The sequence below is a fragment of the Scardinius erythrophthalmus genome (genome assembly GCF_964197995.2).
Source record: "Scardinius erythrophthalmus genome assembly, chromosome: 23".
NCBI classification, from domain to species: Eukaryota; Metazoa; Chordata; class Actinopteri; order Cypriniformes; family Leuciscidae; genus Scardinius; species Scardinius erythrophthalmus.
In genome coordinates this window covers 15,022,968-15,147,603 of record NC_138243.1, presented here as the reverse complement: position 1 = coordinate 15,147,603, position 124,636 = coordinate 15,022,968, and the positions used below count along the sequence as shown (strand labels likewise).

The 124,636-nt window shown below is 37.6% G+C and overlaps 14 protein-coding genes across 19 annotated transcripts; 9 read left to right on the top strand and 5 right to left on the bottom strand.

Moving 5' to 3' along the window:
- Nucleotides 1-4,885: 4,885 nt before the first annotated feature.
- LOC308683414 (uncharacterized protein) lies at nucleotides 4,886-6,922 on the bottom strand (the record flags this gene model as incomplete). The annotated part of the gene is made up of 1 exon (XM_081353885.1): nucleotides 4,886-6,922. The coding sequence occupies one exon, from the start codon at nucleotides 6,920-6,922 to the stop codon at nucleotides 5,165-5,167; it is 1,758 nt and encodes a 585-aa protein (XP_081210011.1). The 3' UTR covers nucleotides 4,886-5,164.
- A 26,625-nt stretch (nucleotides 6,923-33,547) lies between these two features.
- On the top strand, nucleotides 33,548-40,778 carry LOC308683624 (uncharacterized protein). 2 transcript variants are annotated; one of them, XM_081354159.1, is made up of 9 exons: nucleotides 33,607-34,021; nucleotides 34,226-34,448; nucleotides 35,254-35,392; nucleotides 36,434-36,573; nucleotides 36,877-36,929; nucleotides 37,079-37,203; nucleotides 38,392-38,709; nucleotides 38,802-39,023; nucleotides 39,822-40,778. In XM_081354159.1, exons 2-9 carry the CDS (start codon nucleotides 34,234-34,236, stop codon nucleotides 39,834-39,836), a joined length of 1,227 nt encoding a protein of 408 aa, XP_081210285.1. In that variant the 5' UTR covers nucleotides 33,607-34,021; nucleotides 34,226-34,233; the 3' UTR covers nucleotides 39,837-40,778. The 2 variants fall into 2 exon arrangements, with proteins under 2 accessions (XP_081210284.1, XP_081210285.1); XM_081354158.1 differs by lacking the exon at nucleotides 39,822-40,778 and having other exon boundaries at nucleotides 33,548-34,021; nucleotides 38,802-39,261.
- A 151-nt stretch (nucleotides 40,779-40,929) lies between these two features.
- Nucleotides 40,930-45,718, top strand: LOC308684015 (schwannomin-interacting protein 1). The gene is made up of 7 exons (XM_081354996.1): nucleotides 40,930-41,376; nucleotides 42,724-42,956; nucleotides 43,097-43,227; nucleotides 43,313-43,400; nucleotides 43,508-43,621; nucleotides 44,869-44,989; nucleotides 45,124-45,718. Exons 2-7 carry the CDS (start codon nucleotides 42,759-42,761, stop codon nucleotides 45,222-45,224), a joined length of 753 nt encoding a protein of 250 aa, XP_081211122.1. The 5' UTR covers nucleotides 40,930-41,376; nucleotides 42,724-42,758; the 3' UTR covers nucleotides 45,225-45,718.
- Nucleotides 45,719-48,010: 2,292 nt separating this feature from the next.
- Nucleotides 48,011-49,285, top strand: LOC308683520 (P2Y purinoceptor 3; the record flags this gene model as incomplete). The annotated part of the gene is made up of 1 exon (XM_081353984.1): nucleotides 48,011-49,285. One exon carries the CDS (start codon nucleotides 48,011-48,013, stop codon nucleotides 49,283-49,285), a length of 1,275 nt encoding a protein of 424 aa, XP_081210110.1.
- Nucleotides 49,286-50,670: 1,385 nt separating this feature from the next.
- On the top strand, nucleotides 50,671-56,733 carry LOC308683612 (P2R1A-PPP2R2A-interacting phosphatase regulator 1). The gene is made up of 10 exons (XM_081354131.1): nucleotides 50,671-50,917; nucleotides 51,359-51,602; nucleotides 51,952-52,036; nucleotides 52,123-52,179; nucleotides 52,809-52,855; nucleotides 52,931-52,988; nucleotides 53,073-53,140; nucleotides 53,272-53,327; nucleotides 53,956-54,040; nucleotides 54,138-56,733. Exons 2-10 carry the CDS (start codon nucleotides 51,517-51,519, stop codon nucleotides 54,253-54,255), a joined length of 660 nt encoding a protein of 219 aa, XP_081210257.1. The 5' UTR covers nucleotides 50,671-50,917; nucleotides 51,359-51,516; the 3' UTR covers nucleotides 54,256-56,733.
- On the bottom strand, nucleotides 56,708-61,003 carry bacc1 (BPTF associated chromatin complex component 1). The gene is made up of 6 exons (XM_081354132.1): nucleotides 60,727-61,003; nucleotides 60,550-60,644; nucleotides 60,338-60,439; nucleotides 58,792-59,021; nucleotides 58,591-58,692; nucleotides 56,708-57,424 (listed from the first exon to the last, which is right to left on the bottom strand). Exons 1-6 carry the CDS (start codon nucleotides 60,745-60,747, stop codon nucleotides 57,360-57,362), a joined length of 615 nt encoding a protein of 204 aa, XP_081210258.1. The 5' UTR covers nucleotides 60,748-61,003; the 3' UTR covers nucleotides 56,708-57,359.
- Nucleotides 61,004-61,070: 67 nt separating this feature from the next.
- rnasekb (ribonuclease, RNase K b) lies at nucleotides 61,071-63,996 on the top strand. Its single transcript, XM_081354357.1, has 3 exons — nucleotides 61,071-61,313; nucleotides 61,705-61,787; nucleotides 63,256-63,996. Exons 1-3 carry the CDS (start codon nucleotides 61,236-61,238, stop codon nucleotides 63,398-63,400), a joined length of 306 nt encoding a protein of 101 aa, XP_081210483.1. The 5' UTR covers nucleotides 61,071-61,235; the 3' UTR covers nucleotides 63,401-63,996.
- Nucleotides 63,846-65,738, bottom strand: med11 (mediator complex subunit 11). 2 transcript variants are annotated; one of them, XM_081354356.1, is made up of 4 exons: nucleotides 65,214-65,264; nucleotides 65,063-65,146; nucleotides 64,622-64,752; nucleotides 63,846-64,389 (listed from the first exon to the last, which is right to left on the bottom strand). In XM_081354356.1, the coding sequence occupies exons 2-4, from the start codon at nucleotides 65,130-65,132 to the stop codon at nucleotides 64,246-64,248; spliced, it is 345 nt and encodes a 114-aa protein (XP_081210482.1). In that variant the 5' UTR covers nucleotides 65,133-65,146; nucleotides 65,214-65,264; the 3' UTR covers nucleotides 63,846-64,245. The 2 variants fall into 2 exon arrangements, with proteins under 2 accessions (XP_081210482.1, XP_081210481.1); XM_081354355.1 differs by lacking the exon at nucleotides 65,214-65,264 and adding an exon at nucleotides 65,345-65,738 and having other exon boundaries at nucleotides 63,885-64,389.
- On the top strand, nucleotides 65,446-69,483 carry LOC308683706 (autophagy-related protein 16-1). Its single transcript, XM_081354354.1, has 6 exons — nucleotides 65,446-65,771; nucleotides 65,864-65,915; nucleotides 66,062-66,158; nucleotides 67,630-67,703; nucleotides 67,797-68,048; nucleotides 68,132-69,483. Exons 1-6 carry the CDS (start codon nucleotides 65,684-65,686, stop codon nucleotides 68,250-68,252), a joined length of 684 nt encoding a protein of 227 aa, XP_081210480.1. The 5' UTR covers nucleotides 65,446-65,683; the 3' UTR covers nucleotides 68,253-69,483.
- On the bottom strand, nucleotides 68,820-77,547 carry arrb2a (arrestin, beta 2a). Of its 3 annotated transcripts, XM_081354351.1 has the most exons (16): nucleotides 77,364-77,547; nucleotides 76,761-76,791; nucleotides 76,623-76,683; nucleotides 76,487-76,531; nucleotides 75,749-75,945; nucleotides 75,253-75,312; nucleotides 75,043-75,110; nucleotides 74,367-74,502; nucleotides 74,207-74,291; nucleotides 74,011-74,083; nucleotides 73,670-73,807; nucleotides 72,696-72,779; nucleotides 72,285-72,308; nucleotides 69,826-69,902; nucleotides 69,656-69,710; nucleotides 68,820-69,562 (listed from the first exon to the last, which is right to left on the bottom strand). In XM_081354351.1, exons 1-16 carry the CDS (start codon nucleotides 77,384-77,386, stop codon nucleotides 69,475-69,477), a joined length of 1,245 nt encoding a protein of 414 aa, XP_081210477.1. In that variant the 5' UTR covers nucleotides 77,387-77,547; the 3' UTR covers nucleotides 68,820-69,474. The 3 variants fall into 3 exon arrangements, with proteins under 3 accessions (XP_081210477.1, XP_081210478.1, XP_081210479.1); XM_081354352.1 differs by lacking the exon at nucleotides 72,285-72,308 and having other exon boundaries at nucleotides 77,364-77,536; XM_081354353.1 differs by lacking the exons at nucleotides 72,285-72,308; nucleotides 72,696-72,779 and having other exon boundaries at nucleotides 69,429-69,562; nucleotides 77,364-77,488.
- A 2,586-nt stretch (nucleotides 77,548-80,133) lies between these two features.
- Nucleotides 80,134-85,492, bottom strand: ap4m1 (adaptor related protein complex 4 subunit mu 1). Of its 2 annotated transcripts, none has more exons than XM_081353510.1 (15): nucleotides 85,254-85,492; nucleotides 84,713-84,798; nucleotides 84,503-84,609; nucleotides 84,298-84,394; nucleotides 84,086-84,196; nucleotides 83,225-83,305; nucleotides 83,075-83,137; nucleotides 82,916-82,982; nucleotides 82,780-82,833; nucleotides 81,918-82,024; nucleotides 81,739-81,830; nucleotides 81,418-81,462; nucleotides 81,227-81,277; nucleotides 81,024-81,141; nucleotides 80,134-80,948 (listed from the first exon to the last, which is right to left on the bottom strand). In XM_081353510.1, the coding sequence occupies exons 1-15, from the start codon at nucleotides 85,309-85,311 to the stop codon at nucleotides 80,757-80,759; spliced, it is 1,329 nt and encodes a 442-aa protein (XP_081209636.1). In that variant the 5' UTR covers nucleotides 85,312-85,492; the 3' UTR covers nucleotides 80,134-80,756. The 2 variants fall into 2 exon arrangements, with proteins under 2 accessions (XP_081209636.1, XP_081209637.1); XM_081353511.1 differs by having other exon boundaries at nucleotides 80,389-80,948; nucleotides 84,301-84,394; nucleotides 85,254-85,465.
- A 1,604-nt stretch (nucleotides 85,493-87,096) lies between these two features.
- and3 (actinodin3) lies at nucleotides 87,097-89,444 on the top strand. Its single transcript, XM_081353726.1, has 5 exons — nucleotides 87,097-87,122; nucleotides 87,421-87,475; nucleotides 87,551-87,592; nucleotides 87,721-87,887; nucleotides 88,622-89,444. Exons 1-5 carry the CDS (start codon nucleotides 87,111-87,113, stop codon nucleotides 89,252-89,254), a joined length of 909 nt encoding a protein of 302 aa, XP_081209852.1. The 5' UTR covers nucleotides 87,097-87,110; the 3' UTR covers nucleotides 89,255-89,444.
- Nucleotides 89,445-92,500: 3,056 nt separating this feature from the next.
- vamp2 (vesicle-associated membrane protein 2) lies at nucleotides 92,501-98,823 on the top strand. Its single transcript, XM_081353973.1, has 5 exons — nucleotides 92,501-92,750; nucleotides 95,391-95,490; nucleotides 96,227-96,385; nucleotides 96,657-96,708; nucleotides 97,853-98,823. Coding segments are annotated over exons 1-5 (330 nt in total). The 5' UTR covers nucleotides 92,501-92,748; the 3' UTR covers nucleotides 97,870-98,823.
- A 5,566-nt stretch (nucleotides 98,824-104,389) lies between these two features.
- per1a (period circadian clock 1a) lies at nucleotides 104,390-119,565 on the top strand. Its single transcript, XM_081354734.1, has 20 exons — nucleotides 104,390-104,549; nucleotides 106,392-106,850; nucleotides 107,572-107,825; nucleotides 107,907-108,028; nucleotides 108,121-108,322; nucleotides 111,240-111,434; nucleotides 112,179-112,257; nucleotides 112,347-112,453; nucleotides 112,546-112,699; nucleotides 112,897-113,140; nucleotides 113,838-113,946; nucleotides 114,033-114,174; nucleotides 114,343-114,461; nucleotides 114,647-114,814; nucleotides 114,935-115,252; nucleotides 115,338-116,290; nucleotides 116,364-116,553; nucleotides 116,746-116,929; nucleotides 117,488-117,638; nucleotides 117,963-119,565. Exons 2-20 carry the CDS (start codon nucleotides 106,546-106,548, stop codon nucleotides 118,164-118,166), a joined length of 4,200 nt encoding a protein of 1,399 aa, XP_081210860.1. The 5' UTR covers nucleotides 104,390-104,549; nucleotides 106,392-106,545; the 3' UTR covers nucleotides 118,167-119,565.
- The last annotated feature ends 5,071 nt before the right edge of the window (nucleotides 119,566-124,636 follow it).

Below are 124,636 nucleotides of genomic sequence, written 5' to 3'. Positions count from 1 at the left end.
GAATTCACTCAATATTCTCTCAATTTGGGATTAGATAAATATAATGCTTAAGTTTTATTTAACTACAATGGGTAGATTTTATTCCAAACATTTTTATTTGAAATTTAATTAAATATTTGCCTCAAAATCAAAAACACAATTATATTGAATACATTTTAACCAAAAGCATTAATTCAAATCTACATGACCACAGAATCATTTCTTACAGTGCACATCAAGGATGTTAAGAGGCTAAAAGCAGGTTTAAAACTTGCCCCATTGAAGTCAACAGGGTGCAAATTTTAAAAAGAGGATAACACGGTGTAGGCAACACCGATTTTTGTCGTTGTTCTCTGTATTGACAGCACTCCAAATTTACAAAAAAAATGAGCTTAATGTTAAAATTGACCGGAGTTCTCCTTTAAGTTTCATTGTGTTTTGGTTTGGTTCTGTTCTGTTCCTCTTGCCTTGTTTGTCCTGATAAACTGCCCAATGTTCTTTAGAAAAATCCTTCAGGTCCTGCAAATTCTTCAGTTTTCCAGCATCTTTTGCATATTTGAACCCTTTCCAGCAGTGACTGTTTGATTTTGAGATTTGTATCACGCTGAGAACAAATGAGGGACTCAAACACAACTAAAAAATGTTCAAACATTCATAGATGCTCCAGAAGGAAACACGATGCATTAAAAGCCAGGGTGTGACAATTTTTTAACCGGATGAAGATGTCCAAATTTTTCTTATTTTGCTTGAATGTCTCTTTTTTTTTTTTTTTTCATCAAATTAGGTACAATTTACCTTTCATTTCATCCCCTGGCTCTTAATGCATCGAGTTTCCCTGAATGTTTTCCTTCCCTCATTTAAAAATATATAAAATATTTTACTCATACTTTGATGGTTTAATCAAACTAGTAGGGTCATTAAAAACGATTTTTTATATATATATATATATATATATATATATATATATATATATATATGTATATGTATAAATGATGGAGTTTTGTATTTTAAGGGTCAATTAAACACTTTTAAATCTCCTTTTTTTGTGTGTGACAAAAAAGAAAACATTGAAATCTATTACTTTTTAACCCCTGGGACATGGGTTGAAGAAACACCCCTATATATGAGAGCGTTCAGTGCTAGAGGAGGCAGGCAATGAGCTTGTTACTCTGAAGGTGGTCCACCACTTTACAGAGCTGCTGGATAAGTACTTATAGAGGGTGAGTCACTCAGACCTACACCTTTATTCTCTCGGTTTCACTCGCTCCCTCCATTCTCTCTGACTCTATCAGCTCCTCAACCCTCTTCACCTCCCCCATTTCTTTTTTAAATGCGGCAGGCACCAACCCAACCGGCGGATGAATGAAATGTTGTTGTTTTTCCACTCACAGTTAACCTTCTGCAGGTGTTCCTGCAGAGCCGATCGTGATCAACACTTTTCAGCAGAATCAGGGTACCATTAGCTTGCGTGGAGCAGACATTATAGTCATAATACACAGTTTCTATACTTCTATTTACATCAATAGACTTCGGAAAAGATAACCAGCAACATTAATCAGACATCACTTGATAGTTATGGCATTCCTCTTGTTTTACTGTCAGAGAATTCAAAGCTCTTTAATGGAAACATGACTGCTGGTGCATGCTGGGAGCCGGAGCTCGACGCCTGTGCGCCCCTGCCAGTGCTGTCAAAGAGCATTCTCCCCCCGGCGGCTGAAATGGAACATTTTGAATTGATTCCGAAAGAAAATAATTTTACACGGTCTTTAATATGAAACCTCTAGTAAGTGACATATTAAAGCTGTATGCCCACATATCCGCCGCCATACATTACAACATGACAGAACAGCAACATTGGAAATCGACAAATGCCGTTTGATGCCAGAAACTGGCGTAAATGCAAAAACATCCCAAGAGACACAACGGCAGACACTGGCAATCAGCTCTTAACGGACACACTGACAGCTCTTACGGCGAGAGCAGAGGGTATAATTGAATGGTAATTACATGGTAATTATCATCATGCATAAAGGTTTGGCATACAGAAAAGGATCGGGGGGAAGAGGAATTTTTTATTTCATCTTTTTTTTTTTTTTACAACCGCTCTGAGATTTTAAATGATTCTGTTCAATTATGGCTAATCACTGAAATCCAGGAAGGGCATAAATGGGGGTTGTCTATCTACAAAGGCAGCAGAGAGCTTCAAGGCACTTTGAAGCACCTTAAAGCGCGTGTGTCACGGAGAAAGTTTCATCCGAGAGTGTTTTTTTCCCGTGCTGTGTTGTTCGGTTTGGCTTGGCAGAATGCATCATTAGAGCTGCTGTCTGAGTCACAGTCATTATCAGGCACTTTTTACCTCTGAAGCACTGGCGCCACTGTCATCAGGGCTGTGTTTATGCCTGATTTCTGCATGCGTGCGATCACGAGCAACAGATGGAGAACATGGGGCCGCGGTGTACATTAATGACTCGGAACGTTTCGTGTGTGTGAAGGTTTTGAACAGTCAGGCTTCCATTTATTGTAATTACCGGCTAACTCAACAGACTCTTTGCATATTTCAATGAAACTGTTTCAAAATGGAGGTTGAGGCAGAACGTAAGTGGCCATGACTCACCAGCCTCCGACAGCAGCGCCGTGAGACTTCTCCGCACTTATGCTCATTCACGGCCCTCTGCGTTTTTTCCGACACAAAAGCTGAAGGAAAGAAATGAGAGAAACACATCAGAGGCTCATAAACGACTGTCCCCCATAGCCAATGCACTCTGGTCACTAATGGAAAATTTTCAAGCGGTCGTCTGCCGTCGCAATGGTTAATTTGCAGTGGGATTGACCACTAAAGGCAGCTGGAGCGAAAGCCACAGACGTTTAGAGTGCACCAGTACGATAATGAACGTCTGTTTGGGGTTAAATCCCACTATTATTGCCCGGCGTAAGGTCTAAATGGCATCTTAACCAAATGCAAGTGTAGTTTGAATTAGAGAGCAAGGTGTGTTTGCATGTTGCCTAATGCAGGTGTTTTTTGAGCATAATTGAGTTCTGCATTGTGTCCAAAGTCAGGGTGTGGGGGGAGTGGGCTGGTGTTTGTGCCTGTGCCTGTGTGTGTGTGTAAGAGAGGGAGAGGGTATAAGTGCTCGAGGTTCTGCAGTGGTGCATGGCAGTAGATGACTCACCCGTCAATCATGTGACTCATTAATCACTGCAGCTTTCTCTCTCCCCACCCCCCTCTTTCATTTGGTCTCAGTGTGTCTCCATGTCTATTCCCTTCACATTACTCTCCTTTTATTATTCTAAGTTCTTTTTATTAGCGAATGACTTTCATCTAGCAGCGTCTCATTGAGCAGCATCATTCTCAGGAGGTTGAAAAGACGGATTTGCTTTTTGCTAGTTAAAGGCGCATGCATTCAGATCTTCTTTCACATAATTCTGTACATGTTTTGGTCTTATGTTTGGTAATTATATTCTATATATTTTATCGTAATAATCAGAACTTGTTCAAGTGAACATGTTTGTTGCGGAACATGAGTAATGCAGTCGTGACTTGTAAGGGTTTTTAAGAATCATTAGAGATCAGGCACATGTGAGTAATTGGAGAATAAAATGTGTCTCTATAGTCAATCGGTTTGTGCTTTCAGTGTTCTGTTATAATACAGCATGAGAAAATGCTTGTGGAAAATACAGATAAAATTCAAAGAAGTACTGGGCATGCTGGTTCAAACTCTCTGTGACGTCAAATGCAATTTCTGCTACAGGTGAGATAAGAAACGGCATATGTTGTCCTAGCGAGAACTCTCTGTGGTACAGAAATGTATTAATTTCTGCTCAGGATCTGATCAAAGACGTTCCAATAAGACATTTGTTAAAAAAAACTGACTTTAATAAAATAATTGCTTTTATTTTCGTTATATAGCAAAACTAGTAATCAACATGCTGTTATTTACACATTGCACACACATTTGTTTATTTGACACTGTACAACTTACAATCTGAAAGTTGACAACAACAAATTCCTTTCACAAGACAGTTCACTGATGAAAACACTTGCTATAGTAATTAGAGTTGTCTTTCTTTGTTTTCTTTTTTTTATTAATAATTTTTAAAATAATCACAGTTTGATCAAGGAAACTTTCCCCAAATTTGGCAGATTTTTTTTTTTTTTTTTTAAAGATGCAAATACAGATAGACGTGCAAACTGTTCACCCTCAGAGTATTCCTCACAAACTTCAGACGTTTTAAAACTCATTTTTAGGAACAAACATTATACTATACAGCGTTCTGTTGGCTCCCAAGACAAAGATCCTGTACTCAGTGGCTGAACATTGGAGGTAACCCACAGTAACAGGGGCTTTTTTAAAATGTCTTCCAAATTTTGTCAAGATGTGAAGTTGACATTAAATCACATGTGTACAGGTATTCCACCAAGTAGATTGACAGGGCACTGACCTAGCAAAGATTTTGCATTTCTGTGAATAAAATGGAAGATTTCCTTTCAAGCATTGTTTACAGCCTGCATGACAGAATTCTTTTTTTTTTTAGTGGTGCAAGACCTGCATGCACATGGATGAGCTAAAACAGTGATCAGTATTAAGGCAATAGGAACATTGATCAAAACAATCCAACAGACCTTCAGGAAAAGCCTGTAATAATTGGACAGTAACTTGTTTGTGTAATTAGTGCCATAGCAATTATTACTGCGCCCTGCAGTGTCAAGATCTCAACCAAAAGCTTTGCTTTTCAATTAATCAAGTGTTTCCTAAAGAAAATAAATCTTTGTATAAACATGGGTCTCTTGCATTTGGCACCGAAAATGTTTTCATTTGACCATTTTGTCTGCTTGTTTTTGTTTTCTTTTTGTTTTCTCTTTTGTGTGTGTGTGGTTGGTTTTTTTTTTGTCCTTTTTTTTACATGCAAGAGAATCAAAAACATACCTGAATGAAACCTTACAAATTCACCTGTGTATTCTCTCACCAAATTAAAATGTAAACTGCGAGAGAAACCAAATGAGTGCACGCAGAGAGGTTCTGATATAGCAGCACCGTCTCTTCCGTTCCTGATTTGGAATGTATCAAAACACAAGAGTGGAGAAGAAACACCTAACTGTCTTTTCACAGCCCTGTCACTCAAATTCCCTGTCAGCTTTTTCTCCTCACTCTTTCATCGCTTAAGAATATCCTGAACTCACGACTGACTAAAATAACCTACGGTTGTAATAAATCTTCTCAATGAAGTTCTCCAGTTCTTCATCACTTTCCTGCGGGGACTCCGGCTCATCGTACACATAGTCTGGTGGGTAGATGTAAGAAGGTGCTCTCCCACTTGGAGGAGAACGTGGTTTGGGCATGGGGAGAGCCTGGTAAGTTCGGGGATGGGGCAGAATGTAATTAGATATGACAGTGCCCGGTTGTGGGTATTGGCTCTGCGAGCGTTGAGGGGCTTGCGCCCATTTCCAGTCCCTCGCCTTTGGCCTGTCTCTATACCTACGGTTTGGAGGCTTCACGCCGTATCCCATGGAGCCCCCAAAGTTGTAGTCAAATGACAGAGCGGGATTTGTATAGAACCGCGGCTTTGGGGGCGGGAAGAAGACCGGGTAATAGGCTCGATATGGCTTCTGATAATAGGGGAACGAGGGATAGGCCAGAAACTGCTTCTGCGGCTTAAACCAGTAGTCCTGCTTGCTGAGCTTGCCTTTGTTTTTCTCCTTGTACCATTTCTTATATGGATCAACTTTATAAGAGGATTTCTTAGGTGACTTAGGATATTGATTCGCCTGAGGCCTTGGCTTGGCTTTGAGAGGAACTAGAGGGCGGAAACGAGGGGTGTTACTCGGGGGTAAATCCTTCCTCTTTTTCTTCTTCTCCTGAACATCACTGATTATTTCAACCACATCGTCAGCAGGCAAGTGCAGCTTGCTGGAGATCTCGATCAGCTTGTCGATGGTCTGGGGATCCATTTCATCGTCATCGTCGCTGTCCTCCACCTCGTTCGAGCGCTTGTCCTCGGCTACATTGTTTAGAAGAGCCGCCGCCTTCATGTCTCTCATGTAGGACGATGTTTTCTGCTTCCTGCCCATGTACTCCAGCAGCATATCAGAGGCAATGTCCGCCAATCTCTGCTCCTCCTCACGTGCCTCCTGCGCCTCCGCCTCCTGCCGACTCACCTCCTCCTGCTCTGCACGAGCCTGTGCCTCCTCTTCCTTGCCGGTCAGAATCTCCTCCTCCTCTTCTTCCACAAAATCGAAACCATCCATGAAGTTTCTGTCGAGCTGGGATGGGTTTCTCGTTCGCTCCTCCTGCCACTTAAGCTTCTTGGTCGCCTGGGCCAACTGCTGGTTATAGGCTTTGTAGCCTTTTAGAGGTGGGAGGATCTCATTGTCTTGCAGCCCGAGGTCAATGTTTTGGAAATAGCCCCTGGCTTTGCGCTGGAGTGTGGCCACATTAGACTGACTCTGCAGTTGCCAGTCTTTAGCCGCATTCACCTCGTCCTCCTCCTCAATCTCACTTTCATCCTTTGGCTTTTCTTGCCTCCAGTTTTCCTCGCCTGGCTGTATTGCCTCTAATGATTTCTCTGTGTCCTGCTCAAGGTCTCCCTGATTCCTTGTTGCATCCATTGCGAGTCCTTCTTCAGAATCCCCCTGGGTCATCTTCTCTCTAACTGGGTGGTCGAGAGCCTCAAGCAGAACTGAAGCTAGAGCACTGGCAGAGTCCATATTTGAGATATGTTCCTGACCCAAGGGTTTCTGGAGCAGGCTGTCCACTTTCCTATGTGTCCAAGCAGCTCCTTCTGCTGCCCCCGGGTCCTCTTTTGCCAAGTGGAGAGCCTCATCGATGCTACTGCTGACTGAAGATCTCTGCGGAAGTGCAGGGGCAGCCAGGGCCAGCAGGGGGGTGAGGCTGAGGAGGACTAACAGGAGAGCTGAGGTGCTGGAGGGGTAGCAACAGCAGAACATGACCATGCAGAGAGGACAGGATGGGGGAGAGGGGAGCACCTTACAAAGATAAAAAGAAAAAAATGTGATTAATCTTTGTGGTTTTTCTTTTTCTGAGTATTAACAAGACTACCGTTTATGGCGCTTATATTTTAACATTTAGAGCAGCACAACGTGCGTGCGCGGAAATCTGCTTAACTTAATTAGTACGATCAGATATTAAATCGTGCAGGTGTTTTACAGCACTACGTGGCCAGCAAAATACATTATCACTTTTCAAATCAAATTAATTTTGACGCTTTAATTAAATTGAGTCCAAACAGAAACCACGTATAAAGGAAAGATCGAGACGATTCTCTGGATGCCTCTTCACCGATCACTTTTTGAGTCGGATTAGCGAAGAACCACAACAAGCCTGCATTTGGTAAATAATATAAAACTACACTGTCAGTTGAAATTGTGTTTCTTGAACAAATTCTAGACTCGAACGTATATATTCATCGTATATCCTACGTATATAAATTCATCTGTGCTCTCACCAATTCAAAATGTAAGCAGCAAAAGAAAAAAATCTACCATGTCAGTCAATCCAAGCAATAATTATTTTCTTTTTATTCATTCATATAAACACAGTATGATTTTGGATAAAATGAATACTAGCCTAACGTTTTCTTATCTCGATTTTCAAAGAATTACCTCTGAGCGAACTAGCCTTAAGATTTATTTCAAATCTACGCACAAAATCATAGAGTATTTTGTATTGTTTAACAAAGAAAATCATAGACATCACATATCAAGTTTATATTGTCAGAAAGATACAGATACGGATCTTGAATTCTTGCAACAAAAAAAAGGCGTTTAGAAATTTATGAATGAAACGCTTGTTGATAGGTTGAGCTGTAACGTTAGGCTATATCTTTGAATGACTGAGATTCAACAGCATGCAATCTCAAAAGTAAATATCAGCGGAAAACTTATTTCAAACCCTTTATAGCCTCTCTTTTTTTTACAGGGAACTATCAACAATTTATTGGGTGAATGTAAGAAAGTCAGTGCACTTACTCACCTGATTTCACGAACAAAATAGCTGGAAGTCAAAACCTTGTGCTTCTTGGATGAGGTTCGGAAACAACCGCAATCCTTAAATTCATTTATAACTTGAGTTAAAGTAAGTTATCTTCCCAAAACAATTATTCGAAACACACTTCGGTCTGTCTTGCACTGTTGAGAGATGAATGCGAAGCGTGTATTTTTTTCAGGACCACGGACAGCGCAACTCCCATTTGTATAGACGCGTCTGGACACGTGATCGACGAGTCATAACTCCGCTGCTGACGTCAGACTCTCCATTGATAAGAATTTCGTGTCTCGTTTGAACTCGGAGGGTACGCTACGGTGCTCTGATGAATGAACAGAGATTGCATGAATGAAACAGTCTCTCCATTAAAAACAGAGCCCTGTGGTACACAGTGAAAACACTGCTAAATTTCCTCAGACAGAAACTAATCTAGGAGTTGATTGAACAGACGATTTACTGTTTTTAACATTATAGATCTAAGTTTTAAAATCAGTTTATTTACAAAACATATGACATATTTATAGGGTCTACTATGTATCCAGCAGCCTATAAATTGACACTGTCAGTTACTTAGCAGACCCTTTTGGCCTGTTGATAGTTTGTGAGGTGTCCTTAATCAGAGCTGGAGAGACACCGAACGGTTGCACCCACCGTGACGCAGGCGGTTCAGCTTCACTGCTCTACTTCCGCTCAATTTCCCGAGCTCGTTCAATTTTCCGCTCTTTGTCTACTGCCGCCCCTGACTTTCATCCATCTGTCTCTTACGTCATTCTCATGTTTTCACATTAACATGTCTTTTTTTAATTATGTGAATGTACAGGTAAGCCTCAGTTACTCCCTTGACCAACCAACAATCCAGAAACAGTCAAGACGTTTCCAAGAGCAACCTATACTTTGGCGTTCTCTCTTCTCATGCAATTATGCGAGATAAGAATTCCGTATGGGGTGGTTTAGAACCTTCACATGAATACTGAAGGTTTTAGGAATAGGCCTAATTGAAAAATGCTCGCGTGGCATTGGAGCCAACAGCAATCCCGCCAATCACAGTTTATGATTCGTGTAATTGGATTAGTTGCAGTGCGGATATTGAAGTCCCACGAGCCACACTCGAAATGGCAGCATCAAAGCTGTCTCATTATAGAGTGGGAACCTTATTTCAATATTTTCAAAGGTTGCACCCAATAGACTCGTGTTCTTGAATTGCCGTGAAACGTTAAGACCCTTCCTAACCCTTTTATTGTGTATGTTTGCTTTTGATTTAATTTTATTGCTGTTATTTCCAAGTAGCCAACTTAATCAGGTTGATGAAAAAAGGTTCAAATTAGAAGCAAAAGGGTTTGCAACCTGGTGTCACTGCAACCTTTTTAAAATTTTAAGTAGCCTGCCTTTTTACCATGCATGTGGTGCGTTAAAGAAACTAATACACTGATCTAAAGAATCTATGATGAAACATAAAAAAATAACACTTTACATTTCCAAAGAACCATATAACCAGACCAAAAACCATTTACAGCCAAATTTGCGAAAACTAAAATGATGAACTGCAGAACCATAATTTTAAGGGTGGCACTTAAAAATAAAACAAATGGTGCGTTTGACGCTCCAGAGAGGTGGGCTAGGCTATACGAGCACGCCCTGATGGTATAAATATTTTTCAACAGCTATACAGTGCCGAGAAATAACTTTTGTTATTTAAGTTGACAGGGAAAATGACCTTTTATTCTTTAAAGAAAAATGCGGCATCCAACAAAAGGTTTCAAAGGAAAGCGCGAATGGCTATGAGTGTGAATGCGTGTCCTTTCTACCTTGGTGGCGAATAATTTAAGAGCTCCAAGGGCCAAGGGTCAGATTTTGATACGGCTTGGCATTATCGACTGCCACTCAGCATTAGCGCAGTAGCGACCCTTAACCAGCGCTCTCCATCCCCCGCGCTGACTCACCTCCTCCTAACTGCCCATGCACTTCATACAGGACCCAAAATGCCCACTCAAGAAGAGAATGAATACTTTATCTGTTAAAACTTAGGTCGAACAAAGAGAAATGGCCAAAATAGTGGATTAAAGCGCTTTTGAAGCTTTTCTTGGGTCTATGGGATGATAGGAATTATTGTTCACACCTGCACAAGGAAAAGATTCGTCAAGACTTTGAGGGTTCTGTAGACACGTTGGCTGCAATTAGGAAAATGTATGTTCAGATGCACTCAAAAAATGTCCACAGCCTAATGGAAGTGACATAACACGCTCATGAATAAAATAATTCATACTCCCACGAGACTGAAAAAAAGCATCGTCCTGGGATCGATTAATTCTCCCATTTCACATTTTACTCGGCTGCGGCTCGAGCGTAATGGTGTGTAGCCCAAGCCTCGCGCCCACACACGAGCATCGCATCTTGTTTGATGGCAAATTCTCGTAAGCGACTGCTCTCTTGAGGCTATAGGCTCGGATTTGTCGAAAATGTCTGACTGAAAGGTGCCTCAGTCCGTGAGCCCCGTGGCACATTTAATCACTTGAGGCTGACGAGTCAAACTCAACAATGTGGGCTAAAATTGCACGTAAATATTGACAATGAAGAAACGTCCCCATCGAGACAGTTCATTGTGTCAGCACGCGCTCTTTGACCATTGTCACTGTACACTAACTTGCGGGCAGCAATGATCTGTTCGCTTTATTTATTCTTTGCAGTGTGCCATTTCAAAAATGTCGACCCAGAGGAGTGTTAGACTGGAATATCTCAATATTTACAGTTTGAACAGTTCGAAACATCCGCGCGCTTCACGTTAACCAAAAGTGTTTACCGGTATTGTCGCGATGTTAATTGAAGCCTTTTGTCATTTTAAATATTTAATGGATAAATGGTCATGATACCACCAACATGTTCATTATTTTCTATGGTAGAAAACGACATTTTGCGTTGTAATAAATATCCAGTCGATATGTTGCCCGCTTAGCAGTTGTGCTTTTAAAAAGGCAGTTATATTATAGTAATATAGCCTAGGCTATTCATTCTAAACTTAATTTCGTCGTTTCCTTATAGGCTGTATTTACGTTCAGCATCTCATGCGTTGTTGTTTTTCGCCGAATTGTGCGATGAAACCCTTTGGTCAGTCAGTGACATATTACGTCGGAGGTTGGCTTCGTATTTGGAGTTAATGAGCCGATTGATATCAGCGAGAGTCACGGTTCCCTGCCATCAATCTCTCTTTCTTTCACGGGGAGAGAGGATGGATCGGCTCGCCCATAACATTTGGACTTGGTGCAAGCGATGTTCAAATAAAAGCATTTACATTTGTTCAGTTAGTTTAAAAAATAGTGATGTCTCGACATTTTAAGGGACAAGTCAACACATTTAAATCATATTACGTATTTTGTGTGGTCCCTTCTTACAAAATATTAAATACATTTCTCTGTTAACTGGTCTTCACTCTATATTACCAATAATATATATGTTTTGAATAGCCTATTAGCACAGACTTAAATGTCGACAGAAATAACAGAAAAATCCATTAGCCTGCATATTAAGGGAAAATCACCAATGAGCTCGCAAAATGTATAAAGAACAGCCTTTAAATAAATGCGAAAATAAAAAGGAAATTATTTCAAAACACAGGCTATATTAGCAAAAATCTCAAAATATGTGTGTTATAAATAATATTTATAAACAGAGGGAGAGAAACAGTGACATGGAGTCGGCAAGACAAGTGACTCATATAGAAATATAGAACTCTTATGTTTTGCCAAATTTAGGGTAAAATACGAGTTCATACATATTTGTAGATTCGTCATATGGGCCTACAGCCCATTTTTTTATTTTTTATTTTCTTTGTTTCTCATTTTTGCAAGACAAAGGACACCACACGGAATGCTGATATTTTTATGTCAGGGAATTTACGTATTGAATTATATAGCTAGATCTAATTCAAAATTTTACTTTTATTTCCATGAAGACCGCTTTTAAGCCTACATTAGGGACTTTAATAAATAGTCAATTTAGTGTAGCCTATAGTCAAGAGTGCTTATTAAACTGCTTTGTCTGAGTATACATCTCCTGGAAATAAATCCAGTAGAGGGCGCTAACATTACGTGGTACCAAGCGTTATGGCTCCTCTGTGATGCTGCTGCCCATTTCACATTTAAAGTTGGCATAAAGGCAAATATTAGGAGAGAGAGAGAGAGAGAGAGAGAGAGAGAGAGAGAGAGAGAGAGAGAGAGAGAGAGAGAGACTATCAAACTGTTTTCATCGTTGCAAAGATTTTAAAAAGATAAGGTAGGCTATGCGTCTTTTGAAAAAGCCTTTTGAAGATTAAAGTCGATGGAATACTCAAACGAGCGAGTTAAGTATCATACAAATAAAGATAAGACAAAAGATAACAGCGGTCTAAAACGCCAACAAGAAAATGTTATGGCCATTCAACAGTTAGGCAGCCTTGTAAAAACGCATGATTCAAAATAGCATTTCCCCCCCCGCACAAATTAAGTCACCTTCAATTAATTTAGACCCGACAGTGTCAATGAGTGGAGTAATCCGTTTATAAACCTGAAGGTCAGGGAAACGTCTTCGTCACTGTTTTCTGCCACATGTTCCATGACTTTCGGTGTTTACGGAGCACGCGACGCGCGCATGCGCAGCTCAACACCACACGCATGCACCGCGCCATAAACACGCGCGCCCGATGACACGAGCTCACTAGTGTCCTCCAAATCTCCTTGTAGAAACTAAAACTGTTATCGGTTATCAGCACGGTACCGAACTGGAAGGGAAGTAATTTGAAAGATACTTTAAACTGGGTAAATTGCTGATATGACTCATCCAAGACACCCACAAGCCTCTGATCAAGCGAATGGGAGGGAGGGGAACGAATTTGTGTGTGTGTGTGTGTGTGTGTGTGTTTGTGTGTGTGTAAGAGAGAGAGAGAGAGAGAGGGAGCGAGGCAGATAGAAAACGCAAAAAGATGAATGGAAGCACACCATCAGTATGCGATACATTCCCTGAGCCAAAAAAGAAACATTAAAACTGAGCAAAATGTAGAGTCACGTTTTCTTAAAATTCACTGATGAGCTCTAGACAGCTGTTCTCTACACCCCAAATGTCTGATAATCCAGATGTTTAAAGAATGTTATTACATGTGAACATGACCACAGACATCAATGAAATATGTCATGCATTTCTGTTGGCTAAGTGAGCCAACTAAGGAATTTGATAGTCGTATTGCAGCATGTTGTATTTTACACTTAGTCACAATGTGTTTTATTGATCAAATTGCTCCAAAAAGTGTACTTGCCCAAAAGCAATATGTGTACTTTCATATTGATTTGTAAAGGAAGCAGGGGCGATTTGAAAAGTGAGGGGATGCAATAAAAGCGTGGACAATTGATTATCTCCCAAAAACTGTGTGTGAGGGGAAACAACATGGATATTTCTTAATGCCCCCCAGTTACAATGGTTATATGTCTCAGACTCTCAGTGGAGAAGAGTGTGAGGGAAATGTTTGTTGCCTTTAGACTTTGCGAAATGGCACATACAGAGTTGACTTGATCAGATAATGAGGACGGCACCACATTAACATCACCATTATCTGTTTTTGTTTCATTTGACATTGGTGTGGCATACGTACGTACGAATGTACGTGAGTGAGCCTCCGCACCAAACGCTGATTGCGTGTCTGTCTACAGGCGAGGAGAGCGATAACATCTGTGTAATTTCAACATGATGACGGGCCCCACGGGAGCCAGCGCAGGAGATGATCTGAGTTGAGCTAAGTACTATTAATCGTTTAATTACCACTGGCTGATTCAGTCCATCAAAGCCCTCTCTGCATCGCCTCATACAAATTCATCCATTATGAGGTCATTCATGCCCTCGTCAATCAAATCGCACTACCCCCAACCAGCCATCGTACCAGATTGTGTTTTTACAGTGTGCTACGACTAGGTGACATGAAAGAAACAGTAGCTCTTGTCCTACTCAGTGCTCCACTCAGTGAGCCAGATGGCTGTGTTGGTTTACAGCAATATGTTTAATAATGAGGCCTATTATAACCGGAGATTAGCGCATAAGCCTCGGCACAAGGATGGAAGATTCATTGAGGATATTTGGATGAAACAGACGGTGGCCGGCGTCTGCGAGGATGAAAGAATGTAGTTGTTGTTGCCTTTGTGTCTCATCTGTTGACTGAATATCACCCATCAACTGTGCAAGAGCCGCATTACAAAACATGATATTCCATCTGCATTCATTGCGGTAATATTGCCTCTCAGTTTATAATGGCTTTCCTCTCCACAATCCAAAGATATTATAGTCTCTTTTATTACTTTATGTGAATAGGAGAGTGTTCAGTCTTAGGATTTGTAAACATATGTCCAGAATAATCCTCTTTATGTTTAGCTTAGGCTACTTGCTTCTCCACAAGTGATGTTCAGTCTTCAGATCACATTACTTCTCGCTCACTGGATATGATTTATTTTATTATGAAAATTCCATAGAAAGTAGGACCTATAGGGAAGCAAATAAAAAGAAATAGCATATCTGCTCATATAATCCATTTTAACAGGTACATATCAATCAACCATACTGTGGAAGTTATATTTGATGCAAACATAAAGCTGTGAGAGAGAGATGTTCAGTGGGTTTGAACCTTATTCAGTATGGACGCATTCAATTCAAAAGTTTTATAATGTTACAAATGATTTCTATTTCAAATAAATGCTGTTCTTTTAAACATTCTTTTAAATCAAATAATCATATTAAGCAGCACAACATTTCAACATTGATAATCGATGGGGAAAGTTACTTTTCAAAGTAATACATTACAATATTGCTTAATAAAGACGTAACTGAGTTACTTGATTACATGTAATGGAAAGTAATGCGTTACATTACTTTTGTTTTACTTTTTCTCACCTGGGCTGGGCGTGCTTGTCATCTATTTTTGGCAAACAAAGGCCGTTTGACACAAAAAGTGAAATGAATAAGCCTCCTCAGGCTGAAAGAAATGCTAATTCACGTCTCTACAGTAAAGGTGCAGCTCAAACAAACCTCAACTCTTCTACTTCAGCAATAAAAACGAAACACAAATGTGATGTTTTTTTGCTTATTTGTATAGTTAAATTGGATCATCGAAGGTCAGCAGTAAAGACATTGGTTAATAAGGTGAGAATAAATTCATCAAGTATTTGTATTAACATATTTAATTAAGTTAGCATTTTACTGTTTTTATTCATATTGAGGAATCCTGAATCTGTCATTGTGAAAGGAATAAATGTATGCTCATATTTAGTCTAGAACTACTACACAACGCCTCTGCACCTTTACTCTGAAGAGCTGTCAGTCAATAAATTGGAAAACATAGAAACAGAAAAACTTGCGTTACTCATTTGAAAGAGTAACTTAGATATTATGTTGTTAATTTAAAAGTAATGCACTACTTTACTAGTTACTTGAAAAAGTAATCTGACTACATAACTCCCTTTACTTGTAATGTGTTACCTCCAACACCGTTGATAAGAAACGTTTCTTGAGCACCAAATCAGCATATTAGAATGATTTCTGAAGGATCATGTGAATCCTTAAAATATATTCAAAATGGAAAAGTTGTTTAATTTTGTAATAATATATCACGATATTACTGTTTTTACGGAAATTTTGATAAAATAAATGCAGCCTTGGTGAGCATAAGAGACTACTTTCAAACTTTTAAACGGTAGTGTATGCATACACACACATAGATAATGACACAAAATACATTTGTGTTCTCTTACAGTCTGAATCAACTAGGCTGCCTGTCGGATTATTTCTGTAAGCTGCATCTTGGTGGGTGGTTTTTAAACAGTGTTTAAGTACAGAAAGGTGTCCTCTGGCGAGCAACGACCTTGCTGTCCCAGATAATGTTTTGATAAGGACATACCTGCTCCCCTACATCACATCGCCTCCGCTAACTCGCCCACACTGCCTCTCCAATCTGAACCTCTCTTGAAGATGAGGAGACCAGATTTCAAAACCACGCAATATTTAAATGAACAGATGTAGGCAATATATCACAAACTCACAATGTACTCACTATGATTTAAGTCTCATTTGGCATATGTGAGGCATTTTTCATGTATCAAAATGTTTAAGTAATCACTTTTTATGACAATATTTTTGGTTTATGTAAATTAAAATAATATTATTCATTGCGTTTACTTAGAGAAACAGTGCAAATTAGATTCTTATTATATACTAGCAATGAACATCTTGAATATACTTAGCAACGATTAAAGAAAAATGAACATCTTAGCGCAAAAACAAAACATACTAAGCATCACTTATATAATGTAATTTACAACCAGCCCTATTCTTTATTATATCACAAGGGTAACCAAAATATAATATCCTACAGTTGATGTACGCACTTGTTCATGTTTAAAACAAATTCATATGCATTATTGTGAGTAGAGACAATTTGGGAAGTCAAACGTTTTTAGTGTGACTCTTTAGGGTATGGCACATCTGCAATGGCTGAGCAAACTGAATGAGTCACAGAATTTGAAAAGTTAAATTTCCGATTCCTCTTTATTTACATTGGTAGCCAGCTCACTCAGCCATTATTCTACAGCCACTTTAATTTTAATAAAAGAATAGATTTCATTTGATTGTTTCAGCAGAATCTTTGAGAGCGTTTAAATGGCTACATCAGTATGTTGCTCCCCTTGCATATCCGCGTTTTAGATGAAGCTAATTGGATAACCACGGCAAGTTAGGTGCTAAATTGCTTCTTTTTTTTTTTCAGGCAATGAACTTCTTTTTTTAGGGCATGCTCACAATTACATGACTCATGGATCATGATCGGCCTTCTTCCCACTTCTTTCAAAAATTCTTAAAAGGACAGAATAGTAGCCTCAAAATCTACACAATACTGTAATTTAAGCAGCAGCAAAGCACCAAGCATGTGTGTAAACCTTCCGATCGATTTATAGACCCGTTTCTGTTTGCGCAATTACTCGTGCATCAGCTCCTTGCTTGTTTTGGTTGCAGCTGTCAACTTTGGATAACGTAGTGATTAAAAATGAGTCATATATTGAGTCAGGCATTTGTTTAGCTTTTATGGTAACTATCCATAAAATCACATTCTTGGCAGATCACCTCATATAAGGTAACCTGGCAGTATACATACACACCTGTATATCACCTCTTGTGACACATCTTTGATGCAGGACATACAAGACAAACATCCACTTTTGAATTCTTCGTTTCTTTCTTTCATTCCTTCCTATTTTTCCATTTTATGTTACTTTCTTTCTTAAACTTACCACCATCTGGACTTTGTCATCTAAAGCATCCATTTTATTTCAATCGATTTGATGCGAATGGAAAAAAATATAATAGAGAATGCAAGAATGATAAAGTGACTGAAAAGGATGGGAGATGAGAATAGTGGAAAAAGTAGTCAAATTTTGTGGGAGAGAGACAGAAAGACAAATTTAGAGAGACTCGCATATGGGAATCGGTCAATAAGTGAAAAAACGTGACCAGAAAAATCAGGGGGGACATTGGGGAAAGGAGACAAGGGATGGAGTGGCAGGGACTGAATGGAGGAGGGTAAGAGAAAGAGGTACAAGGGGGGACTGGGGAAGAGGGGGGTATAGAGATAGAGGGAGGGCTGGTGATCCTCAGGGCTGGATGACTCACTTTGCTGCAGCCGTTTGTGCGTCACTGGCGCAGGGCTGGAGGAGGAGATAGTAGAGAGGTCTGCACATTTAATTACAACCTGCCAATTTATATACAGTGTACACACACATTCTCTCTGTCTCTCTCTCTTTCCCCTCGCTGTCCCCCTATAATGCCAACATAAGATAACATAAGCGTTCAAAGACCCCCACATCTATACACATGACAGTATTTCAGGCCATAAAATCTCCACATTCACACTGATGCGCACACAAAACCACTCATCAATGCAAGTGTAGATTTCCGGCAGCTTGGCATTTTATCAAAAGAGATGCAGATGCAGACAGAGAGTGTCTACAAGGATGTGAACCATCACAATTCCAGGTGTCACACTATAAATTAAACGAAATGGATGGAGAAAGCCAGGCAAACACATCCCAGCTATGGCTTTAAAGGCAAATGTATCTTGTGCGATAGTACAAAAACAACATCTGACAAAAGTCGTGCTTCAAGTGGAATGAACCCTCAAAGATCATCGTCATCGCATTAACAGATAACGTCTTTTAAAAATCATGATGGCTCCGGGGCTCTGATGGCGCAGACTATTCTCTGAACATTTCCATCTCGCTGACATCGCCTTCAAGCAAGGCGAAGACACACATCACGGTGAAAGATGGGACTTCAGGTTATAACCCGCAGAGTAGTCTTGGCACACAATAAACTGGTATAAAATCCATTAGATTGGTTTTCTCCATTTCCCAACTACTGTGTCTTTTGTGAAACAATGTGTTAGTACAGCTAGTTTAAGAGTCCTAGTGTAAGGGGGGGGTTACCAACTAGAGAGCATTGTTGGGAAAAATTAGCATAAATTATAAAGCGAAACCCTTTCGACACCATCGACTCTATTCTTATCCTCTTAAACACACAGCGCACTCACTCTCGCACACATACGGTCTCTCCCTTTGGTGCACGCCTCAGCCTCCTTGAGCGGCAATTACCCCGTGAGTGCCCATGAGCCACACTCGCTAGACAATAGCCGCAATCAGCCGCCCTTTCTCGAGCCGTGCGCTCTGTTCCGGCTTTCTTGTGCAAGAAGAGAGCAATTTAAGCAAACAACAACATTTCAAAGAAATCACAAAGACGGAAGAGACTGCACGCTGCACCAATGATTGGCCAATGCGGCAGCGCACTCTCAAAGAACACGAGAGCATAACATAACACACCACCATTTCATTTCAGCTCTAATATGGCAGCTGCTGATTGGACTGAAGGGATTGTCGTGCTTTGGTATAAATACCCCAATGGAGCGACCTCAGACAACGAGACTCCGGTCATTGTTCAATCAGAACTGAGTGAACTGAGTGCGAAGCCATTGGCTCCGTCACTGAAAACATGGCGAATGAATGTCAGGCAAATTTTGCTATGAATTGTTTGGGGGGGGGGGAGAAAATTACTTTTTAATTGCCGCTATCTCAAAAGAGATCTGCTCTAGCAGGCCGACATGCAATTTCAGAAAATACAGAATAGAAACCTACTGAATGAGTCAGGGTTTAGGTGACATCATAAACAGCTTGCCATTTCCACGCTTGAGCTGCACTCATTTTCAGTCAAATGGCTTTGAAACGCTTCAGCAATCACCCCTGGCTATGAAATAAAGGCATTTTGTGCCCTTTTAAAATAATTCTTGATGGACCACCAAAAGGACGAGTAGCACACAAGTATAATGAAGCTGATTACAGACCCGCACGCAGCAGCTCTGGCACACAGTCCTTACTCGTCTGACAGTTTAATTCCTGTGTATGATGTGTGTTCGTTTTTGCGCACTCCCACTTCCACGTTGTTTCAGGCACCAGTGTTTTCATGAAAAATATGAAATGGCACAGCAAGCTGTTGTAAGCCTGAGGTGTTTTAATACTGTCAGAGCGCAAATCAGCAATAACAATCACGTAGACGTGACAAATGGAAAAGGGAGGATGAACAGACTGATACGGCGAGAAGAAATCGCAATGGAGAAGACAGAGAGATGGATGGGGGGGGGGGGAGTGATGATTGATGCCAATGTGACGTTAAATGGAAAAAGGGCGGAGTGGGAAAGAAAATAATAAAAAAAAGAGTCCTGGGCGACACTCACAATAAATCTCAGATTTGAGCCGATGCTCTGCACTGCCGCGTGCCCACTCGCTACGCAACGCGCTTACACGCTCTACACACCCTGTGACATCATCATGACAGAGCGAGGGGTGATGTGTATTGTCCGGTGATTGGATGGCGGGTTATTCCGATGCTAAACACGCATGTGAAATTGTGTCTTTTCACATTAGTAAAGTGACCTATTGGGGGCGGGCTCTCATTTTACATTTAGAGAGAGCGAGAGTGAAAGAGACAGACAAAACAGATACAGAGAAAGAGACGGGGACACAAAGAGACAAAGAAATATGCATGAAGCAGGTGAGTCACCAGCAAACAACGGTCGAAAACAACAAAGTGGGAATTTGCTTTTTGATGACAAACATTCATTGTCATCATTTCGGATGTCGTACAACAGTGCTTAAGCTCTTTGAAGTGGAGGTCTAACAGATCTAACATATTAATCTTTCTTGCTGAGTTCATAAACATATAATTACACACATTTATAAATAAATACACACACATATTTTTGCTTTCATCTGAGCCTTTTTGATATAAGGGATCAAAAATGTAGAGGTTAAACAGGTTTAAAGAATGAAAGGAGATGAAAAAGAGGTATCTTAGTCCTCTCCCCCCACACACACATACACACATAAACTGTTTATATAGTTGGTCTGTCATCCTAAGCTTTGAGGTATAGCATCAGAACCAGGATTAAAGCACACAAAACCGTTACTATAGCACAAACACACACACACACACACACACACACACACACACACACACACACACACACACACACACACAGTCCCCTATCAGGCAGAGCACATAAAAGGGACAGATGTAAAAGGAGTGTGATTGGAGAAAATTGTCTCAGAAAGGGCCACAATAAAGGAATAATCATACGTGCTGCTTGCACACGCCAATCTAACCGTCATGGGCTGAAAGATAACATAAATGGACACAAACATGAAAAAAAGAGAGACATTTATATTATAGTTTATGTTAAAGTGTACACACGTAAGCAGTCAGCCATTTGGCAAATCCTGGTATTCACAGAGGTTTTATTCTCTCCTCTCCCCCTCGGTGAATGGTTAATGTGTGGTGTGCATGGTGGCGTGACACAGCTGCAGTGTGCTGGTCTGTCATCTCTGCTGGTTATTGTGTCTGAGATTAGCCTCTCCCATTCTGCCTAAAACCCTAAGGGCACTAGAGCCGAGACGATGGCCGTTATCACAGCGTGCACAGTCTTTATCTGGGAGGCCGAGATGACGAGCAAGTGCTGTCACATGCGTGTTTGGCTGCACAGGTGCCCGTCTGCGACAAGACCGTGTAAGAAGCAAGCGTGTTCATATGTAAAAGTGTGAGGTTTAGGATTTGTGTATGAGGCTTTTTTCTTGTCTATTAATCTTGATTACTATATTTTTATTTGAATATATTGTTTCAATAATTATTTAGATACATTTTTAAAAAAATACTTATTTTTATTGTTTTTTAGCATTTTTATCTAAAGCATTAATAATAATTATATATTATAATTATTTAGAAGTATTTAAAAGGGTCATGAGACTTATTTTTATTCATTACAATTGTTATTAATAAGTAATATTTAAGTAATAATATATTATTTGTACTAAAATATAATAATAATAATAAAATACAGCAATAAAAATAAGTGGCATGGCCATTTTTAAATACATCTAAAGATAATGTAATATAATTTAATATATTATATTTAGAGGTATTTAAAAAGGCCATACAATTTATTGTTTTTATTTATTTGTTTTTAAGTCACTATTGCTTTTATCATTATATTTGTAATAAATAAGTATTATTTATAATATAATATAATATAATATAATATAATATAATATAATATAATATAATATAATATAATATAATATAATATAATATAATATAATATAATATAATATAATATAATATAATATAATATAATATAACATAATATAGAGGTATTTTGTAAAATACAAATTACAGATTAGTGGTTTTGGGTGTCTAACTATTGCAACGAATTTTACTGTAATGTTCTGATAAAATCGTCTGAGGTTTTATGGGTGTACATAAATAATCCTTCAAGATTTTCAAAAATAGCACAGGAAAGCAGTAATCCTTCAGAACAAAGGTGCATAAATTAGAACTGTCCCACTGAGCAGATGTTTATCATTAGACGGGCGATGTGACTCCGTAATGAAACACTGGCACATGTTTGAAAGATGCTTAAAGGCAGCTTAATGCAGAGCAGTCATGATAAACATCTTTAATTTACAGAACATCTAATTCCTAAATGTTTGACTCATACACTTAATTTGGCTGCGGATTCATTACTCACCATTTCCAAACTGATGGTGCCCCCGCCCCCATCTAAAGCCCATCTTTCTCTCCTCCTCCCCCTCTCCTTGTCTTCCTTTTTCCCTCTCCATCACTCCATCACACATGGCTCTCACTGAAAATTAGCCCAATTTAGCCCCTCACTAATGGCCCTGGTGCCCGTCACCCTACAACTAATGGCACTGGGTCTTTTCCTTCATTTATGACCAGCAATTAAGTCTCTGTTGTTTCAAGGCAAATTTGCACACTAAGAGCCCCAATTTTTAACAATTAATTATGTCGTGCTCATACAACGTGGCTTTTAATTACTGTATAAAAAAGCAAGCACCTGGGACTGCAGCCGTGATTCATGATGATGTGGAGGCAGATTCAGAAATTCACAAATATTTCACAATGTGCTTGCATCTTTTATCTGGATTCAGTTTGATTTTCCCCGTGACATTTATAATGTGTATGTTAAATAGCTGTTTAATAAGTGGGATAATGTGCAATCAGCTGGTCTATATTATATTATATTTTTTATTTTATTATATTATATTATATTATGTTATATTATTATATAATATAACACTGTGAAAAGAGTAGTCTTAGAGATATTGCAACAAAAAAGTCCACTCGAATGGACAGAAAAATGAATTGCTGGGTCTCAAGAGGATAATTGTATCATAAAAGCATTTAACCTCCGGTTCCTCCAGGGGGACTGCATGCTGCCACAACACTAAATCACTTCAAACAAAACGATCCAGTCTGTAACAAATAATCATTTCTAGGTTAATATTACTATAAAAGATGTTTGTTTACACTTTTCATTTAACATCTGAAATGCATATTTAACAAATGTGTGTTAATATTCATTTGAATTTAAATTATTTCATTAAAAGGAACACAGAGTAATTTGAAAGGAATATGCAGGAAATCAGTTGCCTGGGACAATAGTCAAACATAAAGTCTAGCATTATAGTGTTAGTCAAATATATAATATACATTATATATAATATATAATTATATACACAGTGTGTGTATGCATACATATACTACCGGTCAAAAGTTTGGAAACATTAAGGTTTTTTAATGTTTTTGAAAGTATTCTCAATCTCACCAAAGTTGCATTTATTTGATGAAAAAGAGTAAAAATAGAAATACTGTGAAATATTATTACAATTTAAATTAACTGGTTTCTGTTGTAATACATTTTAAAATGTAATTTATTCCTGTGATGGCAAAGCTGAATTTTCAGCATCATTACTCCAGTCTTCAGTGTCAGATGATCCTTCAAGATGATCATTCTAAGATGATTTCTTATTATTATGAATATTGAAGAGTTTTAGCTGTTTTTTTTTATGGTGTGTGTGTGGGGGGGGGGGGGGGGTGTGTACTAAAATTTTGGGGTAACTAAGATTTAAAAGAGAGAAAAGAAATTAATATTCTTATTAGCAAAGGCACATTAAATTGATAAGTAAAGACATTTATGAAATTAATAAATATTACAAAAAGTTCTATCTATAATAAATGCTGTTCTTTTGAACTTTCTATTCATCAAAGAATCCTGAAAGAAATATATTAAGCAGCACAACTGTGTTTAACATTATTAATAATAAGAAAAGTTTCTTGGGCACCAAAACAGATTATCATATTAGAATAGAAATCATATTAGAAGGATTTCTGAAGGATCGTGTGACGCTGAAGACTGGAGTAATGATGCTGAAAATTCAGATTTGCATTACAGTGATAAATTATAATTTAAATTATATTACAACAGAAAACAGTTTCTGGTTTCAGTTTATTTCGCACACAAATATTTCACAGTATTACTGTTTTTACTGTATTTTTGGTCAAATGAATCCAGCTTGAGATTAAGAGACTACTTTCAAAAATATTAAAAAACCTCAATGTTTCCAAACTTTTGACCAGTACTGTATATATGGCCTATACACACACAGGGGATGGACAATGAAACTGAAACACTGGCCAATATAGTGTTCAAGGTTTCATGCCTATGTGCGCAGCCTGGTGTCCAATCTTCACCAATTTCAAATTCCAGCAGTATGAGCAGAGTGTGAAAGTTGAATTAGCAAAGCAATAACACAGCTGTACATAAAATATTCCAATCCACACAACATAATGGGAGACATATCAGAGTTCAAAAGGGGACAAATTGTTGGTGCAAATCTCGCTGGCTCATCTGTGGCCAGGACAGCAAGTCTGTATCAAGAGAGCTATGGTATACAGGGTAATGTTGGCACACAACCACGAACCACATCCAACAGGAGTAACTGCCGATACAAGGGGAAGCTGTCTGAAAGGGAGTCCAGGTACTAACCCGGATTGTATCCAAAAAAACATAAAACCACAGCTGCCCAACTCACTGTAGTGTTAAATGCGCACCTCAACTCTCCTGTTTCCACCAAAACTGTTTTTCAGGACCTCAACAGGGGTCAATATTCATGGTCGGGCTGATAGCCAAACCTTTGGTCACTCGTGCCAATGCCAAATGGTGCCTACAGTGCAAATCTTGGGCTGTGGACAATGTGAAACATGTATTGCTCTCTGATGAGTCCACATTCACTTTTTTATCCAGATCCATGTGAGTTACGGTGTGGAGAAAGTGAGAAACCCCAAAGAGTCTTAACACCCGGACTGTTGCGTCCCCAGAGTGAAGCACAGGGGTGGATCAGTGATGGTTTGGGCAGCAATATCAGGACATTCCCTACTGTGCTTGATGGCCGCGTCACTGCCAAGGACTACCGAACCATTCTGCAGATCATTTGCACTTAATGGCTCAAACAGTGTACCCTGAAGGGGGTGCCGTGTATCAGCATGATAATGCAGCAATACACACAGCAAGACTTGTGACAGAATAGTTTGATGAACATGAAAGTGAATTTGAACATCTCCCATGGCCTGCACAGACAACAGATCTAAATATTTTTGAGCCACTTTTTATTTTGGAGGAGCAAGTCAGAAAACGTTTTCCTCCACCAGCATCACATAGTGACCTGGCCACACAAAAGTAAGAGTATAATATAATATATTCAATATTGATTTCATTCTTTTATATGAACACACTATGAAAAGATAACCTTAAAACAAAATCCCAAAACCTGTATTGAGATCAAATTGACTCTCCATTTTCTGGATTACACCTGTTTGGGATTCTTGGCAGCTAACTACTCACTAAAAGTAACATCTGCTTATTTACATATTCAAAGAAAGCTAATTACGAAAGCAAGAGCCATTCTCGCCACAAAATGCCATCAAGCAACGTGCGTTCACATGTCATTTCATTGGCAGCATTTTTAGATTCTATTCTTGGAATTCAATAGAAGCTTAACTTCCAGCTAATTGACTTAATTGCTTATCTTCGTACCTCAAAATTAGTATGATCTCAGACCAGAAGTCCTTTCTGCGCATTTGTGCGAGTACAATTCAAGGATGTCATTTTTAGTTACTGAGTCACAGCGTCATAGTCATCAGCATATGAGACATGACAAAAACACCTGTGAATGTGAAGTGAGGCAGAAGAGTATCCATGAGTCAGACTCTAAAAACAAAGCATACAGCAGCTACAACACCAACAATCTTTTTTAACAACTCGTGTTGAATTATTAAAGGGGACCTAATATTTTTACAAGATGTAATATAAGTCTCAGTTGTCCACAATGTGTCTGTTAAGTTTCAGCTCAAAATACCCCACGTATAATTTATTATACCATGTTGTAAACGCCCAGTTTTGAGTGCAAACAAAAACATGCTGTTTTCATGCATGTATCTTTAAATGCAAATGAGCTGCTGCTCCCCGCCCCGCTTTCCAGAAGAGGGCGGAGCCTTTACAGCTCGTGCCTTGGATACTCGGCCAAAAACTAAACCATCTGTTTGGTTTTGATTATCATCTCTATCACAGTCATGCTCACGTGACATTGCAGTTCTTCATCATCATGAAAGTGTATTATCTGCATACAAGCCATATCAGTCTAACTTCTGATGTATGGTTTCGTCTTATTGCGATTAAACTGTCAAATACACGGGTTCTGTCAAAAACACACAAAGTTTACATAAACACAGTCGGTTATGTCTGCTAACGTAAACAGCAAATAAAGAAATTGCATGTGTATATTAGATCTATGTATTGGTGAAAGCAGCGTAATATACAGTACCTACTGCTGTATATGCAGTTAACATGAATCAAACAACAAAAGTAAAACAGAAAATCACTCACTGCTCTTGAATGAATTTCTTACTGGAATACTTCTGTTAAATATTTTGGTGAGTAAATAAACATGGCGGACTGTGTACAGCTCACTCAGGGCGGAGTCAATGCTAATAGGGTAGAGCAGTCGTGGGCGGGGCCTAAGCATATGTGACATCACAAAAGCTAGAATCTGCAAACAGCTTATTCTGAGACACTGCTTATGATTTATGAGGGTTAGAAAAAAGAGGAGTGGTTGGGTTTTTACCATTATAGGGTGGTTGCGCACACACATTTATGTTCAAACACCATGTAAAAGTGAATTTTGCATAATAGGTCCCCTTTAAATTACATTTGCAATAAGGTTGTAATTGTTTTACCAAAGCAGCTCTGAAGAAAAAACATGTAGTGAGTTTAAGTTCAGTTACACCAGAAAAAACTGGTGTATAGGATTTATTTTGTAATAATTTCACTTATAAATTGCTAGCAAATTTCACAAATAAATACAAAGAAACTGCATGTGACAAATTATGAAATTTGCATAAGACTGAAATTGTATTTTCTTGTAAAATGTACTCCAATAATCTTTATTTACTATGGAATTTTTTAAAAAGTGTAATAAGGTGGTCAAGTACAGATTTTCAACACCGTCAAAAATTAAGGTTCCATCATGCCATAGACGGACCTTCAACCGTTCTTAAAGGAACCATTTTTTCTTAGTGCGAAGACCATTTTAACAATCAGAAGAACCTTTTTTTCCATATGAAGAACTTTGTGGAATGAAAATGGATCTTCATGTAACAACCAATGCCAATAAAGAACCTTTATTTTTAAGAGTGTTTCATGTTTCTTTAGGTAAAACATTTGCTTTCTTACCATAAATGCAATTTAGCAATATAAAAGATCAAAGAGCCATTGTGTACAGGGTATCAACCAAACCACCTGTCCCATCCTTTAGATGCACGTCCAACAGAGAGGGGCTCTAAAGGTGGAGAGTGCGAGTGGGTAACTGCCCACTCCTGAGCATCATCAGAACAGGACTTACAGATGAATGGGCCACCAACCTCAGGCAAGAGTGTAATCAGAAGAAAATACAGGCAAGGGGGACAGATTTGAGGGCATCACCACGTAAACACCTACACATGCACGCACTTATGCACGAACGCACAGAAACGCACACGCGCTCACGCCCCAGTGTACCGCAGCATCTCCACTGCAGTGTGTCAGAACGGCTGATAATCCTAACACGTAAGCAGCTGGCAGGACGAGAGCGACACGGGAAGTTGGTTATTACTGTTATCATCATAACTATTATCATTATCAGCCCGAGCAGCAGCAGGTCCCCTTCATCTGGGAGCGGTGCGTCATACGGCTGGGTCGAAACCATGAAGTGCCAGGAAGCGACCTGCGCTGAATGTAAAACACAAAGACTGGGGGAAAATGGGTTGATTCCCTCTATTCTTTCGATTTCTCTGCCTCTCCCTTTTTCAGTCTCCCACACCCCCTCCTCCTCGCCGTTCTTGCCCTTCTTCTCAATTTTATGTTTTTATTGCACTAGCACAGATCCATTTCTCTGCTTTTTAAGGATTTGTGCTGTCTCCTACTTCGTTAGGGACACTGTGCCATAATGAAGCACCTACATGTCCTGTCATACAGCGATTTTCTTCGCTTGCGCCCCCTCTCCATGTGTATCACGGGGGCCACGCCACTGTATGCTGGTGGGCTGAATGAACCACCGGCTGTCTTGTCTCTCTCAAACACCTTTTCTTTCTCCGGTCCTCCCCCTCTGAACGACATTCGAACCCCCGCAAGAGTTTATTCGCGTTCTTCGGAGACTAGCATCTTATCTCTGATTGGCACGTAACGGAGGGAGAAAGGAATCGTCATATTTGTTTTGTTTTTTACATCTCCCACTCCGACAACCCACAGCCTATCGCTGCAAACACCACACACAATGCCCGTCATCACGCTTTAGGACGCCAAAACAGAGAGGGTGACTTACTGCTGCCATCAAGTGGCCTCCTGGGGAAACTAACCTGTTGCTCATAACGCTTCACAATGGACCTGAAGTGTATGGAGGCCCAATTCTGCAGAAAAAAAAAAAAAAAAGATAAATAAATAAATAACATAATAATAGGAAAATAAATGAATGAATTTTTTTTTTTACTTTTTTTACCTTTATTTTTTTTTTACTTTCTATTATTTTTTTAGATTTATTTATGCTTTTATTCTCACATGTATTTATTTCAACATTTTTCATTTATTTTTATAATTATTCTTAAATTTATTTGTACTCTTCTGTGTACAACATGGAAATGAGGGAGGCATAATAGTGCTGCGTTTTCCATATCCCTAGAAAATCATTAGAATGTTCAAAACAGCATCTGGATTAATTAAAATTTAAAATCTATTTCCTGTCTGATTCATCTAGAGTTCATTTAGATACGGTGGGCTATATTAAACTAATTTTTATAAAATACACGATGACTTCACTTTCTGACGCAATTACCTTTAGCATGTATAATCATTTTTGTTTATAGCAATAGAGACTGCACTTACCGGTTTCAGGCATCCCAGAGCTGTTGATCGCTTTCTCAATAGGAAAGTAAAACGTTGACAATAACCTGGTCTCACAAGGTTTCAAGTAAACACACTCTCCAGCAGGCTGTCTGTAAACAACATTAATGATTATGGATGTCAAGTACATAATTGACTGAGGAGGTGGACGCAGGAGGTTTATCTTTCCCAGTAGGGTTAATCAGGTTAAGTACAATGTTGGCATATGTGCTTGACGCTAATCCTGCCTAATCTGAGGACATTATCTTGATACATATCTGAAAGGTGGAAAGATTAATGCTTCAGAAACAAAAATGCAAACCAGAGATGTGACAAGAATATGTTATCTGGATTAAAAAGGACTTCATGTTCCTGGCTCACGTGCCTGTGGGAAAGGACTCCTCATCCTCTTGGGGATTTTTTTTATACTTCATCGGATATGACTGATCAACAAGCCCTTGAACAAAACCTCTGAGACTAATTAAAATTTCATGGCGTCTTCTAAAATAAACATACATGTCAGAAATGAATATGTGTACTGTAATGCAACCACATGTTTCTATCTCTCTTTCTCTATGCATCATTCTCATTCACTTAAATCCTAAAGAACGACCTGATTTGGGGATTTATTGAATGATATATATATATATATATATGGACATGTGATTGTGGTGGCTGAATGGTTCAGGATGTGGGCTGCATGCTTACACAAGGGTGGCAGGATCATTCTGTAGCGATGACAAGGCTTGAGCACAATGGCACAATGTTAATAAGTTATAGTTACAGTACTAATAACACACAGCCGATCCTTGTCAACAGCCATAAGGCCCACAAAACAGCTTACTCTGGGCAAAAACTGCACACTTAGACAAGAATAGATGCCTAATCAACATGTATAGCACTGCAGCCAATCACAGTTTGCTTTTACATGACAGTAAGGGACAAGTTAATCGCAAATAGATTTTACTACAAAAAAGAATGGCAATTAATGTTATTCCAAAAACAAATCCAAAAACAACCAAAGAAGAAGATCTGCATAAACCAGAAGGAGCGGATATAAGTTGTTTATGCAAGCTTAAGCTAACGTGATCACCAAACATTCAAAAGCAAATATAACGGATGACGTCTTTGACAAAAATGGGATTTTCTAAGCCTTTTGTATGAAATGTTGTTGGTTGTTTTGAGTTTTTTTTATTTTTAAAGCAGAGGCTCTGTTTTGATATATTGACTGTTTACATATTCATACAACAAAATATTCTGAGGGACATAAAAGTTTTGTGAAAATGATCAAAAATGCTGGCTCTGACTAGCAACTTAAATATTTAACATTGGTCGGGAATGAGCTGATAATAGTGTGCCAAACCGCATATAGAAAACATATAGACAATAAATATTCCTGGAAGTTTGGTGAAGTCAGCCAATCAGATTAGAGCTTGCTATATTGAGAAAGTGCTAACCAGTTTTGTGAGCAATAGCATCAGATGAGTGGATGGTCAGTTAGTGCAGTGTTTCTCAAACCCATCGCCATTGCCTGAGGCTACTCAACTTTGGCCCTCAAGGGTATGTTTACTCAACAACGATGTACTAAAAACAGAAAAGTTTATCCTTTACGTTTTTCGCTTATAGGTGAAAACATTTTCAAAACGATCGCTGTTCACATGGATCCGCGAAAACTATTAAAAACGCTGTATAATGGAGTGACGTCACGCGGGACGTCCCTATAATGCTGTCAGGTCAGTAGTTGGCGATGTCACTTTGTAAAGAAACACTACACTCCAATAGACTGAACATGTAACACGCATGCGCATGACGCCACTGTTTTCACAAATTCGCATATTTTACGTTTAAATGGAGACAATAACAGTATAGTTTTCAAAAACTTACACTTTAAAACCTGTTTTCAAAAGTTTGCATTTTCAGGCCCCCAAAATGCCATTGATGTGTAAATGAATTTCGGTTTTTAGTTGAAAACGGTGTCGTGTAAACTCTGCAGAAAAGTGGGCCTCAAGGGTCAGAGTTGAGAACCGCTGGGCTACGGTAAAACAAAAATTGATGAAATGGAAGTAGAAAAGGTTATTTTCTTCCATATTGTGCCGTACATCAGAGTGAATTGAATATTGCAAAAGAAAAAAAAGGGGACAGTTGTTGATTAGATGGGGGCAGATCTGAATGTGATATTTTAGTGGATTGTGAGTGGGGCTGTGTTTAATTGTACTAAATGTTTGGAGAAGTTCAGAAATTTGTCACCAGAGAGAAGTCTGTCGTTTCACTACATGGAAGATTGAGAAAATACTTTGTTAGACAGAACTGATAAACAAAAAGTGTGCGAAAAATGCACATCTAAAAAATGCACATCTAAATCATTTAAACAAATATCTAATAAACATCTAATTTCACAAACCTTGCAGATTTAATCGAATCGTGATATCTTGTGAAGTGTGCATTTGTAGCCTGCATTAACGTGTTACTTTGAGTGACGGTCGGTCCGTGCGAATTATAAAATATAAAATATTAATTTTAAAATATGCTGTGCTATATCCAGTTGCCCACTGTGTCATATTCATATTGTTTTCACTGTTTGTAAAATTAGCGTTAGGCTACCTTGTCTTTATTTTTAAAAAATATGATTACCAGTCCGCACAGAATTACCAGATTACTGAGTGCCCTGTTACTGTGTTTACTTCCTTTTTATTCACATATTCATATATAGTTTTCTACACAGGTTTTAAAGCTAATATCTAAAATGAACGGCCTTGGAGCCTCTACTGCATCAGTATAGACTGGTATTATACGTTTCCAATCTCATTTGACTATTTTGAACCAGCTATTTGAGATTAATCATTCATGAACCATATTATAATTGTGGGGCAAATAGTTAAATGTTCCCTAGTATAAACATGTCAATGATCAGCAGAAATGAAGCTTATCTTAATCTGTGAGGCCTGTGTCCATCCTGCTCTGTAGACATTGAGACCAGAGAAGCTCTGATAAAATGCCACCATCGGATCAGTGAGCCTGATAAATGTCAGTAAACTCCAAGTTTACTCGAGTCAAAGACATAACTTTGGATAAAAGAACAGGATGATATTTAGAGGCAGAAAACAGACGAACTCTGTACTTGACAGAAAAGATAACCCTCAAAGTATACGTATACGTGATTGATGTTGTATCTACAACTTTTGCTTACCAATAAATTATAGCCAGTAAAGTTTTAGACTATTAACATCAATATTAGCAAGTAGTAAATGTAGAGATGTTTATAGGGTTTTTTGCTAGATGTTTAGAACTGAGTCGTTTTCATAAAGGTCTTGTATAATATAGGCCAGGCCTATTATACTCCAACACAACAACAAAAATTGAATAAACGCCTCCGGTAAATTCTGCATAATTATAATCATGCAATTTAAACTTAATTGAATATAATTAACTTGAACATAATCTTTATGGTGATTTTGCAATGTAATCATCCATTGCTCCACTCAGTGCTAATATCCAATTCAGTAATAGTAGTCATCAGTTATGGAGTTTTTATATAAAGTGAAGAACTGAGTATTGTGAATGCTAAAGTACACTGATAAAACATTTACAGTTACTGATCCGATATAAGCCCCACTCGTAACAGGGCCCAACAACAGCCACCACATCAAAAGCCAATCTGATCAGTTACTCTGTCCTGTCAACCATGAGTGTTTCAGAATTGTCCCTATATTTTGATATTCTTTTTTTGATAATGTTATGAATATGGAAATAATTTTCACCTCCAGTACAGCATCCATGACAAACTTTGAGAGCTGCTTCATTGTTGAAACGATAGAAGACAGGTTTTGTTTCTTACATTGGATATTTGGTAAATAACCTCATCCAGCATTCTTTTTTGTTTTCTGTCCTAAAGTATCCTGTTGCCATTTCGAAGTGAGAAATCAAATGATTCGGTGCGTGAGTGAACAGTCTGAATCGCTACATTTTCCCAAACCCGTTTAACCGTTACATCAAAAGAGTGTTTAATTCACAAAATAGGCCTATTATCAGGGGAAATGATTCTGTCAGTATTGAATGGTCAGTATGGTAATCTGTCCACCATCAGACAAGGATTTATCAGTTAATATTTTACAGGGTCACAGTATTTCACAGGGCCAAGTGACACTCCTGATGCAACATTTTGCGGTTGCACTTTATTTTACAGTACGTGTACTTATATGTAGGCCTACTTATAGTGTACTTACCCAAGAAGGTACTGGGTAATAACTACATAGGTTAAGTTTAGGTTTAGGAGTAGGTTCAGGGTTAGTACCTAATTATTACCCCGTTATTGTAATCACTATAATAAGTAGGCCTACATAGTATACTATGTACATGGAGAACAGGACTGTAAAATGAAGTGCTACCCATTTTACTACGTTTGTATACAGTAAATTCACAGAGAGTGTCTTATTGTACAAATAGGCTATTCACTAACAAAAAAGTACAATGGCACTAACATTTTAAATACCATGTAAATATCATATCTGATACCATCAGAGCACCAGAAAACCAGACTAGCCTGGCTAAAAACACTTTAACTTGATGTAAACAAACAAACTTAACGTCAACCAACGAGTAGCCTACTTCAGGTAACCGCTCTTAGTTTCAAAGATGTTTATCTACTGTATCATCGAATTTTTAGATATAGTAGTTGTTTTAAAAGTGACAGAGTGAAAGTGAAAGTGTGCCTTTATTTTGAATTCATTGCACGCGCTTTATATCATCCGCCCCGCTTTTACAGTCAGTCAGATCATTAGGCTACTGAAAGAAACGAGGGAAATGTGTTGGGAACGTTGTTGGCATCGTGAAACTGTTAAAGAATTGGCAGTGGCGTATACAGTGTGAGTGTGTGTCTCGTTACTGATAAGAACCGACAGTTATAAAGTGAGCATGCCGGAAGATTTTCCTTTCAGCCAATGCAGCCTTCCCACAGCAAACAACAGAGGAGAAATCCACAATGATTGGAGGCAGCTGACTCAAAGACATGACCGAAGTTCACATTAGTGACACATTATTCAACTGTTGTGGTGACCAAGCATTTCTTTTCAAAAGGCCTTCAAAATGGGGGATTATGCTCGCTAAATCTCCGCAGTAAACAGCTTTGTGTGTGTAGTGTGTGTGAGTGATTACCGGCGGTGAGTTTTCCGATCCAGAACAGGTAATTGCTTCTGACTTATATGAGACCTGCAGGTTTGCTGATAAATGTACTGCGCATGCGCACATTTGTCAAGATAAAAATCATTGTTTATTTATATAAATTACGAAATATTATATAACATTGGAGGGTAAAATACTTTTGGATTTTTCACTCCGAAACTTTATTTATTTTTGTCTGTTTGTTTCTGTGTCGGTTTTCGTGTAGCCTGGAGAATGGAGCGGAGGAGCAGAGCTCGTGTAGCGGTGATAGGGGCAGGGCCGGCAGGGCTTTGCGCCGCTCGACACATCCTGTCTAGGCCCGAGACCTTTGATCCACCCGTGGTTTATGAAATGACTGATCATTTTGGTGGGACCTGGTTCTATGAGGAACAAGTTGGCCCACATGACAATGTGTATCCCATCCACAGCAGTATGTATCGGGACCTCAGGTAGAGAGCAATAAATTGTGCATAATCCTGCTGAGAATAAAGGCATTTTAAACCTTGTGGTTTTCATCACTTTTGGGCTGGTTTATACTAGTCTAGATTGTCTGATCTCCCAGACTGACAAGCTGAACCCTATTAAAGTTGCCATGAAATGGAAGTTGCAATAGTTTTCCAACTCCCCCTCTTTGGATGTAATGGGTGGAGCTTGACTTAAATTAGGTTTAGGGATAGGGTTATGTGTAGAGTTAAGGTGTGGCTGGACTGTCAAGCTCCACCCATTTTCTCTATTGAGCCGCCTTTTCTTCCCTGTTGTGATGTATTCCAAGTGAAACAATTTCTCAAACAAGAAAAAATGTAGGGCGGGACTTGATTTTGCCCATCAGTAATTGATTGGATCGTTGGATTGCAGTTGTTTACTCTTGCTGTTTTTTTTTTTTTTTTTTTTTTTTTTTTTATTAAAGATTATGAGGGCACATGATTTAAAAATATATAAATAACAAGGATGTGCATGGATGAATCATTTATAATAAATATTTCATAAAAAAAAACAAGAATTGTCCATTTTGATTTCATGGTGACTTTAAGCAAATATCCTACCAAAATAATGTTCTCCTCTATTAATAAGCGCACACCAACAAAACAAAGTCAGCAATAGACAGACCTGACCAAGCTGGCAGAACAGACAACAGCAAACCAGTCTAGGTTTAAGATGTGTCTTTTTATTTTGAGCAGGGAATTTATTTGTTTTTCATTTGTGTCCAATTTTTGTATAAATTTAGTACTATAAAATCCCATATCTGTTTTAAAGAACCAATTTGCCTAAGGAGGTTATGATGTTCCCTGGATTTCCCTTTGATGACCACCTGCCTTCTTTTTTGCACCATACGTCGGTTCAGCGGTATTTGGAAAAATACTGTGAGAGACATGACATCACTCGTCATATCAAGGTATGTGATTGTCTTCAATATAAATTCTATGTCTGTAATGAAACTTAATAAGTCTCCTGCTGACTTTTTCTTTTAATGCAAGAAATGTGGGTTGACAATACATTTTTAGATTTATTAAAGCCTAAACCAGGAGACAGACCATCCAGAGTGTTGTTATAAACCAGTCCATCACCATTCCTATGACTGTTTATTTTGCAGACCTAAACGTAATGTCTCTAGATATTTGAGTATTGAGTATTGAATATAAATTCTGTCAGTATTTACTCACCCTCATGTTGTTACAACCCCTTAAGACTTTCGTTCATCTTCGCAACACAAATTAAGATATTTTTGATGAGATCTGAGAGCTGGATCACTCCTCCATAAGCTTCTATGGGATCGAGTCCATAAGTGATAGTCCAAGGGACTACAGTGGCTCAACCATAAGTTTATCAAGCGACGAGAATACTTTTTGGATTTTGATCCAGCTCTCAGATTTCATCAAAAATATCTTAATTTGTGTTCCGAAGATGAACGAAAGTCTTACGGGGTTGGAACAACATGAGGGTGAGTAATTACTGACAGAATTTTAATTTTTGGGTGAACTAACTCATGTTTCTTCACACAGTGTGGCATTTAACAGACAATATGGATAAATCATCAGGTGACAAAGGCATGTGTCCATGTATTCTAAGTCTGAGAAAGCAATGCCATTAAAAATGTCTGGTATTACATCTCTTTTCATAGTTGCAGGGACATGATCATAGTCCTCCTACATAAAACTCTATATAAACTGTATTAGTTGAGTATCAACAGCTATTAGGGTAAAATTGTTCATCAACTAGTGGCCAGAAAGTTGAGATCATACTGATTGCCTATTGATCAGGGTTGTAGGGGCCGCTGACCTCTGCTTGTCAGACAAAGACATCAGCTTCGCCACAAAAATCGAAAGACCCGTCAAGTGTGTTTAGAAGCCACAGTAGAAACGTTCTCAGGATTAGTATTTTTCTTACCAACAGAAGCAAGAATATTGCTTATGACAGACTGCTTTGTCCCTCACAGTTCAACACCGCGGTGGAAAAGGTGAAGCCCGTCTCCATGGAGACGGAGACGGGGGGAGCAGTGACGTGGGAGGTAATTTCGCACCGCACATGTGGAGACCGGAACACGCAGACGTTCGACTCAGTGTTCGTCTGCAACGGGTGAGGAATGCCATCTTAAAGAGTCCTTTTATCTCCCAGACATGCTCAAATGGACACAATTGCATCTAATCTCCAATTGCAGCTTCGCAGCGATGTTCTAAATGCATAGCATTATTCAAATAGTGGCATGTTCATTTACCCTATAATATTCCCAGAGGCTTTTATCTCGCTGAATTCTCTCAGAGGTGATGTGAATGGGTATTATGTTATGCATTCATGTGGCATTTGTGTGAGGGAATTCAGAAGACCACAGGAGCCCTTAGCATCTCAGCGCTGACTCATATTTCCTTCCTCTTTCTGCAGGCATTACTCCGACCCCCACCTGCCCTACATTCCTGGAATAGAGCATTTTGAAGGTACAACAAATGATCACTGATCACTACAAATGCATAACCCTAAAAGCCCCAACTATTAGTCTCATTACACCCCTGCATCTCCACTTTTTTTCTCTCTGTCTCTCATCTTCTTACATTTATCTTTGCCTTCTTCCGCTGCTGTTTTGCAGGGAAAGTCTTACACAGTCACTCGTACCGCTATCCAGAGCCCTTCGCCAACAAGTCCGTTGTGGTCTTGGGGGCCAGAGCATCTGGCGTGGACATTTCCATTGAGTTAGCCCAAGTTAATGCTCGGGTTTGTGGCTTAACTTCTTCTTCTTTTTTGTTTTTACAATATTACATAACCATTTTAAGTGGCTTTTTTTGGTTGTGAATTAGAGGGTTGTTCTCCCAAAAATGAAAATCTGTCATTATCCCGCCGAAGTATTCTTTTTTCATCCGTGAAACACAAAAGATGTCAGTTTGTGCAGCTCTGAATGATGACAAATGCTGTGCTCCAAAAAATGACCAATAGCAAGTCCATTCAAATCCATTAAAGCAGTGTTATTTAGTATGATTTATATGCTGAATATTTTTATTTTTTTATATTTCCTGGTTTCAATTTAATTTTAGTTAATGGTTTAGTTTTTTTTTTTGTCATTTTTATTAGTTTCTTTTATATATATATATGTGTCTATATAATTTTTTGTTATTTTTATTTAAATCTTAATTATTTTAGTACTTCAAGTTTAAATAAATGAAAATGAAAAATGTTGCCTTGGCAACTAGCTGAAATAAAAGTTTTCTTTTTTATATTATATTTTATTTTAGTTAAGATTTCAAGCAACAATTTTTTTATGGTTTTAGTTTTAGTTAATAATAATTCTGATTCAAAGTCTTTTGAAGTCATAAAAGTATACAGAGCAGTATTTAAAGGGTTAGTTCACCCAAAAATGAAAATTCTGTCATCATTTACTCACCCTCAAGTTGTTCCAAACCTCTGCTGAACACAAAAGATATCAAAAAATGTATGGGCCCCATTGACAAATATGCTATGGAAGTCAATGGGGCTCATTAGCTCTTTTGTGTTCAGCAGAAGAAAGATTTTTTTTCTGATAATCTGTTACGCTCGGATGTATGTCACAATAAAGAAAAGATCTGTCACAACATCTGTTTCATCGCTACTTTAAACCTTCCCGCTGTGCATTTTTATTGCATCAAAAAGATCAGCATGACTTTTTCTCCTTTGAGTTTCACAAAAGAAAGAAAGACTTATGGGTTTGGATCAACTTGAGGGTAAATACATTTTAATAAAAACGATTTTACAATTGCCATATCCCTTTAAATCAAATTTTGTTTTGGATTTGTCCATCCTATCCATATCAGTAGTTCAAATGTATAATCTTAAACACTTGGAACTGGTCTTAGTATCTGTAAGGAGTGAAAAGAGAAGCTGGCCTCTGCTAAAAATTTTGCTAAAAATTTTCTCTCTTTCTCATTTTAGGTGATTCTAAGTCATAGCACACCAACTATCTCCTTACCTCTGCCTCTGGGTATCCAGCAGGCTACCTCTGTTGTTGGGGTCTTGGAGAATGGATCTTTACAGTTCCAGGACGGATCAGTGACCCGGGCTGATATTCTTCTGTTCTGTACAGGATACAACTTTAACTTCCCTTTCCTTTGTCCATCAGAGCTAGGCCTGGACCTACAGGCACTTTTTGTGACTCCGCTCTACAAGTACTTGCTGCCCCCTGGCTTCCCGTCGATGTTTTTTATTGGCATGTGCAAAATTATTTGCCCTTTCATACATTTTGACTGTCAGGTGAGCAGAGAGAAAAATCTGGATGGTTTGATTACAGTTTGAATAGTGAATGTGATTCATTCTCACTGTAACATTATCGTTTTTATCCATAGGTTCAGTTTGCTCTTGCCGTTCTGGATGGCTCGGTAAAGCTGCCCACCCAGGCAGAGATGGAGAAGGAGGTGCAGAGAGAGATGCAAAAAAAACTAGACGCAGGTGTGCAGGTGAAACACTTGCTCCATTTGGACAAGGATCAGTGGGATTATTATCTGGATCTGGCCAGGGTGGCCCGGTTCACACCACCTCAGCCAGTGTTTCAGAGTCTATATGAAGAGGTGGGCAGACAGAGGAAGAAAGACCCACAGAAATACAGACAGATTAACTATAGGCTCATTGATGCCACACAGTGGGAGCTTTTGGAAGCTTCGCCAGAAAAGACTGATTGAGTTTAGCTAAAGTTTGAGGAAAATGAATTGAATTACACAGTTTTCCTGTCATATCTGAGATGCTTTGTTTTTGTAGGAAAAGAAAGTCTGTAGAAATACTGAAGGAAGAAAATTATCTTGATGATTCTTAATAATTATCCAAAAAAAAGTTAATTTTATCTAATTAACTAATCTGGCCAATCACATGGCAGCAACTCAATGCATTTAGGCATGTAGGTCAAGATGATCTGCTGAAGATGAGCATCAGAGTGGAAAAGAAATGTGATTTTAAGTTAAGACATGCTGGTTTAAGTACTTCAGAAACTGCTGATCTACTGGGATTTTCACGCACAATCTCTAGGGTTTACAGAGAACGGCCTGAAAAAGAGAAAATATCCAGTGAGTGGCAGTTCCGTGGGCGAAAATGCCTTGTTGACGCCAGACTCAGAGGAGAATGGCCAAACTGATTCGAGGTGATAAAGTAACTCAAAAACCACTCATTACAGCCGAGGGCTGCAGAAGGGCATCCCCTAGTCTGATGAGTCTCAGTTCCTGCAGATGGTAGGGTCAGAATTTGGTGTAAACAGCATGAAAACATGGATCCATCCTGCCTTGTGGGGCTAGGGGTGGTGTGGAGGATATTTTCTTGCCACACTTTGGCCTACCTGAGTACTGTTGCTGACCATGTCCATCCCTTTATGACCACAGTGTATCATCTTCTGATGGCTACTTCCAGCAAGATAACGAACCATGTCACAAAGCTCAAATCATCTGAAATTGATTTATTGAACATGACAGTGAGTTCACTATACTCAAATGGCCTCCACAGTCAACAGATCTCAATCCAATACAGCACCTTTGGGACAATGGTGGAACGAGAGATTCATGGATGTGCAGTCGACAAATCTGCAGCAACTGCGTGATGCTATCATGTCAATATGGACCAAAATCCAAGAATTACGGCAGTTCTGAAGGCAAAAGGGGGCCCAACCCAGTACTAAAAAGGTGTACCTAATGAAGTGGCCATGATTGAGTGTTTGTATATAATTTACAATGTCTAAATCTATATCCATTTTGTTTTCTTTTATTATTAGCATAACAAATAGAAATCAAATATTAGCACTGACTGAAGTTTAATTGAAACATTTGATTGTAAAAATTTCTTAGTATTTTCTACATATGTTTTTCTGTTGTTTTAAAGACAGCATACAAGCGCAGGAACTACGCAAGTAATACAATAGACACACTTGATAGTTCCTGACTAAAAAAAAAAAATAAAATCATTAAGGTCGATCATTGCCTTCACTAACCCGTATACATGTAGGCTATATGTAGGCCTACATAAATTGGTCACTGACATAACACTCCTTTTTTTATGTCCATGTAACTGTCCAGAGATTGTAAAAAAAAGAAATGGGCCTCAAAAGGCTGATATTGCTAGAAAAAAAATGTTGGCATAAATATTTTTTTCATAATCTCTCTTTTTTATCATTTTTTTAAGTCAGTAAAACCATGTTGTCAATAGTGTAAAATATTTAGGCTACTGATTGATGGTAACACAACTTTACATTTTAGTCACTAAACCTTTTAAAGGTTTTCTTATATTCCTTTTTTTTTTTTTTTTTTACTGTTTGATCCTGCAAAATAAAATGATTTCTGATGTTTTTTTGAATGTTTCAGTTTACTACTTTCACTGCATCTTAACTCATGGCAAATCAACAACCTCGAGCTCCTCCAGAAATGTGTAAATATTTACATAGAGATGCGATGTGAAGTTTATGTTAGGGTTTAAGAGGATATGATTTTCTACATAATTGAAGCATTGCATCACAGATTTCATCAGCAGTGTGAACACGACACAGTCCCGCAGACTTTCCCATCTGCTCGCGGTCTTCATCTCACAACATGTGAAATCGGACACCAACTTTCTCAACCCTTCCCCAAACTTCTTATCTGCACTTCCAGCTGTCATTACAACAGTATACAAAACATTCGCGCAATTCAAACTTTAACAGAAGCAACTGACTCCACAAGTTCAGAAGATCGACATCGATAAAAAGTCGCCGTTAGCTTGCGGTTTAAGAAAACAGGAGAAGAAACACGGACGAAGGGCGGGTGGAAAGCCAAATCCAAAGGGGTGTTTCCTCTCCAGCAGAGGAAACATTGAAGTAGGGAGAAATAATTCACTAAACTGCGCGAAAAGTGTAAATACATTGACGTTTAGGTGACAGTCGCGATGTCGACATCAGTTTTCCGATAAAAGGTGAGTGAATTAATGTCATCAACATCTTTCAGAAAAGAAAACAGGAACTGGAGGGGCTCAGCAGCGATACAACTTTGTCACTTGTAAAATTAAGTATAAAGTGTATGATTGATATATATATAAAAAAACACTTCCCGAAGATTTGTTTTTAAAGATGCACGTATTAGTCATGCGTCACGAAGCAAACAGAAAAGCTGCTTCACTTTAATGTGACTGGGCTGAGTTGTTTTCTTTGAAAATAAGAATTTCCTTTAAAGGTCTGGAATGAAATTAAGTGCCAAAGTGTCTTAATTTTGTCCCTCATGATGTGTAAACAATGACACGAACAATGAAAGGCAGATACCAACGTTTATGTGTTAATACAGGCATTTCTCTTGTAGCCTATGTATGTAACTTTACAAAAATGTGGTAAATGTATTTTTCCCCTTCTGTCTCCTCGAGGAGTCTTTTGGCATGTCCCCAGCCATGTTTCCAAATTCTCCTGTGTTAGGAAATCTGCCCCAGTTTGATTGCTAAATTTCAAATTTGCTATAAAACTGTCAACCCTGTTGCTTTAGGCATACATTTAAAGGCCTAACTTTTATATGCGTAGATAAAATGTATCATAGTTTTCACAAATATTAAGCACCAGCACAACTGTTTTCAACACTGATCATAAAAAATGTTTCTTGAGCAAGAATGATTTCAGAAGGATCATCCTGCTGAAAATTCTTCTTTGCACCACAGGAATAAAATAAATAAAATAGAAAATCATTATGTTTAGTTGTAATAATATTTCACAATATTACTAAATGTGGCCTAGGTCACCATAAAATACTTTCAAAAACAACCCAATAACAAAAATAATCTTACCGACCCAAACTTTTGAACAATATAGCGTACATTACGTTTTAAATCTTGAATTGCCACAACTAACTTTATCACTTAAAGGTTTTCTGATAGGATGTTTGAAAATCTTAGGCTCAAAAACCTACCCATTTTGTGGAGGGATAACAAATAAATGTACAGTACCATTTATCCAGTTTCCAACATTGATAATAAATCAGCATATTAGAATGATTTCTGAAGGAACATGTGACACTGAAGACTGGAGTAATGATGCTTTGCATCACAAAAATAAATTGTATTTTTAAATATATGAAAATAGAAAAGCATTATTTTAAATTGTAATAATATTTGACAATATTACTGTTTTTTCTGTATTTTTTTATTTACTGTACTGTATGTCTATATATTTCAAAATAATTTAGCTTTATGAAAGTTTTGGAAATGATCTTAATTATTTTTATTTAATTATGTTTTTCATTTTGTGGCATTAAATGCATGTGGAAATGGATGTGCTTTTAGCCTGTCTATGCTGGACTAGCATAACTCTCCGACGGATGGAGGAGAATCCAGACAGCGACAGGCATTTTGAGAGGACCACAGATGACCCCTCACCCTCCGGCCAGAGGACCAAACAGAAGAGTGAGGAGACCCCCCTGGGTGATCACGACCTACCCATCATGCAGTGGGAGGATTTAAGTTTACGGATTGCAGAGCTAGAAAGGCAGGAAGAGGAAAGAAGGACAAAGGCAGAGGTAACATTTTATCTGGACTTTATATATATACACTACAACGAATAATTATGATTTATTTTTAATGCTTGCTGCATTTATTTGACCTAAAATACAGTCAAATATTTCTTATTATTATCAATGTTGACCTCCTTGTGTTTTAGAGTCTGGGTTTATCAGAGCGAGACAGAATACTTGGATGCTGGACAGGGTCAAAACACTATTCACTCCACCGGGAGCCATGGGCAGATGAGAACGACTACAGTCCCTGCCGCGTTCCTGTCATAACCTCACGGTATTACGCACGAGCAGGTTCATAATGTTGAGACGCGTTGTTCTGATGTTTTTATTCAAATGTGCACTGTGTTTCCATCGAACAGATTTAATAGTCCTAAAAATCTTCAGCTCTGTTTCATCAACAACAGTGAGAGCGAGGGGGAGGATGACGAAGGAGCTTCTAGCAAAGAGGTGGGAGCAGATAGTCGTGATAGTAGCTTCGCTGAGTTTTTTAAAGTTGTACCTCAGGTCATGATTTATGACGCTGCAAAAAAGCATTAGGTTTTTGTCATCCTCAGAGCTCATGTGAGGCGGAGGTACGTGGGAGTTGCTCTCTGGGGCTAAAACAGGAAGTGAAAACAGCTCTCAGGGCTCTCAGAGACAAGCTATTGGCCGAACAGAAAGAGAAAGAGGTGAGGGGTTTCAAAGGCATAGTTCACCTAAGAGTATGGTCTGTCTGTCTTCCGTGGAACACAAAAGGAGCTTGTAATGGGGACTGAAGCTTTCAAGTTTCAAAATTGATTCAGAAGCACCATAAAAGTATCATTCAAGGCATCTACTTTTGTGTTCCACAGTATAAAGTTAGACAGGATCACATAAGTAGATGATGACGGAAAAGTGGCCTTGTTTCCAGAAGTAATTTTCTCTTTCATGTTCTTCAAAAAAAAAAAACTTCAATAAAGAGTTCCTGTCATGGACCAAACCAACCAGCTCTGGGATGAGTCACATTTCATTTGAATTATATAATATATCAATATTTTATCTGTTATGCTCAACAAGCCTGCATTTATTTGATCAAAATTACAACAAAAACAGTATTATTGTGAAATATTATTACAATGTCGAATGACTGTTTTCTATTTTAATCTATTTTAAAAGTGGTATTTATTGCTAGGGGTGGGTCAAAATATCGATAGGGCGATATATCGTTGTCCTTCTTCGTGCAATAAGATAATCGGTGCGCTGGCGCCAAATATCAGTATTTTAATTAATGACAGGAGCGTTTGAAAGCAGTCATTTATCAGCAGATCCCTAATATATCCTTATAGACATCTGCTTTCAAACGCTCCTCTGTGTATCTGTGTAAGCGCTCGGTGAAGAGCGTCAAAGATATCTATTGACGACATGTTTCTGAAGTGTTGATCATTGTAGCCAATCACAGACATGTATGTTGAGCGCGTGAACACAGTGACCAATCAGAGGTGTTTAAGAATCCGCTCAAAAGTGCTCAAAATGCTAGTATCGTCACGTTTTAAAATTTTTAAAACACCCAAGTCGGTACCTTTGACAACATTATTCCCAGATTTATTTTAAGGAAGCTGGGAAACACTGAGATTTTCCCAGGTTTAAATAAAAGAGGTTGGCAAATTTTGAAATGTACCAGATTTATATAAAACAAATCGATAAGCAGTTAAATGTGTCAGTTTACACAGAAAGAAAAGTTTAAGCTTTTAAAAAGTATAAGCTTAAAATGTTAAAAAGAGTTTTACTTCTGCAATGTTGCTGTGGTACTTGTGCCTTTAAGGCAGAGGAGTGTAAGATGTCTGTGTTATTTGAACTTAATCCAGTGGGGTTTTTTTTTTTCTTTTTGTGCGACTGTCTTTGTGGTCATTCATTTTTCTCGTATTTCTTTTGTTCATATTTTTGTTTTTAATTTCAGGAAGAAGTCACCCACAGTAACGTGAACATAAGGAGAAAGATTCTTAGCCTTAGTGATCTGCAGACATGCTCTTTACTGCAGCTGAATGCGCTCAGGGCCTCACTGAATGAAGACATTCAAGGTATCTTTTTCCTCAAGGGTACAGTTTGCAAGAACAACATTTTAAATAAAAAATGCCACTCACAAATGTGTTATAATTTCCATGCTTCTTTAAACACTTATCCACTCATACACTAATTTGATTTGTGCTTTTAGATTTGAGCTCAGAACTGGTGAAACATCTTGTAGTACGAGACCACCTTCGGAATAAGCAAGATGCTTTGCTCCTGGACGTACAGGATATGACGACATTGTGAATGATTTTCATAACTGCAGTTCAACGTTGGCACTTTCTGAAAGCAGTAATTTACTGTTACTCATCCTGTGGACTAACAAGGCCAGAATATCCTGTTTGTTCTTGAAGAAATGTAGCCCTCAAAGAAACTTTTGCTAAAATGTGAGTCACATTGATTATAGTCACAAGTTTTATTGTGGAAAAAGTGCCTTAATAACAAACCCTAATGGCTCTGATTCATGTCTCATCACTTATGGTTTAGTTTTGCTTCTGTAAATAGAGAATATAACAAGCTGCTGTCAAAGCCATATGTGATCAATAACTGTGATGTATTAATCATCCGTTACAATAAGCATTCCATTGAAATACAGTATTAGTAATCGTCATAAGAATAAAAGTGGTGTGAATTATGAATGTGCCTTACAACTTTCCTGTGTATCGAACTTATACATGAGAATGAATATCCCAGTGCTAAATATTCACAATAATTTAATAAATCATTTATTTTGTATTTTATACAGAGTTGTCAGCCTTTTTTGTGGATTTGGAAATGCAAGTAGTGGAATCTTGACAATTATGCTATTCATACTCTGCAAAAAATTAAGTGATGCTTAAAGGGATAGTTCACTTTGAAATAAAATTTTGGTATGTGTTAGCTTACCTCAAGGGCATCCAAGATGTAGGTGTCTTTTTTTCCGCAGTAGTTTCAATTTTGATATTTTTAGGCCAAACCATTCTTGTCTGTCAGTCATACAATGCAGGTATACGGTCACTCTCAAAGAGCATGCACAGAGTCCAAATTAAAACAATTCCCCATCGTCCAAATTAAACAATTCCCCATCGTAAGTACACATTGATGGCCTAAGACACGAAACGAGCGGTTTGTGTGAGAAAACGAACAGTATTTATATCGTTGTTGTTACCTCTTGAACACAGCCGAGTCCAAATGATCTGAGGGCGCGGGCGGGTATAGATATATACACTAGACGTCGCCTTGGCTACTGCAGTTCATTGGAACGAAACCGTAGCCAAGCACATCTAGCCAAGTATATATCTATACCCGCCCGCGCCCTCTCAGATGTCCCTGTGTTGGATGCCCTTGAGGTAAGCTAAAACATACCAAAATTTTATTTCAAAGTGAACTATCCCTTTAAAGTCGGTATGAAACTGAGGTTGCAATAGTCTTTTCTTCTCTATTGTGACTTATACACAGGTGAAACTGCTTCTCGAACAAGAAAAAATGAAGGGCGGGGCTTGATTTTGTCCATCGGGAATTGATTGGATGGTTGTGGTCTGCTATTGGTCGATCTCATGTGAGTGACAGGTTGTCCCGCCCTCACGCAATAAATAAGTCATCAGAGAAGAGATGTCGCTGTAAGAGGGTGGGTAAGTTTGATTAAAGATTAAAAAGGCCACATGAATTGAAAAAAAAAATGGTTTGAGGGGGTACATAAAACAAAAGAAGTTATACTTGTAATTGTTAAAATTATTTGTACGGATTTGTTTAGCCCTGGTAAGTTTTACATAACGAACCTGTGTGTTGAACATAAATGTAGTCGACTGCATGCAGCTCTGCTGACTGACCATTCAAGCACAGTGGATGGCGAGAGAGGGCAAAGATGTGAGACAGAAAAGAAGGAAGCACACAGAATTACTGATTGAGACATGACTAGTACAATTTAGCAGATCTGGATAGTAAATTGATAATTTGTAATCAGAGACTGTAGATGCAGTGCAGCAAAACGTACACAGCACTGAACTTTTCATCCTGACCTTTTATCAGATGCGTGAAGAAATTAATGCATTTTGGCTGCACATTGGAGTTACCTTTTTTCCTTGACCTTTAAACAGGTAAGATATTTCATATAGATCTATCAAAACAAAACAAACATAGCTTTAATACTTAGTGTGGGGGTGGTGGAGGGGTGCTTTAAATGAATAAAGATGACCTATATAGTCTTATATATATCTCAATAATACTTTCAAATTTCTCTAGTTTAGATTTTCAAACTTTTAATACTCAAATCATGGTGTTTATAATTGATATGCGCACTTTTGTGTTGAACTGTACGCTGGATTGGGTTTCCGCTCAGCGATTCTTGTCTGAATGAATGAGTATTAATTATTTACTGGAACATACCTGCAAGAACACATGATACTGTAATACCAAAGCCGCCTCTGTAGTACACAGGAATATTTATTAAGAAGCAAACTCAAGTAATTCATGAACCAAACATGGACATTGTCATTAGTGCTTCATGTTATGTAGGTACTATGCATATAGATGAATGCATCAGCCATGTCTTGACATAAATTAGGCATCTTAACACAGTTTTCATTGCAAACGAGGTCAGTTAGGTCAGGAAGTGACGCGTGTTGATACCTCTTAATTTGTGCAAAGACAAACCGCAAAGCAAAAGAACTTGTCTAATACATGGGACACAAAAAAATGGGGGATGGAAAGATGAATGAAGGGTTTACGGAACGGTTTGTTACTGATTGATGGGGCAATAGACCAGAAGGGGCCGAATCAGCATTATAGACAGAGAAAGTTGAAGGGCTGAGTCATTGGTCAACCTGCAGTTTGCTTGGAAATAAACCATAGGACGGACTGCAAACACGAAAGTTCAGATTTACAGTGCAATCACAGTAAAAATATGTAACGTTCATCTGTTTTCTCTATCTCGGAGCGATGTCCTCACAGGATATCCTGAAGGTTGACGAATGTGGTGCTTCTAGATTGAGTTGAAGAGGTCCAGAGAAGACAGTGATGTGGCTTTGTGGTTACGAGATCGAGGACAGCTGATCATGAAGACCACGGCTTCAGTCTCCAACGCATCAGTGCAGGCAGATGTTCGAAACCACAGCGCGCTGCACAGCTGTAGCATCGACGAGTCCTACAAGTACGTCATCTTGCCTCTGTGCTACTCCTTGACCTTCTTGCTCAGCCTCGTCCTGAACTCCACCGTCCTCCTGCGGTCCTACCGGTGCAAGAGTGGCCGTCAGTGGAACACTTCGCTGATCTACATGGTCAATCTGGCCTCCACGGATCTGATGTACAGCTTCTCGCTGCCGTTCCTCGTGGCTAGCTACGTGATGCGTGACCACTGGGTTTTCGGAGACTTCATGTGCAGGCTGGTGCGTTTCTTGTTTTACTTCAACCTGTACTGCAGCATCTTCTTCCTCACCTGTATATCCGTCCATCGCTACATGGGCATCTGCCATCCGATCAGAACCATCACCCTGGAGAGCAAGCGGGTGGTTAGAGGCATTTGCGCTGCCGTTTGGGTCGTAGTGTTCATACTTACGTGCCCCATCGTCCGGTTCGCCAAAACAGGGGATGTTTTGAGGAAACTAGGCGGTGGAGTGAATGAAGGAGTCGATTCTTGGTCGGAAGGTAGCAGTGATGCCGGAAAAGTCGAGGTGGAGGTTTACAGGAACTGCTGGGATGACGCAATAGACACAGAGTTTTCCGAATACGTGCCTTACGGAATCGTTCTGCACCTTCTGGGCTTCTTTTTCCCTTTTATCGTCATTGCGTGGTGCTATTCGCAGGTGGTGCGGACCATTTTCCTGACGCTGCATTCCCAGCCACAGGTGCAGGAGGAAGGGGGAATGTGTGGTGGGACGGAAGGGGTCAAGGACAGGACGTCCGTGTCCATCTCGGGGTCTCAACACGCGCCGTACCTCAACAGGCGACGCAAGTCCATCAAAACCATCATCGCCATCACCATCCTGTTCGCACTGTGTTTTCTGCCCTTCCACATTACGCGCACACTCTTCCTGGTCCTCAAGGAAACGAAGGCCGCCGAGTGCCAAACCATGCGGATGGTTTCCATTTGCTACAAGATCACTCGGCCGCTGGCTTCCTGCAATTCGTGGCTCAATGCGCTCCTTTATTTCTTAACAGGAGACAAAAGCTTAGCCTGCTGTGGACGCTCCGACGCCGGTCATAACACCCACCTTCTCTGGCCTTTACAGATTCTTGGAGGACAGAAAGAGGCTGAGGATCAAGAGCAAGGCGATTCACATAAAGCAGACGAAGCTCAGGAAAGTGACTCGAAATCGTCAGGAATAACATAGATGAGGTTGGGAATGCACAAAGGGACAGACCTACTTTAAATGCTCCAGATTTCATATTATTTATTATTCATTAATATTACTGAGTAATTTCACACAATCTTGAGTATTACAGCATGTTTAATGCTAGTATGCGACCGAGCAGTTATAACCAGCCACCTCTTTTAAACATTATGTTTTTGTGTTTGTTTGTTTGTGATGGATATTTGGTGAGTAAAACTGTAAAATCAGTAAATATTAATAAAGTAATAATTCATCAAAGTATGAAATTGGCATTTCTCAAGCACAAAATAAGTTATTAACTGCTGAGTGACCAGAAGTGAAGTACTGTTAACAGGCCAAAATAATAAACAAAAGAAACAGGAAGTAAAAAGTTACTAATTTACATCTTAAATGACAATAAAACTGATTCGCTCACACTAATAGCAAGGCATGCCCTGTGTGTTGTAGAGATCCTGAAACGGTTGAATTACACATCCCTGCTATTTTTAGTATTTTTTAATTTAAGGCCTGGAGTGAATAAAAAGTAATTTTAATGCATCTCAAAGATAAAATCACACACTTTGTCTAAATGAAACCTTAAAAGCACCTTGTAATTTATTATGCTTTATTTATGCTTGAATTCCTCAGCATTCGCCAATTCATAAGCAACACCAGACATTTGCTTTAGGAATGGTACAATAGAATTAACTTCATAAATAATTCTATTTTGTTAAATATGTTTGCCTTAAATACAGTTCGGAAAGAAAATACACACATTCACTATAAATGCTTAATATTGAATATTGTTAATATTAATATTGAGTGTAAAATTCATAAGAATTCACCATTAAAAATGAAAACCAGATATTTGTTGTATATAAATGTCATTCATTAAAATGAGTTAATGCATTAGGTATCATGAACCACAATGAAAAATACTTTTGTAGCGTTCATAATACAAGTTTAACGTTTTAATAAGTTCACGTATTATTAAAAAATAATAAATAGTGTGAAAATATTTAAAGTTCACAATAGGCTACCTGATGCAATTACTAATGTTAATAAATGAAACCGTATTTCAAAATAGTACTATTTACATACATCAAAAGCTTAATTGAACTGAACTTGTAATACAGTTTAAATACAGTTTTGTAGAGTAATACATCCCAACTGATGTATTATAGCTTACTATGACCATCACCCAAGGAGACTCTTTTGGATTAATCCTCAATGAAAATAACCTTAAATCTTTGCAATTCTCCTTTCATTAATCATATTAATTTAAACTGAAAAAAGATTAATCTGAAAAGCAAATTCTACATATCTTGCAACAAGGCCAGAATAATTGGCAAAAGAATATGCAGTAAGCCACATATTCACTTCTGAGCAGTGCTTTATCTCTATGTGCAATTCTCTTGTCTACCAGAGCAAGGCGCTGTTGTACAAGGGGACGCACAATCTCTATTTGGTTGCGGGAAATATGTTTTATTTTCTAAATTAAGAAATAACCGGAAAACTTTTAATGTATCCCGTGTTTCGGACTGTATCAGCAGACACTTTCAGATGAGGATGCTTTCACCGACAGAGCCGGCGATCACATGTTTGATCGGGATTGTGTTATGTCATTTTTCCGACTGCTTAAAAATCTAGCAGGTAAACTTGATAAATAAGCCGTGGCATAAAGCTTCACCTTTATCACGACATTTGACCGAAAAGACCCGAAAGCTTATTTTTGGACTACTTTGATCTGTGTTAATTCGCTTATGTGCTGTTTGCGCTTTTCGATGTTTTATTTACTCTGTTTGGATAAGTTGGATTGGATTAAAAAGCCAAAGGACCTTGTCGAGTTATTGGCTGTGCATTGAAAATAGCGCTGAATGTACTAAACTAGTGGTCTGAATAGGAAAAATCTCCTTAATGCACCGAAATAACTGTATACGCTTCATGTTTACGCCGACGAAATCAACCTGAGGAGTTTATACCAAGTTTGTGCGCGAACCGATAAACCAGCTGTAGCGCGAGCTCACAGCTGTTCATCACATTACTGTACAAAGCTGACAGTGTTTCATTTTAAACTTCAACAAAATGCGATAGGCACTGGAAAGCAGTCAACCAGTTAAATTGGATCGGGTATTTTGGCGTGAGGCCTGCTGGTCGGGCTTTTGCCGGGGGAGAGTTGGTGCTCTGGCCGCTTCAGGGGGCGTTCTGCCCGGCCGTGAGTGACGCACAGCCTCGGTGCCAGAGGACGAGCTATGGAGAGGATGGAGGTGGACCAGTGCGCAGGCGCAGGAGGAGCCCTCCGAAGGTCGAACAGCGCCCCCATGATCACGAACGTCAGGTGAGGGAACTGCACTCATCGCTGAGTGAATGGAACAGAATACACCCGGTTTCACACTGACAAGGTTTAACCCGAGTCCCAGACTAAAATGCATGTTTGAGCTGTTTTAACTGAAAGCAACCTGTGCCATTGTTTTTTTCTCCAGATGCACATCAGTAATGCTTTTTTCTAGGGCACGTTTATAAAAGCTGCTTAAATGCCCTAATTGACCTAAGGCCTAATCCTGGCTTAGTCTAAACCCTGTCTGTGAAACCGGGCCATGATGTTTAAAAAAGTACTAAAATAATTTGATCCCAAAACAAATGTATTATTCTTTGAAATCTCCAACTTTTCATTGCTGGCACTACAGTGATGGGACGACAGTGTTTAGCTCTAATAGTTCGGCTCGGTATCGTCGGAGCAGCGTGTCTGTAAATCCGAGCTTTCCCTCCCGGGTGAGTGTTCAGATGGATATCAGTTTTGGACATTTATTTTTAAAAAACCTCGAAGAAGTAAACAATATATTACATTTGTGTTGCAGACCCTCCCTCTGTCCCCATTCTCCCTGTCATGTGAGAGATCCGAACACAAGAGACAGGTGAGAACTAAAGAATTGATACTGCGACGCTTTTAATCTGTAGCAAAGTTCACATGTATATATATGTTTATTATGTTTATTGAATTTTCATTATAATACAAATATAACAAGACATCACAAAAAACAATACAATAAAATATAAAATAGCTCAGATTTGCATATAGAACTACACCATAATAAAACAGATTAGAGAATAAAAACAAAACAATAACATATTTCAAAAAGATGCAGAAGAGGACAACGATTCAATGTCCTAAGAGTTATGCAATTACAATATTCCTTGTAATCTAATAGTGCGAAGATGAGTTTCCAGATAGTCCAGATATGGGGTCCAGACTTTATAAAACTGGCATGTTATTTGATGTAATGTAATACATTGGTAAAACGCTCCAGGGGAATCAACTCTTATGGCAACCTTTAAGAGATGGAGATTTATCACTGATCCAATTAAGTACAAATAAAATTCTGGCAGCAAAGGATAGATTTGTAAAGAGATTCGTCAGTAGACAATTTATTTTTGTCTACAAAACTAATTCCAAGCATTTTTTAAACATAAGCATTGGAAGTTTTTTAGAGCATGAGAAATATTCAATCAGTTGAGGTTTTATTGTACAATGCTTTTCTTCCAGATTGAGAACATGGAGCTCACTTTGAGAGGGAGTTTACAGAGACTAAGGTAGCTAGATATACATTAATGAACAGTTTATTATCAAAATATCTTTTTAACTGATTTTGTGCCCCCTCATCTTAGTGCCTCATCTGCTGCTCCCCTCCCTCCTGCGAGTCATTGGCATGGCCATCTGTCTCCAGTGAGTATTTCACTCTCTTCAGGTTCTTCAGTGTCTATCCGCTGGCATTCTTTTCAGTCATCTCTCTCTGTATGTCCCACGCAGGGATTCCATTCCCAGGACAGCGGTGTCACTCCTAATTCCTCACCCAGTCCAACTCGAAGGTTTCGAGGGTAAGTTCAAGAATAAAACCTCGGTATTAGAATGTATATCCTTCAGAAGTCTCATAATTATTTGTTTCAAAATGTAAGATATAGAAATATCCTTTCTGAACAAAGTTTTTGATGTGTTTTTGATTGAACAGAGGATCTGTGAGCTCTGGAGTGAGATGGCCATCGGTTGCACCTTTGAAAAGGAAAGGTAGTAATATTTTGAATTATAACCTGTTGTTTTTCTGAAAGGCATTTGCAAAATAACACATATATATATATATATATATATATATATATATATATATATATATATATATATATATATATATTCAAACATTCAAAAGTGCTAATAAATTGGAATTCTTTCGTTATATTATTATATATATATATATATATATATATATATATATATATATATATATATACACACATATATAACGAAAGAATTCCAATTTATTAGCACTTTTGAATGTATTATTAGCAACATTTTCTTTTCATGGAGTAATAAACCATCATTAAAAGTTTGGGAAATTGGGATCGGTAAGATTTTTTATGTTTTTAAAGAAGTCTCTTATGCTCACTTAAGGGTGCATTTATTTAATATAAATAAACATTTATATTATGAAATATTATTATAATATTACCTGCTTATACATGTAATTTATTCCTGTGATGCAAAGCTGAATTTTCAGCATCATTACTCCAGTCTTCAGTGTCACATGATCCTTCAGAAATCAGTCTGATATGCTGCTTTGGGGCTCGAGAAACATTTCTTATATAGATTTTGTTGTCATTACATTACATGTCTATTTATTCTTTTCATCTTCTCCACTCAGGTGGAGTGGAATCGGACGGTCCGCCTAAAAAGCTCTTCGTTGCTGGAGTCACGGACCCTGCTCACATAACCAGTTACACAGTCAGGTGAGTCTTGTAAAGATGCTTCAATAATAAACTGAACAGAATCTCATGCCTCATGAGTAGCAACTTCAGCGCTTAATGACTCTCTTCACACATACAGTGTTTCCCAGTCAGTGGACTCTTCCTCTGGGACCGCTCCTGTCGGTTCAAACACCCCGGCCAGCCCCCTGTCCCTCTCCCCCCCGCCCCCCTTCACCTCACACCACCCCAGCATCTAAACCTCAGTATTCATCACACCAGAGTCCAGATCACCAACTTGTAGAGCTTTGGACTCGAGGTGTTGTTAAATGAAGACCAAACGTCAACCTTAACTCAGTTCTCTCCCTGTTTTCCTGCTTTTTATTTTGGTGCTTTGATGAGTCTTTCAGCTGAATCACTTCTGAAGGAAATTCGTCCTAGTTGTGACTTTGATTTTTAGAGGAAATCAAGATGCAATATTAGAAGACAAGGATGTTTCTGACATGACAACATGGACGCTGCGGGCTATGATGTGATTTGTGAATAATTATGGATCTTCGGTGCCTACAGAATAGTGTGTTGTGTATCTGAAATAGTATCTGCAATAACATGCTGCAATCAAAGTGGCGAATCTGGACACAAAGACCCATTCCTCAGTGTACAGACCAGTTTTGCTCCTCTTTGCTTTCCTTATGTTGTGGCAAAACACTTTTGTATTTTGGTACATCTTCAGCTTCCATTAATGGGGTCCAACAGTCTGGTAAAATTTCCAGAATCCATTGAAAAAATGACTAAGGATAGAGAGTATTAAAATCAGTTGGCCGTAGAGGTCAACTTTTTGTATAAACGTGTATAAATATGTGAATAATCGAATATTATTTTGGTAGGTATTAATCCTATGTTTCTTTTTTTTTCTTTTTATCCGAGGGGTCTGATATCTGTAAATATGTTTATTTTTCCACATAGCTTTTAGCTCAGACTGAACTTTTTAAGTTTGAAAAATATTCTTTAAATCATTTGAAATGATACCTCCCACATTTTTATTCGCTTACTTAAAACAAGTACTGTAAAGACTAGACGTCTCACATCGCAACTAGAATCCAGTGTTGGCGTATAGGCAAAGCACTTTCATTGAGAAGTCCACATCGAAAACTGACCTAGAGCCTGAGAATGTATCCCGTCTGAGGCAAGATGCTTTATTCAGTGTGAAAATCATTAGTCAAACTGTTTTTCCAGACCCTTAAGTTGTGAATTATGTACAGAAATTGAGGATTTGAGATGCAAGTGGGTTGTTGCATTACAAAACACGATTAACAATTTCTACATTGATACAATCACAGTTTCAGCGGATATCATACTCTTCCTCTTGTACTATTTGCACAGTTTTAGATATCAAAGTTGCTGTTACATGAGTGGGATCATATTTTCTTTAATTGTAAAGCATAAGGTTTATTTGTTTGAATCCTTTCACTTGGGAAACATTCATTTGGAGTGAGCCGAGAACAGTCTGTCCTGAGAGCTTCATCGTAATGCGCTCTCCTCAAGATGGATTTAACTCGTTTTTTACTCTCCTCTAGCTTGGATCTACTTTTGTGTATCTGCAAGTATCAGATGCAGTAGCTCTGGATTGTGTCTTTAATTCTGGTGTTTGAGCTGGATGGATTTTATTAGGCTCGTTGAATATGATTATATTATCCAAAAGAAGTCACGTGCTGCAGTTTATTGAACTGGAAGTTTCCCATGATACTTCACAGCGTTATGCAAATTATGTTGCTTGTGGCGTCTGTAATATTGTTATTTATGGATGTGTAAAGGCTCTGGTTGCAGTACATGTAATATCAATGTAAAGATATATGTCACCATTCTTGATTCCCAAAGTCTTTATTTTCTCGACACCGGCAGCTTGTTGGTCTGTGAAGCTGCACGTCAGACATTTGAAGCTGTTCCTCTGTTTCCATATTCACATATCAGGAGGAATATGGCCCATTCTTCGCTATAAAGTCATTGCCTTGTATTTTTACTCATTTAGATTTGAATTCACAGTGATTACAATGCCTTACAGGTTTTAAGTCTTGAAGTTTTAATTCCAAAGTTACTTGCACTGTTTGTAATTTTGCAATTTCCAGTCGAGGTCCTTGAAATTTCAAAGATTGATGCCAATGTATATGGGTCTTTAAAAGTGATTTCAAATGTGCAATATGCATTAATGTCGCTGGAATTAGTATCTGTCACATTCTCCGGGATAATCAGTTTCATGTATTTATCAAGAACCTGAAGGGAAGACTTGAGATATGTTTGTTCTGAATCGTTTTTTTTTATTCATTTCCCTCTAGTACCTTCAATATGTACAATGTCTTTTATTTTTTCAGATTTGCCATAAGATCTGTTGTATCTGCGTCAGAGATGGTCGTGATTTGTCTTTTGTTTTCCTCAAATGATTGAGTGCTGTTACTAAATGGATTGTGAGCACACGAAAAACAATGTAAAGAGATGCCAAAGCCGATAGTCAGAATCTGTTGTTCAAGTTGTAAATATATTCTAAAAGCCAGAAAAAAATCTAAGTGAAAGATGGATATTTTTTGACGTATTAGTAGCAAAAGTACATTTATTCCCCGTCACCCACGATGAATGTCCGATTATCAGAGAAGAAATATCATTTATCATTAAATGAAATGTATATGATACCATATATTCTAATTATGAATAAGATCATAATAAAAACTCATTTTATTGATTTGCATGTTGTCTTTGATTCTGAGCTTAGACATTGTATGTCAAGCTGATTTGTTCATATACAATTTAAACATGTATGTGCTGTTGAAATGACCCGTTTAATTAATAATGTTAAAATAATATATACATACAATAGAAGCTGCACCTAGCATACAGTGACGGTGAAAAAAAAAGTACAATTCTATTTTTGATTGCATGCTGCAACTTTTACATTACAGTCATCTTATGTCACTTCACAAATATTTAAAAAGGGCCTATTAAAATACAAAAAAAGATCAAAATAAAAAGTATTTTTACAAGTAGTTTGACACCACTGTCCTGTGAACCCTTTTTCAACTGCGGGCAAAGCAGATCACACACCATGAACCACAAAAAAACATTTTCCATATTCCATTAGATAAAAAAAAAAAAAAACTTTTATACTCATATTTCTTCACTGAAATGGGTAGAGAATGGTTGGTGATGTAGAAGAGATTTGGTCTGGTGAATTTGGACCCACAGTGGAAAAGGTATAAGGTGCCAACTGCTGCTTTCACCATTCTGTATATCTCACGATCAAACTGCAGGATCTTTACATGTGTTGTCCTTAATAATCTTTGTCCCTGTTGCCCTGAATATGAACCAATGAAAATCAGCGGGACAGCAGGGGCAAATCACTGGAGTTCATTATTAGACTGGAGTCCAAATTCAAGCTCTCTGCCAGAAAAAAAAAAAGGAAAAGAAAGGTTTGTCAACAGCAACACACAAGTCAACACACTTTTCCACTTGTTAAAGGTAATGTCAATTTTTAATGTTAAGGCCCGTACACACCGGGACGAATATCGGCGCGCGTTATTCGCCAGCGTTTTTCAACGCGTTTTTTGTGTTCACACCCAAGCGATTTTCGCTGACGATGAGCCGAGTGAACATGCAAATTCATTCCCTGACATTAGATGGCGCTTAATGTAAAACAGAAACCACTCCATAACAGTTTTCTTTTATCAAGATTTTTGTAGTCGCTGTCGCGTCATATAGTTCTTTATGTTCCGACACCAACGAGACCAGCAGCTCTACATTCATCTTGCCTTCCATCTTCCTCGTCTTATTTATTCCCGGCAGTGTAGACACTACTTGGTGTATATCTTCTTCGCCGTTACGTATGTGTGCTCGGCAGGACCGTTTTGTGTTTGAGCGCCCCCAAGTTGTGTTTTACTGTAACTTCAGAAGCTCCAGACACGTGAGCAAAAGCGGCAATCTCATTGGTCGGATAGTTTTTGACGCGGCGCGTCAAACCAAAAAAACGAACCCGAGGCGTTTTTTAAAAAATGACGCTTTTACGCGTGGCGTTTTTCGCGCCGGTGTGCACACTCACATTGGCGCCCTTTGTTTAGTCACAAGGCGTTAAACGTCGGCGAATATCGCGCGCGAAATTCGTCCCGGTGTGAACAGGCCTTTACAATACATTATCTTAACCCAGTTTATTGTTCATTTTCCAATGGCTCTGCTTCCACCTGGTCGATCGGATCACAAATGGACGATGATATACAGGTGTAAATGTGGTCTAAACCGTTTTGAGCTTGTCCACTTTCGACAACTTCCAGAGGTAGTCGAAAACACATCTGACCGGATTGTTTTCACAGTGTAAAACTACATACTTCACCTTTATTTCCCCCAAAAATTTAAATTGTCATCATTTATCCAACCCTCCTTTCTTTCCAAAGCTGTTTGACTTACATTTGAGAATTACATTGAATGGAACTGAAGTTTTCAAGTTCAAAACTGAGGCAAAAAGGGGGTTTGGAGCGAAATGAAGGCGAATAAATGATGTCAGAATGTCATTTTTGGGTAATCATCCCTTTCAATGCATTTAAAATGGGACTCACCTTGGTCGAAGTTCGGTTTTTTAGTGGAGCCCTCTCCAAGCCCCTCAATATCCACCAAATCACTGTTCACATCCGAGTCATTGAGGGCACTCAGAGTCACATCTGATAATAGAGAGCCAGTGCATTAACAGACATATAACCGCATATGTAAACTGATATTTGCTTTCATTTTTAATCCCTTGTATTCCGAAAGTGAGTCACCTGCTGGTTTAGGGTTTTTTATTGCTGGTTGTAAAGATGCAGAACTCTGCAATCCAGTTGTGACGACAACCTGCGTGGTGGGAACAGTGATCACGGTGGGGGCCACTGATGCAGGAGGAGGTGCCAGCGTCACTGTGGTTTTCTTCATAGTTTTCTTAGGTGACTCTGCAGTGAGAGGAACCCTGCTGTCCTCATACAGCTTCCTCTTTACTGTGGTCTTAATCTGGGCACTACAAGAAGACAAGGAAAAAGAGTGAGTGGTTGGGGACATTTCATTTAATATTCAACAATATTATTGATCTGCCTTTATTAGCACCATTATACGAGAACTGAACTGAGCTGGACCAGAGAGGCTATATATATATAAATGAACTAAATTAATAACTTTTTTACAACAAAAACGAAACATCACTGAGCTTACTTAAGCTGGACTCTGACGCTATTTTCTTCTGGAAACAAACTTTGTTGCATTATTTTCCTGTTATCTCTGTAAAGCTGCTTTGAAACAATCTGTATTGTAAAAAGCACTATAAATAAAGGTGACTTGACTAGATTTGTGGTGCAATATTATGCATTTATTCAATCAAAAATACAGTAAAAACAGTAATATTGTGAAATACAAATGTTCGCGGTTTCTATTTGAATATATTTTAAAAGCTAATTTACTCCTGTGATCAAAGCTGAATTTCCAGCATCATTACTCCAGTCTTCAGTGTCACATGATCCTTTAGAAATCATTCTAATATGATGATTTGCTGCTCAAGAAACATTTATTATTACTATCAATGTTCAAAATAGTTGGGCTGCTTCATATTTTTGTTGACACTATAATTTTATCGTTTGAGGTAAGATAAAAAAAATACATTTTATATTTTTATTCAACAAAGACAAATAAATGACAGTAAAGACATTTATAATGTTACTGTTAATGTTGTTTAAAGATTTATATTTCAAATAAATACTGTTTTGAATATTCTATTTATCAAAGAATCAATCAGTTTCCACAAAAATATTAAGCAGCAAACATTAATAATATTAAGAACCATTATTAATGATTTATAGCAAATAAAACTTCAATCAATCAATCTATCAATCAATAATTGGGCACTAAATCATCATATTAGAATGATTTCTGAAGAATCACGTGATAGAGAAGTGAAGACTGAAAGAATGATGCTGAAAATTCAGCTTTGCATCACAGAAATAAATTACATATTCAAATAGAAAACAGTTACTTTAAAATGTAATATTTCACAATATTAATATATTTATCAAATAAATGCAGCCCTGGTGAGCATAAGAGACTTTAAAAACATTATAAATCTTAATTATTCCAAACTTTTGACACCCAGTGTATTTATTATTTGCCCTAACAATGTTTTAATAGATACCAGCACAAAAATGCAGATTTTGCATGGTCTGCAAATGCATATTCAATTTATTATTAAAATTAGAACTTTTTAATATTTTATTTTAATAATAATAATTTAAAAAGACAATTATACAGATATAACTCCATCACAGCTACAACTTAATACACACTTACACTGTGCGCTCCTTTATGACTGAGCTGATGCTGTTCAAATCTTCACCGAAGCGGCGAACTGCAGATCGCAGCATCTCAATCTCCGTGTCGGTCCATTTGGCTCTGAGAGGAGGAAAATTAGTCATTTATAAAACATTGACTATACTTAAACAATAGAACAAAACTAATTAGACTATTTAACAGGAGAGAAGTGCAGAGTTTCAGCATCTCACCCTGCAGGAGAAGAGTCAGCCACTGGATGCAGCTGCATGGTCAGCTCGCCTAGTTTAGAGAATGCCGCGCCTGCAGCCGAGAAGATCTCACCCACCTGATAGACATTTATATGTTTTCATTATTATTTATAAATGACTTAAAAATATTTATGATGCAGAGCGACGCAAGTGTTTTACCTTTGTGGAGGCCGAAGTCATGCTGGAGTGATGAGCTGAAATAAAAAGAACTGACACAAATACAACAATCTAGTCGAGTCTCTATCAGCGGCGCTGAAAAGCTGAAACTACCGGGTTTAAATGACCGCTGCAGTCATTCAGCGACCTTGTGTACGAAAAAATAATGCTAACTTTATTATATATCTAACAAAAAGTCTCTATAATAAGCATGAATGCAAAATAATAGTTCGAACTAAAAAGATCCCAGAATACAATGCGCTTCGAAAACGAGGCGCGTGATTGGTCAGCCCGTGGCCAATCAAATGATTTCAAACGATCTGCGCAACATCCGTACGAAAATAGCCGAGTGTTGCCGAAAAAGCTTACGGAACTAGTCGAACAAACCCGAGTACATCCGGTCGATTGGGTCGAGAGAAGACTTGAGGCAGGCTGTCATCCTGGATGACGACTGGATGTAGCATCCTTTTTCCAGCTTTGAGAGGAAGAATTTGTGGGGGATCTCAGATAAAATGCCGTCGCTTTTATTCTGTGGGCCCAAATTGGCCGCCTGTGGGATCGTGTTAAGCATCTGGGGTGTCGTTATGCTGGTAAGGATTATAGTCTTCGTGACATCGCTTGCTAGTTGTAGCTAATGGGATTCACCTCCAACGACAGGAATATTGTGCCTATATAGGTAATAATAGTAAATATTGGTGTATTTGGATCTTCCCTGATAAGATAAATGCGTAAAATAGTTATACATTTGCATAAAGATATCTGTTCAGTCACCTATTTATCAACAGAATATATCTGAAAACAGCAGGTGTTGGAATCATAGGATGTAAAGGCCTTGATAGCTATTCTTTACCTCCTTCACTTGACCATTTTTTCTGTCCTTTTTTTGTCTTTGTGTATAGATAGATATCATATTGGGTGCTCTTCCAATTAATGTCTTAATATTAAACCCTGTTTTTAATAATTATGCACTCTTTTTTTCAGTCAATGTTGGGAATCTTCTTCAGTGCAAAATCTGCTGTGCTGATCGAAGATGTTCCCTTTACTGAGGAAGACATCCGTGATGAGTGAGTTTCTCTCCCCTATCTTTGAATATAATGTTCCAGATAGCTATAGATATAAATTTATAAAAATGAAAATAGCTGTTTACACAAAAATATTAAGCAGCACAACTGTTTTCAACATTGATAATAAGACATATTTCTTGAGCAGCAATAGAGCTGGTAAGTCCAGCCCATCCGTAAAACCCCACTGGACCTCTAGGTTGAAAAATCATCAATGCAAGTGAATGGGAGAAAATAATTATTTTCTGGTCCCGTTTGAATTGTGCTATGAATGTGAACATATGTTGTCTGTGAATTTTTTATATAATTTTTCATGTTACGAGTTTGACAGTATATGGTATGATTCTTCGGCTAGCAGTTGTGGAAAAGACAACGAGAAAGACTACATGTCGCCTATGTGACGTCACCCCATAAAGTTGACTTACCCGTGGTTTTCGCCAACCTCAACGATTTTGTCCTCTCCCTGAACGAAGGCGGTGAAGTGCACCAAAGACACAGCCATGTTTAGCGGGATCCGTGAGCTAGTGTCCGTGTGCGAGTGGTGGTGACGTTTCAAACGCGTCGAAAGCAGCGAAGAGTTGTAGTCCACAAAGTGCTCTCACACAAAGTCTAACCGTATCAAACTTCTACCTGCTAAATTGTAGCATTCTTTACACGAAAAATTATATTAGAAATTCACAGACAACATATGTTCACATTCATGGCACAATTCAAACGGAACCAGAAAATAATTATTTTCTCCCATCCACTTGTATGGAAGTAAAATATTATTGAATATTATTGAATATTGAATATTATAGGTTGTATTTTTAAACAGTTTGAATATTTTGGAAGTGAAATATGAAAGGTGAATATGGATTATTGAATTTTTAATAATGAAAATGTGTTTGAAATGTTTTTAATTGAAATATTCACAGCTTAAATATTCAACCATGTTGAATTTCAGCCCATAAAAATGCAAGCCCTAAAAATACAATGCATTAAAATGCAAGCATGGTTAATGCAATGCCTATTATTTTTCAAGTAGTGCAATTCAACAGGCTTTTTGTTTCAAAAACATTTGAGATTATTTTACTTCCATACACTTGCATTGACGATTTTTCAACCTAGAGGTCCAGTGGGATTAGCGGAAGGGGCGGGACTTACCAGCTCTATGTCATCATATTAGAATGATTTCTGAAGGATCATGTGACACTGAAGACTGGAGTAATGACAGCAGAATATTCAGCTTTGCCATTACAGGACTACATTAGATTTAAATATACATTCAAATAAAAAAAATAAAAAAACAGTTAAGAATATTTCACAATATTAGTGTTTTTACTATATTTCTGATCAAATAATAGTAAGTACGATAAGGGCTCACATTTTGAATAGGATGCTTGTGTAGAATGAGAACTGGCAGATCCTGAGCTGATATGACGTTTCTACATGCAAATGTTTCCTCATGAATGCGTCTTCTCTTCAACAGTAAGAATCCACCACAGACAATTTACGGACTCTACAACCAAGTTGGAATCAACTGCTTCATCGCCGCTGCCATCTACGTAGGCGTTGGCGCAGTGTCTCTGTGTCAGGTTCGCCTTAACAAGCGCCAGGAGTACATGGTCACATAAACCCAGACCATTTCAAATTCAACTCCAATTGTTCCTAATTATTTATTTTTAAAAGACCTCAACAACCTAGAAAGAGATTTTGCTTTGTTATGTTGTCTAAAATTGATATATTTGGAAGTTCATCTTTAAATACTAGATATATTGATATTCTAATGAAGACAAAGTGTCTAAAACATACAGTAAACAGGCACAAATACATGTTGTGTGCATATATACGCATGTTATGTGTTGTTAAATTCCAGAAATATTAAGACCATTAAGGGAAGGAACTTTGACTCCACATTCCCTATTAAATAAATAAACAAAACAAGCTGAAGGTCTTCACTTTAATGGTTGTCTTCTGATTAATGAGCTATAAAACACTAAACACAATGGGTCAATGTTAGTATCTTGTGTTCATGTTGAATGTGTGTGTATGGTGGACATTTTTTGAATTCCAATTTTTGTGTGTGTGTGTGGTAATATAAATGTCTATTATTTTATTGATGTACACCCTGCAACCCTTGTGTTGTGTACTTGATATTATCACAACCGTGATGAACAATACAATATAAGTGAATGGAGAGTCTTATGTTCCCTTCAATAAAATACTAGTGAAAAAATATATTTTATTGTTGTTTTTTGTCACACCTATAACATTCCTCAACAAGACAAAAGCTTTGGTGCTATTACAACACAGGGAAGATATTCAAAGCAAATCACTGGGTTTGTCATACAAGATTTCCTAAGATTATGGAGAAAAAAAGTGTTGTTTGTAGATGGTATTCAGACAGGTCATGAAACATATAGACACTTATAAAGTCAGCTGGCAAATATTACAAAGTAACAGTCCATTTAATGTGTCTTTACGTCTGTGGATCAAGCATTATCTCACAGGTACGTCCCAGCTCTCCCAGTTTGACACGGGCATATTCTGCACGGTTTAAGGCCATCTGACAGTCCTTTCTGGCTGAGTATGTCGATCCCTCATGAGGCTGACCTGTTGCCACCTTTACTCCAAAAACAAGAAATAAAAAAGTTAGTGCATCAAAGAGGCAGTCAAAGTTTTTCTCACATGCTATATATTATGTTTTGATAGATAGATAGACATGGAAGAAATGATGGCACGATGCATGGAATGATGGATGAAGATAGAATGATAGATTAGGATGGATGGATGGATAGAACAATAGATGGATGGAGATAGGGAGATAGATTGATAGATGTAACACACAAACACACCTGTGTCAGATATCGGATCTGTGAACTCAGTTCATTCTCAACTCTGTTGATGGAGGTCTGGAACTGATTCAGCTGTCGGTCTAATAAACTGGCATTGGCCTTCTCTTTAGAAAGCTCCAGCACAATAGTTCCTGATGGACAGATTGTATACTAGATTAAACATATACAAAATAATAAATCCTAACACTGTAAAGCTGTAAAGTTGAGGTTTAAGCATGTATATTTATGATGACAGTTACAAAACCCCTAATTAAAAAAAAAAACTCAATCGGCCAAAGCTAGTGTGCTAGTCACCAGGTCTAGCCCAATGGGTCAGTTTACTGGGTTTAAAGGAGTTTTTCTTGCTAAACCAGCTAAAATCATATTGGCCAGACTAGGAAACTAGCCTAAATCAGCGAAGACTAGAAAACTATTTTAATCTGGTTTAAGTCTTACACAAACCTGCGCTCTGCAGCACTAAAGCAATCTCCTTCTCCACATCTTCTAACGCTCTCAGCCTGTCGTTAGCCATTCCGAGCACACAACCTACAGAATACAGATAAAACATAAAGCACAAACATACAAAAGACAAGCGCTCAACTCCTAACGTTACCTGGACATGCAGAATTATTATTAACTGCAGCAGAAAACACCACCACACACGCGTTAGCTATAACATTATTGAAAAATTAAAAACACACTTTAGAAATGTATATGTTTGTAAAATAATTGAAGTCTACTTACATGTATATTTAAACAACGAAAGTTAATTTGACAAGATATTTAACCACTGACTGTGGTACACAAAGCACTCGTTTATCAGTATGTTGGGAAATACGGAAGCCGCAGAAGAACAAAAATAATAGAAACGCGAAATCTGCCGACTACCGTAGAGAAAACTAAACATGGGAAATATTTAACTACTAATTAAAGGAATTTGCCTAACATCTGGAGAAAATCTGCCACAGAAATTGGTTATATAGGGCTGCAAGTTATATTCAATGTAAAAAACGCTGTAATTATACATTAGACGTGACTCGAAAGTGAGAAGTAGGTGAATTGTCCATCTGAGCTCGAGCAGACATGGAGTCTTGGAAGAGTCACGTGCGCGCGGAGTTGTTTCACAGAGACTGTAGGCAGAGAGACCCTTTCTCTGGCCTTTTTGATAAGGGTGAGTTAAATACAGAAAATATACTTGTCAAAATATACATAAACAAGCTATAAGTACTGCTGTGCTTCAGTAATGACTGGATGCTCTGACAGTGTCCAGGCTGGAGGAGATGCTGGACTTTCATATCAAACTCTGGCAAGGCAGGTAAGGTAACACAACGCGTGACATCTGTTATTGTACTTATTTGATTTCTTGACTTATTGGCATGAATTACATTATGCTTATCTGGTATATGTACTCGACACACGTCGTAATTTATTATGTTTTGTGTGCTGTTATATCTGATTCAGTTCCAAAGAAAACAGAAACTCTACAGAAACAGAATGCCCAAATGAAGGCGGCACACTGTATTTGAGAGTGAATGAGCTGGAATTTCTTAATCAACAGGTGAGCGAAATATCAATAAACATCACTGATTCACTGCCTTATTGCTAAAACTCATATTTTATTCCCCACCAGAGCTAGAGATTTAATGCATTGTAATTTGTAAGTTTTATTAAGGTTTCTGTTATGCTTAATCTTTATGATTTTTTTTTATCTAAGACTATGTGTGTATATATATATAACTCTTCATATGTGTGTGTGTATATATATATTTATATATGAAGAGTTCAGATGCAAAAGCCTCTAAGTGCCATCTGAAATTTTCTTATAGAATGATCATTTTGATCAAACTCTTCATATATATATATATATATATATATATATATATATATATGTATGTATGTATGTATACAACAACAACAACAACAACAACAACAACAAAAAACAACAGTAATATTGTGAAATATTATTACAATTTAAAATAACTTTTCTATATGAATGTATTTTAAAATAGAATTTATTCCTGTGATACAAATTTTCAGTATCATTACTCCAGTCTTCAGTATCACATGATCCTTCAGAAAGTCTAATATTCTAATATTTTAAATATTCTAATATTCTAGTCTAATATTTGATACTCAGTTATTATCAATTATCAAACAGTTGTGCTTAATATATTTTTGGAACCTGTGATACTTTTTTTCAGGATTTATTGATGAATAAAAAGTTAAAAAGAACAGCATTTATTCAAAATAGAGATATTTTCTAACAATGTAAATCTTTAATATCACCTTTTTATCAATTTAACACATCCTTACTGAATAAAAGTATTATTAGTTTTTCAAAAAAAGAATACTGACCCCAAACTTTTGAACGGAAGTGTATATTGTTAGAAAAGATTTCTATTTTAAATGCTTTTACATATATATTATTATATATAATTATATAATTTTTTTTATGAAGAGTTCAGATGCCAAAGCCTGTAAGTGCCATCTGAAATTTTCCTCTAGAATGATCATTTTTATAAAGCTTGTATATTTAAGTTCAGTATTTTCACTTAAATGACAATTAATAGGTAATTTGCATTGCCATTTAAGTGAAATTACTGAAATTAAATATACAAGCTTGATAAAAATGATCATTCTAGAGGAAAATTTCAGATGGCACTTAGAGTCTTTTGCATCTGAACTCTTCATATATATATATATATATATATATATATATATATATATATATATATATATATATATAATTATTATTTTATTTTTTTCATCAAAGAATCCTGCTTTGATCACAAAAATAAATTATATTTTAAAGTATATTCAAATAGAAAACCATTATATTAAATTGTAATAATATTTCACAATATTGCTGTTTTTTCTGCATTGTTTTTTATCAAATAAATGCAGGCTTGATTAGCATAAGAGACTTCTTTCAAAAACAAAATATTATTGTTTCCATAATGTGCGTGATATATACATCAGTCTCTCACTACTAACCATGGAATACCCTTCCACATCTGTCTTTTTTCAAGCTCAAGCAGAAAATCGCAGATCTGACCAGCAATATATACCTGAAGGAGGCAGAGTTACAATACTGTCACTCACAGTAGGTCAAACAGCCAGTTACATCTTGAAAGAGATCATAAACTCATTAAGACAAGCAGTCCTAATAGGGTTCCATCATGTCTTCCTGCTGTAGAGTTGCCCGTTACAGGACCGAAGCGGTTTTGTTGGCCCAGGGGGCTTCCTGTCTGAAGTCAGATCTGGAGGAATACGAGTATCAGCTGGAGTGTCAATCAAAGGAACTGACAGCACTGAGACGGGAGCACAGCACACTGACTGAGGAGATGGCTGCCACAAAACTCCAGGAGGAGGAACTCCTAGACCGCTGGTTAGAGGAGAAAAAACAGTTAGCCGAGAGGATTAATAAGCACAATGCAACACAAGAAAGGTGAATGTTATACCGTGATATGTTATTGCTTCTTCAATGCTTTTACTCATAAATGACTTGCAATTCATTATATCGTCCACTAGGTGGCAACGTTTGGCTGGTCGACTGAAGAAGCGGTATCGGGGCAAGTCTCGCCCTCCACCGTGTGTAGCAGCAAACACTAACAACAGCTCAGATATCAAACCGACTGAGGCGAACATTTAGCATCCTCTTTCTTGAAACAAACGTAGTTATCTAGTAGGAATGTGAATTTTATGATGTTTCTGTTGATTTTTTCCCCCTACTCTTAGAGATATTCTTACACTACGCATTTAAGCATCGCAAAAAAAAAATATATATATCAATTTTCTTAGTCATTTTTTGTCGTATTTCAGTACAAACATCTAAAAATTTCTTAAATCATGATACATTTACTTTAGAAGCAAAATATCTTAAGATATCAAGTCTTGGATGAGAAATAATCTTAATTCAAAGTGGGGAAAAATTCTGACCCCATTGGCAGATGTTTTTTCTTGATTTAAACAAACTCGCTTCATTTTGATCAATTGTTCATTAAACAAGACTTGAGATATTGTTAAGTATTTTTGCTTCTCTAGTAAATGTCTTGATTTAAGAATGTTTATTTGTGCTGGAAAACCATAAGAAAATCATCTTTTGCAGTGTGAGAGCAAAAACCTTGAATTTTCTTAGCAAAATGCTGAAGTTAGTAATAAAGCTTACTCTTACCCCAAATTTAATAACACAGCCATTTTGTATTTTATTTGTTTTATTAAAAAAATTAAATAAAAAAGAAAAGAAAATGAAAATGGCAAACAGTGTATCCTGTGATTATGAAAACTATTAAAACAACAAATTTCCTTTCTCCTGAGGGATGTTAAATCTCTATACATCCATTAGCCGTTTCTTTTTTTTACCAAATGCAGCAGCCCAACAAATTAAAAGCAGCACTTTCATATATTTACAACCTGCAGAAAGACAATATTTGCTCAATCGCATATGATCCTCACAGCAGCACAGAGAGACATGCATGGCCCGTGTCCATCTTTGTGTGATGCACAGGGGTTATTATTGTACACAGATCACAGGAAAATCAAGACGGTCTTTGTAAAGGAATAAATATGGAGCAATTTAGCCATCTTTACAGATTGGCTTGCTGTTCATAACATAACAGTTGGCACAATAGAGTATAATTATCACATGCCTATTCAAAAAGGTATGAAATTCCCTGGAATCCCCTCCTTAGCTTTAGACAGGTATATTAATAAGTCATTTACTTTTCTCCACTTTTTCCCCCAGTTAAATGTCCAAATACTGCTTGAATCGTAATGAGATGAAAATAATTATTTCTATGTTACACCCTTAGGGAGACAAGAGATGAGATTTGATGTGAAGCGCTTCTGTTCTTGGTGAATGAGATGATAAAAATTCAGCAGTCCTCCTCCTTGTCGATTATTCCTTTTAACCGCAAGCGAGCAAAGTCCTCGAATACGATGTCGTCATCTGGGGTTAAACTGCTGTTAGAAAGAGTCACATGGAAAAACAAAGCTTAAAACGAGAGGGAAATCTGATCATTAAGTTTGATATTGATATTAAAAATTCTTGCTTACTTTGTGTCAAACACTATCAAGTTGGTGTCAATCGGTGGATCCAACATTGGAGCAGCTGTTAAACAAAAAGAGTATTATTATTAAATGATTAATGAAGGTGTTATCACTTTGACAGTTACACACAACCTAGTTCAGTGCAATCAATGTGGTGTTTTGTGTTTGACACAAACCAGAGTTTGACTGGAAAAGGGAGTAGTCTGTAGGTTTTGGATGCATTAAGACAAAAGGCAGTTCCACGGAAACATCCCTGAATGAAAGAGAGATAAAACAAAACCAACAAAGCCATTATTTGAAATACTTGAGGTGTGGAAGAGCTCTTAAGAGGGCATATCTCTCAAGAACTGACTGGGCCATATTTCACTACAAAATCAAAACTAATATGTAATGTGCTTGTATGTATGTATACATACTCGTTTGGAAAGAAAAGAATGCTTTTATTCAGCATGGATGCATTAAATTGATCAAAAGTGACAGTAAAGGCAATTATGTTACAAAATATTTCTATTTCAATTAGATGCGGTTCAAGAATCAGGAAAAAAACATTCTGAAGGATCATGTGACACTGAAGACTGGAGCAATGATGCTGAAAATTCAACTTTGCCATCACAGGAATAAAACTGCATTTTAAAATATATTAAAATAGAAACCACTCATTTTAAATGGTAATAATATTTAACAATTTTACAGCTTTTACTGTATTTTTGATCAAATAAATGCAGTCATGAGCGTAAGAACCTTTCAAAACATTAAAAAAAAAAAAATCTTACCGACCCCAAACATGTGAACAGTAGATTTGTATATATTGTACAATACGATTTTATTATTTTTTTTAGATTCTAACATTTTCATGACAATTAAGCCACATTCACTTCCATTGAAAATGTCATACTGTAATCCTCAAAGGGAAAGTTGATTTTTAAATATTTGCAATTTGGAAATCAGAATTTGCCATGCTTAACATTTCATCCAGTTATCATCATGTGAAGGGGTTTTATCATATAAATAATAAAAATAATAATAAAACAAATATTAGATTCAAATATTAAAAACATTTGTAAAGTACCTTACAGAATTTAATTTGTTTATTTTAGTAAACAAAATAATATTGATTCTACACAGGATCAGTGTAATATACACTCACCTAAAGGATTATTAGGAACACCATACAAATACTGTGTTTGACCCCCTTTCGCCTTCAGAACTGCCTTAATTCTACGTGGCATTGATTCAACAAAGTGCTGAAAGCATTCTTTAGAAATGTTGGCCCATATTGATAGGATAGCATCTTGCAGTTGATGGAGATTTGTGGGATGCACATCCAGGGCACGAAGCTCCCGTTCCACCACATCCCAAAGATGCTCTATTGGGTTAAGATCTGGTGACTGTGGGGGACATTTTAGTACAGTGAACTCATTGTCATGTTCAAGAAACCAATTTGAAATGATTCGAGCTTTGTGACATGGTGCATTATCCTGCTGGAAGTAGCCATCAGAGGATGGGTACATGGTGGTCATAAAGGGATGGACATGGTCAGAAACAATGCTCAGGTAGGCCGTGGCATTTAAACGATGCCCAATTGGCACTAAGGGGCCTAAAGTGTGCCAAGAAAACATCCCCCACACCATTACACCACCACCACCGGCCTGCACAGTGGTAACCAGGCATGATGGATCCATGTTCTCATTCTGTTTACGCCAAATTCTGACTCTACCATCTGAATGTCTCAACAGAAATCGAGACTCATCAGACCAGGCAACATTTTTCCAGTCTTCAACTGTCCAATTTTGGTGAGCTCGTGCAAATTGTAGCCTCTTTTTCCTATTTGTAGTGGAGATGAGTGGTACCCGGTGGGGTCTTCTGCTGTTGTAGCCCATCCGCCTCAAGGTTGTGCGTGTTGTGGCTTCACAAATGCTTTGCTGCATACCTCGGTTGTAACGAGTGGTTATTTCAGTCAAAGTTGCTCTTCTATCATCTTGAATCAGTCGGCCCTTTCTCCTCTGACCTCTAGCATCAACAAGGCATTTTCGCCCACAGGACTGCCGCATACTGGATGTTTTTCCGTTTTCAAACCATTCTTTGTAAACCCTAGAAATGGTTGTGCATGAAAATCCCAGTAACTGAGCAGATTGTGAAATACTCAGACCGGCCCGTCTGGCACCAACAACCATGCCACGCTCAAAATTGCTTAAATCACCTTTCTTTCCCATTCTGACATTCAGTTTGGAGTTCAGGAGAATGTCTTGACCAGGACCACACCCCTAAATGCATTGAAGCAACTGCCATGTGATTGGTTGATTAGATAATTGCATTAATGAGAAATTGAACAGCTGTTCCTAATAATCCTTTAGGTGAGTGTAGGTTCATCAGTGGCCCAAAATAGGCTATTTACATTACAACAAGTAGTTCTTTGGATTTAAAGGTAAATTATGACCTAGACATTTCTTAGTGAGATTCAATCATTGATGGCGTGTAATGTGTGTGTTGAGATTAGTGCTCGAACTATCGAAATCAGACAGGAAACACCAGGGTCAAGTTGAGCAGAACATTGAACACCATGCAGATCTCCTTTTTAATGGCAAACCTAGAGACACTACAGCAAGCCATCAGAATGCACAATGGATGTATTTACCTCTCCAGCAAGCTGCTTAAAAGCCTGACGTGACAGACAGATGGAGGGGAAGGAAACAGACAGAGAGAGATACATAAAACAATGGGAGAGCGACAAAATGTTTCAATAACCAGAACGAAGCAGCACAGAAAGGCGAGAGATCAGGGAGGGAATATAAAGCTCGCACAGCATCCTAGAAGAGAGTTTTAAGCTAATTAAAGCACCTCTGCTGAAAATATCAAAACCAAGAAAATTATAGATAAACTAGTCAACCTACACTAGTCATACATACACAATGAACTACATGCGAGATAAAAACTGTATTATTTTTAAAACAGAAGCAACATGTAACGGTCTTTGTCCGACAGACCAATCAAAACCTCTCCCCAGTGTGTGACTGTAGAGAGGAAGCAGGTGAGACACATGACTCACCCTCCACGAGAGACCACCAGTTTGACTTTGACCCGATAGGACACCAGGACACCCAGAACTTCCTTATTACTCACATCCTTCACACTGCAGTCAAACACACAAACAGAATCAGTCAGTCGACTCAATCCTAAAAAGAATTCAAGTCAACACGAAACCTACTTTCTTGAAATAACGGACTGATGAATTGTATAAAGATCAGGAAAGTGTATTAAGAAAGTGAATAGGGTCATGTGATTTCATGTACCTTACCACAGTAGTGTTCAAAGGTTTGAGGTCAGAAATATATTTATTTATTTTTTGAAGAAAAAAAAAATGTATTCTGCAAAGATGCATTAAATTGATCAAAAGTGACAGTAAGACATTTATAATGGTACAAAAAAATCTAATTCAAATAAATGCTGTTCTTCAGCACTTTCTATTAATCAAATAATCCTGAATAAAAAGGATCACCGTTTTCACAAAAACATTAAGCACATTTTCTACACGGATGAGAAAAAGAAATGTTTCTTGAGCAGCAAATCAGAATATTAGAATGATTTCTGAAGAATCATGTGACACTAAAGAGTGGAATGATGCTGAAAATTCAGTGTTGCCATCACAGGAACAAAACTGAAAAGAGTTATTTTAAATAGTAATAATATTTCACAATATTACTGTTTTTATTGTATTTCTGATCAAATAAATACAGTCTTGTGAGATTATTTATAAAAACTTTTGAACGGTAGTAGAGTAGACTATAACCAAGTTGATTTCTTACCTCTCATATACTTTAGAATTTAGGAAACTTTTCATTTCGTGAACATTCGGTTTGCACATATGCCTGTATATGTTAATGTTAAACATGTTGCATGTTTGTAATTCTACAACATTACAATTTTATAAGAAAAAAATAAATAAGTTTATACGTTTTTTTCATAGTAGCCAGCCAGTGAGCATATGGGTTAAATGAGCTGGTTAAGTACAGTAATACTCACATAGTACTGGACGCCAGGTTGGTGTCCTCGTGTTTGAGTTTTCCATCCAGCGCCAGCCCTCTCTTCTCTCGATTGTTGTTGAGAGTGGGTGTGAGCGTGTACACTTTACAGAATGTAGAGCTGGATGCCACTTGATCGCTGCAGAACACGGATAGACATTGTTACCCATGTACACATCATTAGAAAGTCAGCAAACAGACATGTTTTTGTCATGTCACTTTTGGGCAGGTTTGTTATCCCAATGACATCTTAATCATAAATCTTGAATAAATGACAACTAAAACTTCAGATAATCATTTCAAAACACCAACATCGATATAGTCTAAATAAAATATGCTTACTCTGCCTCTATATGAGCCACTGGACATTTGTACTGCGCTGTACTGAAGAGACAGATATCAGCATACTGTCGTACTGTAGAGACACAAATGCAAATAGTACAGTAATAATATGTAAACAGATCATAGATGATGAGACTGATATGAAACAAATGTCAAACTAAAAACAACAATAGATGGGCTGATGGCTGTGACTCACCTGATATTTTAACCCTTTTGACAGTCTTGGTTGAATTATTGGTAACATGGACGTTAACACTGATGGGTTCTCCGTGATAATATAGCTGTGTGAGAAGATAGAGGGTTAATTACAGGTTAATTATTTCTAACTAGCACTGATCTGTGTAAAACAGTGTTACCTCTTTATCTAATGAAGCCTCTAGGTGTAAAGACCGGTCTGACATGAGGAAACTCCTCGTCGTCTCCACCATCGGCTGTGGGCCGGGTTTCTCAGGGGCGTACTGGACTTTACGAATCACTAGTCGCACTGAATTCCTGTTGTGAATAATAATATTAAAATAAGATATTTTTTATTTTGTTATTCCAAGGCAGAAGAAAAAAAACAGAACTGCGAGATATAAAATCAAACTTCTGAAGAAAAAAGTCAAAATTGCGAAGTGTAAACTCTGAGAAATTCTGAGAAGTAAACTTACAGTTGTGAGGAAAAAATTAGGATTTCAAGATGTAAACTCGCAAATATTAATTTATAACTTGCAATTATGAGTTATAAACTCTCAACTGTGATAAAAAGTCACATTGACCTTTTTTATTTTGTTATTCTGTGGTGGAAACAACAAAAAACACATTTGCGAGACATGAACTAAGAATAAAAAAATAAAAAAACTTTTAATTCTGAGGAAACAAGTTAAAATTTGCACGTACGAATTCATATATTGCAATTGTGAGTTGTAAATTCGCAATTGTAAGAAAAAAAAAGTCTGAACTGTGACAATAGCAATTGTGAGAAACAAATGCTTCCATTAAAAACAAATGAAAATGGGTCAAAAAAAGGAAGGAAACCGCAGAGAATCAAACCTTTTGTGATTCTTGTCTTCCATCGATTTGGCACAGAAAGCCCTGATCTCAAAATCCACCCCACAGGCCTGGAGCGAGAAAGACGGAGGTAAACAAAGGAAGAGTTTATCCAAGCTACACAAACAGGATGTGTGCAAAACTGGGTGACAAATCTGAAGGTGTTAGATGGAATTTGTTGCGTTAAAAGGAGCTGTGTATAAGTGATAATACCTTTCCTGTGTCCTCAGGCCCGGGCTGCAGGGTAACTGAACATGGCAAGTTTTGAGGTATCTGGAAAACAGAAAAATATATTTCCACTTAAATATACACAGCCTCTGATGATCAAATACTTCCTATTTAGAAGAGCTGTACCCATATTAAAATTACCAGCCAAAACAAAGCCATAATTATCTTCATGTTACAGCTGATTACTGATAAATGGCCAATCTTAACACTTTACAATAAGGTCTAATTTGTTAACATTTGACTGATACTAAAATTGTATTTGTAAATGTTAAAATTAACATTAAGTAAGATTGTATGTACCTTAACAGTATGTAAAAAAATATGTATAATACTTGCTAATAAGTATAACACTTAACAGTGTTATTAAATTATTAATTAATAATATAATATAAATTAATATGTTATTAATATATCTCCGACATCTCTAACAAATATAAACTGCAGTAACAGCCTGTGTTCTTAAAGGCAGGGAGAAACTCACAGTAAAATGGAAAGGATAAGCATTCTGGCCCAGTTTCTTCAAAAGTCTCTCCTGTAGACGGCTGTGGGGCTTGGATTCCTCTGGAATAGGAGGATAGGCTTGAAAAGTGAAGATGTAAAGGTCTTTCCGGAAGGAGAGCCCTAAAACGTCAAGGTCCTCGCGGCCATACCGGAAAGCACAGGTTAAAGTCACAAACACTGGAAGAAGGATCGAATAAAGTATTAGGGATTATTACAGAAACACCAAAAGTGGGACATCATTTGCATTTGATGTGAAGCAACATGAGATAAGTATGGAAAAACATTCTTTATGAGATTGACTTTACAAACTTAGCAACTGGAAAACTAAACAGTTGGGAGTGTATATATCAGTATCATATAATTTAATTGTGCACACTCATTTCCCTATACTTACATATAGATTACCTTTGCCGTCATCTAATGCTCACTTAAATCTTTAAAAACACTAGTAAATTAATACTTTAGACAACAAATTTAATTTGTCATACTGTACTTTATGTTTGAGATGCTAAAAATTAATTTGAAGCACTTATTTATTGATTTTAATTTTTAGGTTTTTATTAACAATATCGAATTTTACTATCTTTGATTTATCGGTTACTGGCCATGACATGAAAACAATTATTGGCTTATCGGTATCAGTCAGAATTGTAATTTCAGTGTCAATTAAATTTACATTCATACCAAACAGCAAAGCCAAAGATGCTTTCCGGCTCACCTTTTCTTTCTTTGAGATATTCGGGTTCGATCAGGATCACACCATCTGTAGCAGAAGGACAATATGGTTTATGTCAGTGAACTTTAATACCTTTACTTCTACATTTAAATACAACTTTGTATCTTAAGTCACTGACCAACGGGGTCTACATGATCAAGATGATCCACAAAATCTCTTTTCCCCAGGTATACTGTAAGCTGTGAAAACAGACAGGGTTGTAACTACAACTTGTGGAAACCTAAAACTGTGATAGTGTGATAGAGAAAGGTTTTACCTTGCAGTTAGGACTGGACTTTTTGAAAACCCTTTAGAAAAACAAAAAAATATGCATGAATAATCACAGACATTATCAGAGTTGATCGATTTGTACAAATAGGTGGAAAGTAGCCTTTTAAAGTGAAGCAGATGGCAAGAACCAAAAGAGCAAACAAATGGTGGAGATCAACAAATGGCATAATGGGAGAACTTGTTTGCTTGCTCGCAAAGTCCAGTAATACTACGATCATGCTTGACAATACTAATAATACTGTTTTTTCATGAAATAATTGTGAGAATTCTGCATAGACCTTACATGAGCAGCTGTTGTTAGCTGCCTGGCTATGCCACATGCGTGCTAAAGGATGAACTGACTTCTAATGAAGACTTTGGAAATGCTTAAAAAACATTTCTAACGAAATTATGAAGATTGAACATTTTTAATATAACAAACGTGCATATTAGGTGCTGTTTCTCAATCATGCTCAGTCAGGTTATCCAACCACGTCCATTTACAATCCAGCTAGTAACGTTATTAGCTTTCCTACTGTTCGCTTCATATTTTGAACAATTATAATCACAAAATATTTTTTTTATGTCTGACGCTTTAAAAAATACTCACCGGGTGCCTGCCTTGTCCCCCATAATGAGGGAGGAATTGGCTGTGGGAATTTGTAGAGGAAAACACAGCTATGGCACAGAGTGTAAACAGAAGCTCCTGTAGGTGTTCAATCACTCCCTGGCGGTGGGCGGAGCTACGGGCGGGTCACGTGAGTTGCAGCAGTAGATACACGGCTCAGAATCACAGTAAAGAAATGCATTATTTATTTATCAATTAATATACTTATTGAATTATACTTATTAATCATATCTATTTATTTGTATTGATTATATTAAGTACGTTATTTTTTAATTAATTATATACTTATGGTAAATTTAGTGTAGTCACACAATATCTTTTTTCCCAAACTAAAATATACAGCAGTGAGAATGGTGAGGTACTTCCAAGCTTTGATAACTCAAGGAAAATCCTTATTTTTTTACATTTCCGATAACGAAGCGTATATTTGCACTTAGTGCCTGTCTTTTTGTCAAAAAGACGCACACCACTAAATATCTACAGTGGCATAGGTCGTAAGGTGTTTTACTTTTAAAGTAGCTTTTGCCGCCTTTTGCCGAACTCGCTCGCTCTTCTCCCTTTTCCCAAAAAATGTATAGCCTAACACAGGGCCGGAGTGGGGCCACTTTTCAGCCCAGGAGTTTCAGGCCCAAGACCGGTCCACTTTTTCCATGGTGGAATTCTAAATTAGCACTTTTTCTAAATTGGATAAATGAAGCAACAGTTCAGCTCTTACTATTGTGTAGTTTGTATTAATAACAAATAATGTAAAGGTTAAATAATAATTCACTTAGACTTTATAAGCAATTGCGACTTTATTTCACACAATTCTGACTTTATATTTCGCAATTCTGACTTTATAACGCGACTTTATATCACAATTCTGACTCTATATCTTGCAGTTCTGACTTTATAAGCAACTGCAACTTTATTTCACGCAGTTCTGACTTTATATCTTGCAATTCTGACTTTATAAGAAGCAATTGCGACTTTATTTCACACAATTCTGACTTTATATCTCGCAATTCTGAATTTATAACACAATTGCGACTTTATATCACACAATTCTGACTATATATCTTGCAGTTCTGACTTTATAAGCAATTGCGACTTTATTTCACGCAGTTCTGACTTTATATCTTGCAATTCTGACTTTATAAGACGCAATTGCGACTTTATTTCACACTATTCTGTATTTATATCTCGCAATTCTGACTTTATAACTCACAATTGCGACTAGCCTATATCACGCAATTCTGACTTTATATCTCTCATTCTGACTTTATAACACGCAACTGCGACTTTATTTCACGCAATTTTGACTTTATATCTCGCAATTCTGAGAAATAAAGTCAGAATTGCGAGATGTAAACTCGCAATTGTGAGATAAAAAGTCGCAATTATCTTTTAAAATGTTTTATTCTGTGGCGGAAAAAAGCTTCCATACCTCCTGGCCTCTTCCTCCCATCCATCCTCCCTGATGCGCACCGTTACGGTAGGGCCGGCCCAGCTATTGGTAGGCGCCGGCGATGCCGCGGTAGCCCACCTGAGAAAACGTTTTGGAAAAGACGGACTATGGACCCAACCAACTCTATTGGAGGGGAGAACTCCCTCACATGGTACAACCCATGCAGAGGCTGTGCGCTGCGGTGTCAGAATGTGAAACGTGTGTAGCCTATGTAGGCTAACTAACGTGACATTGAAATGTAAAAAAAAAAAACCTTTCCTCGACCGGCCCAAAAGTGAAGCGGCCCACCGGGAATTCTCCCGATTCTCCCGATTACCCACTCCGGGCCTGGCCTAACATAAGAGACCAGGGCCTGGCCTGGTCTCTAGCGTTATATTTTGCCAACGAACTAAAATCGAAATCGTGATATGGCTTTGTGCCTTTATAAAACAGCACAAGACTTTAAGTATCCTAGGTATTCTGTTTGTGCTGCGTCGTGATTTAAAGAGAAGTGCGCACTGCTCACGCGATCATCATGGTGATCTGGTGTTTTCTCCAAAATAAAAGCTCAATGGTTTATTTCTTGCAAGTGAAGAAATGAGGACAAAAGTATTGTAATTTTCCTATAATGTAGACTCTATATCATGAGACTCTATTTCATAACTAAAAAGATGTTTGAGACTTTGAGCCCTCTTTAATGTCCAGGTAGCCTACAAGTCAATGGTATTCCTTTGTTCAATGTGCACAGTTCATGGGTTGAAGCCAGTTAAAACTCCTAATTTTGAGCTCTCAAAGTGCACCAGATCGATGCATTTAACCTTAAAATGTAAAACATTTTCTTGCGGGGGAGCATGCTCCCAAACCCACCTAGAGGGACAGAGGTCCACCCAACATAGTTTCACAAAATCCTAAGGGAAAGAACAATCATTTATGAACTTTACTCCAGGATAGTGCAACAAAGTCCTTTTAAGTGAGTAAAACTGTTAATGACATTTATGTGGAAGATGGTTGTGTTTCTTTATAATTATAGCTTGAAGGTAGAACACTGCAAAGGTTTCACAACACACTGGTTTAAACTGATGAGGGAATTTGACAGATCTGCACACAGATGAGATGTCAGACTGCATTTTAGGCCTAAACGAAGAAAACAAACCATCCACTTTTTCACAGTGAAACTATGAAGCCCTTTTCTGCCAAATAAGAAAAACATGCCTTAGCAAATCATAATAAATATAAGATACAAAAGTCAGTTATGAAATACTGAGTCAAGTCATACTAGGTCATAACTATGACATAAAAAGATTAAATTGACAAAAGTCATAAGTGAGATTAAAATATAGGAATTGATATAATGTCATAATTATGAGATACAGAAGTCTTACTGAATACACATGGTGAAATTATGTAGTTATGAAAAATTCTGAGAAAGTCATAATTATGAGATGAGAAGAAAATGACAAAATTGCTGACTTACAAAGTCATTGATATGACATCCTTATTCTGATTTATACTCTTATAATTTTGCCTTATGAATTTAATAGACTTTTTTTAGCTTCTAATCATCATGAATACACTCTTATACCTGCTTTTGCATGAAGTTTAATTAAAAATACGACAACAAAACGAAACGTTTTTAGTCATCTATTTGATATTTATACACCAATGGGCTTTTTTTATTTGACTTAAAACACAGGAATGGACAGTGTTTCACTTTTTATTTAGTTATTCTGGACACAATACTGTTGTACCTCCAAAGATGTGTTGGTTCACTCTCTCTCAAATAAAAAAAATAAAAGGAACAAACCTGTAAATCTGTTCATATGCATAGATTTGATTTCCCAACAAAATAATAATAATAATAAACTTCTGTGGATGGGTGAGGCAAAAAGCGTTTCTTCAATGCCTAGTGATGTGCTGTACATATTAAATGTTTGTTCCATCTGGTTAGGTCAGATCCGTATGGTGTAGGAGTCAGAATGAGTGACATATCGAACCCAACGTTGTGACAGTCCTGTCTGAGTTGGAGAGAGTCGGAGGAAGCGGATCTGAAGGCCCGTGCAGGTTTGTTTGGGCAGTTCGAATGACATACTGACAGGGCCGACCTCCAATAAAGAGGCAGAGCTTAGACCAGGAACGTCCACCTGTGGGATCAGAATATACATTATCAGTGACTGATGACAATTTGTGTCAAGCAAATATTCGTATTATAACATCACCTTGAACAGTGCAGACAACTGCGCTCCTCCTGGAAAACGTGGGATCTCCCAGAGCAGGGCTTTGCTCTTCGGCTGCAGTTCCGCAGTCTGGTCAGGACTACTGAGCTCCTGAGACATACTGTACAGGATGGTGAAGCATGAGAGGTTATACATGGTCCATTAAACGGAATTACACTAATAATCATGGCGATGCATAATCTGACCTTACAGAGCCTTTAGGCACAGGCACGGTGATGGAAACATTAAGGGCCGTACTGCAGAAAAAAAGTAAAGAACATTACTTGTGATGTAACTGTGTGCTATTATTCATATATTTTGATGTATTGATTATGCCATTTTCCCCACTCATCTAACGTATGGCTTATTATATGCACTATGCAGCATGTCGACTAACCTCTTAGGTGGAAGATCACAGCGAAGTTTAAGAAAGATCAACACCCTGCAAAGGAAAATCTATTAAAGCAATAATTACAGTTATTGTACCACATTCCAGAGGTTTTTATGCAATATGACACTAATTTATAATAAATAGAGCAATTCAAATATTAATAATAATAATTAAATCTCCAACTCACAATGAAAATAAATGACTGAATATTAAGTTTATATTATTTTTTATTTAAAGTTAAAAATTAACTTCAAATTAATTTGCAATTGCATTAAAATTCATTTAAATTGAGTACATTAGGTATGAAATATACATCAGTTTACAGACCTGTTGACATAATCCTTCTCTACAGAGGGGAATAACTGAAATGGTGGTGCACACGGCAGCTCATCACACAGCTGATACTGCATCACTGTTTGCTGAGGAGGAAAAAACATCACTAACTAGTAACTACCCATGCAGGAATTACACTAAAGTGCAATTCTGTGTGTGTAGCGACAATTTACCTCTCCTTGGCTGGGACAAACTTTCAATATTCTGAAAGTATCAAATTCATCCAGTTTAACAGCCTGGTGGAATCTGCATTCATCTACACGCACAGCTGAACTATAGCCTGAAGAATAGAAGGAAACTGATTTAATCACTTTTAAAGGTGTAGTGATTTCTGAGAAACACTGTTGATATTCGAAATCAAACCAAACAAACCCTTCCCTACCCCCAAAATGCACAAACATGCAATGCAAAGTGGATGTCTCTTTATCATAGCTGAGATGAAGCAAAAAAAATGCTTCATGGAAAAAATAAAGCGAAGATGAATAACGATTGACAAGGAAGACCCAAAAATGTATGTACTGTACAAGAGTCTATACAAGCAACAGTTTGTTGCTAGACAAACAATGACACTAAAAACTGTCCTGTTACTATAGCTAGCATTACAACAACAGCATATCTTGGTTCTGAGAAACATAGCAAAACCAATGTTACTCACGTATGGAGCAGAAACAACGCAATCTCTGTGTTCGTTTTCAGGCCTTCCTGCTTATGTCTCTTCAGCACTGGAAAGCTTTTCTAATATTAACGCGGGTCCTGAAGCTCTTGCCTGATCATAACCCTTGTTTTTCCTGTGATATTCCTCTGACTTTTCTAATTTGTAATGTCTCTCAGCCATCTCTCTTTCTACAACCCATCATGAGTGTATGAATTGAATTGAATTGAATTGAGTGGACACGCCTCCTACTGCTGATTGGCGACAACTATGTTGTGGTGTTCATTCCAGCCCACTTTTCAACTGTTTCTCAAAAATCACTTCCAGCATCATTAATGAAAGATATGTGTGGTGTGTGTATTGATCAGTATTTCATACTCAACCTTTCAGCTGGGACTTTCCAATATTGAGCTCTTCATTCAGTCCAATCCGCATCTCTACAGGATGAAGAAAATAAATATACTATAATTGAAGGGAAGATCATTTCACAATCTGGGCCGCAAGATGTAGCCAACTCACCTGAACAGGTTGGAAGAAAGCATTTGATTCTTATCTCTCCCTGAATATCTGCTTTCATTAGAACTCCCTTAAAAGAAGCATAAATGTAAAAGATAAGCGTTTTAAGTGAAGAAAGCAATTAGCAGTTTTATTTTAAAACATAATTCAAGTTGTACTCACATTGGAGCCAATAACCACAGACAACCTCTCTATCACATCCACAAAGATCTCATTCTTTCCACCCTGAAGCCAGAGAGACAGAAACTCCATACTAATTTCCTGAGATCATCACAGATAACATGTAAAACTGACGAATCAAGGAAAACCCACCTGCTCTCCTCGACTGGACATTATAGGACGACTCGCTGCAACACTAGGGGCCACTTTACTCTGTTGTGTCTCAGCCCCGAACTACAAAATATAAAAATTTTAATGTTTTACTTATTAAGATTTAAAAAGAGTTATATGGTTAATTTTGGTGAATAACCAATGCCTTAAAAAGAAGTGGTTCTGAACTAAGATGCCATGGGGACTCAGAACACTTCCAAGGTTAACATTTATTCACATAAGACAAATCAAGATTTAAAATGATAAAAAGCTAAAATTATAACTATTTTTTTACTAACTTATTTTTTTGTCATGAACATTTATATATATATATGTGTGTGTGTGTGTGTGTGTGTGTGTGTTGTGTGTGTGTGTTTGTGTGTTATTTTGGCATCATTTAGATACTATTATAGTTTTTATTAATATTTAGAATTAGTCTTTATTTTCATATTTTCAAGTTTCATTTTAATTTAGTTAAACTTTTAGTAATTTTGTTGCATGACATTTTATTTAGTATTTGTTTGTTTTTTTAATATTTCTATATAGTTTTTTTTCATTATTATTTTAGTTTAGGTTATTTTAGTACTCCAAGTAAAACTAAATGAAAATGAGAAATGTTGCTTTGACAACTAGCTGAAATAAAATGAGTTTAAGTTTTTGTATATCTTATTTTACTTTAATCAAACAAATCAAACTAATCAAAAATCAAACTAATAATGGAGACCAGTCTATTTGTAAAAAAAAACAAAAAAAAACACTAAAATATTTAGAAATAAAACATGTGAGAGAAAAAAAAATTAATAGCAAGATGCCATAACATAACAAGATGCTATAAAAGACCACAACAACACAACAATAACTTACCAGACCAACATTACTGAGGTCAAAGAGACTGAAGGGTTTGGATGACACAGCTTCTGTCTGGATGAAGTTTTTCAGTATGTCAGTTGAGGTCGTCTGTATGTAGCCAAAGTCCTGATGATCAGAGACATAGAGGAAGGATATATTGTGTTGTTGTGCTTTTAAGACATATTTGTTTAATGTAAAAACAAAAATGAAAGAATAAGAACGTTTACCACCATCTCATCCAGCAGTTCATAAATTAGAGCAAAATTCATCCGCACTGATTTCTCCGACAAACTGCCACAGTAGTCCTTTGTAAGAGCTGCTAATCTGAGAGACATAAAACAGTTGCTCATCATCATGCCATCTACACAGGTAACAAATAGCTGTAATAATAAAAATAATGTAGCATAACTGATAAAATAAATATTTGTTAACCTGTTGAGGAACTCAATTATGGTGAAGGGGGATGGGTTTGTCTTGGTGGACGCCACCCAGTAAAGCCCACCCTGCCTTACATGGATGAAATGATGATCTTTGTGTGTCTGCAACAAGATAAACAACTGTAAGTACATAGTCAAAATAATGCACTGCAAAATCATTCTATTCTTAAAACAACTAGTCAGACATCAGATGCCCAAACATTACCATGACAACCGGAGGCTGATCCCCACTAAGAGCTGTGACCATCTCATAGAATACATTGATGGAGTCTTTACTGACCTCTCCTCGAACTGACACACAGAATTAAGAAAAACTAATAACTAAGATTTTGGCATATGACTCTTAAAAGCATTACAGGCCGGACGGGCTTCATTATAATGTGATTTTTGTCCCCAACCAGAGAGATACACACTGCCATTCAAATAATTCTATTATGTTTTTGAAAGAAATCTCAGTTTCTCTTCATGTGACACTGAAGACTGGAGTAATTCAGTAATTCAGCTTTTCCATCACAGGAATAAATGACATTTTAAATATTATTCGAATAGTTATATTTTAAATTGTAATAATATTTCACAATATTACTGTTTTACTGTAGTTTAGACCAACTGAAATGCAGTCTTGGTGAACACTTCTTTCGAAAACATTTTAAAAATCTTAATTATTCCAAACGTTTGACCTGTAGTGTAACGTTAAACAGATTAGGCCTACATCTCACAAATGAATAAGCCAGTGGTAAGGATACAGTCTTTATATATGAGATGATCTCCCTTTGATGACAAGATGAAAATTTGACTTATCATTTTCTTCAGCACACACGATTCTTTTTCATATTATTAAAAATCAGTCTGCTCTCTCTTCTGCCGTCATTTGTATTCTGAAATAGGACTAAATTAACCCGTTTAATTGCTCAAATGTTTCATCACTGCTAGCTTTATGACTGTAAACAGCCGGTTTGTTCTTCTTCGTTAACTCTCGCGTACTGACAGGAACGTTTATTGCCATCTACTGAGTTGGAACATGAACTGCTCCTCGACAACGACGCCTAAAAGTCTGAAGCTACTCTCAAAATTAACAGCAAATGAATGTTAAGTATGATTTTAAGTTCTTTTATGTTTTTATAAATGTATTTTGATGTAGAGGAAAGTTCCTGAAGTCTATAGGGGACACACAATACGTAATAGGTGAATGAGTAGTCAGTGAGGTAAAATCACAAAGCACACTGCAATGTTCCTTACTTGCTCGATGTTCTTACTCATTACTACTGAGTTAGTAGTACTTATTACATTTATAAGTAGTACTGATAAGTAGTAATAAGTTGTAGGCTACTTATTACACTTAGGCTATTACAAGTAATGCACTAGCCTACTACATTTATAAACACTAGTGACTCAGTAGTGTTACACTGTACTGAGTCAGTAGTGTTTGTAAATGTTGATTACATTTGTCTTCAGATAAAATGTTCAGAACTTAAATCTGAATCTTGCTTTTGACAAATACAGACATCATGTGATAGTTGAATGACTGCACTGAAGGGTGAATGTAAAAAATGGGTGAATAATAGGGTTTACTGACGGGATCATTTTTCATTATTTCTCATGAGGATGAGAGTGAACAGGACCTGTGTGCAATAACAGCTTGATGCCGAGTCCTGCTGTTATTTGATCATTATCATCATCAGCTACCCTCTGTTTTCCTGCATATCTCAGATTCCAGCTCTGTTCGATCACACCTGTTTGGCAAACTGCTCTCTAGTTTTTACCGCCTTCAAGTGTTCTGATCCTTTCTTCTCTCCTGCTGCCACATGTGCAACATATTATGGAAAAAAAAACTGAAATGCAAAAACATAGTTGTGACCTATAGCCCCTTTCCTTAATTAACATATTAAACCTTTACCTATTGTTAAAATCATCACTGTAAAAGTTCAGAAGATTTGGTATTTTCAAGAGGTATTTGGTTCAAGATATGTATTTTTTGTTCTCGAGTCCAAAATTAGAGCTCCAGCTGTTTCTGTTGGAGTAAAGGTTTAATTTTGTGCGGCGTCTCTAAAGACAGGGGTGCTTATGTTATCATCACCTGAACACACACATCTGAGTTATTTTTCAAACCAGACAGCGGAGATGTTGAAACTATGTTGTGCTGAAGCAATGACTTCTCGACCCTGTACCAAAAACACGCCTGAGGGAACAGATTTACAACATGTCATATACATAATAGATCCCTTAATGGTGTGATTTATGCCATAAGATCAATCAAACAAAATGCAGATGTATCTGTTCTAACAAGTTTCTGTAAAACCTTACTGGTAAAACATATTTGGTAACTGAGACTGTAAATAAAAAGGGGGAACACACACAATATACATTTTAAGTTTTTAGTTTAGTTTCAGTTGAGCTTTTATTTTATTTGTTGGCCCACAAAGTAGGTGACAAGTTATAAATGATTTTAAAGTGTGTGTAAAAAATAAACTGGGTGGTAAAACAGGAGGGAGGAGCTTCTTGATCTCCACAGCCAATAAAATGTAAGGATGCAATTGCTGGTATTGAGTCCAGTATTTAAGGCTTTGCCATTTGAAATTCTCCTATCTGGACAGAGACCAAAGATGAGACAGAAGGTGAGTGATTTTATGTCTCTTTCAGTTTTCAAAGTTAAGAAGTTAGTCAATTACATGCAAAACAAAATGCTTAGATGTATAAACCTTAATTTACATGCCATTTTGTTATAGCAATTAGTATGCATTCCAATTAATCTAGCAGTGCACAATGACATATGTAGTTCATGTTTTATATATTAACATTGACTAGTACATTTCAACAGATCAGACTAATCAGTTGAGGAAATGTTGTAGATCTATTTCAATGTTTGTATGGTAAAATAAGGATTGTTAATAGTGCAAAAAAAACTGTTTTCAGGTGACATATCTGCTGTGCCTTTTGGGGGCTCTGCACTGCTTGTTAATTCTGCCAGGTATGATTATTTATATCCAAAACCTCAATAAATGAATATTCAGCTAAATATATATTAAATAAAATATCTTCGCAGTGTCGCAGGCCACATCTCTAGCAAAAGTCTCCAAGGACATAGGTAAGATTGAAATATCTCAAATCACATTTAGTCCCTTCACTTTTGCCAGTGCAACACCATTCGCATATGAAAATTGTCTTCTAGACTATTCCATCATAATAGCTATTTTAATTATGCATTATTTCTAGTTTCTCTTGCAGCATCTAATCCAGCCGTCAGCATTGACTCTGAACAAGCCCATGATTTTCTGGCACATGCCCGTCTGAGGAGAGCCACTGACCCCAACTGGTATCGCAAAAATCCAGACTTTCAGTCCTACTATCGTTACTACAGCAGTATTGGTCACACTGAGGGGGTAAGAAGAACATTGTTTTTTTATATATATATATATATATATATATATATATATATATATATATATATATAACTTATTATTGATTAAAAAAAATCCACTGGTAGTATTAGCAGTAAAGAGCTGTTCTTGATCAAATGAATGATGCCTATTAAATAAATTGGTCTAAATCTAATCAAATAAGTCCAATGTTATATTAATTTAGTGAAATATGAAACATGAATAATTCTTCCTCAAATTATGATTCTGATAACTGATAAAATATTGTTTTGAGTTATTCTTTAAGTTATATTGGTACTTAAAGGGATAGTTCACCCAAAAATGAAAATTATGTCATCATTTACTCACCCTTGTATCGTTCTAAACCCCATAAGACTTTGGTTACTCTTGGAAACGAAAAATGAAGATATTTTTAATGAAATCTGAAAAGTTTCTGTCCTTCTATTGAAAGTCCAGGTAACCAAACCTTAGAAGATCCAATAGGTTATAAAGGCGTCACAAAAAGAAACAATAAAATTGAGCAGTTTAATCTAAGTTTTGGATCTTTCGTGTTGGATCTTCTAAGTTTTCAAAGATTAACCAAACTCTGTGATTTTGTGATTTTTGGGTGAACTGTCCCTTTAAGCTTTTGCCTCACCCAGCAATATACACTATAAGTAAAAACAGAAGTATTGTCTACTGAAATGCACAAAAGAGCTTTATTTTCTCTGGTTCAACCTTCTATTTTTCTCTTCTAGCTCTATGAGATAGACAAACTTCGAATGCTTTACCAGCAGATGCGACATCTGGAGCTCACTTATGGCCCTGATGCACCCAAATACCAGAATACCCTCGGTCTTCAACTTAAGTCGACGCCTCCACCCACAACCCAGCCTCCACCCCCTACCTTACCACCGGTCTCCAAGATGGATGTCATGTACCTATGTAATTCAAAAGACCCCCAATGCAAGCCCCATATTGTGTACCTTCCCGCCGGTGGGGTACCTGTACTTTGCGATCCACGTTACCACCCAAACTGTAAACTTAGCCCTGTCCAGAAGCCCCCGTCTCCACCTGTAACTGCCTCAGAGCCAGTGACGTCTGCCCCTCCTCCTCCACAAAAATCCACTCCACCTCCTCCTCCTCCTCCTCCAATAATTATCAAAGGAATGGAGTATGACTGTGATCCCTACTGGGACCCTGACTGCCTCATCGATAGTCCTCCCAGGCCAGTGAAGACAATCGAACCGCAACCAGTGCTCCCAGCTGAGAAGTTAAAACCGGAAACAGGGAACAAAGAAATTCTAAATGCTCCAGTTCCAACCTATGACCCATATGACTTCAATCAAGATCTATATGATCCATTCCGCCATGCAGCTCCAGCACCTTGATTTTCAAATCTAAAAAAATGTGTTAATTCATTTATTAATTTACCCTTACATTCATGTATTTTTTAATCACAGCGATGTATAATTTCTAAAATAAAGTAAACCATGTTCTTGTTTATAAAATGTAGGCTAGCAAATGTTAGATTTAAATAAAACAAATGTGGAGGCCAGAATAAAGAATATGGACACAGTTATTACATGCTCACCTTCTTCTTCTTCTTCTTCTTCTTTTTTTTTTTTACATAAAAACTGATTTGTCTTCTTAATTATTTTTATTATTTATACGTTTTGGCTGTTTCATATGTAGGCTATTTAAGCCTAAATAAAAGTATATGTGGACACTGACACCATCAGGTCATGTCATGGAGAGGAAACGCTTATAGAAAAACAGATTCTTTCGTATCTCAAAAAACATTAATCATTCCAAGAACTGGAAATAGATTATTGTATCTATTTGTAAACCATTTTCTAGATGGCCGCATAGGGTAGCGTGGCCGAGCGGTCTAAGGCGCTGGATTTAGGCTCCAGTCTCTCTGGAGGCGTGGGTTCGAATCCCACCGCTGCCAAATACCTTTTCAAAAGTTAGGAGGCTATCTTGACTCTTTTAACTTGTGCATGTTGCAGAGCACAGATCTCAACCAGTGCAATATCTTTGACACAGTTGTGTTTTTTTTACATATGTCTTCAGACATGGTCAACTTTTCACAAAATCCTAATATTTCTTACGTTCTCAACAAACGCATTACTGTTGTCTTTTTTCTAGTTTTGTATTTCGTACAAACTCACACAAGAAACACGGTTTGCGAAATTCAAAAGGCACCGCTGGGATTCGAACCCAGGATCTCCTGTTTACTAGACAGGCGCTTTAACCAACTAAGCCACGGCGCCTGTACGCACTTCCGTGTAAGGTAGTTTTTTGAAAACACATAATGATCACCTGTTTTAGATTTGTATTTGTGGTTTTATCAGTGACAAAAACAGCTAGGTTACCAGAGGAACATGAGCATTTCCTGTGTAGAACAAAGTGAATTTTCCACAAACCCAAATGTGTACCTTTCATAAAAGTACGATAAACCTTGGAAGCTGATAGCTGGAAAACATTCTCACTCATTGCATTTTTCGGTTACCTGATACTGTTTACACGTAGCATACCAACTTCCTGAAAATAATTCGACGAGGATGGGATTCGAACCCACGCGTGCAGAGCACAATGGATTAGCAGTCCATCGCCTTAACCACTCGGCCACCTCGTCTCCACGCCTCCCTCCACACTCCCAAAAATATTATGAATTGTATAAACAAATATATAAAAAATATATTTGAATTGCTCATACACAAAAGCAGTTATTTTTCGATGATATTCTTCAACAAAATAGCATTACATTCAGCAATAATACATTACAAATCATGCAAATTCAAAGAATCGCACAATTACAAACACAGGAATATAGAGATCTATCATTACAAACCCAATTTCAATTTGGTTCAGAAAGGATTCGTTAAGGGGTTGCAGCCCATAACAAATACGGAAAATAATCACGTATTCATAGAATCCAATCATCATGTACTGAAACCTTATTGCTAAGGTAACAGGTAAGGATGTACCTCACTGACGTGCTACTAAAACGGTCTCGAGATGATTTTGTAAACCATGCATGTGTTTTAAATCATGGTTGTGATTCTAACTCAGTTAAAGTATTCAAAATACAAAACAAGTATTTCATCACACATTTCATGAATAGTAGCAGATAACTGCTTTTTGTGATTTTTAAAAAGGTAAACTACAGATGTTAAATTCAGTTTCTTTCCGCTCTCATGTTAACATTCTTGCGTTTCCTGCGATCCCATTGGTAGATTTTAAAACCGATGGTCTTTTCGCTATTTATCCACAAATAGATTCGTGTACCCATTAAATTAATACACACACATATAATATTTCACATTTACATCAACATATTTTATAAAACACGTAAAATGTGCGTGTATTTAATTAAGAAAGAACAGTTAACATGAGTGGAGAGGAGGGGCTGACGGGCTGTGGGTGTTCACACACACAGGCGGAAGCTGAGTGAGTCACTCTCAAGAATTTAAATGTTAATAAAAAGTTACAAGTAGATCAAGGGCACACTTTTTGAAATGAGTGTAGAAGCACCGTTATATGATGGTAAAATATTTTTTAGTCTTAAAAACCATGGTAAATTTGCATTTATGTTATCGTTACATCTATTTGTATTATAATAACGTTTTTCTTGTAGGCAAGTATTATATTTGCATATAGCGTCATCTAGTGGTCGAATAACCATATTATCGTGATTCGTGTTATTGAAACGTGTCCACGTATTATTTTAAATTAAGGATACATTCTATCATTATTTTATTATAACCTGTAGAGCGATGTTGTCACTTTCATAAGTAAGTATCATGATCATAATATGTGACTGCTATAATAAACAACGACTATCAGTACTTTTCCTTATGTATGATAAGAACGACGATAACAGTAATACGCCTGAATATAAAACAAAATTAAAACGCTTTTCAAGATATAACATATCGGTACATGTTTACATATTTTACAGTAGTGGACAGATTACCACACTCAATGGTAGCGTGGCCGAGCGGTCTAAGGCGCTGGATTAAGGCTCCAGTCTCTTCGGGGGCGTGGGTTCGAATCCCACCGCTGCCAAACACTTTTCATTTTTTCTTTTGTACTATTACATTTTAAAGACGTATATATATATCATACAGTAGATAACATCGTAAGGCACAATAAGTAGACCCGAAATATTTAGAAACATTCACTAATTCTAGTGCTAAAATGAAATTGCATTGGTGACCCATGTGCTATTGGGATACGTTATAATACTATACCGCTTCCAAGGTTTTAAAGTGATATCTAAATGTTTCCATTTTCCCCAAAAGGTAACCAACCAGTGACCATACGCAGCCCGAAGCCCATTCACCCCCTTAATAGACCGCCATTTTGTTTGTTTCAGCAATCCTTATAAATAAATTAAACACAGGGCATGTTGTGCAAATACAATCCATGGACCCCCTCCCATGTCCTCTTACATATAAGTCTTAATGCGTTCCACACGTATAGCGTAAATATGACCTGTCCCATCTTGTCATACTGTCAACATGCAATGCATCCTCCATCTCCTGTCTCTCGTGGTCAGTGCTTCCAACCTGCAGCTTCCCGGATGACGAGTGACGTCAACGAGCCATCTTTGTTCCCCTAATCCGAGCATCTATTTTTTATGTGTACATAGTGACAGAAGCGAGTAGCGGTGGAGCGCCCTTATTATAAAAGGAATAATAGCGAGGCGCGGCACACCGGTGGAAATAAATAAATACAAACCTTAACAAATACACAAGGAATACCTCTTTACTGGAATAACCTGGAGAGTGCATTATTTATCCGGGATACGGGGAGAAACGCCTGAAGCAGCGCGTTCATCCACACTACTTGTAGACGCACATAAAACCCGGTTAAAATGTAAGTACAAATTCGCTACAATTATTTTATTTTTTAAATGATCTGATTAAGTTTTAGAACCTCATTCTTTTCTCAGTTATTACTATGCTGCCATGGCTAATCAAACATAAACGTAAATACATTTATGCACAAATAAGCATACATTAGGCTATTGTAAGTTTATATTTGATTGTATATACGCATTCTTCTACATCTATATCGTATTTCAGGAAACCCACTGAATTCTAACGAGCGCGCTTGCTATATAATATAGTCTATACAGGCTCCCAATGGCCAATGTTTTTTTCCATATCAGTTGCTACTACTGGCATACTAAATGTGTCTCTATTTATTAAATTGTTACAACGGATCTAATTTATTTAGTATAATGTAGATATCTTTCGCTTTATTCTGGTGTTTGGACTGGAGTGAGCGACAGCGATAGAATCACGCCTAGACACCGGATTGTACTGGTTTGGCTGGAATTGGTCGCGCGCTTTTAGAAAGAAAATTATTTATGAATTAACACTATGTAGCTATTGCAATTAATATAGGCTATTTGTCCACCCTAATCTCTGTCCAGATGATAATTTCTATGTCAAAAAAGAAAAGAAAAAAAAAAAGGAATTTGTCTCAATTAGCCCAAGGCCCACTGAATTTCATTCGGGCCTATTTTTTTTTCACAAATGACATTAGAGGAAGATGATGAAAAATATACCTCACACGGTTTAAAAAAAAAAACATCCCTTACGTAGGCAGTAAAACAGAAGCGTGATATTCTACGCGAGTCGTGGGGGTTGGTAAACGGACGGTCATATGCTCGCGGTCAGTCAAAGGGGGCGATACAATTTGTTATATTTTCGAGTTATGTTATTCTCTAATCCACTCAGCACGTTTCTATGGAACCAGGCCTTTATATTCATTGATATTTGGTTAGACTGGCACAAAGGGCGCAGGTGTTCCTCTGCAGGAAAGATGGCCGTGTATACTAGTATTTTCTAGGCACGCTCGTTTAACTGGTATAAATAATCGAGGCTGTAAATGGCGCACATCTTCATAATATGTTGTCAGTCCCTGCCCTATTGGATACTTTTATTAAGGCATCACTGGGTCTGGAATGTGATATTTTAATATAACATTTTGGATTAATAGCCTACTGTTGTATTAAGGTACAACACAATGTAAAAATAGATAAATGTCATTTGGTAGCAAGTGTAAACATCTGGTCCTGTTATTTAAAAAAAAAAAATGTTGATCGTGACGCAACGATGACAGAGATACAGGTAGGCGCTTAATGAAGGCCTTGTGTGGGGGTGGGGATGTTCCCCATCATTCATATGACCCTGCCTTTACCATTCAAGTACAAGGAAGAGCACAGAAACAATTGATTAACCTCATATTCATGTAAAACTACAGTAAATGTAGCCTACAATGCTTTTCTCACTCACACAATTAGAATTTTTCAGTGAGCACCAGAAAAAAAGGCCTGGTTATGCAAGGCAATTTTTCTTATGGCACATTACAATGTTTGGTGTGTCATTTCATTAAACTCATCCATGACACATAACATCAGTCAAGGCATGACACATAACACATTTTATTTTACTTGAGAAATTTACATCGCAGCCATCAGATAATGAAACTACTAGGATTTTGTCTACACCTAAATCTGACTACTGCTAATTTAGAATTGAATCATGGCTGAAGGTGAATCACAGAGTATTTGTTCTTAAAGCCTATGATGTATTTAAAATAAAACGGAAAACAAGCAGTAATACATTTGTTTCTGATCTGTTGAATTGATTAAAGTCGACTTACAAAGAATCATGATTTGTTTTAATGGATTTTAGACATGAAAATATAAATCTGAGTTGACAGAATGTTACATTAATGTTCTGGCCATAAGAACCATTCAACTGATACTGAAATTAAATATTTTCCTGTCAGCGAAGGTGAGAGGAGCCAAGACTTTATGTCTAAATATAGGCTGTTGTAAATTAGAGGGAGCAGAAGTAAATGAGAATGAGAAAAATGGCTGGTAAAGATCCCAGTAAGAAAAAGTATTTCCTTCCCTGAAAGGAAAGCAAACAGGGATTAGATCCAGGGATCTTCCAGAGGTGACCTTTATACAGAGTTTTGTCTTCCTCTGGTGGATGAGAGTGGCATTAGCAAGGAGAGTTATTCAGAAATATCCTTTTACTTACACTTCTCATTTCTGTTAGTGAAAGGCAGAACATTTTAATGTAATTACAACAATTATTAAAATACATTTAATTTACTTTACAAAAATGGCAGGTGAGAGAGTGAACAGCAGCAGCTAGTCTGCATGAGTGTGCAATAACAATATATAAGTGTATGTAATCTTGCTTGCATGACGATTAAGACATAACTTCCTGTACACATAGCTCTTTATTGTAACTGATTTAGTAATGAATTTAAATTTAAATTGCAATTTGAAAACAAATTCCAAATTGGTAGCCTACTCTATTCTAAAAAAAAAGAATGCAAGCAAAATTTATGAAAATCCTTGTCCACTTTTCCTCATATATGAGTTCTATAAATCACTGTACTAATAAATACAAACATGTATTATTATATAGTATAAGTAATACTGTAATACTGTATTATAGAGGAGTGACTGCACTGTATGTTGATTTGCAGGTCTGCTCCAGCCCCTGCCGGTGCTCCAGAAGGAGCTAACGCACCTCCTAACCTCACCAGCAACCGTCGCTTACAGCAGACACAGGCTCAGGTGGATGAGGTGAGTTGACCCCCATCTCCTTATCTTCTGTCAACGATACGTGCATTTTCAGAACCAGAGCGGCGTTTCCTCCGAGGAAGCAAGGGAGGCAGTCTCCTAAAAAAAACTGGATGAGAAAAGAATCAATATAAAAAAAAACTAAAAAAAACAACACAAATATTACAAAATGTGACATTAAAAAGTGTTTTTATAAAGTAACACTGTCCAACAGCGACACCCGCAGGTAATGTTACAGTGGGAGGCTTGCCTCCCCTGAGCCCTTTGACTTTTAACAGACCCCCCCCCCCCCAATGCATGCAGTGAGTTTGATAGGGGGTAATTGAGAATGAATGGGGTGAAGTCACGAGAGAGCTATTATTGAATATGATCGGTTATGATTGGTTCGTGCGATAGATCCTGCCACTTGTTTTCGTGCGCATTCTCGAATCGGCTTAAATTAAGACAATGATGCTGTTAATGTGTAGACTAATTAAAAAGTAACTAAACACTTAGATATCACTGCTTTGTCATGTCAAAATCAAACTTGAAATGGCCTAAATGAGCAATCAGCTTGGAGAAATTAAAGATACATCTTCGTGTCTGTGACAGACAGTGTTTACCGAGCTCGACGAATGCTGAAAAAAAGTTGACTATATATAAAAATGTGAGGACTTTGCCTCCTCATTTTAAAACACCACCGCACAACAGACGAAGTAAATGGAACATTTTACTAAGAGTCCCCTTCATTGTTTTTCAGGTGGTGGACATTATGCGTGTGAACGTGGACAAGGTTCTGGAGAGGGACCAGAAGCTGTCAGAACTGGATGATCGGGCTGATGCCCTGCAGGCTGGAGCCTCACAGTTCGAGACCAGCGCCGCCAAGCTCAAGAATAAATACTGGTGGAAGAATGCCAAGGTAAACATCACACAAAGTGCCTTGAGTAAGACTGAAAATGGCAATGTATTTCATGACAACACATCTAAATCAAGCAAACAGCTAACAGTAAACCTTATATCAGTGTACTGTTTTTAAATGAGAGCCCTTTATATTATATATATTAAAATAATATTGAAAACAGTACCTGCCAATAACACATTATTGGATCACATGTATGACTGTTAGATCTTAATAATCTACTTTTTACTGTTTTTAACTCCCTCTCCCTCTTTTTAACTCTTTTCTTTAGATGATGATTATCCTGGGGGTGATATGTGTGATTGTCCTCATTATAATCATTGGTAAGCAATGAAAATCTTCTCATTCATTTTTAAAGGAATGTTCTGGTTTAAATACAATTTTGACTTAGTTTGTAATTTAAAAAGATGTATTCCATAGTTTTATTTAAAGGGGTTGTTTGCCGCTGACAAGTTGGGCTTTAAATACAATTTGGTTATCTATGCAGTAGAAAGGTAATTTAAGTGCTGCACGACTAGAGAAAACAGAGAAAGAGGCTATGATGTTTTCCTTCGCCAGAAAAGTAGGGAAAGTTCAACACCCATACTGCACTGGGCTCGATCTGGCTATCCATACGCAGCGCAGGGATACAAAAATGCGCACATACGATCTGTAGTTTTAACAAAAGGAGCTGACAAATAATCTGGGAAACAGGGTGCAGGTAACATTAATAGTTTCTTTACAAACGCGAATTTGTGAAAACGTTAACGTCATACGCAAGTATGTTACATGTTCAGTCTATAGGGTCGTTAGCCTGGTAATACCAGACTCTGCTACTTCGCTTTGCTTCGTAGAGAGAGTCTGGAGTTCCGTAATAGAAAAACGTTTTCTTTACCGCCTGGGGGCGCTAGTCTGAAGCTTAAAATCATTGGTTACCCGTAAGCCAATCACATAACGTTTGGTTATGGCGTGTGTTATGCGCATGCTACCGGAGTGAACCTGGTTGTGAACGACTTTTGCAGATTATGTGAAGTAAATCTACGCATCCACAGTACAATCAGCGTCTACGTCACAGCTCTCAGCCCGCCCTCTGTTCGTTGATTGGCCGGCTGTTTTCAGGCCGGAGAAAAACGGAAAGCTATGACACGGTCTCAGACTGAGTACAGAAGCGAAATGAAATTGAGCGGAAGTACGAAGTCTGACGTAGTCAGGCTATAAGGTCGTATTGTTTCTTTACAAAGCGACATCGCCAACTACTGGCCTGGCAGTAGAATAAAACAATATTTCTTGGATCCGTGTGAACGGGAAACGATTTGTACGTGAAAAATGTTTAAAGGAAAAACGTTTCAGTTTTTAGCACATCATTGTCATGTAAACGCACCCGAAGCTTTGTCTGTGAAACCGGGCCACAGTGACTCATGTTATATAATTATATTTCTTATTGTGATTCTCAAGTGTTGACAATAAATTATTTCCTTCTCTTCACAGTGTACTTCAGCACCTAAAAGCGCAATGTTCCCACCCCACTCTGAGCTCACGAACGCCCAATTCCAAGCCACAGAGAAATCCCTCCCAAAAAAGATGAGAAAAAAACGACTTCTCACAACAATCAAATGATTTGCCCTCAAAGAGCCTAAATCAGCCCCTTCCCCGAGCCCTCTTGCCCCCTGCCTCCACTGCCTCACAGCTGGGCCCCTGTCACTCCTCGTTCGTCCTGTCAGTGAGTGTGTGGCCATGTATCCTCTGTAAATACCTCCGGCTTTTCTGAAACACTGTTCATACTCAAAACTCCTGATTACTTGTGGCAACGACAACCGATAAAAAAGAAATTACAACCCTTAAAATAAGATAAGATTATACAGTATATATTCCAAATGTTCTTTGTAGAGTTTTATTCTGATATAATGGTTTTTTGTAGTTTGTGTGTGAATGTGCATTTGTATATTTTTTTAAGTTTTGTAAGACTTATTTTGCTTCAGGTTTAAACTACTGCCTCTTAATCTGGATGTTTGTATCTTGCACGCTCTATTTCACTATTTCTTGCTAACTGAGTATTGGTGTATTTTTGCACAAGCTATGGACTCTCTTAACCGAGGTACTAAATTAATTTCCCCAAATTGTTCCTAAGTCACATCCACTCTATCTCAGACCTACACGTTGCCCCCTCAACCCCTTCTTTCTTTCTTTCTTTCTTTCTTTCTTTCTTTCTTACCAACAGTACCTACTCTATTAGTGAACTGCCACAACAGACTAGACCAATGACTGTAGATGTTTATCTTAAGTTGATGTCTTTAGTGTCTTATCTCTTAAACATTCCTTAATAGCAGTGTAGAATTATGCTGTCTATCAAACAGAGTAAGTGTATTTGTCTTAAAGAATTCCAAAACAGGTCTTAAACAACTCAAGTATTTGTAACAGTCAAACTATGTTTTGACATGAATGGTCGTACTTAATCGCACAAAAAAAAAATCACATGGTTCAATTGCGCTGTAAGTGACATGAAACAAAACGAAATCAGGACCTGATTCATTCTGCTGGTAAAGATTTTCAAGGCCAGAGAGTCTCCATACAAAGTGTGGGGGTGGGACTGACCAAAAAGGGGAAATAGTATCATGCACAAAAAGCTTGTTTTCGATGTCGCTTTTTAACTGGTTAGACTGCAGGTCCGACTGTGAGAGAACCACGCGCTGCGTTACTTCCTCGCGGCAGAACTACTGCCAAACCGATGCATGAGTTCATCTTTCTGAAAGCACACAGGTTGATCTTACTACTTCAACGTGAGCTAGTTTCAACAGCTGTGGTTCTCTCTCTTATATCTAGATACTGCCTTTTTATTTAGTCTTTCTTTGAATTTTAGTAATAGATTTGTAAATTATATTTTTGTGTGTGAAGCAGGCAGGAAAGGGACCACGTCGTTTCAGGACTTGACGCTGCTGCCGTGTGCACAGCGAGCACTTTTGTGTCCCTCACTATTATCCACCTCTCTGTGTGCCTGTTTGTTGAGTTCAGCTGTAGTTTACACACTGCCAAGCACCTGAGGGCACGGTTTTTTTCTTTATGTGTTTTTGTTTTTTCACCGTGCCCTTCTCGGTTTGCTCTCGCACACATATAGGCCTACGCCTCCATCAGCATCACCCTTCAGTCTCATCCGCCCAATCTGTCGACAAGAAGCGAGCCAGGCGTGAAGTGTGCGTCTGCACGTGAACACCCCCACCCTACTCGTTTCTCAGATAGCGCCATTAGCTTTCCTCCTTTCGCACTTTGATTCTGCCTCTAGCTGCCTGTCGCTGTAAATAGATTTTGTGTGTGGAGTATTTCGGCTTCATCCTGAGAGATTAGGCTGCTTAGACCTCTGCAGGTAAAGAAAGGCTGTTCACATGGCAACCTGGGGGGAGGGCATAGATTAGCAGATTGATTGTGACAGGAGGCGGAGCCACTGGGTCGAGGGGGTGGGGCTAGAGGAATGATTCCACTGGTGTGTTCATGGAAAAGCCTGATGATTCGAGCAGAATTAAGGGGATAGTTCACCCAAAAATGAAAATTCTGTCATTATTTACTTACCCTCAAGTTGCTCCAAACCTTTATACATTTCTTTGTTCTGCTGAACACAAAGGAAGATATTTTGGAAAAAAAAAATTGTAACCAGGCCGCTTTGGGGCACCATTGACTTCCATAGTAGGAAAAACAATACGATGGAAGTCAATGGTGCCCCAGAACTGTTCTGTTTCCCTAATTCTTTAAAATATCTTCTTTTGTGTTCAACAGAACAAAGAAATTTATACTGGTTTGGAACAACATGAGGGTGACTAATTGATGACAGAATTTTCATGTGGGTGAACTATCCCTTTAACTGTAATATTTAGTATTTATGGTTTCTGAACAAACAAGCGGCTTGTTTCATTTTCATTTCATTCATTTTTCTTCTTTAAAAGGAGATAGCCTTAGTTCATTTCATTTTTTTCATCTTTGCATGCTCATTCACTCCTATGTCCCACTCGCGTCGAGCTATTTTAATGAAAAATGACCAAAGACCATATTGTTATATCTCGCTTATACTGCCAACTGCCAACAAAAACAGGTTAAGAGACAACATTTCCCCAGATCTCTGGTTTTTAAAAGCCTCATCCAGCAAAAGTTCAAGAAATCCCCTATCACTCTGCATAGTTTTCTATGTTTATTTGACTAGAATATTTAGTATCGGTAAACAAGTGACGGTGATTGCTAACAAGATAAGGATTTTGAAACCACGATCCGACTGAAAAATCACAGGCCTGATATCTGAAACAATGATAGCACAACTTCTCCTTTAGGTCTGTATACGTAATGCTGAGTATTAAAAAATGAAACTATTACTTTGTAGCCGTTTAAGAAGAAAAAAGCAAAAAAACAAATCTGTATTGTTTTGTGTTGTAGTGTGGGCTTCATCTGGGGGAAGGGGGTCCTTTTTTTAGTTTTCACATTTAAGGCATAAACAATCTGGAGTTAGAATAAGATGTTAATAATATCAAAATAGAGAATCTCTATATTATATTAGGCAAATTTTCTCCCGGGGGTTGTAAACATTTTAAAGGGATCTGTAACTAATAAACTACACCCATTGGGGTAGGACTCAAACATGACAAATTAATCAAAGGATTCTAATATGGGACTACTACAAATAATGTATGTTCTATACTGTTTTTCTTTGTGAGTGTATGAAGACATTTCTTTTGTCTTGGCACTTACTGTATGTTTTGTTCAAAACCGTGTGGGTTGAGAGGGATGGTGGGAGTAGTTTTGTCACACCAGCCTGTTAAAGACGCTGCTTCTTCTTTATTGGGAGGGAACCAATGAAGACGCAGAACTTTACCGGACAGTGATTTCTCCATTCCTCACATCGTACAGTTGTTTAGTCTTCAGTTGTTTACTTTATTTTAAGCAGAAATTAGTTAAGGCTTCACAGGGGTGCTCTTTGGCACAGCTTCATTGTGCTTAGTCTTTTTTTTTTCCTATAATTTAATTTTAAATATAAGAATAGTGACCTAAGACATCCGAGTAGGCTAATACTGGAAATTGAACCCTGCCTTATTATAGGTTAGCGTGTCAAGAGTTTTTCAGAAAGCTTGTACAGACTGAAATATCAACTTTAATCGGTTGCTATTAGTTCAGAGATGTTTTAAATGAAAAGTTATGGAGTTTTACAAGAATTCAAATCATTTTCGAAGGGTTTTGGGACTGAATAAAGAGTATAAAGAAGCAGAATTCCAGGGGGGGGGGCGTTTCCATAGAGCTTCGTGGAGGTCTAGAAATGCATCGAACCAAGAGCCAAGTTGCTGTATTGATAATTATTCATTTGTTTATTTATTTGATTTATGGAGGGTTTTTTTGGGGAGGAATTACCCCTTTTTGTCTGGCCTTTTTGGAGGGACTAGGCTGGAGGATAATGGGTAATGCGATCTTCACAATCTGACTTTATGTTGTTGTTATTTTATTTAATTTTGTATTTATTTGTGTCATAAGTTATAGTGGACTGCATTAAACAGAACGAAGTACATTGTAACAGGAAACCATTTGGTAACCAGACATACATGAATTCAATTGTAGAGTAAATCTGTCAATGTCTATTATATGGATGAACATCTTGGGAAAATATATATATATAAATATACATATATATATTGCAAAAAAATGACAGTTATGATGACCTGTGTTTATTGTTCCAAGTTAGAAATTAAAATGTGTGTGTGTGTTTGAAAACAATGACAACATAAAAAATAAATATATAATAAAAGTGGGTCTGTGTTGATTTTTTTTTAAATAAAATATTTGATGTATCAAAGATATTATTTCTTAATTGTATATTAAGATTATTTTTAAGAGCTAGAACATAAGCTGTGTTTTTGTAATAAAGTATAAACCAAGGCCAGCTCCTGCATTTGGAGAGGATGTATTCACTATACCTATTATTTGTCATCCCTCATGATCACACACAGTGCTCAACAGATTCATAAAGAGAAACTAGAGTGGAGAAAAAGTGAATAAGCACAGCAGAGCTACACCTCCACAGAATGAATCCTGAGGTAAAATGTTTATACTGCAGTAAAAATGCAAGCCAAGTAACTATTCACTATATATCACCCTCATAGGATTTAATGAAAATATTTCTACATACAAAAAAAGCAGCTAAGATTTGGAGACAAAGACTAACACTAACAAAAAAGTTACCAAAGTGTACAGTGGTACTTTGTGGACACGGTACAACTAATACCATAGTTGTATTGGTATGCTTCATGGTGGAAGTAAAGTACTGAACTATGCAAATATATTTTTACATGAATATTTATTATGAATAAAAGTATTCATTTTATGTATGATACTACTGTTATAAAACAGTTTAAGTTAATAAAGAGCCTTAAAGGAATAGTTCACTTAAAAATTAAAATTCTGTCATCATTTACTCACCCTCAAGTTTTAAACCTGTTTGAATTTCTTTCTTCTGCTGAACACAAAGGAAGATATTTTGGGGTCCATCAACTGTTTGGTTATCGACATTCTTCAAAATATCTTCCTTTGTGTTCAGCAGAAGAAATACATTCATCAACAGGAAATAATGACAGAATTTTCATTTTTAAGTGAACTATTCCTTTAACTTGCCTTTAGGACACAACGCGTTGACAGTAGGCTAATTTTGTATTTTTTGTTAAATCATCATTTAGTAAAACTAAAAAGTATAACTATCAGAAAGTCAAAATTATGAGATAAAAAGTCGAAAGTAAAAAAGGTCAACATTATGACACAAATGCTGAATTCAGAACAGAATAATAAGCTACGACTCTGCCAAGAGTATGAGTGCAAGTGAAAACTGAGATAAAACTCGAAATTTTATATAATTACATAAAAATCTAAATAGTTAGATAAAGATTTTTTGGTCATAATTATATCTTTATCTCAGTTTTAAAATTGCCCAATCATAATCATCGAGCGTCTCCGAGAACAGAACAGCTGTTTCTTCCTGTTTTGAATAAATCCGTTAACGGCACGTTTGGGCACGATCAGTCGTAAATCAAATTACATTCATTTAATCGGCCTTACAGTCGTCCCCGGTTTAGATTTAATGACCCACTGATACACAAAAGATGGTTATTTTTCGCCACCTACTGACGTAAATACTGTATATAACCTGCAATGAAAAATCCCCACCATTTGCACAGAGACAGCCGTTTATTATCGTAAAATAACCTCTTGAGGGTGATACAAAACCTTACGACCCTGTCAGGGTTCCTTGTGCGATAATGACTACATTATCCTGTGCTAAGGTATTATAATATGATACCACTATAAAAGGGGGTCAGGGTTATGAAGTCAGCCTAAACTGTAAACATGGAACAAATGTAAAATTATTATTAATTAATAAAAAAAATTCAAATTATTTGAGAATTTTCTCGACGTCTAACACGTTGTCCACAAATGTGTCCAACTGTGATTCACTTACTCACCGTATATTTTGAGCAGCAAACGAAGGGAGTGCACTGAGTGCATGAGAGACATCACACGCCCACATGTGTCAGGTGGACACTGAACAGACCGCACGAGCACGAGGGACAACGGCTCCGCGCGAGTGTGTTGATGTTGTAATCAACATAAAAGTCGCGCAAAACAAACGGTAGAATGCAATAAATAATTTAAACGATGCATACAGAATTATTCACAGACTTTCAGAGTTATTTTTTATTTATTTTTATTTTTTATTTTTAATGTATTAGTCATGTATCGCATTAGTAAAAAGCCTTCATGCGCCTCTACAACGGTTATTACGGTTGGGGGAAGTGCAAATTCCGCCTTGACGTCCACACAGTTAAAGAGGGAAGCTCTGCTACAACGTGACAAAGGAGAGCCGAACAATCAAGGCCCCGCCCATATGTCCAATAGCAGCGCGAATTTCAAGTTGATGGGCGGGGTTTATGCACAGTAGGTGGAGTTATGGCAGTCTAGTAGCCAACGAAAGATTGTTTAGAGAGTTGCTGGTAACACGTGAAATTTGTTCCCAAAACAAGAATGATAGTGGTGTCCGCACACGGGTTGTTAATATATCCGTCAAGAAGAGAGTTACTGTACTGAACTACTGTGTTGCACTGGCGTCATTCGGATACAAGCTCTGAAAAGCAGCTTAAACTTCAATTCGGATGAACAGAAATACTTTAACAAGGTAAGAAAAGCTACGTGTTGTCATAATATTTTGCTTATTGTGTTGATAGTCTTGGATGTGTATAAGTGTCAGTTTAATCTATATTTGATAAAGAAAAAGTTTAACTCTTAAACATTTAATAGGCCTATTATTGACATTTCCTGATGGCACTTCGGATCTCTGATCATAACAAAAAAAAAAAAATATATATATATATATATATGTATGTATGGTTATTTTGGAATGCTCTTGGGATTACCATTGTATATAATGTCATTTGACTTCATTATTTTTCAGCATATTTTAATAACTAACTTGATTGTCTGTTTCAAATATGTAGTATAGGCTATGTATGGTTTTAATGTGCTTGACTGTATCAAAATATTTCTAATTTCCAATCAGTGTTTATATGATGTCAGGTAATTCCTCAGGTCTACAGGTAGAGGACTCACATTCAAATAAGCGCATATTATATTTAAATCTGTTAAGGAAAGATAAGGAGTCTCAAAAAGATAACTCTGATAACTTTAAATATTGTATTTACAATTACTCCACCCATATAATAAAGTTGTATTTATAGCGCCATTCCAAAAAGGTTAGGCTACTTCATTATGCATGATGCACAGAAGTGATACTTGTCAGGGTAAGGAAAAACTGATGAGAACAGGAAAACAATACGTAAAGATGGGGAAACTACTAATATTTCAGTTTCATGCTGAATAGTTCAACTCAGACACATGCATCTTCCCACACATCCTGTGTTTTTAGGTCACACTCTTTTATCTTTTTTATACCCTACAGAAGTGAATGTGTTATATAATTGTTTAGCTAGTGATTTTAATTAGGCTAAGTGTGCTTGCTGAAAGCAGCACACTTATTATAATTTACAACAATATGTTTCCATGGTATATTTAAAATCATTTTTGTTTTTTTATTATAGCCTTTAAACAAATCCTAACACTTTAATTTAGGCTTATACATGATAATCAGTGAGAAAATCACTATATTTAATATTAATTAGAAACATATGAAATCAAATGTATTAAATATGTATGTATTTATTTACTAATTAAAATGAATTTTAAACTGAAAACCTCTTACATTTACATTTAGGATACACAGTGTTGGCAATAAAATAGTTTCTGCATGATCCAAGAGAAAGAAAAGAGGGCTATAAACACTTCTTAGGTTAAGGTTAATATATATATGAACATAAATATGCATTTAACCCATTTCCACGCAACTGAAGCCACAAGTCTGCTCCTACTTTATTTCAAATCTGAGGATGTTATCTGTAAAGCTAGGAATTTTATTAAACATTTTCTAAGACCATGTCATGTGTGTTTTTAGAGATGGCTAATAAAAAAATTATTGCTCCCTTGCAGTCTGTTGTGGAAAACTTTCCCATTCATGTTTCTATTGTTCTCACTCAACAAACCTTTCACACCTCTGCTGGGTATGAGACTTAATCTTTATTATTCTTTTGTTTTTATTTAGAGGCTATTAGCCTTTATTCTGGCATTATGACTTTCCCATCCACATCGCTTTGATCCCAATATACATTTATCCACCTGTTATAAATAGTCTTTCTAGAAAACAAAACCAAACTTTTCTTATGAACTTGCGTGAAATTCTTTTGACAAAACACACATGTGCAATATAGGCTACTATGTATATGTACAGTACATGTAAGAAGTTAAAGTTCAGTAAAGTAAATATTTCATTGACTATCCACCAAGGGGTTCAATGCTGAAGACCTTGTTTTTATTCACTGTTCTCTGTGTTCTTCTTGAAATCAAAGTTGAAATTCATATCTCTTAGTGTTCCGTTAATGCTTATCCTGTTTTTATTGTTTCCCACCAGATGGTTTACAACTTTATGATCTATTATGTGGCTACATCCAGGACTAGGGCAGCAGATATTTAGGATAACCTAGGAGTTCACATGCCCTGCTTTGTCAGAAAATCCTTACAGATGCACAAAACAGATGTTATATATATAATTATTCTGCTTCATTATGAGTAATGACAACTTCCAAACACCTGTGAGCTGTACCACTAGTACAGGGACGGGAAGAACACATAAGGATGAAAGGGAAACCTGCGGTAATGCTTCTCCCGGAATGACTGACAGCCAGTCCGTCCGCCCCGGGCTGGACATCCTAACAGTACCTCAGCTAACACACTCGGACGACACTGATGCCCATTCCAGCGGGAATGACTCGACCGAGAGGGAGAGTGAAGGACACATGGGGCGAGAAACATCCACCTGCAGCTCTCACAATGGCAAGGGTTCAACCACAGAGACTACAGAAAGCAAGAGGTATGTGATATTTAAATCAATTGATCAATTTATTCAAAATGACTTTTATATGGTAGGCAGATGGTTAATAAGTTGAAAATTGATTTCTATTTCAAGTAAATGCTGGCTTTTGAACTTTCTATTCATCAAAGAAGTTTCCACAAAACATTAAGCAGCACAATTGTTTTCAGCATTGATAATAATACGAAATGTTTCTTGAGCAGCAAATCAGCATATTCAAATGATTTCTGAAGGATCATGTGACACTGAAGACTGGAGTAATGATGATGAAAATTCAGCTTTGCCAATTAGAAAACAGTTATTTTAAAATGTAATTATATTCCACCATATTACTGTTTTTACTGTATTTTTGAACAAATAAATGTCTACCGCAAACATTTGAACAGTGGGTGTACGTATATACCGATAAAATAGCTTGAATGCCATTGCAAAGTCATTTTATACAGTATATGTGTCTTTGCCAAATGTACAAGTGTAAACCTGTGTTACTTCTCTTTGAACCACTTTAGTCAGCAAATAGATTAAAAAAAGCTCACACAATTAGTTTAATAAGCTAATTGCAGCATTTAGATTTGTCTTGGTACAGTTTGTTCCCAGAAAACTGGTCGAGGCACAAGGATGTTACGCTCAGGGCAGAATTAAATCATTTATATCATTTTTAGTAACAGACTGGTCTTAAAATTACTGGCTAATTTCCCTCATTAAAAATGTCTCTCCTCAGCTCAAATGGAAACAGTCCCTCCCCTCCTAGCAGCTCGGTGTCGTTCAGTCTTTTGAGTGGCAGCTCGGAGCAGGATCAGCCGACCTCCCTATCCGCCAGCGGTGACCAGGCGGCCCGGCTGCAGACCCAGAGAGAGCTGCTGAAGGCCCTGCGCGAGCTAAAGGTCCGCATGCCGGCGGAACGGCAAAGAAAGGGCCGATCTAGCACACTAGCCTCCCTGCAGTATGCGCTTAGCTGTGTCAAACAAGTGAGAGGTGAGTAAGAAAACAAAAACTATTGCATTTCCTTGTTCTGGAATGTGTGCCAATGAAAGGGTGTGTTGTGACCTTCTGTAGCTAATCAAGAGTACTACCATCAGTGGAGTGTGGAAGAGAGCCATGGTTGTTGTTTGGACTTGTCGTCGTTTACTATCGAAGAGCTAGACAACATCACATCAGAGTACACCCTTCAAAACACGGTATGACTGGACAGGTTACCTCGTACACATCAGGCTGTGACCCTTTAGAAGAATCTAATGAACTTCTTTTATTTTTCTCTATTTCATCCTAGGACACGTTCTCTGTGGCAGTGTCGTTCCTCTCTGGTAAAGTGGTGTACATCACATCCCAGGCGGCCTCTCTGCTGCGCTGTAAACCCGAGAGGCTTCAGGGGGCTCTGTTTTCGGAGCTGCTCGCGCCTCAGGACGTCAGCACCTTTTACAGCAGCACCGCTCCCAGCCGCCTGCCGGCGTGGTCCTCCTGCACGGGCACCAGTATGTCGAAGTTTTTTGACTGTGCGAATATAGAGACAAAGCAGAGTGCGTAGAAACTTTTGTAAATCAGTTACAGACAGTGCTTCATTTGTAAACGAATAATTGCCTGATCAAAAACAACATTGAAAAGGCACTCTGACCAACACTTACCATACATCTTCAGATTTCCCCGAACGTACAATGACGTCACTAAACGGTGGTAGCACAACTAAATAAGAGCATCATTCAAGTTTCTGCATGGCCCTAACTACAGCCTATTTTAGTATTCTGTCACGTATTTAGCTACTTTGAGACCAAATGTCATTCAATTGATCAGTGATATTCTCTCTCACCAACAACGTCGTCGCCTCTTTGATTTCTGACTAATCTAACGCCCGTTGCTCATGTCTCCCGCTATGCTGATTAGTATTAGTAGAATTGTCCAGGGGTGCAGTTCCATCTTCTCGTTATCTCTTTTGATCAGAAACACCATCAGCTTTACTCCCGGACATGAAAAATGAATATATGCTTCACTGTCTTTTTGACATTTTAGCGATATTGTCTTATTTTTAATTGAACTCTGTCTCACACATCGTTTAAATCGTTTAAAAAAAAAATCCCGAAATGCAAAAATCCAAAATCTGACATTTTCCGGAACAGGATTCGGCAGGATCTGACTCAAATTAAGCACTGGTTACACACAGTTGTATTCTCTACAATGCACATGTTTTTGTCCCAATCAGCCAATACTGTTAATATTGGCACACTTTAAAAACAGTTTAAGGGTGTGCATTTTTGAGTCATGTGCTGCGTCTGAATATGCCTACTTCCATACTATATAGTGGGTAAAAAAACAGTGTGTGAGCCGAGTAGTATGTCTGAATCCAAAGTATTCATAAAACAGTAGGCATAAAACAGTAGGCGAAAAGTACCCAAATTACCTACTACATCCATTCATACTACAGACATTCGTACTATATAGAACATATTTAACGGTCGCAAAGTAAGTTTCAAACCAAATGCAGTACCTTCTATACATTATGTGATTTCGGGCGCAGCACAATATAGTGTTATACACTCACCTAAAGGATTATTAGGAACACCATACTAATACTGTGTTTGACCCCCTTTCGCCTTCAGAACTGCCTTAATTCTACGTGGCATTGATTCAACAAAGTGCTGAAAGCATTCTTTAGAAATGTTGGCCCATATTGATAGGATAGCATCTTGCAGTTGATGGAGATTTGTGGGATGCACATCCAGGGCACGAAGCTCCCGTTCCACCACATCCCAAAGATGCTCTATTGGGTTAAGATCTGGTGACTGTGGGGGACATTTTAGTACAGTGAACTCATTGTCATGTTCAAGAAACCAATTTGAAATGATTCGAGCATTGTGACATGGTGCATTATCCTGCTGGAAGTAGCCATCAGAGGATGGGTACATGGTGGTCATAAAGGGATGGACATGGTCAGAAACAATGCTCAGGTAGGCCGTGGCATTTAAACGATGCCCAATTGGCACTAAGGGGCCTAAAGTGTGCCAAGAAAACATCCCCCACACCATTACACCACCACCACCAGCCTGCACAGTGGTAACAAGGCATGATGGATCCATGTTCTCATTCTGTTTACGCCAAATTCTGACTCTACCATCTGAATGTCTCAACAGAAATCGAGACTCATCAGACCAGGCAACATTTTTCCAGTCTTCAACTGTCCAATTTTGGTGAGCTCGTGCAAATTGTAGCCTCTTTTTCCTATTTGTAGTGGAGATGAGTGGTACCCGGTGGGGTCTTCTGCTGTTGTAGCCCATCCGCCTCAAGGTTGTGCGTGTTGTGGCTTCACAAATGCTTTGCTGCATACCTCTGTTGTAACGAGTGGTTATTTCAGTCAAAGTTGCTCTTCTATCATCTTGAATCAGTCGGCCCATTCTCCTCTGACCTCTAGCATCAACAAGGCATTTTCGCCCACAGGACTGCCGCATACTGGATGTTTTTCCCTTTTCACACCATTCTTTGTAAACCCTAGAAATGGTTGTGCGTGAAAATCCCAGTAACTGAGCAGATTGTGAAATACTCAGACCGGCCCGTCTGGCACCAACAACCATGTCACGCTCAAAATTGCTTAAATCGCCTTTCTTTCCCATTCTGACATTCAGTTTGGAGTTCAGGAGATTGTCTTGACCAGGACCACACCCGTAAATACATTGAAGCAACTGCCATGTGATTGGTTGATTAGATAATTGCATTAATGAGAAATTGAACAGGTGTTCCTAATAATCCTTTAGGTGAGTGTATAGGAACAATACTGAAATCCAATTGGTACAATATCGTGTCCCACAAAGGTGTATTTTAAAGGTGCAGTGTGTAATTTCTATATTGGTAACAGAAAATAATAACAGGTCTCCACAAATACTCCACCCCCAGTCCCTCACCCTTCCTCTTCCAACCAGGTATTCCAGCCCTGATGCAGGCAAACATCGCTAGTCCAGGATGCTGACCAGGGTTATTATCATTAACAAAAACTAAAACCATAAAAACATTTGCGTTACTTAAAATAAAATAAACATAAACTGAAATAAAATAAAATATTAAACTTATTTTAAATCATCTAGTTGCCTAGGCAACATTTGTTATTTTCATTTAGTTTAACTTGAAATACTAAAATATCTCAAAAACTAAAACTGATAAAAAAAAAATGACAAAAACGACAAAATGACTAAATATATATATAAACAAAAAGATTCAAAATATTAAAAACTATCAGCATATCAAAGATACTAAAACAACACTGCTGTTGACACAAACAGATGGCAGTAGCTCAGAAATTAAGTGTACCTTGTAAGCATCAATAATTTTAAACAGCACATTCTGATTGGCTGTAATTTTGTTATGCTGGGAAAAATGAGTATTTATTAAAGCTCCATTTTCGTACAGCCTCACAGGTGGACTGTGCCGAGGAAAAGTCAATGTTTTGTCGGATCAGCAGAGGTAGGGACAGTGACGGTAATGAAGTGAAGTATTACCCCTTCCGTCTCACGCCATATCAGCTAACCCTGAGGGACTCCGATACATCCCAGCCTGAGCCCTGCTGCCTCCTCATCGCTGAGAGAGTTCACTCTGGCTACGAGGGTAAGACACTGTCAATGTCAAATACACTACCATTCAGAAGTTTGGGGTCAGTAAGGTTTAAAAAAAATTAAAGAAATTAATGCTTTTATTCAGCAAGGACAAGTAAAGACATTTATAATGCTACAAAATATTTCTATTTCAAATAAATGCTGGTCTTTTGAACCTCCTATTCATCAAAGAATCCTGAAAAAATGTATCATGGTTTTTACAAAAATATTAAGCAGCACAACTGTTATCAACATTGATAATAATAAGAAATGTGTCTTAAGCACCAGCTCAGCATATTATAATGATATCTGTAGGATCATATGACACTGAAAATTCAGTTTTACCATCACAGGAATAAACTACATTTTAAAATATATTCAAATAGAAATTGTAATAATGTTTCACAATATTTACTGTATTTTTTATTAAATAAATGGAGTCTTGAAATCTTACAGACTTCAAACTTTTGAATGGTTGTGTACTTACTGTGTGGAACCCAATCTCACTGTTATGAAAGCTTAATCTTAAGTTTAACACTTAAATACACTACGCATGTTGATGAGAAACTGGTCTGATAGATTATAATAGCTTTAAACATTCAAAATGTGTCTCTGTAATTACTTGTCAAATGCCCTTAATTGAAAAATCCCCCTTACTGTATGTACATGTAATATTGACACACCATGATAAAATAATCACACGTGCTCTCTGTTGTTTTGTGTCTGTTCTTATATTTTTCTGTTTTTCACATGACAGCACCTCGTATCCCAGCAGATAAGAGAATTTTTACCACCAGTCACACCCCAAATTGTCTCTTCCAAGAGATTGATGAAAGGTTTGCATTTTGCCTAGAGCTGTCTCACATTTTTACCAGCCATGTCTCTTTTGAACAGTTACATAAACATCCTCCTCTCTCATTTGCAGGGCAGTGCCGTTACTTGGTTACATGCCTCAGGACTTGGTTGGGAAACCGGTGCTTATTTACTTGCATCCAGAAGACAGAATCCTTATGGTTGCCATTCACAAGAAAAGTGAGTCGGTCATTCTAGATGCAGACACAATTCAATGGTGAATATTTGTGCAGCGGAATTCTTTGATCTAGTTTTCGTCCTTTCTTCATCAGTTATCCAGTTTGCAGGGCAGCCATTTGACCACTCGCCCCTGCGTATGCGTGCTCAAAGTGGGGAGTACCTGACCCTCGACACCAGCTGGTCATCATTCATCAACCCCTGGAGCAGGAAGGTGGCTTTCATAGTGGGACGCCACAAAGTTCGAACGTAAGTGGCTGCACAGTTTTTCTCCTTAAATCATAAAGCACTAAAGGAAAAATCAACGTCCCAGCAACTACATAGCAACGCCCTTGCAACCCCTCTGGCATGATGATAGTATGTTCTGCATGGGCATGCACTCATATGAGCTAATCTACTGTTAAGTGGTTTCACAAAGCTTGTCTACCATCACTTCCTTTCTGTAGGAGTCCATTGAACGAGGACGTGTTCACTGCCCCGGAGGGTGGGGAGGTGAGAACCATGTCCCCAGATGTGCCGCAGCTGAACGAGTTGATCTACAGGTTCCTGGTGCAGCCCATTCATGCCGGCAGCTCACAGGGGTACGGCAGCCTGGGCAGCAGCGGCTCACATGAGCACCAGCAAGGTGCCACTTCCTCCTCTGAGAGTAACGGACATGCTTCCGAGGACCAGATGAAGCCCAGGAAACCAGTGAGAATGTTTATCATTACCAATCCAGACATACATGTTACAGCATTTAACATTACATAATGAAATAAAAACAAGCATACACTACCGTTCACAAGGTTGGGGTCTGTACAATTTTTATAATGTTTTTGAAAGTAATCTTTTATGACCACCAAGGCTGATTAAAAATACAGTAAATTGTACAGTAAAAACAGTAATATTGTGAAATATTATTACAATTTAAAATGTATTTTTTTCCTGTAAAGCCAAAGCTGAATTTCCATTATCATTCTAATATTGTTCTAATAATCATTCTAATATGCTTATTTAGTGCTCAAGAAACAAAATGATCAGTTTTGAAAACAGTTGTGCTGTTTAATATATTTGTGGAAACCATGATACATTCTTTTCTGGATTGTTTGATTATTAGAAAGTTCAAAAGCATTAATTTGAAATAGAAAACATTTACATCATTATAAATGTCTTTCTTTCTCTTTTTGATCAATTTAATGTGTCCTTGTTGAATAAAGGTATTCATTACTTAAAAAAAAAAAGAAAATCTTACTGACCTCAAACCTTTGAATGGTAGTGTACATGTTTATCCCCAAAATTATTTGGATTTGTGAAATTCCTTATAATTTTCACTTGTATGAATGTTATTATATACCCTTGTATAGAATGCGCCATGTCAACCTTTATTTCCTCATTTATTTCTTCCTAGATGACGTTTGAGCAGATTTGTAAAGACATACACATGGTAAAGGCCAGCGGACAGCAAGTCTTCATTGAATCCCGAAACCGACCGCCAGCTCTCAAACAGGGTAGCTTAGGTAAACATCGCGAATATGTCAAATAATAATGACCTGACTTCATCTATTTAGCCTGTTGTCACGACATGATTGCTGTCATATTTCAGAAGCACTGGCAAAGGCAGCAGACACAGCAGAGGCCTCTGCTAGAGAAGGTCTGGCAGGTTTAGCACTGTCAAGTCCAACTAGGAAGGAGCTGCCCTCCATCTACTCATACCAGCAGATCAACTGTCTGGACAGCATCATACGGTGATTTTCTCACTTGTGTTTCTGCTTGTACTAGGATTTGGGCATTTGTTTTGTGTGAATTTATTTTTATTTCTCCAATTGAAGAGACATAAGATGTTTTATAGGTTTATGTTTGAAGTTTGTTTATTGTATATGTAGTGGTTTCATGTTTTTCACTCTGTTGTTCAGATATCTGGAGAGCTTTAATGTCCCTGGAACAGTGAAGAGGAAGTGTGGCTCATCTTCCTATACAACCTCTTCTACCTCTGACGATGATAAACAAAGGGAAGAAGCTGGAGCAACCGAAGGTGAGTAATGGATTGCTAAAGGGTAATGGGATATTTACCCAAAACATCTTATAAGTATTCAGAAAGTCAGGGACGGAGAGGAAGACTCATACAATCGATCACTATTGGAATTCTTTCAGTGTCAACTGATGTCTGTAAATGTTCTCTGTGTAGCTGAAGTTCACTCTTCTCTTTTGACATATCAGAGACTCTTGTGGTGACCGAGGGGTCAAAGGTTGTCCCTGCAGCACCAGGGCACCCCCTAACCCCTCTGGCTCTGCACTGTAAGGCAGAAAGCGTTGTGTCTGCCACTTCCCAGTGCAGTTTCAGCAGCACCATCGTTCACGTTGGTGATAAGAAGCCACCTGAATCAGGTATGAACACTTTTTTTCCAGTCTATTCTTGTCACCGCCCTATACATGGTATGTCTTATATTTCATTAAATGTCAGACTGTGCAAAAGCAAGCAATCTCCTCTGTTCGATCTACATCCAGACATTGTTATGATGGAGGAGCCACCAACCACCCCAACACCTTCCACGTTATCTCCACCCTCTGCTGTTGCCTCTGCCGTGCCTGTGAACCCTCAGCAGACCCCGTCCCCCACTGCTGCTGTTCCCGAGAAAGAAAAGGAGAAGGAGAGAAGAGGTGGAGGAAGTGCAGGAAAGGGCCTCACGAAGGCGATGTTATCCACACACACCCAGCAAGAAGAGCAAGCCTTCCTCAACCGTTTTAGAGACATCAGCCAGCTGCGGATGGTCCAACGCAGCGAGCCACCACAGCGCAGAAGCACGTCTACACCTGGGACAAAAGGTAACAGCATTGTATAGTTGTTAATAGGTTGCATTTGTCTGACTTCCTTTACTTACAACCTTATTATTTGGCTTGTTCTGTCTAGGAGTGAATAGCTCCCAGAACTATCCTTCTGTAGATAACAGCAACAGTCGTCGGCATGGCAGAGGTGGGAAAAAACGGAAACACCAAATAGAAGACAACATTCCGGACATTCCCTCCCTCTCTGGATCTGGCCCCTATAGAGGATCTAATCCTGCAGCAATAAGACCCGACAATCCAATCCAGCACTCTTCCACATCTTGGCAACCATCTGTGGCATCACAGACCAGTGGTGCTCCCGTGATGACCTCCGTTCCACCAGGCTACATGCCCATGTTTCCCATTTCGTCACCTTTCTTGATGCCCCAGATGGGAGCGGATCCTTCCTTGCAAGCAGGAGTTCCTAGGTTCCCCATGCAAGGCTTTCCTCCAGTGATGCCACCAGTCACCTTCATGATGCCCAACTATATTTTTCCACAACTTGGTAATCCAGGACCACAGTTGAACCCAGCCAACTTGCAGCTCAGTGGGCAACTGCCTGCCCAGATGAACCCCTTGGGCCAGTTCCCTTGCTCTTTTGTTCAAATGAACCCGGGTGTACCATTGTTTAATTCTGCAGTAGGGCAGTTACATCCATTGGGCTCTCAAATGAATCCCACTTTGCCTGCAGTGATTCCCCAGCAGTTCTACAACCCAAATCCCCCGTTCATTTTCCCCAACTCTTCATCAATGCCAGCCGGAAATGCCAACACTACACTACATGGACAGTCTCGTTCCAGCACACCCCAGTCCACCGGGCAACAGGCTGGCGAGAGAGAAGGGACCGGATCCCCTCTTTTTCAGTCCCGATGCTCCTCCCCACTCAATCTTCTACAACTTGAGGAATTGCCAAGCAACGGAACAGATGCTACGCTACAGACTCCACCCCCAGGAGTAGGCGCAACACAAGTAGGTGGGACTGTGGTGCCGAATTCCTGCAATCACAGCAACACCAAAGATGCCAAACCACATAACAACGTAAGAATTAAGAACCGTTTTAAACCCATTTGTTTTTAATTACCTTGGCTAACTTTGAGTTAACTTCTTTTAGCATGAAGTCAATGAGTCAAACCAGGACTCCATGTCGACCTCCAGTGACATGCTGGACCTACTGCTGCAAGAGGACTCCCGCTCAGGAACTGGCTCCGCCGCCTCAGGCTCTGGGTCTTCAGGGTCTGGGTCTGGGTCTGGGTCATTTGCCTCTGGATCAAATGGGTGTAGCACATCTGGAAGTGGCACTAGTGAGTAATTTACTCATGTATGCTTCATTCTTAAAGTTATAGATCACCCAAACTCACCAATACTCACCCTCATGTCTTTACAAACCTGTATGACTTTTCTTCTGTGATGGAACAAAAATGAGGACATTTTTAAGAATTGTACTGGTTTCTTTTTTCCATGCAGTTACAATTTATTTATTTATTTTATCTTAGGGAGCAGTAATACAAGCAAGTACTTTGGAAGCATTGACTCGTCAGAGAATGATCACACTCATAAACCAGCATCTGGGGATCTGGGAGGGGAACAGTTCATAAATTTTGTCCTGCAGGACCCCATCTGGCTCCTCATGGCCAACACAGATGACAAGGTTATGATGACATACCAGATTCCCATCAAGTAAGGCCATTTTTACTAAAGTTACTTCCAAACCTGTTCTTACATCTTTGTCTGTTATCTTGATTAGCCTGTACTGGTGTATTTAATTTAGGTTAAAAAAAGTTAGTTCACCCAAAAATTTAAATTCTGTCATTAATTACTCACCCTCATGTCGTTCCAAACCCGTAACTACTGTAGTCACATGGACTATTTTAACTATGTCTTTACCACCTTTCTGGGCCTTGAAAGTTGCAATAACGTTGCTGTCAATGGAGGGACAGAAAGCTCTCAGATTTGATCAAAAATATCTTCATTTGTGTTCCGAAGATGAACGAAGGTCTTACGGGTTTGGAATGACATGAGGGTGAGTAATTAATGACAGAATTAAAAATTGTGGGTGAACTAACCCTTTAATTATGAGTTTCGTTACTATAATTACAAAGCAAATTTGGTGAGAATAAAATTGACTCACTGGGCAATTTCATATTTTTCTACCTTTTTCACTTTTTTTTACTATTAAGTGTAGCTTAAACTCTGTCAGAAGATAGAGTACATTAATTTGAATGTGTATGTGTACAGAGACAGAGACTCAGTACTGAAAGAAGACAGAGACGCCCTGAAAGCTGTTCAGAACCATCAGCCTCACTTTACTGAAGAGCAGAAGAAAGAGTTAACGCAGGTCCACCCCTGGATTCAAACGGGCTGCCTACCAAAAGCCATCAACATTACAGTGAGTAGTTCTTAACAAAATGACGTAAAGTCTGTACCAACATTTTGCTGCTTTCTAGTTCTGGCCAGATTCTGATGCAGTTCTCACTGCATGTATCTTTCACAAATGAGGTAATTACCCAGAATGTCTTGCAACAGGCTCATTCAACATTTTAATTCAAGATGGTGGACGAAGGAAATGTCAACTCTAAATATACAGTGTTCTGAAGTACTGAAAAATTGAAAAAAAAAAAAAAAAAAGACTTTTACCCAACATTTGTGTGGTAGTGTTAGCTTTAGCAACATGCTAACATCTTTAACGTTTCTAATGTGCTTTTCTTCACAGTCTTGCACAGGATGTGCAACTCCCCCAGATTTCTTGACTCCTCCATTCGAATTGGAATTTCATGAGATGGATCTCAGCATGGTTTTGAGAGAAGAGGCCAAACAACAAGATAAACTTATCACTGCAGAAACAGCCTTTCCCTTGAGCCCCCCTTCATCTGATTGTGAACAGATAGACAATCAGGCCAGCACGAGCACATCATAGTTGGCCATGGAGGAGGTGGAAGTGACATAATCAGCGAAAGTGAAGAGGAACTACTAACTGCTGGACAGTGATTGGTTGTGCTGCTGCCTCATAGACTTTTAGGACCAAGTTGAATTTGGACCAAGCTGAAAGTGTGAAAGATTTATGAACTTTTATCCTCTCAGATGATGTCAGTTCAATCAGTATATCAATCTGAACAATAGAGAGAAGAAGGGAAAGACTTCCTTTAATTTTTATAGCTTAAAAGGAATATGTTTTGAGATGTTAACCTGTTGCACGTGATGGATGTTAGAACATTGTTGCACTATATTCTGCCTCCAGGTTTTTATAATTATTCATGAGCCTGCCTGGGCTTATCCTATGACATGCGCGGTTTCAGAATTATTCATGACACCATGTGACCTTTTCCTATTACAGGCAGTTCTTCAAACCATGAGTTATTGAGTTTATAGAATTATGAACAGTTGGACCAGGAATTTACTGATTTCACATAAGTTTGAAATAAGACAGTCTGACATTTCATAGCCCTTTTTACATACACTGTGTATCAATTCTCAAACTGTTCTGAGGAATTATGGCACCGAAACGCAAACTATTTTGATTGAAAGGTATAATAGGCCAGAAACATTCTCTAACCAAGTTGCCAATGCATTGCAAGTCCATTGTCCCGTTATATGATATTTACCTTCAAATGTCCGTTTATATATTGCGGTTTAGAATTGCAATCTCAGACAATCAAAATACAATAACACACAAAATTAAGTTTGCTTAGCTAAAAGCATTTGCGCTCACATCACCAGTTCATCACAAACAACATTTTTTACTGGTAGTGTTAAAGATTAATTTATTTGTTCATATTCAAACAACTGGATATGGTTTACAAAACAATGTATTTGTAGGTGCTTTTGATACTATTAAGTCCATAAAATGTAAATTAATGGATTTTTAATAGAGATGTATTTACTTCTAAAAGCCTTGCGGATGAGCTTGACAATCACTTTGTTTCACTAGATGGTCCATAGAAGCACAAGAATAGTCTATGTGTACATTTTTTTGCATCCAATGTCTTGTTCAGTTCCTCAACAAATGCAGGACTCTATTATATATAAATAATAATAATAATTTGAATTTTGAAGACAGCTATTTCCCTCGTTTTCTGTTTCCCTCAGATTTGTCAGTGAGGGTTTTTCAAAAGCTTTTCTGTGAAAGCAGACAGGCCCAATCAGTTTACATGCAGTACAGTTCTGTTTAAAGTTTCTATTAAATGTGCAGGAATTGTAAATTGATTTTGTACATTTGCCAAGTCCTTGATTCAATTTATTTTACTCAAACATGCTTGAAATTTGTATTTTTCTACTTTTAAACTAAATAAAGACATGTTATGTTTTTAGTAATCTGATTTGACCATCTGATGTTTTTATTATTATTTTATTTTTTATGAATGAATTGATCTTCGTAGCCACTAGAGGGCGCATTGTAACATATCTGGTAACATCAACAATTGTCTCTTCAAGCTTTGCTTTAAATTATCTTCACCCAAATCAAATATTTCCAAGATTTTGACTCCTCTTTCATTTTCCAAAGGAAAACTGTTTTCACAGCCCAACTGAAATATGTGTCTAAGGTGACATAAGGAGAAAGCATTCCACTTTCCCTGTCTACTTTTTAAAGCTTAAATCTGTGGTTTTCTCCAGCTCAAGAATGCAGTTCAGATTGTCTCATGGCTCTCGTCTCCATATCTCCAGATTAGCAAAACTGACAGGTTTCTGTAAGTTTTACTTGTTGATCTCTATAAATATTTACATAGAACTCTCTGAAAAACCTGAGATATAGAGAAGCAATGAGCTGTTTGTTGTTGACTTTGTGTGATAGAAGGTTTCATGTTCAAACCATAATGAGAGAGGAGATGTCTGTAGTGGCATGATACATTCCAACAAGCTGTTTGTGTATGATGCGGGATGGCAGTTCTGCATTGCAGTTCTGTTTCATTCATATCCACTCTTTTTAACTGATTTTTAATATAATGAATTTCATGAATTACATGACATATGTTAAAGAAAATGATCACCCATTAATGTCATTTGATCACCCTCATGTCATTCCAAACTTGTTTTCTTTCTTCGATTAAACACATAAGGAGATATTTTGAAGAATGTTCATGCTGTTCTTTTCCTACAATGAAAGAGCTGGTGAGCTGTCAAGCTCCAAAAAGCACTTAAAGACTATAGCTGAAACATTCTTACAGATTGTTTCCAATGACTAGAGCAAATTTTAAACACCGACTGTTAAAGGTCCCATTGCATGAAAATGTCACTTTATGAGGTTTTTTAACCTTAATATGAGTTTCCTTAGCCTGCCTATGGTCCCCCAGTGGCTAGACGTTTTGATGGGTGTAAACCAAGCCCTGGGTATTTTTGAGAAAATGAAAGCTCAGACGGGCGAATCTAGAAATCTTCCCCTTATGTCGTCATAAGTGGAAAGGTTACCTCCCCTTTCTCTTCTTTGCCTTGGCCTGCCCATGAGAAAATGAGCTGCGCGAGCGCGATATTGGTGTTTCCTCGAGAGACATCATGGTTTGCTAACGAGCGAAGCATAGCAGTTGCTCCGTGTTTGGATGTACAAATGAACACAAAAGTATTTTTTTAGTTCCTTCATCCGAGCCTCTGAAGAACCAGTGGGTTATGTGAATTTCTGATGTGTAATTGTTCAAGTTCAGACAGATAATCTTTCTCTCAAAGCCATCCAATACTGCTTATGCATCAGTAAATCAAGCCAGTGACTAAACGATCAACTTTCACATCGTCTCTCTTAGTAGGATGAAAATAATCTTACTTAAACTGTGATTAATATATATACAGAAAGCGATCAAAGAACAATCCCTTTCCAGTCGCCCAAGCTGTCAATCACACTGCGCGAGTTTATCTGGACACTTGCCAAAACTCGACATGAAATCAATGATGCGGTTACACTGCACAACAAAGCTCTTACTGTACTTACCCTTACTTACCTCATGTTTGCATTGGTGAAATCATTAGAGTGTAGAAACTGCGTTGCAATGATAAGATCTTCATTCACGCGATCAACAGGCTGTCATCTGCTCAATGCTCATCACTGCAACCTTTTATGTGATGGGAACAGATCTAAATACTTAAAAAACTTCTCATGATTCGATAATCCCGGTAGCTGTAATAGTAAATACGTAGCTGTAATAGTAAATACGTAGCTGTAATAGTAAAAGTTTTCGAGAGAGTTCCACATGTAATGCTAAATATTTCATATGCAAGCATGTCAGCCAATCACAGCAGTGGGCGTTTACACTGAAGTCTCACAGCAGACACGCCCCTTCAAACAGAGCATTCAAATCAGAGGCTAAAATCAGAATAGGAAATATGCCTTTTATTTCTAAATTCTAACAACTTTTGATCTAAAAAACATAACATTATAAGGGCACCCCAGGAAACATTCTAAAATAATAAAATAATGCAGGCATTGGGACCTTTAACTCCGACTGAACGCAACTGTCTCTGACTCGGTGCGTTTGGGCATTATCAGTCATAAGTATCAAATTACATTAATAATCTGCCTTACAATCCTTAATTGTGTCCCCGGCTTAAGTCAATACATTGTGGCATATTTGACATTTAGAAACACTAAACATCATTGACTCTTAAATTTTGTTACTGAATATAAGTTAATCTTCTGAAGCTCTTAAGAAATTTGAAAGCGGTTGCAAAATATATATTTTTTTTTCAATAATGACATATTCTGTTACATATGTCTGTTTCTCACACAAAGCAATTGTACACTGTAAAACATGATCATAACTTTAAAAGTAAAACTGCTATGATAAAAACTTGCTAATTGGTTAACAGTAAGTTATACTGTGAAAAGATATAATAAATCTAACAGGACATTTCATAGGATAATTCGTCAGTGAAAAAACATAAATTGACATTTCCAGATTTTCCTATGAGACACCTCACATTTGATAGTTTTTCATTTAAATAATTGTATTTCTTCTTAGTTTTTTGGGTTGCACTTTATTTGACAGTATGTGTACTTATGTGTACTTGCCTAAGAAAGTACTGGGTAACTACAGGGGTTAGGGTTAGGTTTGTGAGTAGGTTCAGGGAGAGTACCTATTACCCAGTTATTGTAAAATGCTACCTTTTTTGTTATCAGTAATGTACATTAGGGTTTTATGTTATATCTCATGCTGTTAAATTAAAGGCAATTGTTTATAAAAACTTGTGTTATACTGAAACTCTTCAGTCAATAATAGAAGTGGTCTAACTATCAAAACATATATGTACAGTATATCTTCTTTGGAAGTCTCAGGACCAAAACATTTTCGTATACAATCATTGCACTTGGTCCGAATGCAATGATACGATGTCCTACCTGATTGTCAACATATGTATTTCCACACCTCCGTGCACCTGCTTGCGCAGACACATAACACATCATCAGCGTGTTCCATACGGATATGCAGAGTAGTCAGTAAGCCACCGAGGGCCACAAACATACAGCATCCGCCTTTTACAGTTCCTCCTGAACCAAAACAACAAGCTTGTGCTGCGTTCACGCACCGTAATTATGAGATGTCAACCCATGACATTCTTTCCAGACCTGTTCACGTCCTCAGACTCGTATTTATGCATTTCTATGTCAACACTATCAACGCCTGTTTTTTTTAACCATCAATTTCCGTTTTTTATGTTGAAGCACTTAAAAGAAAACTCCAGAATATAGCAAGTAGGCCTACTTTATGCGATTTGTTGTCCATTTTGGAGCTCAGCTGCATCCATTTCTATTCACTTTTATTATGTGGAAAAGAGCAACATGAACATTCTTTAAAATATCTAATTTTGTCTTTCACAGAAGAAAGTAAGTCACAGGTTTGGAATGACATTATTGGTAAATAAATGATTACTAATTGTTTAACAAGTCTTGATATAGCCTTGTTTAACAAGTCGGGACATACATTTTTCTAAATCCATGTTCTACTGCTAAATGAATTATTTCCAAAGCTATTCCCCCCACCCCCCCAGACCTCCCTGTCTCAAATGATTCCTCATACAGTTTCTAATTTTGTCCTGTCCCTTTGACAACAATACATTTTGATGGATTGTTTTTGCTTTGATACCCTTGACCTTCCTCCAGGTCTTCAAGCCAGACCTCACACTCCTCCACCCCCCAGCGAAGTCCCACGTCACCACATTCTTGTGCTGTTGCCTGTCATCACAACTCCAATCACATCCCAGAGAGAACAAGCGCAACCAGATGCCAAGCACAACACAGAGTTAGCAGCAACTACAATGGATTCACGTGATGCCGTTTGAACGTGTTTGCATATTTTTGGATTTGTACTTTGCAAACAATCCTTTGCTTTAGATCGTTTTTATTGTTCGTTATATTAAATGGTGGTGACTAGAAATCTTTATGCTGTCCTGCTTTGAGAACTGATGATCTGTTGTGATCTTTTATGAGATTTATATTTCTTCTGAAGGTTTTATGCAGATGTTCCCCTGTACAGGCCCCTGTAATGTCGATCGAAAGGCCAGACCTGAAACAGAACACCATAAGGGGGGAATTCTTCAAACAACGTGACTCATTCTCAGACACAGATAGATAACATGAATTTGTTCACAACACTGAGGTCACTTATCCTAATTACAACCAGAAGTGCCTTTTAATTTGAAATGAATGTTCTGGGTTTAAGTAAAGATTATTGGATCTTGTTGATCTTATTGGATTATTAGATCTATTATCTGTGTTGTTGAAGTAAATTATATCAGTCATCCATCAGTTTCTGATGCTGTTTCAAGACTCAAAGAACATGGATTCCATGTTGTTATTGTTAACTAACTATTAACAATATAGTTTTTGTTAACTGAATCATTGGCTGAATTAGATCAAATAAAATGTAAAACTTAAATTAAAAACTTCAAAGAAATGTTGTCATGGAAAACTAATTGAAATAAGTTGACTAAAACAGAAACAAAAGAAACACTGCAAAATTCTATTTGTTGGTTTAACTTTAAAGGGTAAGTTACCTGGTTGCCTTAAAATTTTGAGTTCATTGAAATAAAAAATTTGAGTTAATACAATGGAGATTGGTTTAATAAATAGAAACTCCAAATATTATGTTATCTGAACCACATTCATTATCTTAAGTTGATTTGACAAAAAACACAACGTTGTGAAAACAAATCATGAAAATGTTTACAGTGTACACAATATTTTTGAAGGTTTTTGTAATTTTTGTACCTTAGATGTTATTTTATAAATTAATGATTTGTATGTGTTGTAATTGATGTGTTGAATATTTTGTGGTTTGTTGATTTGATGTATGTTGTTTATTTTGTTTAAGCTTTTTTGTTTTTTTTGGTGTTGACTTGGTTTGGAAACACTTCTTATGAGAAACACACCTGGTGATCATTGAACTCACACTCTTTTAAATATTTTTT

Bases quoted from the DNA above. Each gene is read 5' to 3' on its own strand.
- LOC308683624 (XM_081354158.1), top strand. From the start codon at position 34,234: ATGGAGCGGAGGAGCAGAGCTCGTGTAGCGGTGATAGGGGCAGGGCCG. The intron at 34,449-35,253 runs GTAGAGAGCAAT...TCTGTTTTAAAG, and splicing joins AGTATGTATCGGGACCTCAG to AACCAATTTGCCTAAGGAGG. The intron at 37,204-38,391 runs GTTTGTGGCTTA...TTCTCATTTTAG, and splicing joins TAGCCCAAGTTAATGCTCGG to GTGATTCTAAGTCATAGCAC.
- LOC308684015 (XM_081354996.1), top strand. From the start codon at position 42,759: ATGGAGGAGAATCCAGACAGCGACAGGCATTTTGAGAGGACCACAGAT. The intron at 43,228-43,312 runs GTATTACGCACG...TCCATCGAACAG, and splicing joins GTTCCTGTCATAACCTCACG to ATTTAATAGTCCTAAAAATC. The intron at 43,401-43,507 runs GTGGGAGCAGAT...TGTCATCCTCAG, and splicing joins AAGGAGCTTCTAGCAAAGAG to AGCTCATGTGAGGCGGAGGT.
- LOC308683612 (XM_081354131.1), top strand. From the start codon at position 51,517: ATGGAGAGGATGGAGGTGGACCAGTGCGCAGGCGCAGGAGGAGCCCTC. The intron at 52,180-52,808 runs GTGAGAACTAAA...CTTTTCTTCCAG, and splicing joins GATCCGAACACAAGAGACAG to ATTGAGAACATGGAGCTCAC. The intron at 52,989-53,072 runs GTGAGTATTTCA...TGTCCCACGCAG, and splicing joins GGCATGGCCATCTGTCTCCA to GGATTCCATTCCCAGGACAG.
- bacc1 (XM_081354132.1), bottom strand. From the start codon at position 60,747: ATGACTTCGGCCTCCACAAAG. The intron at 60,440-60,549 runs GTGAGATGCTGA...TCCTCCTCTCAG, and splicing joins GCTGACTCTTCTCCTGCAGG to AGCCAAATGGACCGACACGG. The intron at 59,022-60,337 runs GTAAGTGTGTAT...GTCTTCTTGTAG, and splicing joins GTCATAAAGGAGCGCACAGT to TGCCCAGATTAAGACCACAG.
- rnasekb (XM_081354357.1), top strand. From the start codon at position 61,236: ATGCCGTCGCTTTTATTCTGTGGGCCCAAATTGGCCGCCTGTGGGATC. The intron at 61,314-61,704 runs GTAAGGATTATA...TCTTTTTTTCAG, and splicing joins TCTGGGGTGTCGTTATGCTG to TCAATGTTGGGAATCTTCTT. The intron at 61,788-63,255 runs GTGAGTTTCTCT...TCTCTTCAACAG, and splicing joins GAGGAAGACATCCGTGATGA to TAAGAATCCACCACAGACAA.
- med11 (XM_081354355.1), bottom strand. From the start codon at position 65,132: ATGGCTAACGACAGGCTGAGAGCGTTAGAAGATGTGGAGAAGGAGATT. The intron at 64,753-65,062 runs GTTTGTGTAAGA...TCTGTCCATCAG, and splicing joins TTTAGTGCTGCAGAGCGCAG to GAACTATTGTGCTGGAGCTT. The intron at 64,390-64,621 runs GTGTGTTTGTGT...TTTGGAGTAAAG, and splicing joins AGATCCGATATCTGACACAG to GTGGCAACAGGTCAGCCTCA.
- LOC308683706 (XM_081354354.1), top strand. From the start codon at position 65,684: ATGGAGTCTTGGAAGAGTCACGTGCGCGCGGAGTTGTTTCACAGAGAC. The intron at 65,772-65,863 runs GTGAGTTAAATA...ATGCTCTGACAG, and splicing joins CTCTGGCCTTTTTGATAAGG to TGTCCAGGCTGGAGGAGATG. The intron at 67,704-67,796 runs GTAGGTCAAACA...TTCCTGCTGTAG, and splicing joins TTACAATACTGTCACTCACA to AGTTGCCCGTTACAGGACCG.
- arrb2a (XM_081354351.1), bottom strand. From the start codon at position 77,386: ATGGGGGACAAGGCAGGCACCCG. The intron at 75,313-75,748 runs GTGAGTTTCTCC...TCTGTTTTCCAG, and splicing joins CTTATCCTTTCCATTTTACT to ATACCTCAAAACTTGCCATG. The intron at 74,084-74,206 runs GTGAGTCACAGC...GTGTCTCTACAG, and splicing joins CAAAAGGGTTAAAATATCAG to TACGACAGTATGCTGATATC.
- ap4m1 (XM_081353510.1), bottom strand. From the start codon at position 85,311: ATGATAAGTCAAATTTTCATCTTGTCATCAAAGGGAGATCATCTCATA. The intron at 84,610-84,712 runs GTAATGTTTGGG...ATCTTGTTGCAG, and splicing joins ATCAGCCTCCGGTTGTCATG to ACACACAAAGATCATCATTT. The intron at 83,306-84,085 runs GTAAGTTATTGT...TATATTTTGTAG, and splicing joins ACCTCAGTAATGTTGGTCTG to TTCGGGGCTGAGACACAACA.
- and3 (XM_081353726.1), top strand. The intron at 87,476-87,550 runs GTATGATTATTT...ATATCTTCGCAG, and splicing joins CTGCTTGTTAATTCTGCCAG to TGTCGCAGGCCACATCTCTA. The intron at 87,593-87,720 runs GTAAGATTGAAA...CATTATTTCTAG, and splicing joins AAAAGTCTCCAAGGACATAG to TTTCTCTTGCAGCATCTAAT.
- vamp2 (XM_081353973.1), top strand. The intron at 95,491-96,226 runs GTGAGTTGACCC...ATTGTTTTTCAG, and splicing joins CACAGGCTCAGGTGGATGAG to GTGGTGGACATTATGCGTGT. The intron at 96,386-96,656 runs GTAAACATCACA...TCTTTTCTTTAG, and splicing joins ACTGGTGGAAGAATGCCAAG to ATGATGATTATCCTGGGGGT.
- per1a (XM_081354734.1), top strand. From the start codon at position 106,546: ATGAGTAATGACAACTTCCAAACACCTGTGAGCTGTACCACTAGTACA. The intron at 111,435-112,178 runs GTAAGACACTGT...TTCACATGACAG, and splicing joins AGTTCACTCTGGCTACGAGG to CACCTCGTATCCCAGCAGAT. The intron at 116,930-117,487 runs GTAAGGCCATTT...GTATGTGTACAG, and splicing joins ACATACCAGATTCCCATCAA to AGACAGAGACTCAGTACTGA.